The sequence below is a fragment of the Lycorma delicatula genome, chromosome 1 (genome assembly GCF_047948215.1).
Source record: "Lycorma delicatula isolate Av1 chromosome 1, ASM4794821v1, whole genome shotgun sequence".
NCBI lineage: Eukaryota > Metazoa > Arthropoda > Insecta > Hemiptera > Fulgoridae > Lycorma > Lycorma delicatula.
The window spans coordinates 107,103,711-107,247,889 of NC_134455.1; positions in this window are offsets into that span (position 1 = coordinate 107,103,711).

Consider the following 144,179-nt stretch of genomic DNA (forward strand, 5'->3'; position numbering starts at 1 on the left):
TAATATTATTAAAATAATACAACGATACTGTAATGATAAATTAGTAAAATAAAGTACAGTATTTTTTGAGTTCAATAATTTACGTACATCATTTATTATTTAACTTAACAAGAACCTAACCTGTATTTCTGCATTAAATGTGAGTCTCAATTTACGTGATTTCATTATACGCCGAAATTTTCCGGAACGTAACAACCGCGTAAATTGAAGATGCAATGTATAATAAATTTATATATATTTATTTATATAATAAATAAATCTAAAAGCATAAATATAATCGAACCAAAACTAACCAACGCTCGCTTCGCTCGCTAGTCAATGTTAGCGAGAGAAGCGAGCGTAGCTTAAGTTTGGTTAGACTATATTTATTCGTTATATAAAGTTAGATTATTATTTTAATTTATTTATTTTCCCCTTTCCGTGGCGCCATCTAACCACAACGACAACTGAATAACTACAGATCGACTGCGGAAATCTTGAGTACCAAAATTTAATCTCAGTATTGTTTTGCAAAGATAATTGTACTATTTATAACTAATCGCATTAAATATAGCACATTTTTCTTTAAATTGGGTTGATTTTTGTTTTTTTTTGGGTTGCGTTTTAATACAAATATTCTGTATATACTAAAATGTGTGGAAAAGTACAATTTTCACTTAATTTTTTTAGTTTAATTAAGGTGATTTTTCATTCTTCTGTTTTGACATTCTTCTGAAGATTTAAAGGGATAAAATAAAAACATTTTTCTTATTCTGTTTTTTTTCAATTAAAAACTGTATAATTACATACTGATCTAAGTGGTAGTAAATATGATAAAACAAATTCTGGATAGGTATTTAATACTATTGTTCTAGTTACAGACAACATTCAGCCCTATTATTAGTATTTTTCCAAAGAAAGAAAAATCTGGTGAAAAGGAAAAAATCAAGTCTTTATTACTATTGTTTTTCAAAGCAGCTCAATTTTATTTCAACTAATTAAAATACAATATTTTGATAAAAATCAGTATAAAAATTATGAGAACCTCATTTCATAAAAAATTCTGATAGTAAATTTGTGTTAACGTTTGTGGTAAATGATCAGGTTCCAAATACCAGGTGAACTAAGAAAATTATAATTTAATTTTAAACCAAAGATTTACCTAAGTAAAATTTTGAAAATATTCAAAAAATTTAATAAAACGCTTCAACGTTTCTAGGTGGTTTCTCATCAAATCTAGATTTGAATTTAGGTGGTACAACAAGAACCACCTAGATTTTTTATTAACCAGAAGGTTAGATCAGTGAAATTAATCTAAAAAATAAGAAAAACTTGTCGAACGTATTTTTTGTAATATATTTATTTAACGTATTTATTATTACAAAAGAAAAACGAATAACTTCAGAAAATAAAATACAAATAAAATGAAATTTATTTTATTAATGTATTTTTTTGTTATTTATTTTTCATTACGTAGTTTAATAAATTCAGTGGTTTGGTTAAAAATTCAATATATTACGTAAAAAATATAGGAATAAAGAGCTTTAAGGTGTATAAAATAGTCATCCAAAATCTATAATGAGATAAATAAAAAATATTTAAAAATATATAAATTAATATATAATAATAAAAATATAAGTTAATTTGCCGTTAGTTCGGTGTGCTAACTGCCAATTTCCTCGTCATCGTCGCGAATCAGTTGTTTAACAGCTGATTTTTGAATTCAAAGATTCTCAGATTCAAATCCTAGTTAAAGTTATTTTCTTTCAATGTGATTGGAATACTAAATATTTGAAAGCGGTGCATTTTGTTGGTTGTGGTTCAATTAGACACACGTCTCAAGAATTTTCGGCCTGAGTCTGTACAAGACTACACCTTATTTAAATAGTATTCTTATCTCAATAGGACGTGGGGGAGGGGGAGATTTCTTATTGTTCAGTAATTGAACAGATCGCAACGTAGATATAAGGAAAAAAAATTTTCCGTTAATTTTCTTTCTCTGAAGGCTGTATTCCTCATTCAGTGAAGTAGACATGTTGACTAATTGGTTATGGCTCATAAAACCAAACAGCTGTTCTGTTTTGACAGCTTCTTAATACTACTATTCTAATATACTATTTAGCATGTTATATCATAATGAAAACAAACGTAAATGTTGAAAATACAAGCTAGTTACGCGTTAGAAGTGCAACTTATGATAAAAGTGCGCTTTGTCTCCTTTCAAGCATGTGAATGTGTAAAAACATACAAAAGAATGTGCATATGTTATATGTACTGACATAATAGATAATATCTTATTGTTTTATATTTGCCCAAAGATTTTTTTATTGATTTTTTTATTTTGGTATTATTTACAACAAATAAAATGATTGAAGTAACATGATGATACTTATTATAGTATTAAATTTAAAATACAATTGACAGCTGTAACAAACACAGTGTTGCTATACAGAACGATCTATAGTAATCGTTTAAAACCTGGTAAATAATAATATTAATCTGCTTATAAGAATTATTAATTCATACATACGAGTATATTACTAACTTAATTAATCAAGCGAAGCGGGATCGTATATTACTGAGATTTTAGACATTTCGTCAGTTAAATTTTTCGGTACGTTGTTACGACGGAACTCATTTTCCGACTTTTTCATTATTTTGCAGTTGCATTGATGTTAATAAGAATGACGTATGTAAAGCTGTTTATCATAAATTTTTCGCTTTAGAGCAGCATCTGTTTTCGCTGTAGAAGCAGCTGACCTGTAGAAGAAAGGCAGCGCAATTCCACCGCTGAATGATTCAGTAAGTACTAACCTCAGAGCATATCTTCTATTAAATGTTTTGGAGTTAAATAATAAACATTTTGATCTCTGCGAGGGAAGTTGTATGAGAAGTCATAGAAATAAACTGCTAGGAAGAAGTCAGCAAGTAATAGAAAGAGGATACAAATAGGTAGATTAAATGGAAGAATTCTTCTGCAAACGAGAAAAATGTAAAAATATAAAAAGAGAAATGAAAATAACCAAAATGAATATACGAGTAACTGGGATGAGTGGTAAATGAGTTGGCAAATAAAATCTGTGGTTAATAACAATGAAGAAACTATATTTATTTAGGAAATTAAAAAAAAAAAGAAAAAGTGTCAAAGGAATAATTCTAAACAAAACCTAAAAAAATGTGTACTAAGGATGATTTTATTAATTGTATAGATTGGCACACAATAAATTGATACATTTGATTTTTGGATTATATATTTATTTTTTTTTACTATGATTACAACTTTACATACCAAATGCATCGTTCGTGGAAAATTCCTTTACCTTATGACATGTTCAGTAAAGCCGTCGTTAGGCCTAACAACTTCTTCAAGGCGAGAGTGTACGTTTTTGATGATTCTGCGACACAGGTCCCCTTGTACATCTCTTCACACAACTGAATTATCCGCCTACACTTTTCCATAAGTTTTGCGGGTCTCTTTTAAATACCCTCATTAAAAAAAGTCACAAGGATTTAAATCACGGCTCAAAGGTGGCCAAAAGAAACCTCCATTGTGATGGCCTGGATAGCGATTTGAAATTACGCGATTACCAAAGATAGAATTTAAAAAACCGATCAAAGGATTAGTAATGTGAAGAGTTGCAACATCTTGCGTAAACCGGTAGAAAGTCATTCCTTAACATAATCAAATAGCATTGAAAATTAATTTAATCGTCGAAAAACAAAGGCGCTACCAATCTGTGACTGAATAAAGCGGCCCAAAACGGTTACTTTAGGCTCACGTTGTTTGTCAAGCACGAATTATGGTGCTGCTCTCACTCAAAAACGGATATTTTGTTTGTTAGCAGACCCATCAATATGAAAGTAGGCCTCGTCAGAAAATTAAGTATTGAAGTGAACATCATCTTTCCCTTCCGACCGCTATGGAAACAACAATCATTTTTGCTTGTTAGATTGTGTTAAAATATGTAGGACAGTCAATTTGAATAGAAATAGCTTGAGATCACAGTTAAACGTTGTTTATACTGTATGACGAAATATTCTATTTTTTCGAGAATCTCGCCGTGTAGACTTTCCCGGACTATATTACATGGCAACTCGAAGTGCGTTGATATTTTTTTGACAACGAACGAGAGATGCTTTAGAACGTTTATCTTCTTTTATTCTACCTTCTTCCTGAAATTTACAACATAAACGGAGATACTTGTTGGATTCCATCGAGTGTTAAAATGTCTCAAAATTATCGCTGGAGTCACTGTAACATTTATTGATTCAGAATAAAGAAGCACTAATTTAGTGCACTGTAAATTAGATAAATGTCCATCATCGGCCGTAACTCAGCAATAACTAATCTGTTACGGAATCAGAAGCGAGTAAATAAAAAACGAGGCGACATCCACCAGTATTTTCAAGAAATAGGGATTTTGTATGCACAATATAAAACACCAGGTAAAATTTTATTTATATTTAGTAATTTATAATTTAATTTATTTAGGTATAAATTTATTTATAATCGACTTTATAAATGTGTCAACTTATCGTGCGCCACTCTGTAGAATAACTGTGCCAGGATAGGAATGAATCCAAACAATTTATTTTTATTGAAAGAATTCTTTTATCCAAAGAATTTATTTTATTAATAGACAATACGATCATGATGATGTTGAAGTACTGTATAAAATATAGAGAAAGTTACAGAATAGGAAGGTAAAGGTATAAAAGGATTCTTCTAGGATAGTAATGGAGGAATGGAATGGAAGGAAAGGGGAAGGTAAAGGATGAGATGACCAAGTATTAAGAAAATATAGTCTGTGCACACAAAATGAAAAGAAAACTTTATTGAGTTTTCTAAGAAAAATAAAATGTTCCTTACAAATATCGGGTTTAAAATCGTAAAAGATGATTAGAAATTGAAATCACCAAGAGGTGAAAATAGATATGAAACTGACTACATAATTGCAACAGAAAGATTTAGCAATGTGATAAAATAGGAACAGGGGCGGCCAGGAGTGAACATTGATAGTGATCACATGCTCCTAATAGTAGAAATAAAAGTTACTGTAAAGAAAATTGAGAGAATAAAGAAAGGAAACAACAGGAATGTGAAAAACAGTTGGAAAAGAGAGAGAGCGAAGAATAGTTAAATCAAAGTATTGAAGAACAGAATATTAATAAATTTTTAAGAAAATAATGCAAATAAATTTTGAATAGTATGAAAGATGACATAAAAAGCAAAAGCCATACAAACGATTGGAAGGATAATGATGTCATGGATTATCAAAGAGATGATTGAGGAAATGGTAGATATAAAGAACATAAAACAACTAGAATATAAGGATGAAGAAGGTTGTACAAAGAATTCAGTCAAGAATTAAAAACAATAATGCAAAAAGAAAAACAGAAATAGCTGGCTGGCGAATGCTAGACACAGAATATTTTTAAACAAAAACAGACAGTACGAACTAATACAAAAACAAATTAAAAAACAGTAACCTAAGTGGATAAGTGGTGGAACAGAACAGACACTACAGATTATTTTAGTAGAAACAGTTAAAGTGTTATACAAGGAGGGACACACTTTAAAGATAGAAGCAATACACGTACGAATTTTTCCAGTCTATACAGACATATGATACTACCACAAAAGATTAAATTGAAATGGCAAAGGATGAAGTAGAAGCAGCAATCATAAAATTAGAACTAATACAAGAAATAAAATATATGAAGAATGGAAAAGCAGCAGGAATGCTTGAGTTGCTAATAGAACCAATTAAGTGTCCTAATTAAGATTTCATCATTACAAGAAATGATGAAAATATATAACAGTTGTGGGACGTTGTCAGAATACTTTCTAAAAACAACCACGATTCTAAACCCTAAAATGAGTGGTACAGTAGTATCATAGGACAAATTATTTAATTTCACTTTCAGCCATAATTTATTTTTAAATTCTGAACAGAATATTTATTAAAGAAATTAAGAAAATGCTATGTGTAATTTTAAAGAACAACAAAGTAGATTGAGAAACGGTAAGGGGGATAAGGAATGTAATTGTTTTAAAGTAAGAACTGTTGTGAGAGGTATATAGAAAGTGCTAAAGAAATAAAAAGAAGTATGTTAAGTAGATATATAAAATAAATGACCAAGTCAAATGGAAATATAATGGTGTCATTAAAAGTTAAATAGCAGATCGGATAATTAGAAGATGAAAGATCATGTTTGGGCAGAATTATTTCTGCACATATGTGAAATATATAACTAAGAAAAACGAAGAAGAAAGAAGAAAGGCCTGGAAGCATTTGAAATGTGAACATGGTAAAGATTGGAGAAGATTAAATGAATTAAGTTAAAAATTAACTTGATTTAAGAAAAGTAAACAAGAATTTTTGTTCTTGTTAACCTATTATTATTATTTTTGTTCTTGTTATTTTTATTCTTGATTAACCTTTTGGTTAATCAGAACAGAAAAGCTAACTGATTGGGAGATTGACGAGGTCTGTTCAAAAAATACGTAGGCTAACGTCATAAAACAAAATTTACTTTATTTAGAAGTTACTTGTCTTGGTCCCCTTCAAAGTACTCTCCTCTCCGACGCACACACTTATCCCAACGCTGTTTCCACTTTTGGAAACAGTTCTAGAACGCTTCTTGTGATGTTTTTCAGTTCCTTCGTCGCATTTGCCTCAATCTCGGAAATTGTCTCAAATCTTCTTCTTTTCAAAGGTCTTTTGAGTTCGGGGAACAAGAAGAAGTCACAAGGAGCGAGATCAGATGAGTAGGGTGGGTGGGGAAGAACAGTGAGTATTTGGCCAAAAACTCACGAGTTCTGAGGGCTGAATGGGCTGGAGCGTTGTCATGATGAAAAAACCAGTGCTGCATTTTCAATTTTTCGATCAAAATCTCGTAACATGATCCAACTGATATCTGACACTCTTCAGCAAGCTCTTTGATGGTCAGACGTCAATTTGATCGAACCAGGGTGTTGATTTTTGTCATGTTTGAGTCGTCAGTTGACGTGGAAGGACGTCCAGGATGCTCATTGTCTTCAATCTACTGACGACCATCTTTAATAAGTTCATGCTACTTAAAGCATGTCGCACGCTTCATAGCAACGTCGCCATAAGCCAAGACGGCTTATGGCCGATCATTACGATCATTATCAAAAGTTTCACTCGCAGATTTTCCGAGGTTAACACGTAAAAGTTTCACAGTAACCTTTGCTCGTTCAAGTCACCCGTTCTAAAATCTGCAAAACTAAAAAACACACTTCACAAAAAACCGCGTAGCTAAGCAACAAATAATGATATTTGCAATCTAAAACTGCGTTGTAATCAGCTGATCTGTACGAACATGGCGATGCCAAGCGAATTTGACTGGAACCAACTGGACCTGAGCAATTCAAACAGTCTACGTATTTCTTGAACAGACCTCGTATCAGAGCAGAAGGATTAATTAAAACAGTAATAAGAGAATTATTAAAAGGTGCAATAAAAAGTGGCCGGAAAACAATAAATAGCCTAACTAATCAAAAAATTAACCAGGATCTTAAAAAGATATTAGTTTTTGATGAAATAGAAAATAATGAAGAAAGGACATGTTTCAAGAGACCTGCCTCAGTGAACATAAGTTCAAATATGATGTTTATGAACTAAATTATTAGTCTTGGAGAATTTATTTTTTAAGGTGTATAAGATGTTTGATAACACAAAGTACTGTTTGTTATATGTCTGCTGCAGCGCGGCTGTCACCGTTTCGTGCATGCTTGTGAATAGCTACATCTATTGGCTTGCTGCAGACACAAATACGTGATTTTGTGTTCAGCAATGGTTCTTAGGCGGTTATTCTTCTTAAGCGGCAACTTTCTATGAAGCTGAAATGTAGAAAGTGATCATACGATACTACAAATTTAGGCAGAAATTATGTCGAATTGTGGATTAGGATTAAGGCTTTCAGGAATGTAAAAAATAATGTCAATAAATAAATGTAAATTATTAAATATTAATAATTAATGTTTTAAAAAAAATTATCTTTTTATTTTTTATATCAAAACGGTACTTATTTTAAATAAAAACCATGCTTTTTAGGTAAGAGGATTATTTAATTACGAAAGAGTAATAACTATTAGGACATAATGTAAGTGTTTTAATTTTAATTTTGGGTGTGCGAAATTGAAATCCTGTTTATCTCGACCGGTTTGATTCATGTTTATTCTGCTTTTCTGTAATGAATTTTAGGTACGCATCTGGTTAAGAATCAAGAGATCGATGTGTAATCCGCTTAATTGGCTTTATATTATAAGGTAGAAGATGATCGAAGTAAGAAAGAAACGGCTACCGTTATGGAAAGTAGATTAAGAATGGGAAGGGTTGTTAGGTTGCCCAGGCGTGTTGGAAACGCCCAAATTAATTATTATAGTAGAAGCGCACAACGGGTTTTGTTATTAAAAATAAACTATTTTATTATCTTTGTAGTTGAAGAACGCAAATAATTTTTTATCGCACTTTATTTTGTTACTTTCCTGCTTTTTTCTTAATCTTTAATTACATTTTTATTAATTTATTAATGAACGAGTTCTTTAAATATTAAAAGCATTACTGGATAATGATTTGAGTTTTGGAATACTTAATAGCTTTTCTTGAGCAAAAAAACATAAGTTTAAAACAGTTTATCGATATTTCAGAATGGAAAAAAAAATTATTGAATGTAGGGAAAGATGATTTTTAATCTGAATACTTAAGATTCATTAGTTCTAATTATCTAGGGAAGAGGAGACCTACAAAAACTCCATTCTGCGCAAAATATAAATAAATAAAACAAGAGTAAAAGTATCGTTTTAAATTTCTTTTTTTTGCTCGATGGTATCACCAAACAAGCTTGAAGCTTGTGCGTGGGATATGTAAATGGAATGTTGTAGCTTATAAAAAAATGCCATGCCTGAACCGGATTCGAACCTGGGATCTCCGGATAAAAGGCTGAGACGCTTGCGAAATTCGCGCACTTTTTTGACTAAATGTTTTACTTAAAAGTAGGTGCATAATTTATGCAAGAAATAATTTTATATAGGTTTATAATAAAACTGAAAAATTATTTTTATTTAACCGAAATTTACAGCGGTCTGTTATACATCATTGCTCTTTCTCATATAGTCCTCCTCTGATACATTTTCCTCAGGCAAAGCATCATCCTCACTGCCGCCCAGCGCTTAGGAGACTCAAGTCTTCAAGAACTTGTAACAATTACGCGTTGATCCATCATGTCTCATGCCATCATTATCCAGGAGCACGTCTGATAAATCGATGAGCGTCTTACCTGTACAGTTGGTATCAAATTATGTTCCCTTTCAGTCATCCATTTTGTATATAAGTTTCTCACGTTTTCTTTAAGTGGCTTGCTGACGAAACATCTGAAGGTCGCGACGTTGATGCAAGGCCGCCGTTGATAGCAACCAGACCTGTCCTTCAAACATTTTGTACTAACATATTAGCGAGATTGAAAATTCGTTTTCGAGATCTTGAAAATAAATTCAGTTAAAATTTTATTTTTTTAAAAACTCTAGTGCATGAATTACGTGAATTAATATTGTTTATAATTTTGAGCAGTTTAATTATTTATTTATCAGAATGTAGTAATTTATATTGTATTAGTAAAATATAACATAGTAAAATGTAATAATCTAGGTTATTAATAAAATTGAATTTTACTCTGTTATTAAATAAGGGCAAAAATTATGCACTTCGGGTACAATTTATAAGTTGTACGAATCGGAACCATCATTATATTATTAATAGATTGTCCGTCAACTACGTAACAAAACTGGAGCTGTTCCTTATGGACTCTCATCTACTCAATTCTCAGATAAACAGAATATACAACAGTTATGCGCTGGTAATTTTCTTATTGTTATTCCTTTATGTAGTTAAATCTATCATTTCCACAGTAATATCATTTTCAAACTATAAAGGATTCAGATTTATTCACAAGATACAGCAAACTCTTGATCTTCCCAAGGTTTTTTTGATAGTTTTTAAATTAATTTAATTATGAAAATAACTCTGGCTTATTTTATAATATTCATTTTTAGAAGTTAAACCCGATTATGAGGGATGAATAATTTATATAATCTTTATATGAAATGCTTATCAAAATCTACGAAACAGACTTATTAAGGTAGTAGAGTTATTAACTACAGAAATCTTAATTATGAACTTAATTAAAATTTGAATATATGTACACTTTCATAAGGAGTAGCTAAGGAAAAAACCTGACAACAAAGTTGTTATACTTTCCTGACATTGGTTATTTATTTTTATATAGAAGAAAACTAATCATATATGATAAAAGCTTAAAAAATTAAAAAAAATCGATAATATTTTAGTTTTTTGTTTCCCAACCTTCAAAATTACCTTCAAAGAAATTTCGTTGATTTACCCTCATTTACTATGTTAAATGGAAAAAAAAATTGATGTGGACACCACATCATCCTTGTACGACCATTAAATTACATATACACATTTTTTTTTAAATGAAAAATACTAAACATTTTATTTCATTAATAAGTTCTGATATTTATTAATAATTTTTTTTTATTGTTGTTTATTGTTATTGAATTACTATTTATCGTAACTTTTTATTACAATCAGAGGTTAATAATTATTAATAAATCAATAAATTTAAATAAAAAAAAGCTAAAAAAAAGGAGATGAATTCTGATTCGAACCGAAGTGCCTTCCCACTGAAATATGTACACCCAGTAAAAATTTACCTAAGATTTCTTTTTTGTGAGTGAGGGTAAATTATGAAGAAATCTTATTGTAATATTATTATTAAAAGTTTAAATAAACCAAAAAACGTTCTAAAAATTCTATATTTTTAAACTTAGATCGGCTCCCCTTCCACAATATTACCCCGAAATTATTATTTTTTGAGCCTTTGGTTTATTATTATATTATTTATTTGGTTTATTATTATACCTAGGACGACATTAACAATATTCGGTTATAAAATATGTAATAAATAAAAAACAGCCCTTTTTTAGATTTTTAGGGAAGGGAAGAATTTGAATGTTTTTTTTTTTAAATGGTAACATAAGCATGTATGCATGTACTAAGCTTAATGTTTATTTATTTCTTTATAGTATGGTACATGGATGTGCTGTGTCCAAATTATTAAAACTAAACATTCAAAAAATTATAGAAGCTAAGCATATATAATATTTATATAGATATAATTACAAATTTCAGTATATTACAAACTGACATCTAGTTTTTCAGCCATTCAATTCCCGGTGGGATAGCACGATAAACATCCTTTATTTTCCTTGTATGCTCGTTGGGGATAGTACTTAATAGATGTTCCACAGTTTAGCGAATCATCACTCACAACCAGCCGTAGGTGATGTACTCCATTTGATCACAGAATAATTAAATCTACCATGTCCACTTCTTATACGATTAAGTCTGTACCAACTGTTTTGGTAAACTAAACCTGGACAATTGCGCATGGACTGCCTGTATCCACAGCCGTAGTTTTCACCACGAGATAACTGCCGTTGTTATTTGACATTAAAATTCTATAATATAATCTTAATGTGAAGAGGAGTTGTGCACAAAATTTTGAGGAAATTGACCCCAAAAACCTATCTACTTCATCGTGTGGAAATATTGACCACAAACGTTTATCAATAAATTGTCCTATATACCTTAGTCTCTGTGTCAAATTTCATAAAAAAACGGTTTACCCAGTCAAAAGTTATTAAGTTTCAAACACGCCAAGACATGTACATAATACGAACATTACCTCCCACTTTGTTTGTTTTTTGTAGTTCCTGGGTAATGAAACGTCGATAAATGAAAAAAAAAAAAAACTCCTACCCAATTTTTGACTGATTATTGTGATTATCATATTTTCCTTCTAGCAGCATATTTCTAGAGTTATGATGGCAGGAAAGTAAAATTCACGGTAAGCATAGTTTTTGCTTTTAATTTATTATTGTATGCAATAATAAATATTTAAGATCTATATATATAATAATTAATCAATACATTATTTTCTTTTTTATTATAATTATAAAAATAAATGATTTAACTGTTAACGCATATCTGTCATAAAAATTTATTTCAAAACTGAAGTTAGAGTGCAATAATTTTAGACCAAATATATATAAAAAAAAAACTATTTAAAAACTTTAAGCTTTGGTTTTTGAGTTAACAGGTTGCGATGGTTTTCCGCTTGAAATGTTACCTTAATAAAGCTACTTATAAAACATATTATCCTGACTGCATAGTTAAATTATATTTAAATACATATATCAAAAGATAAGGAACAAAATAATAATTTTATTTATACATACAAAGCGTTACCTTAATAAATTTTTACAGATAAGGCTATATCAATTCCCACACAAATGCTTAAAAATGGAGACGTATATTGTGTGGGTCTTAATGAATAGTCTACAATGAAACACCCTTCTAATTCTTTTCTTCTCAAAATGCATTCTTTTATGATAAGATATGTATAATGTATTGTTATGAAAATATACTGTTTAAAATTTGTATTTTTTATATATAACCTAATTGTTTATGGTAATACTTGTAACTGACACATAAATTTACAATATTTTTTTGCTAAATATATATTTTTTAAAAATTAGAAATTATCTTAACAGAACATTCATGAATGAAGTATAATATCTGAAAATGAGTAAAGTTAATAAAGATAATGTTATCTTTCTTGAGTTTTTTTTCACCAGAATGACTGTATATTAAAAACAAATAAGTAATAGTAATCAATTAGTTAAAAATCTAATGTGGACACCACATGTCTTCCTTGCACGCCTATTAAATTAAATATACAAATTTTTTGCTGCAATTTATTTAAATTTATTTCATTTGAAAGTGAGATTCAATCCTTTAGTTTTTTAATAAAGTGGACAATTACACAATTGCATTATGGTGGACACCACACGAATCACATTTTTTTGTGGTGCCCGTATGAACATTTTGTATTAGTTTGAATATTAATTTTGTTTCATGTCGCAGAAGTAGTTACATGGTGTAAGTGAGAACGTGTCGGATTCATAACCATGCCGAATCCAATGTAATATATTACATTCTTAATATATTACATCCTTATATTAAGAATGTAAATCGGTTTGAATCCGACTTACATATCTTTTTTTAAACTCTTTTTTTGTTTAAATATATTGATTTATTAATAATTAATTATTAACCTCAGTAAAAATTTTTAATTAAAATGAAAAGTACACAAAATTTTATTTCACTAATAACTTCTGATTTTTTTTTCATATTTGTTTTTAATCGCAGGTTAATAATTATTAATAAATCAATATATTTAAATTAAAAAATACATTTAAATTTAAATTAATGTAAAATCAATAAATTAAAATTAAAAACCATCTGCTCTTGGATTGCCTAATCTTTGGAACCATCCGACAAAACCTAGACCTCGGTTCAGATGTGAAATCCCTATTAAACCAGAAAGAACGTATAAAACGTCTGTTGCGGTTCCTCTCCTACAGTGGAATGAAGAATACGATTTAGTGATTTTTGTCTGTTTTATGTATTTTAGTTTGTATTTCTTGTTGTTTCTTGTCTATGTTTATTCTTTATTGTTATTAAAAAAAAAATAAATAAATAAAAAAAAGGAGATGAAGTCTGATTCGAACCGATGTGCCTTCGCCTTCTAAGATCCAAATATTTCATTAATTAAAATTTTATTTGACTATAACTCTGGAACCAATGAAAAGAACTACCATTTATGACATATCGTTGTAAAGCTCTCAATGAGGGCTTATTGTTTCAGTTAAGAAAAAGTCCAAAATCAATTTTTTTTTTTAATTTTGGGCTTTTTTGGACACTTTTATTTCAGTCGATTGCAATCAAAAGGGGAGGTGTACAACTAGATGTTACAACAATCCTAAATCCAAAATTTCAATATCCTACGATTAATCGTTTTTGAGTTATGGGAGATGAAAACGTACATACGTACGTACAGACGTCACGAAGGATAGATTTTTCAATCCGTAATTCAATCTAGGGTAAAAATTATGAATCATAAACGCGAGTATAAAAATGATGCTCATTTCACAAACTGATCTTTCAAAATTATATGACCAAACTAGGTCGCATTAACGTAATATACGAGTAGAAAACGTAAGTTTTCCATAAATACATATATGTTTCAACACCGAAGAGTATTTTTTAATACTAACTAATTTAAAAAAAGGAACCATTGTTTACTGAGTAGGCTAAATCATATGTTCAACTCACAAACACTTCGTTACAATGAACAATTATTCGAACGAACAATTCAATACGTATGTGTGTGTATTAACACTCTGTCTCAGATTTTGACTTTTTATTTCGGATTCAATTTAAACATCATTGGAAAATAAAAAAAAAGAATGGTCACAGTTGACCACTTGGTTCACTCAAAATGACCACCAAAATTAAAATTTGATAATAATCATTTCTCAATAACGGTGTAAGCTATCAAGTTAGTTCAAACACACTATTATAAGGTTTACTAAAATGAATAATATAAATAAATTCAATTTTTAAATTAAAAAAGACCCTCAATATAACGGAAAAATTAAATTTTTAATAATTGAAAAAAAATATATATCATACAACCGCCAAAAGTGTGATAAATAAATTATTTGAATTTATCGACCAGTTAATTTATTTACATATCTATATCCATTACTTTATTTCACAATTTAACAGAATAAAGCTGATGTTACACCAGGGTTCATTTGGATTTAACCTTATTCTTCAAGAGAGAGAGAGAGAGAATGAGAGAGATGTTTATTAAACATTTTCAGTGAAACTTAGCCATAGTTTAAACCAAGGCAATTATAGCTATATTGTGTAAATAACAGTTTCGGCTTAAAGTTCAGTTAATTGTACAAAATCTTAATCAGTTACTTAGTTGTTACAGCCGTTCACTAGCTAAAAGCTGAATTAAAAGTATATAACATGGTAGACAACTCCACAACCTTCATGATAATATTAAATATTCTGTACTGGTACTTTAAGATGGTTTAGTCAATTCCTCTTTCATAACAAGAACAAAAAAATAATGCTTTAGAAGAAAGTTGTAACAATTCTATTTAAATTAAACAAACCTAAAGGTCAAACTAGGTTAAACGTTTAACTAACCTAAAGGTTAAACTAACCTCATATCAGATTTTTTAGTTTAATGGCATTCAAAAGGCAAAAAAACATTTCCTACTAAGTTGTAGAGCATCTACTTATCATTGAAATTTTAAATAGCCTAAACTTGATCAAAGCCGAGTAAATTAGGTTGTGAAGTTCATTAAACAGCCTTCAATCGAGATGATTTAAAAGACTGACTCTTTCAGTTCACATTTCAAATTTTATGATTTCTTTGCTAATTGTCTATTTTCTCTCTTTGTAATTAATGGGACATTTATTAATAACATGCAGTCTAATTTTATAAATAACGCCTTCATTCGATGACACATTCCTGAGTAATATCATTAAGTTATATATGCTTATAGAAGAAATAAAAATGCAATATGACTTCCGGTAATGCAATGAATGAGCAGAAAGGCTAACGTAAGAGGTGTTGTTATAGGCCAGGATAGGTCGGCCGTCCCCCTTCATAAAAGCGATAGTAGGATAGTGGGTGGTAGAGCAAAATCGTCACAACGGAACGAACTAACCATAAAGTGTATAACGGTCGGTCACTCCACTCCATTGCGTTCCAGTATAGGTCGTGTGTGCGCGCGAGCGCGCGATCGTCTCTGATTCTGTAATAAGTGAACACATTGAACACCAAGCAGTCAGACATCAGCGTTGAGTAGGCCTCTGCCTAATGCCTTTTACGGTATAAGCGTGCTTGCCATTTATTGTAGGTTAGTTTGTGCACTTAGAACATTATATTTCTTTAATTCTACTTTCATTAAATGTTATAGACCGTAAACTCACCTGCAGTTGTACGAACAAAATTATTAATTATTATTATTATATGATAAAACCTTTTTTAATAATAAAATATAATTTTTTTGTAAAAAATGAGACTACATAAAAAAATAAACTCCATCGTAAGCACTTGTCAGAGGGTGATTAATTTAAAATTATATCCGGCCAATACATTTATATGCAGACCAATTTCTAAGGATATTTTTTTGTATTAAGCTGTTAGAAAGGTAAATAAAAGATTATATTAATGGTAAATCATATGTCTATTAATAAATTAAAAACGTGCTTTTCTACATAAAAAAGGGAATAAAAATAATAAATAAATTACAAAAACAAACATAACAAGAGAATTCTTACTAAAAAATAAAAAAAATAATTTTGTTTTGAACAGAAATACTTTCAAAAAAATTTCTATTTATGCATGACTAAAAAGAAAAGCGGGGTGCCCTTTCAAATAGAAGCACCTTACAATTAGAACACGCCCTTTTTTAGTCGTTTTTCTTTTGCCATGCATAAATAGAATTTTTTTTAAAAGTATTTTATTGAAAACGTAATTACATTGGCGTTTTCTTTTTCTTTTATTCTTTTATACAAGTAAAACTTGTATTAAAAACAAAATAATAAATAAACTGACAATTAAATTTTTATTTTTAGTAGTTTTAATGTATAAAAAAATACTAACACAGTTTTATTCTGTATTATAACTTGTATAATTAGTTTTCATTATTATAAATGACACCAGTCAGTTATATTTATAACTAAATCAGATGATTACCTTACATAAAATTAATAGTTATATTAAAATCCGCTTCAACAGCCACCTCATCTACTTATACTGAATCAACAGAGGAAATCAGTCGATTCACCTCCTATTTTCAACATGTTTTCATAGTATTATTTATAGGTGTGTGTATTCATTGTATAAGTATATATATATATATTTTATAAGTATATAAGTATAAGTATATAAGTATTTTATATATATATATATATATATATATATATATATATATATATATATATATATATATGTATGTATGTATGTATGAAATTAACAATGCAATTTTGTATTGTCACCCGATTTACGTCGCTGTGTAAAATTTCACCATTGTATGAGATCAGGAAATGAGTTTAATTAGGTAGCGAGTTTTGAGGACATTGTTGAATCATTGTAAGTTAAAGAAAAGCATGTAGTAATAATAATAATAATTGTTAATGATTAGTTTTAATTGAATGTACATGTATATTATTATTTTTACTATTTAATTTGTAAAGTTACAATAAAGTATAAAATAAAAATTTGTTATATGCATGGTTTCTAAACGTCTAATCTGTTCTGAGGTTTTGATGAAGCTCATAGGTTGATTTGTTCCTAGTCAAACGTAATTAAAATATTTGAAGTAATTTTAATCTCCATTGTCAAAAGTTTTCCCATTTTCTCGCTTGGTAACATTTTGCTTAAAAAATAGTTAATAATTTAAAAAAATTACATTTAGTTAATGTTTGAATAAGTTTTATCTGTAATTTCTTATAACGAAATATAGTTATTAACCATGAAGGTTGTTAAATATAATGTAAGTGTAAATTTAAATATAACGTATCACGTGTTTTGATCATTAGTTCAGAAAGTAACCAGCAGATCGCAGTATAACTTAAGAAATGATCATATTCTAAATATCCAAACTGATCAGCGAACCTGAATAATCAATGATAATTGAACTTTTTTTTACTGCCATGCCTTTGTGATTATAATTAAATTTGTTGATTTTATAGTTGAGTCAGAAATTAAACCTAAACGTTTTCTAGATTTAGGTTATCTAAACTCTCTTTATTATTGAAGCAAATAGGAAAGATATAAAAAAAAATTTTTCTTAAGTCACTTTGAAACATTATTAATCAAGGTTTCCTTCAGTTCTATAGTTACAATTTCAGTATTAGTCATTCCCTTTTTATTTTAATATATATAGGCCAAATTAAGTTAATTTTCTACATTAAATCAATTTAAAAAATATATTTATATTTCAATTGTACTTCATTCTATTACATTTAACTCGTTTATTAAACTTTGCTTAAATCATGTTAGAAAACTTTTTCAAGATACATTCTCTCTTTTGATAGAGCAGAATAACCAGAGGGAAGCAAATTTTTTGGCTAATACAGCTACAAATATTAAAACCTTTTTACTATTATAAAAAAAGCAACTCTCAACTGTTTCTCAACTTTTTTAATGAAAACCATGCTCCATCTTTGGTTTTTGTCACAATTCATCTTAAAATAATAGGGTATAAAAAATTACTGAGTAGTACGTTATGAAAAAATTAAACGTTGGAAAATGGTAAAAACATTTTTTTTTTTGATTTTCAAGTAAGTAATAAATAATGTATATCTTTTGATGTACATATAATGATGATAGGACAAGTTAATAAATATTACGTATTTGTCGGACGTTAAACAAAAAATTGTTATAAAATTAAGATATAATCACCTTGTTTTAAACAGGTTAGTCAATAATATAATAGGTACATTGAACAAAGAACCATGTTAAGACGTTATTGGAAAATTCTCTAAATAAAAATATTGAAAAAAAAGAATTTATAATTTAAAACTAGATAACTATTTTTAAAAAAGTAAATTTTTAATTTTTAAAAATCATCATGTGTAGATAATGAGAAATCCAAATAAAAGAGAAACAAAAGAAATTTAACTAAATTTTTAATTTTTTTTTTAATTCTAATTTATAAGTTTCAAAAAATCATGATTATTAACAAGTAAAATTTTTATCTAGTTTTAGATCTTAAATATGTTTTTTCTAAACGGTTTATCAGCGTTATATAATTAAGAATTTCATAAATGTCCGTTTACGAATAAGGGATGCAACTATTCTAATATCCAAATTAAATAATCGTACCTTGCAGGGGATATAGAATATTTAAACAAGTGAACTTCTTGACTATTTACTGAAGGTAAAAATACTTAAAAAATATACGACATAATTACCTTTAAATGTAATTAATTTTACATTAAACATCATTCAAAGAATACCAATTTAATAAGGAAAAGTTGAGAACTTAGTAGGTACAGTATTAAGAAAGAGAAAAATTATGCAAGAAAATCATTAGTAATTCTACGAACAGTAATATTTTATTCATAACATACGCTGTTATCCGTCACCGAGTTGTATTTATAAAGGTTCCCCGCTCAATTTACCATTTTACTTGAACAAAAGTTTTACTTTTACACAACGGAGTGGGGTCCTTAGCTCAGGGGGTCTTTGTTCTTCTACCAGCTGGTTGTACGTAGCCTGCTAACTGGCAATACTGGATAGCTGGCTCGTTCTCTTGTCTTGTCTCACAGTATGAGACTGTGTAGGCAGCCCATGGCTGTCCTTTGCAACCAACCGGTTCACCTTGTCAACCGAACACCGAGTTGTTAATTACGCTATGCAGCGACACAACGCCCCGCCTCAACGTTAGTATTCCCCTGCTAAACTATTTTAATCAGATTACAATACATACATAATATAATTTAATAACAAATGAATACATATCATAACAATGTAGACACATTCACACTTAACATACATCCAGAACGAGTTAAATATTAAATATTGTATTTTGCAATTAGTAATACATTTGCTAGACCGGAATATTTATTTTATATCGAGTAAAATATTGTAAAGAATATTAACAGAAAATAAATAGTAATTAATTAATAAACATTTACTATAAATTCTAACTACACGGTATTTAAATTATGCATATTAGACGTGGCATGTATTTTGCTACATATAAAACTTACAATGAAACTTTATTATACCTGTTAACGTGAAATCAATAACTGTGTTATAAAATAATACGGAAAAAATACTAGTTACTTATAATAAATGACTGAATTATAAGAATCGAAAAGCGACTCACTGCTGTAATGGTGAGTTTCTGCTTAAATTTAGAATGAAACTTAATAGTTTTTGAAAGTTTACTAAACATCTGTTTTAATTACACTATGCTACACAAAGATATATTATTTTAATTTCATTTCATTTTGTTTGAATTTCATGCATTTAATAGTGATACTATATCTCTGTTTGATTTGATCCATGCTCCACTAAAAATAAATACGAATTAAAAACAATAATCAATGTTTCTTTTTCAGATAAAGGTTTGTCATCGCTTCTTAGATTTCAATTTATTTACACAGTGCCACAGATTCAGTTAATTGAAATCTTATTCCATTTAAAATTCAGGTCCGCTTCTTATACGAAGCATATAATATTGGGAGTCTGAATAATTAAAATACGATATCGCATCTAATAAATTATTTCTAAAAGCCATTCTCTAAGCTGATTCTTTACAAAAGAATTTCATTTCATTAATATTTAAAAGAAACTTCATTTAAAAAGAATCATTCTTACTGTCTGGAGATTAGAATCTGCAGTAGTCTGTATAGTATAACATTATAACATTAAAAGTTCTATTAAATTTTTGGTTTGGTTAATGATCTTTTTTTAACTTAAATAGTAAGTAGTCTACCGAGCTATACAAGTGGTTAACTTTTCGTAAATCAGTTGTTTTAGCTGATTTTCGAAGTCGAAGGTTTTCAGCTAGTATAAGATAGTTGCTTGTATAAGGATTTGAATATTAGACAGTGGATACTGATATACTTCGATGGTTGGGGTTCAATTAACTTCACATCTTAGGAATGATCGACCTGAGACTATACAAGACTACACTTCATTTACATTCATACATAACATCCTATGAAGTAATACCTTGTGATGGTTCCGGAGGCTAAACAGAAAAAGAAATCAATTTAACAAATTTCAACATACGCATTTGGAAAAAAAGTAATTATTTAATTTACTAATTATTATTATTATTTTACTACAAATTTTAAGTTTTTATTCTATTATTTTATATATAAAATAAAAATATTTATCTTTAGCAGGCTAATATATCTTAATCTACAGATGTTCAACAACTGAAATCTACATGTGATTTTTAAATTTTTAATTTGTTTTTATAAATTATTTTTGTTCGTTTCTATTTAAGATTCTGTTTAAATACAAGGTTAAACATACATCTTCTTAATGCAACCTTCTAAGTTAATTTTGTAAATAAATACCTAAGTTTAGCCGATGTCTGTTTGCTATCTTTAATTTATTCTATTAAAAATATAATTATAAAATAAATAAAAGATTTGGATAAATCAGTTTCTTATTTTAATAGGATAATAGGATTTGTCCTTTTAATATACAAAGTTTAAAGGAAAATATATTTGAGTTTTATTTCATCATTCATTGCCTACTTTTTCCTATTCTGGAGCGGGATATTAACTTGAACATAAGAAAAGCAATATTACAGATACTAAGATACATTTATACCAACTGCCACATAAATGTCTAAGACATCAGTAGAGGAGAAAAGGCGGTTTAAACGCAATTTCAAGGTCATTCGACGCTGTGAACCCCTGGTGCGAGGCTAGATGAGGCGAGGTGAGCACCTCGTGCGAGGCTATAACAAGGCGAGGTGAGCACCTCGTGCGAGGCTATAACATTGAGCTACTGACAGCTCCGTGGCGTGAGTGGTAGGCGAGGTGAGCACCTCGTGCGAGGCTATAACATTGAGCTACTGACAGCTCCGTGGCGTGAGTGGTAGAGTTTCAGCCTTTCATCCGGAGATCCCGGGTTCGAATCCCGGTAAAATAATAAAACCTTTTAAAATAAAAATATACAAATTTAATAAAAACTATAACAATTACGTCAACGAACAAGTAGATATAAATCGTTATTATTTTCCTTATGAAAAACGCTAAATAACTGCACAATCATGTTTAGACCTGCTTATCTATTGCACACACATCTGCTCAAGTTTTAACAACTATTTTTTCCTTATAAACAGGAAACGCTTATCAACCGCTTGTTTCGACATCCTTATCACCAATCACATCCGCTCGACTCCGATTAAAACAAAAATTAATCTTTTCCTTATAAAACAGGAAAACAGTCAACCCACCGCATCCTACCAACTGGTATAAATAGCGAAGTTCGAACAGTGCACTACCATTTCAAAAGTGGATTTGACTGCAGACGAAGAGTTTATACTGTACGTTGTTGAATGTGATATATTTGAAAATTTTGATCCGAATATTGGTGAAGTATATGTTTATATTGAATCAATTCGGAATATATATATGAACGAAAGAAGAAGAAGCATCATAGTAAATAATCAGGTAAGTGTTTTGATTCTTAATAAGATAAGTTATGTAGAAAGCATTAATGGTGTTCTCACCTAACTTTTAGTTCAAACACTATTTAAAAAAACTACCTAAGATAAGTCAGTGTCTTAAGAAATTAGAAATAATAACAGTAAAATCTCTGAAAATATAAATTCAATAAAAAATTAGAATAATAAATTTTAAAAATTAAAAGAGAACTATTAACAATGTCCTCTTTTATGTTATGTCATATAGATATAATTTAAATTAAATTTTAAAATATATCTGAAAAGTTAAATATATTTATTTAAACAAATACGAAAATGTATGACTAGTTTACGAGCCCAAAATGCTACATCCATATCGTTAATATCGTATCGATTATAATTCGATATATCGTCCTAACCTAAAGTATTCGATATATCGGCATAACGTATTTTAGTCGATGTTAATTTACGCGCGCAATTTTCCACACCTAATACCGTTTATATCGTTTCATCCTAACTTAATTAGTCGGTGTTAATATTAAGCGTGCAAAGTGATACATCCAGTATAATTAAAATATAAATTATCCATATCTAACATTAATCAAAAAACTAGAAAAAGTATTTTTTTCTTATTTGTTTAAGATATGCTCAATAAGCCGCCATATAATATCGTATTACAACTTAACGTAACTCTTCAAGTTTTTTCGGCTGCAAATAAAAATTATTATAAAAATTACATCATGCTTCATGTGGGTAACAAAAAAAAAATATATGTAAGGTACATAAAAACGATGTAAACGAATATAAAATGAACATAAAAGATCATGAAAGAACCATAATCAAACGTGAAACATACATAAACGAACATGAACCATACCTGAACAGTATACGAAACGAACATGAAAGAAACTTACATGATAAAAACATGAATTCAACATAAACGAACAACTTAATCAATCATAAAATGAAAATGAAAGAGTTATAATTCGAATATTAAAGATCATAACAGAAACGTAAAAACGTCAAACAAAATGAAAATGAAAATTATTATAAACAAATATGAAATGAGCATAAAAACAATGTCAACTTTGGACGATTTCTTCATGCTTACATTGGAATTCGTAAGTGTAAATCGTACTAGTGCCTTTATCTTCTGATAACCAGCATTAGAGTTACTTAATCAGTCAAATTTAACAAGATACATAAAAACGATGTAAACGAATATAAAATGAACATAAAAGATCATGAAAGAACCATAATCAAACGTGAAACATACATAAATGAACATGAACCATACCTGAACAGTATACGAAACGAACATGAAAGAAACTTACACGATAAAAACATGAATTCAACATAAACGAACATGAAACAACTTAATCAATCATAAAATGAAAATGAAAGAGTTATAATTCAAATATTGACAACTTTGGACGATTTCTTCATGCTTACATTGGAATTCGTAAGTGTAAATCGTACTAGTGCCTTTATCTTCTGATAACCAGCATTAGAGTTACTTAATCAGTCAAATTTAACAAGATACATAAAAACGATGTAAACGAATATAAAATGAACATAAAATATCATGAAAGAACCATAATCAAACGTGAAACATACATAAACGAACATGAACCATACCTGAACAGTATACGAAACGAACATGAAAGAAACTTACATGATAAAAACATGAATTCAACATAAACGAACAACTTAATCAATCATAAAATGAAAATGAAAGAGTTATAATTCGAATATTAAAGATCATAACAGAAACGTAAAAACGTCAAACAAAATGAAAATGAAAATTATTATAAACAAATATGAAATGAGCATAAAAACAATGTCAACTTTGGACGATTTCTTCATGCTTACATTGGAATTCGTAAGTGTAAATCGTACTAGTGCCTTTATCTTCTGATAACCAGCATTAGAGTTACTTAATCAGTCAAATTTAACAAGATACATAAAAACGATGTAAACGAATATAAAATGAACATAAAAGATCATGAAAGAACCATAATCAAACGTGAAACATACATAAATGAACATGAACCATACCTGAACAGTATACGAAACGAACATGAAAGAAACTTACATGATAAAAACATGAATTCAACATAAACGAACATGAAACAACTTAATCAATCATAAAATGAAAATTAAAGAGTTATAATTCAAATATTGACAACTTTGGACGATTTCTTCATGCTTACATTGGAATTCGTAAGTGTAAATCGTACTAGTGCCTTTATCTTCTGATAACCAGCATTAGAGTTACTTAATCAGTCAAATTTAACAAGATACATAAAAACGATGTAAACGAATATAAAATGAACATAAAAGATCATGAAAGAACCATAATCAAACGTGAAACATACATAAACGAACATGAACCATACCTGAACAGTATACGAAACGAACATGAAAGAAACTTACATGATAAAAACATGAATTCAACATAAACGAACATGAAACAACTTAATCAATCATAAAATGAAAATGAAAGAGTTATAATTCGAATATTGACAACTTTGGACGATTTCTTCATGCTTACATTGGAATTCGTAAGTGTAAATCGTACTAGTACCTTTATCTTCTGATAACCAGCATTAGAGTTACTTAATCAGTCAAATTTAACAAGATACATATAAACGATGTAAACGAATATAAAATGAACATAAAAGATCATGAAAGAACCATAATCAAACGTGAAACATACATAAACGAACATGAACCATACCTGAACAGTATACGAAACGAACATGAAAGAAACTTACATGATAAAAACATGAATTCAACATAAACGAACATGAAACAACTTAATCAATCATAAAATGAAAATGAAAGAGTTATAATTCGAATATTAAAGATCATAACACAAACGTAAAAACGTCAAACAAAATGAAAATGAAAATTATTATAAACAAATATGAAATGAGCATAAAAACAATGCAACTTTGGACGATTTCTTCATGCTTACATTGGAATTCGTAAGTGTAAATCGTACTAGTGCCTTTATCTTCTGATAACCAGCATTAGAGTTACTTAATCAGTCAAATTTAACTATAACTCAGTTGAGTTTGGTTTGATTTACGACTACATTAAAACTTAAGTAAATGTACAAGACATCTAAATTTAATTATCAAATGGACTTTACTCGTTTAAATCTGATCCGATTTCAAATGTTATTTGAGTTCCATCATATTAATGGTCATATGTTGTATACCTGACTGGATACACATAGACGAGGTAACGCACAGGCTTTTAATAATCGTTTTTTCCTGTTCGAGGTCAAGACGTCGCTATCGATCACGCGATACCATTTCAATTTTTTTGTAATATCTGAAACAAATTAAAATAACATATATCGTAACATTGTTTTTTTTTTTTTTTTTTTTGGTGTGTTTCAGTGAATAACAGAAGAAGAAGAAGACATTTTTTCATTATATATATTATTTATTTTATTTGTTTAAAAGTATTTATTTTTTTTAATTTATAAAGTATTTTTAAAGTAAAACTTACCTTGCTAATTAAGATGAAAATGTAATGATCTCTCTCCGATCGATGTATTCACTTTCAATAACAGATTGCGAATGATGAAATCACACATATTTTTTCACTTATTTACAATCACAACCGGATTTAACCGACGCAAGTTATAGGTAAGAAATTAAAATAAATACGATTCGTGGAATTATTTATCGTGTCGATAAGAACAAAAAAAAAATAATTGGCTTGTGGTTTAATTATTAAAAAAAAAAAAAAAAAAAAAAAAAAAAAAAAAAAAAAAAACATTTTCCTTATCGCATCCGCTCTTATTAGAGACGACGTTCCAGTTCGCACGTGCGCACTAACGGCTAGTGCGCATGCGCCGATTCATATACAAAAACGGCCCGAAAGAGAGAAGAGAGAAAATGAAGAGGGAAGGGGCAGGATAGGCATTCGTGTATTGGAGACTGCAACGATGGTATAGAAACGGTGGCTATGTGTGTGTGTGTGTGTGTGTGTGTGTGTGTGTGTGTGTGTGTGTGTGTGTGTGTGTGTGTGTGTGTGTGTGTGTGTGTGTGTGTGTGTGTGTGTGTGTGTGTGTGTGTGTGTGTGTGTGTATTAATATTACTGTACCATAGCAAATACGATTCTTGGAATTATTTTTCGTGACGATAAGAATAATTTATGGCTTTGATAAATAAAATAATTGGCTCAATTCGCGGAATTAATTATAATGACGATAACAATAAAAAATTATTTATAGCGTTGATAAGAAATAATTGGCTCGACCGGATGTGATTAGTAGATAAGAACTTAAAATAAAAATAATTTATGGTTTTGATAAGAAAAATAATTGACTCAACCAGATGTTGTTAAGCAATTAAAATAAATATTGATAATAATAATTTATGGCTTTGATAAAAAAAAAAAAAAATAATTGGTTCAATTCATGGAATTAATTATCGTGATGATAACAATAAAAAATTATTTATAAGAAATAATTAGCTCAACCGGATGTGATTAGTAGATAAGAACTTAAAATTAAAATAATTTATGGCTTTATAAATTATATTAGGTATACATCATATTAGTGGTCATATGTTGTATACCTGACTGGATACACATAGACGAGGTAACGCGCAGGCTTTTAATAATCGTTTTTCCTGTTCGAGGTCAAGACGATGCTATCGATCACGTGGCTTGGGTGTGGTACTTTGTGCGCGTATGATAATTTCCATGTTTCTTTTGGTCGAGATGACGTAATGGTTTTTTGCTGTTCAAACATGTTCGAGCTCACGCGGCTTGGGTGTGGTACTTTGTGCGCGTGTAATAACTGTCATGTTTTCTATTGGTCGAGATGACGGCATTGTGTGAGTGGTGGGAAGAAGAGGTATATAATGCGTTATTATAAATACTGTTTAACTCATTCACTTCTTGTATCTCGTTGTGTTCGCTTGTATCTCATGTTTATATTGATTCAATACGGAATATATATTTGAACCAAAGAAGAAGAAGCATCATATTAAATAACAAGGTAAGTGTTTTGATTCTTAATAAGATATGTTTATGTAGAAAGCCTCTAAGCATTAATGGTGTTCTCACCTAACTTTTAGTACAAACACTAATTAAAACCTTCCTAAGATAAGTCAGTATCTTAGAAATTAGAAATATTAACAGTAAAATCTCTTAAAATATAAATTATAAAAATTAAAAGAGAACTATTAAAAATGTCCTCTTTTTTGTTATGTCACATAGATATAATTAAAATTAAATTTTGATATATATCTGAAAAATTAAACATATTTATTTAATTAAACAAAATCGAAAATGTTGTTTTCCATTATACAAACATCTAATTAAAAAAGTGAATATAATTACATTGTGTGTGCATATAATCTTCGCTCATATTATATAACGAATCATGTTTTTTTTTTTTTTTTTTTTTTTTTTTTTTTTTTTTTTTAAATTGCAAATTGTATTGTAATCTGTACAATGTACAACCTAAGTTATAGACTACTCATGCTTCATTCATGTGGCTAACCAAAAAAAAAAAAAAAAAAAAAAAAAAAAAAGATATATAAAAACAATATAAACGAATAAAAAATGAACATAAAAGATCATGAAAGGATCATAATCGAACGTGATACACACATAAACGAACATGAACCATACCTGAACAGTATCCGAAACGAACATAAAAGTTCATGAAACTAACATGATAAAAACATGAATTCAACATAAACGAACATGAAATAACTTAAACAATCATAAAATGAAAATGAAAGTCATAATTCAAATATTAAAGATCATAACACAAACGTAAAAGCAACCTAAATTATTATAAACATGAAATGAGCATAAAACAATGATAACTTTGGACGATTTCTGCATTCTTACATTGGAATTCGTGAGAGTAAATCGCACTAGTGCCTTTATCTTCTGATAACCAGCATTAGAGTTACGTAAACAATTAAATTTATCTGTAACTCACACGAGTTTGGTTTAATTTACGACTAAGTTAAAACCTAAGTATACAAAACAACTAAATTAAATTATCAAATGGACTGTACTCGTTTGATTAACTCTGATCCGATTTCAAATGTTATCGATTCATTCTTTCGAATCCATACTGTGTATACACATCCGGTTGAAAATTAAAACTCAAGTAGCTGCTCCCTTTAAAGTCCGCCAACTAGGTACTTAAGCTTTCTTCTCTAGGCGATTTCTTCAGTCCTGCATTGGATTTCGTGAGAGTAAGTTGTACTAGTGCTTATATTCGGATAACCAGCGTTTTACTTAAACAGTCAAATTGTAAGTTGCCCGAGTTTTGGTTTGATCTTCGCCTACAACATCATAATTGTTAGCTTAATACAGCAATTAGACCGACTACGATAAACCTAATGTAAGTATACAATACTACATAAATATTATTCGCATTATTAATTCTCACCGATATATATAGGCTCATATTCGACCACAATCTAATTCGTGATTGTTGCTGTTTTTGTTGCAGGAACATGTCTGGAGTAAACCGTTACAAGAAGATCAGACTCTCTGCGATCGATCAAGTCGGCCGGTTCATCCTTGTTGAAAACGCATTCAATTGCAACCTGGTCACATACTACTACAAGAATGACAATCAAACAAACAAGGACATCGGACCACTTTTAAATTCTATGAAACTTGAAATCGGAACGATGCTAACCGAAACGGTCGATCGCTATGGTTCTATAAAATACAACATCTTAATCGAGCTATCGTACGAAAAGCCAATGGTCGATGAGTATAGAGATATATGCTTCAAAACAAAAAACTTTGCGGTCATCAACGTGTACGATATCGAACACTCGATCGAAGCTGCGTTCGAATCATTGCTTCGCGAAGAGACAAATTTTGAAGGAAAGCAGAGCGGCTGGACGCTTCTGAGTATCGATGGGGTCTTGGTTCGTATAAACCGTTACCGACCACTCAAAGGATCATCTTTCATTCCTCTACCTAAATCCATCCTACACAAACATGCCGTCGTCAACGTGAAGAATAACGACGATCTTTGTTTCGTATGGTCGATCCTGTGCAAGTATGTGCAAGGTCGTGATCGTAATCGTATAGATAAGAGATACGACGTCCTGGTAAACAAATACAATTTTGGTTCCCTTAACTTTCCAACACCTTTGAGTGATGTCTACAAATTCGAAATAATGAACGACGGAGTTTCTGTAAACGTTTACTCGGTAGATGAGAACGAAAACATCGTTCCCATCAAGGTTTGTTCTGCTGAAAAACATGACCATTTCGATCTTTTGTTGCTAGTCGAAGGCAATCGCCATCATTTCTGTTTCATTTCCGATTTCGAAAGGTTGATACGATCCCAGCTGACGAAACACGAGCATGGAATTAAGATTTGTAAAAGGTGTTTCACCTACTACAAAACTGATAAAGATTGTGCGAGAAAAATGGCAGATCATCTCGAAAGATGCAGCAGTAATCCTCCTGCAAGAGTAGTTCTCCCCGAAGTGCAGGAAGACGGCTCTCAACCCGTATTGCAATTCAAGAATTACCATCATATGTTTCCAGTTCCTATAGTATGTTACGCCGATTTTGAATGTATATTAAAACCGATCGCAAAGTGCTATCCTAACCCCAAAAGTTCATACACCGTTTCTACGGAGCAGCACATCCCCATGAGCTATTGTGTGTATTTCGTAGTTCATCCTTCCACGCCGGAGGCCGTTCGAAACGTGATTCCAACAGACCCTATCCTCTACAGGGGAAAAGAGGCGTCCTGTTCGTTTATGCAACTCCTCCATGACGTAGCTGCCCGTGTTGGTGAAGTCCTAAAAGTGTACAAAGTAATGGAATTTTCCGAAGAAGACAGATATTCCTTCGAATCAGCCACAAAGTGTCAGATGTGTAATGTGAAATTCACCCCTGAGGTCCAACCGGTGAGAGACCACTGTCACATCACAGGAAACTACCGCGCAGCACTATGTTCCATATGCAACCTGAAAAGGGTTAGTCGGACCTTCATCCCCGTTTTCATACATAACAGTTCAAACTATGATTCCCATTTCATCGTCAGAGAACTAGGCTATGACGAAAAACAAATCACTGTGATCCCGAACTCTACCGAAAAATACATCTCCTTTTCTAAGAGAATCAACGACCGTATTTCCGTTCGCTTTATCGACACCTACCGATTCATGGCCTCCAGCCTAGATTACCTTGTAAAAACCATACCTACCGATAAATTCAACCATACCAAAAGGTTTTTCAACGAATCGGATATGCCCCTTGTTACCAGAAAAGGAGTCTACCCATACGAGTACACCACCTCTTGGGAAACCCTAGAAGAGACCTCTCTTCCTCCGATAGAGGAATTCTACAGCAGTCTCACGGGATCGGGTATATCCGAAGATGACTATGAACATGCGATAAAAGTGTGGGACCATTTCAAAATAAACACACTAGGTCAATATAGCGATCTTTACCTGAAATGCGACGTGCTGCTCCTGTCGGACGTTTTCGAAAATTTCAGATCCCTATGCCTTAGGGAATATAGTCTAGACTGTGCGCATTACTTCACCCTGCCTGGTTTCTCGTTCGATGCGATGTTGTTCAAAACGAATATCCAACTTGAACTGATCACAGACTACGACATCTACATGTTCTTTGAAAAAGGTATCCGCGGTGGTATTTCGGTTTGTGTTAAAAAACATGGGGAAGCAAATAACCCCTACATCCCAGATGGATATAATCCCCATCAACCGCCCAAATACCTCATCTACCTTGACGCCAACAACTTATACGGCTGGGCCTTGAGCCAATGTCTTCCGTACAAGGATATACGGTGGGTAACGACTGAAGAAAAAGATTCTGTGATGGCAAATTTCATGACCATACCAGACGATGGTCCAACCGGATATATACTCGAAGTAGATGTCGAATATCCCTCACACCTCCACAATGCGCACAGCGACTTTCCCTTTCTGCCTACGAACGAAACCCCTCCGATCTCTAATTACCCGAAACTCATCCCATCGTTACGGAACAAGTCGAAATATATCTGTCACTTCTCCACCCTAAAACAGGCGATTAGAAACGGACTTCGGGTTACCAAAGTTCACAAAATGTTGCAGTTCGCACAGTCAGCATGGTTGAAGGGCTACATCGAGTTCAACACGCTGAATCGCCAAGCAGCTCGAAACGAATTTGAAAAAGACCTCTTTAAACTGATGAACAATGCAGTTTTCGGAAAATGTATGGAGAACGTCAGAAAGAGGGTCAACATTGAATTGGTTTCCTCTGAAAAAAGGCTGATGAAGCTCATCAGTAAACCTACCTTTCAGGATAGGATCATATATAATGAAACTCTATGCGCCGTTCAGTGCGCTAAGGAAAAGATATATTTCGACAAACCTATATACGTGGGTCTGTCCGTGCTCGAGTTGAGCAAGACTCTTATGTATGACTTTCACTATGATGTTATGAAAAAAAAGTACGGATCGAAAATATCTCTACTGTACATGGATACGGACAGTTTTTTCTACGAAGTGAAAACTGACGACTTTTACCAAGACCTACAAGAAAGTACGTTCGCAGATTACTTCGACACGTCCGACTACCCGGTAGCTCATCCCTGTCACTCGCTGAAGAATAAGAAAGTGATAGGAAAATTCAAGGATGAGTGCAGCGGAATACCGATCCGAGAGTTCATCGGCTTGAGAGCAAAACTATATACGTTCAAAACTGGTCCTGGAAAAATTATCAAAAAAGCTAAAGGAATAAAAAAGAATGTAGTTAAAAACGAAATTGAATTTGAAGATTATAAAAAGTGTTTGCTCGACAGTAATACTGTTGTGTACAGGACCATGAAGATGTTTAGATCAAAAAAACACATAATCGAAACTATCCAACAGAACAAATTGGCTCTAAGTTATTTTGACGATAAACGTGTCGCTATAGACAGACTAAATACTCTGCCGTGGGGTCATGTCAGTATCCCGCTGGAATTGAATCAAGTATTTAACGATAGGACCGAGGCGACCATATCGGAGGATGTGATGGCGTAATTCGTGGCTAACATGGTATACATATTAAAACATGGTCTGGAAGTGGGGTTGGAAGGCCAGCTTCTGGAGGTTGGCGGCGGGGGTCCAACAGGATCGCCGTCGCTGGATGCCCCAGGAGACGCTGGAAACCCTCACGGAAGGGCAGCACATGAAGAGCCACTAGCACGCACGGAGACGATGCTATATCATACCGTTCCATACCGTTTTGTGAGAGGGAGAGGTTTTTAGTAGGTCCCTGTGTCCGCAGGAAACCCCACACTTCTACTGGACATCTGGCTGCAGATTAAAAAAATATATATAAAAAGGAAAACAGGTATTTTAACGTTACGTTATACATATTTAAAAAAAAAAAAAAAAAAAAAAAACATACAAAATAAGAAAAAAAAAATACAAAAGATTAAAAAATTCGAGTGTTTTATAGTAGGCCTCTCGGGGAGAGATTTCACTCATGTAAAAAAAAAAAATCTCAACGCGCCGCTGTTGCTACCTCCAGGGTGGTGTGGAAACGCAACAATCATTTTTACTTATTTATGTAAAAACAATAAGTGAGAAATGAACCCGGGACCTGCGGATGAAAGGCTGAGACAATAAAAAATATAACAGCGAGCGACTGAAAGCTATGATCTTCCGTTCCACAGTAATCAAGCGAGAAATAACGTTATTTATCAGTTTGGCAATTAACTCTACACTGTTATCACATCCTGTTTTTAAAATTATCGGTCACGCGCATTCCGTAAACACTCACACATATACCGTTTCTAAGAATTGATACATCGTTTTCCCTCGTACAGTTACATCCCGTTATATTATTCAAAGACTACTAGTCATATCATTTATACTCCAGCATTGTGTTTGTATCTTTAAATAATTGTTAAAAGGTGTAGTTAAATATTTTCTAAAAGTGACAGATTGGAACTGGATTTTATTAAACATCATCATCTTAATTAGATAAATGTTTTAAATATTTATCTCTTTGAAAAACATAAATGTAGAAGGTCTGTAAGCACTAATGATATTCTCACCTAAATTTTAGTTCAAACGTTATTTAAAACCTCCTTAGATAAGAAGGTATCTCACGTCTCGAAGAGGCAGTAGAGACGACATTCACTAATCTATATATGCACGGAAAGACTACAACGATGATAAATTAGTAGAATGTATCTCTCGTCTCCCCTGCAAGCAGCAATAGGTGTATGCAGTGGGTACGATCGAAGCGACCAATTCAACATTGGTCGCTTCGAGGTGTTGAACCTCACAATGAGCATCAATGTCTACGGCTATGAGGAAGATAACGATCGTATGTACCCGGTACGTGTTACCGAAAACCGCGATCGTACCCACTGCATACACCTATTGCTGCTTGCAGGGGAGACGAGAGATACATTCTACTAATTTATCATCGTTGTAGTCTTTCCGTGTTTATATAGATTAGTGAATGTCGTCTCTACTGCCTCTTCGAGACGTGAGATACCTTCTTATCTAAGGAGGTTTTAAATAACGTTTGAACTAAAATTTAGGTGAGAATATCATTAGTGCTTACAGACCTTCTACATTTATGTTTTTCAAAGAGATAAATATTTAAAACATTTATCTAATTAAGATGATGATGTTTAATAAAATCCAGTTCCAATCTGTCACTTTTAGAAAATATTTAACTACACCTTTTAACAATTATTTAAAGATACAAACACAATGCTGGAGTATAAATGATATGACTAGTAGTCTTTGAATAATATAACGGGATGTAACTGTACGAGGGAAAACGATGTATCAATTCTTAGAAACGGTATATGTGTGAGTGTTTACGGAATGCGCGTGACCGATAATTTTAAAAACAGGATGTGATAACAGTGTAGAGTTAATTGCCAAACTGATAAATAACGTTATTTCTCGCTTGATTACTGTGGAACGGAAGATCATAGCTTTCAGTCGCTCGCTGTTATAGTTTTTATTGTCTCAGCCTTTCATCCGCAGGTCCCGGGTTCATTTCTCACTTATTGTTTTTACATAAATAAGTAAAAATGATTGTTGCGTTTCCACACCACCCTGGAGGTAGCAACAGCGGCGCGTTGAGATTTTTGTTTTTACATGAGTGAAATCTCTCCCCGAGAGGCCTACTATAAAACACTCGAATTTTTTAATCTTTTGTATTTTTTTTTTCTTATTTTGTATGTTTTTTTTTTTTTTTTTTTTTTAAATATGTATAACGTAACGTTAAAATACCTGTTTTCCTTTTTATATATATTTTTTTAATCTGCAGCCAGATGTCCAGTAGAAGTGTGGGGTTTCCTGCGGACACAGGGACCTACTAAAAACCTCTCCCTCTCACAAAACGGTATGGAACGGTATGATATAGCATCGTCTCCGTGCGTGCTAGTGGCTCTTCATGTGCTGCCCTTCCGTGAGGGTTTCCAGCGTCTCCTGGGGCATCCAGCGACGGCGATCCTGTTGGACCCCCGCCGCCAACCTCCAGAAGCTGGCCTTCCAACCCCACTTCCAGACCATGTTTTAATATGTATACCATGTTAGCCACGAATTACGCCATCACATCCTCCGATATGGTCGCCTCGGTCCTATCGTTAAATACTTGATTCAATTCCAGCGGGATACTGACATGACCCCACGGCAGAGTATTTAGTCTGTCTATAGCGACACGTTTATCGTCAAAATAACTTAGAGCCAATTTGTTCTGTTGGATAGTTTCGATTATGTGTGTTTTTTTGATCTAAACATCTTCATGGTCCTGTACACAACAGTATTACTGTCGAGCAAACACTTTTTATAATCTTCAAATTCAATTTCGTTTTTAACTACATTCTTTTTTATTCCTTTAGCTTTTTTGATAATTTTTCCAGGACCAGTTTTGAACGTATATAGTTTTGCTCTCAAGCCGATGAACTCTCGGATCGGTATTCCGCTGCACTCATCCTTGAATTTTCCTATCACTTTCTTATTCTTCAGCGAGTGACAGGGATGAGCTACCGGGTAGTCGGACGTGTCGAAGTAATCTGCGAACGTACTTTCTTGTAGGTCTTGGTAAAAGTCGTCAGTTTTCACTTCGTAGAAAAAACTGTCCGTATCCATGTACAGTAGAGATATTTTCGATCCGTACTTTTTTTTCATAACATCATAGTGAAAGTCATACATAAGAGTCTTGCTCAACTCGAGCACGGACAGACCCACGTATATAGGTTTGTCGAAATATATCTTTTCCTTAGCGCACTGAACGGCGCATAGAGTTTCATTATATATGATCCTATCCTGAAAGGTAGGTTTACTGATGAGCTTCATCAGCCTTTTTTCAGAGGAAACCAATTCAATGTTGACCCTCTTTCTGACGTTCTCCATACATTTTCCGAAAACTGCATTGTTCATCAGTTTAAAGAGGTCTTTTTCAAATTCGTTTCGAGCTGCTTGGCGATTCAGCGTGTTGAACTCGATGTAGCCCTTCAACCATGCTGACTGTGCGAACTGCAACATTTTGTGAACTTTGGTAACCCGAAGTCCGTTTCTAATCGCCTGTTTTAGGGTGGAGAAGTGACAGATATATTTCGACTTGTTCCGTAACGATGGGATGAGTTTCGGGTAATTAGAGATCGGAGGGGTTTCGTTCGTAGGCAGAAAGGGAAAGTCGCTGTGCGCATTGTGGAGGTGTGAGGGATATTCGACATCTACTTCGAGTATATATCCGGTTGGACCATCGTCTGGTATGGTCATGAAATTTGCCATCACAGAATCTTTTTCTTCAGTCGTTACCCACCGTATATCCTTGTACGGAAGACATTGGCTCAAGGCCCAGCCGTATAAGTTGTTGGCGTCAAGGTAGATGAGGTATTTGGGCGGTTGATGGGGATTATATCCATCTGGGATGTAGGGGTTATTTGCTTCCCCATGTTTTTTAACACAAACCGAAATACCACCGCGGATACCTTTTTCAAAGAACATGTAGATGTCGTAGTCTGTGATCAGTTCAAGTTGGATATTCGTTTTGAACAACATCGCATCGAACGAGAAACCAGGCAGGGTGAAGTAATGCGCACAGTCTAGACTATATTCCCTAAGGCATAGGGATCTGAAATTTTCGAAAACGTCCGACAGGAGCAGCACGTCGCATTTCAGGTAAAGATCGCTATATTGACCTAGTGTGTTTATTTTGAAATGGTCCCACACTTTTATCGCATGTTCATAGTCATCTTCGGATATACCCGATCCCGTGAGACTGCTGTAGAATTCCTCTATCGGAGGAAGAGAGGTCTCTTCTAGGGTTTCCCAAGAGGTGGTGTACTCGTATGGGTAGACTCCTTTTCTGGTAACAAGGGGCATATCCGATTCGTTGAAAAACCTTTTGGTATGGTTGAATTTATCGGTAGGTATGGTTTTTACAAGGTAATCTAGGCTGGAGGCCATGAATCGGTAGGTGTCGATAAAGCGAACGGAAATACGGTCGTTGATTCTCTTAGAAAAGGAGATGTATTTTTCGGTAGAGTTCGGGATCACAGTGATTTGTTTTTCGTCATAGCCTAGTTCTCTGACGATGAAATGGGAATCATAGTTTGAACTGTTATGTATGAAAACGGGGATGAAGGTCCGACTAACCCTTTTCAGGTTGCATATGGAACATAGTGCTGCGCGGTAGTTTCCTGTGATGTGACAGTGGTCTCTCACCGGTTGGACCTCAGGGGTGAATTTCACATTACACATCTGACACTTTGTGGCTGATTCGAAGGAATATCTGTCTTCTTCGGAAAATTCCATTACTTTGTACACTTTTAGGACTTCACCAACACGGGCAGCTACGTCATGGAGGAGTTGCATAAACGAACAGGACGCCTCTTTTCCCCTGTAGAGGATAGGGTCTGTTGGAATCACGTTTCGAACGGCCTCCGGCGTGGAAGGATGAACTACGAAATACACACAATAGCTCATGGGGATGTGCTGCTCCGTAGAAACGGTGTATGAACTTTTGGGGTTAGGATAGCACTTTGCGATCGGTTTTAATATACATTCAAAATCGGCGTAACATACTATAGGAACTGGAAACATATGATGGTAATTCTTGAATTGCAATACGGGTTGAGAGCCGTCTTCCTGCACTTCGGGGAGAACTACTCTTGCAGGAGGATTACTGCTGCATCTTTCGAGATGATCTGCCATTTTTCTCGCACAATCTTTATCAGTTTTGTAGTAGGTGAAACACCTTTTACAAATCTTAATTCCATGCTCGTGTTTCGTCAGCTGGGATCGTATCAACCTTTCGAAATCGGAAATGAAACAGAAATGATGGCGATTGCCTTCGACTAGCAACAAAAGATCGAAATGGTCATGTTTTTCAGCAGAACAAACCTTGATGGGAACGATGTTTTCGTTCTCATCTACCGAGTAAACGTTTACAGAAACTCCGTCGTTCATTATTTCGAATTTGTAGACATCACTCAAAGGTGTTGGAAAGTTAAGGGAACCAAAATTGTATTTGTTTACCAGGACGTCGTATCTCTTATCTATACGATTACGATCACGACCTTGCACATACTTGCACAGGATCGACCATACGAAACAAAGATCGTCGTTATTCTTCACGTTGACGACGGCATGTTTGTGTAGGATGGATTTAGGTAGAGGAATGAAAGATGATCCTTTGAGTGGTCGGTAACGGTTTATACGAACCAAGACCCCATCGATACTCAGAAGCGTCCAGCCGCTCTGCTTTCCTTCAAAATTTGTCTCTTCGCGAAGCAATGATTCGAACGCAGCTTCGATCGAGTGTTCGATATCGTTCACGTTGATGACCGCAAAGTTTTTTGTTTTGAAGCATATATCTCTATACTCATCGACCATTGGCTTTTCGTACGATAGCTCGATTAAGATGTTGTATTTTATAGAACCATAGCGATCGACCGTTTCGGTTAGCATCGTTCCGATTTCAAGTTTCATAGAATTTAAAAGTGGTCCGATGTCCTTGTTTGTTTGATTGTCATTCTTGTAGTAGTATGTGACCAGGTTGCAATTGAATGCGTTTTCAACAAGGATGAACCGGCCGACTTGATCGATCGCAGAGAGTCTGATCTTCTTGTAACGGTTTACTCCAGACATGTTCCTGCAACAAAAACAGCAACAATCACGAATTAGATTGTGGTCGAATATGAGCCTATATATATCGGTGAGAATTAATAATGCGAATAATATTTATGTAGTATTGTATACTTACATTAGGTTTATCGTAGTCGGTCTAATTGCTGTATTAAGCTAACAATTATGATGTTGTAGGCGAAGATCAAACCAAAACTCGGGCAACTTACAATTTGACTGTTTAAGTAAAACGCTGGTTATCCGAATATAAGCACTAGTACAACTTACTCTCACGAAATCCAATGCAGGACTGAAGAAATCGCCTAGAGAAGAAAGCTTAAGTACCTAGTTGGCGGACTTTAAAGGGAGCAGCTACTTGAGTTTTAATTTTCAACCGGATGTGTATACACAGTATGGATTCGAAAGAATGAATCGATAACATTTGAAATCGGATCAGAGTTAATCAAACGAGTACAGTCCATTTGATAATTTAATTTAGTTGTTTTGTATACTTAGGTTTTAACTTAGTCGTAAATTAAACCAAACTCGTGTGAGTTACAGATAAATTTAATTGTTTACGTAACTCTAATGCTGGTTATCAGAAGATAAAGGCACTAGTGCGATTTACTCTCACGAATTCCAATGTAAGAATGCAGAAATCGTCCAAAGTTATCATTGTTTTATGCTCATTTCATGTTTATAATAATTTAGGTTGCTTTTACGTTTGTGTTATGATCTTTAATATTTGAATTATGACTTTCATTTTCATTTTATGATTGTTTAAGTTATTTCATGTTCGTTTATGTTGAATTCATGTTTTTATCATGTTAGTTTCATGAACTTTTATGTTCGTTTCGGATACTGTTCAGGTATGGTTCATGTTCGTTTATGTGTGTATCACGTTCGATTATGATCCTTTCATGATCTTTTATGTTCATTTTTTATTCGTTTATATTGTTTTTATATACCTTTCATTTTTTTTTTTTTTTTTTTTTTGGTTAGCCACATGAATGAAGCATGAGTAGTCTATAACTTAGGTTGTACATTGTACAGATTACAATACAATTTGCAATTTAAAAAAAAAAAAAAAAAAAAAAAAAAAAAAAAAAAAAAACATGATTCGTTATATAATATGAGCGAAGATTATATGCACACACAATGTAATTATATTCACTTTTTTAATTAGATGTTTGTATAATGGAAAACAACATTTTCGATTTTGTTTAATTAAATAAATATGTTTAATTTTTCAGATATATATCAAAATTTAATTTTAATTATATCTATGTGACATAACAAAAAAGAGGACATTTTTAATAGTTCTCTTTTAATTTTTATAATTTATATTTTAAGAGATTTTACTGTTAATATTTCTAATTTCTAAGATACTGACTTATCTTAGGAAGGTTTTAATTAGTGTTTGTACTAAAAGTTAGGTGAGAACACCATTAATGCTTAGAGGCTTTCTACATAAACATATCTTATTAAGAATCAAAACACTTACCTTGTTATTTAATATGATGCTTCTTCTTCTTTGGTTCAAATATATATTCCGTATTGAATCAATATAAACATGAGATACAAGCGAACACAACGAGATACAAGAAGTGAATGAGTTAAACAGTATTTATAATAACGCATTATATACCTCTTCTTCCCACCACTCCCACAATGCCGTCATCTCGACCAATAGAAAACATGACAGTTATTACACGCGCACAAAGTACCACACCCAAGCCGCGTGAGCTCGAACATGTTTGAACAGCAAAAAACCATTACGTCATCTCGACCAAAAGAAACATGGAAATTATCATACGCGCACAAAGTACCACACCCAAGCCACGTGATCGATAGCATCGTCTTGACCTCGAACAGGAAAAACGATTATTAAAAGCCTGCGCGTTACCTCGTCTATGTGTATCCAGTCAGGTATACAACATATGACCACTAATATGATGTATACCTAATATAATTTATAAAGCCATAAATTATTTTAATTTTAAGTTCTTATCTACTAATCACATCCGGTTGAGCTAATTATTTCTTATAAATAATTTTTTATTGTTATCATCACGATAATTAATTCCATGAATTGAACCAATTATTTTTTTTTTTTTTTTTATCAAAGCCATAAATTATTATTATCAATATTTATTTTAATTGCTTAACAACATCTGGTTGAGTCAATTATTTTTCTTATCAAAACCATAAATTATTTTTATTTTAAGTTCTTATCTACTAATCACATCCGGTCGAGCCAATTATTTCTTATCAACGCTATAAATAATTTTTTATTGTTATCGTCATTATAATTAATTCCGCGAATTGAGCCAATTATTTTATTTATCAAAGCCATAAATTATTCTTATCGTCACGAAAAATAATTCCAAGAATCGTATTTGCTATGGTACAGTAATATTAATACACACACACACACACACACACACACACACACACACACACACACACACACACACACATAGCCACCGTTTCTATACCATCGTTGCAGTCTCCAATACACGAATGCCTATCCTGCCCCTTCCCTCTTCATTTTCTCTCTTCTCTCTTTCGGGCCGTTTTTGTATATGAATCGGCGCATGCGCACTAGCCGTTAGTGCGCACGTGCGAACTGGAACGTCGTCTCTAATAAGAGCGGATGCGATAAGGAAAATGTTTTTTTTTTTTTTTTTTTTTTTTTTTTTTTTTTTTTTAATAATTAAACCACAAGCCAATTATTTTTTTTTTGTTCTTATCGACACGATAAATAATTCCACGAATCGTATTTATTTTAATTTCTTACCTATAACTTGCGTTGGTTAAATCCGGTTGTGATTGTAAATAAGTGAAAAAATTTGTGTGATTTCATCATTCGCAATCTGTTATTGAAAGTGAATACATCGATCGGAGAGAGATCATTACATTTTCATCTTAATTAGCAAGGTAAGTTTTACTTTAAAAATACTTTATAAATTAAAAAAAATAAATACTTTTAAACAAATAAAATAAATAATATATATAATGAAAAAATGTCTTCTTCTTCTTCTGTTATTCACTGAAACACACCAAAAAAAAAAAAAAAAAAAACAATGTTACGATATATGTTATTTTAATTTGTTTCAGATATTACAAAAAAATTGAAATGGTATCGCGTGATCGATAGCGACGTCTTGACCTCGAACAGGAAAAAACGATTATTAAAAGCCTGTGCGTTACCTCGTCTATGTGTATCCAGTCAGGTATACAACATATGACCATTAATATGATGGAACTCAAATAACATTTGAAATCGGATCAGATTTAAACGAGTAAAGTCCATTTGATAATTAAATTTAGATGTCTTGTACATTTACTTAAGTTTTAATGTAGTCGTAAATCAAACCAAACTCAACTGAGTTATAGTTAAATTTGACTGATTAAGTAACTCTAATGCTGGTTATCAGAAGATAAAGGCACTAGTACGATTTACACTTACGAATTCCAATGTAAGCATGAAGAAATCGTCCAAAGTTGCATTGTTTTTATGCTCATTTCATATTTGTTTATAATAATTTTCATTTTCATTTTGTTTGACGTTTTTACGTTTGTGTTATGATCTTTAATATTCGAATTATAACTCTTTCATTTTCATTTTATGATTGATTAAGTTGTTTCATGTTCGTTTATGTTGAATTCATGTTTTTATCATGTAAGTTTCTTTCATGTTCGTTTCGTATACTGTTCAGGTATGGTTCATGTTCGTTTATGTATGTTTCACGTTTGATTATGGTTCTTTCATGATCTTTTATGTTCATTTTATATTCGTTTACATCGTTTATATGTATCTTGTTAAATTTGACTGATTAAGTAACTCTAATGCTGGTTATCAGAAGATAAAGGTACTAGTACGATTTACACTTACGAATTCCAATGTAAGCATGAAGAAATCGTCCAAAGTTGTCAATATTCGAATTATAACTCTTTCATTTTCATTTTATGATTGATTAAGTTGTTTCATGTTCGTTTATGTTGAATTCATGTTTTTATCATGTAAGTTTCTTTCATGTTCGTTTCGTATACTGTTCAGGTATGGTTCATGTTCGTTTATGTATGTTTCACGTTTGATTATGGTTCTTTCATGATCTTTTATGTTCATTTTATATTCGTTTACATCGTTTTTATGTATCTTGTTAAATTTGACTGATTAAGTAACTCTAATGCTGGTTATCAGAAGATAAAGGCACTAGTACGATTTACACTTACGAATTCCAATGTAAGCATGAAGAAATCGTCCAAAGTTGTCAATATTTGAATTATAACTCTTTCATTTTCATTTTATGATTGATTAAGTTGTTTCATGTTCGTTTATGTTGAATTCATGTTTTTATCATGTAAGTTTCTTTCATGTTCGTTTCGTATACTGTTCAGGTATGGTTCATGTTCATTTATGTATGTTTCACGTTTGATTATGGTTCTTTCATGATCTTTTATGTTCATTTTATATTCGTTTACATCGTTTTTATGTATCTTGTTAAATTTGACTGATTAAGTAACTCTAATGCTGGTTATCAGAAGATAAAGGCACTAGTACGATTTACACTTACGAATTCCAATGTAAGCATGAAGAAATCGTCCAAAGTTGACATTGTTTTTATGCTCATTTCATATTTGTTTATAATAATTTTCATTTTCATTTTGTTTGACGTTTTTACGTTTCTGTTATGATCTTTAATATTCGAATTATAACTCTTTCATTTTCATTTTATGATTGATTAAGTTGTTCGTTTATGTTGAATTCATGTTTTTATCATGTAAGTTTCTTTCATGTTCGTTTCGTATACTGTTCAGGTATGGTTCATGTTCGTTTATGTATGTTTCACGTTTGATTATGGTTCTTTCATGATCTTTTATGTTCATTTTATATTCGTTTACATCGTTTTTATGTATCTTGTTAAATTTGACTGATTAAGTAACTCTAATGCTGGTTATCAGAAGATAAAGGCACTAGTACGATTTACACTTACGAATTCCAATGTAAGCATGAAGAAATCGTCCAAAGTTGTCAATATTTGAATTATAACTCTTTCATTTTCATTTTATGATTGATTAAGTTGTTTCATGTTCGTTTATGTTGAATTCATGTTTTTATCATGTAAGTTTCTTTCATGTTCGTTTCGTATACTGTTCAGGTATGGTTCATGTTCATTTATGTATGTTTCACGTTTGATTATGGTTCTTTCATGATCTTTTATGTTCATTTTATATTCGTTTACATCGTTTTTATGTATCTTGTTAAATTTGACTGATTAAGTAACTCTAATGCTGGTTATCAGAAGATAAAGGCACTAGTACGATTTACACTTACGAATTCCAATGTAAGCATGAAGAAATCGTCCAAAGTTGACATTGTTTTTATGCTCATTTCATATTTGTTTATAATAATTTTCATTTTCATTTTGTTTGACGTTTTTACGTTTCTGTTATGATCTTTAATATTCGAATTATAACTCTTTCATTTTCATTTTATGATTGATTAAGTTGTTCGTTTATGTTGAATTCATGTTTTTATCATGTAAGTTTCTTTCATGTTCGTTTCGTATACTGTTCAGGTATGGTTCATGTTCGTTTATGTATGTTTCACGTTTGATTATGGTTCTTTCATGATCTTTTATGTTCATTTTATATTCGTTTACATCGTTTTTATGTACCTTACATATATTTTTTTTTTGTTACCCACATGAAGCATGATGTAATTTTTATAATAATTTTTATTTGCAGCCGAAAAAACTTGAAGAGTTACGTTAAGTTGTAATACGATATTATATGGCGGCTTATTGAGCATATCTTAAACAAATAAGAAAAAAATACTTTTTCTAGTTTTTTGATTAATGTTAGATATGGATAATTTATATTTTAATTATACTGGATGTATCACTTTGCACGCTTAATATTAACACCGACTAATTAAGTTAGGATGAAACGATATAAACGGTATTAGGTGTGGAAAATTGCGCGCGTAAATTAACATCGACTAAAATACGTTATGCCGATATATCGAATACTTTAGGTTAGGACGATATATCGAATTATAATCGATACGATATTAACGATATGGATGTAGCATTTTGGGCTCGTAAACTAGTCATACATTTTCGTATTTGTTTAAATAAATATATTTAACTTTTCAGATATATTTTAAAATTTAATTTAAATTATATCTATATGACATAACATAAAAGAGGACATTGTTAATAGTTCTCTTTTAATTTTTAAAATTTATTATTCTAATTTTTTATTGAATTTATATTTTCAGAGATTTTACTGTTATTATTTCTAATTTCTTAAGACACTGACTTATCTTAGGTAGTTTTTTTAAATAGTGTTTGAACTAAAAGTTAGGTGAGAACACCATTAATGCTTTCTACATAACTTATCTTATTAAGAATCAAAACACTTACCTGATTATTTACTATGATGCTTCTTCTTCTTTCGTTCATATATATATTCCGAATTGATTCAATATAAACATATACTTCACCAATATTCGGATCAAAATTTTCAAATATATCACATTCAACAACGTACAGTATAAACTCTTCGTCTGCAGTCAAATCCACTTTTGAAATGGTAGTGCACTGTTCGAACTTCGCTATTTATACCAGTTGGTAGGATGCGGTGGGTTGACTGTTTTCCTGTTTTATAAGGAAAAGATTAATTTTTGTTTTAATCGGAGTCGAGCGGATGTGATTGGTGATAAGGATGTCGAAACAAGCGGTTGATAAGCGTTTCCTGTTTATAAGGAAAAAATAGTTGTTAAAACTTGAGCAGATGTGTGTGCAATAGATAAGCAGGTCTAAACATGATTGTGCAGTTATTTAGCGTTTTTCATAAGGAAAATAATAACGATTTATATCTACTTGTTCGTTGACGTAATTGTTATAGTTTTTATTAAATTTGTATATTTTTATTTTAAAAGGTTTTATTATTTTACCGGGATTCGAACCCGGGATCTCCGGATGAAAGGCTGAAACTCTACCACTCACGCCACGGAGCTGTCAGTAGCTCAATGTTATAGCCTCGCACGAGGTGCTCACCTCGCCTACCACTCACGCCACGGAGCTGTCAGTAGCTCAATGTTATAGCCTCGCACGAGGTGCTCACCTCGCCTTGTTATAGCCTCGCACGAGGTGCTCACCTCGCCTCATCTAGCCTCGCACCAGGGGTTCACAGCGTCGAATGACCTTGAAATTGCGTTTAAACCGCCTTTTCTCCTCTACTGACATCATTATCTGCAGACGAGTAAAACGCAGTTTTTCACAGAATTTAAAGTAAACTCAGAAATAATCTACAGAAGTTTTTACTTGCACTTATATTTTATTTACTGAAATTTACAGGTAAAATGAAAAATATCACTTATTTTTCGTTCCACCCAATTTCGTCCATCGTAGCATTGTATGCTTCATATCCCAGCATGTGAGAGAGTTATTTAATCTACACAAACGTTATATAATTCTGTTTGAGGTAAACACCATCTCATTCTTTACAGTTTCAATTATTTGCCCTGAGAATTAGGTTCAATTTAAATTTTATGCACTTGCGTTATAAAATACTTTTAAAAGTTTGAAAAAATCGTATCACTTTTCCGATTCGGTCTATGTGTTTTGATTCTTCTAATTAAAGTTGGTCTTCTCAAATTTGTATTTGTTTTTAATAAATACAAATAAATTTTCTCAAAATTAAATGGTCTACAAATTAGACATCTTTATTTATTTATTGATCAATTAACAAAGTTATTTTGTTCCAAACCTAAAAAAGTGTATTTTCCGACAAAACCCTTTTCGTGTTTTATTCCGATTTTCTTAAAACCTACGTAAGATAGAGGTTATGTTATTATGACCTAATAATTTTAATCTGTTAGATCAAAAAACATAACGAAGCACCAAATTTACCCCACGATTTGTACCTCAGAATTTTAGTACGGTTTAATTTTACAGAAGGAGCAGAAAGTGAGCTAAACGTTTCGCGAGCCGAAACTCGCCGACGAATCGTTTTTTGATTTAAGTTTACATGAACATTTTTTCTTATTTTTAGCTATAAAATGATCTCCCGAGAGATTTTCATGCAATTTGGAATCGCTGTGTATATTATAAAATTATTAGTTACTTTTTGAAGATTTTTTTTCTACAATAATTTTTTTAATCATTTTTCGTCTACAGGTATAATGGATATTCATGGACAAAAATATTTTTTTACCAGATGTTATCAACAAGTTTATATTAACAGAATAAAAATTAAATTTAAAATCCGCCTGTTCAGAAAGGTAAAACCGTAAAATTTATTTCGTGTCAGTCTGGTAAGGTGTTATTGTAGGCATTGCCTACACAAAAAAAACCAAACCCAGACAACTTTAAGTAACTTTAGACATATGGTTAAGGTATTAACTTTGATTATATTTCTCCATAAGATTATACTCTTATTTATTCTTGTTATTAATATGCATTTTTTTTTTGAATTAGTACCTTACACGACAAACAAAAATTAAATACTAACACAATAAAAAACAGATTATTGATTTTTGTCATTGTATTCAAGCCATTTATTATTTAGAACCAATAATAATGATACTTAGATTTCATTAACTGATAACAAAAAATGTTGTCATTATTAAATCTGTTTATAAATTCAGCAACACAATGTAATAAAAAGAGGAAAAAACACAAATAAGAATGCGGTGCATTAAACTCTTTTTATAATTTTAAATAAACTGAATATATATATACTAAATTCTACTGCATTAAAATTTAACAAATTTTTCAATTTTTTAAGTACAATTAGAAAAAAAAATATATATATGTCATATTAATTATTATCTTTCTAACTTTAATAATATAATCTTTACCTTCCCAGTAATATTGCTTATAAATAAAGATTATAATTACAATTTTCAAAATTATTATTTCTGATTTCATAAAAACACTTCCAAAAAGGAGAAAAATTCTGATCTACGTGTACATTTTGTTTTGAAAACCCACACCGGTTTGCAATCGCTCGGTGTAGCCTCCTCAAATTTTACGCTAAAATATAGGAAGAAAATAGAGTTAGTATGGAAATCAATGATTATTGAAAAAACGATTTTTCAATAGTAGGACAATTAGAAGTGAAAAAAAATAACATTTGGAAAATAATTATCTTGGAAAAAGGCGTTGGAAAATTAATAATTTTGGATTGGATTTTTTGCTCCGTACCGTTTTTTTTTTATAAAAGAAATTCCTTTGGCTACATTGTTATAAGTAAGCTTGCGAAGCCGCGGGTAGGAGCTAGTATATATACAAAAAATATAAGTTATGTGGTGTGGACACCACACAACATCCTTGTAAGCCTATTAAATTACATATACATATTTTTAAAAGTACATAAACTTTATTTCACCAATAACTTCTGATTTTGTCAAATTTTTTTGCTTTCTTGTTATTATTGAATTATTGTTTATTGTAATTTTTTTTACAATCACAGATTAATAAATCAATATACTTAAATTAAAAAAAGAAGTTAAACAGCAGAAGATAAAGTCGGATTCGAACCGATGTGCCCTCCCCTTGTAAGATCGAAATATCTCATTAATTTAATTTGGCTATATCTCTGGAACCAATGAAAATAAGTACTACTTGTGATGTATCGTTGAATAGTCAATGTGGGCTTATTATTGCATATTGCAGTTAAAAAAAAATTCAAATTCTAAATTTTTTTTGGACTTTGGGCTTTTTTTGGCACTTTTAGTCCAGTCATTGCAATGAAAAGGGGAGGTGCACAATTAGATTTTACAACAGTCCTAAATACAAAAATTCCTATGGCTAATCGTTTTTGAGTTATGTGAGATACATACGTACAGACGTCACGCCGAAACTAGTCAAAGTGGATTCAGAGTTGGTCAAATTGGATATTTCCGTTGAAATCTAAAAAACGAAATTTTTCGCGATCACAATACTTCCTTTACTTCGTACAAGAAAGTAAAGATTTTTTCCAAAATCGAAATTATTTAAAATCTAGATATATTGAATTATAGATCGATAACATTAAAAAAAAAAATATTTTTACCTTCTATTGAAAAAAGCAACATCTATACTATTATTATAATAAAAAAATTTAGGACTATTTAATATTAAAAGTTGATTAAAATGTAAACTTTTTAACCAAAACCCTCCAAAAAAGGTTTCTTGATGGTATTGCTTGAAAAGTGATGTAAAACTAGTTAATTAGACGTAAACTACTGTGATATCTTGGATACATTTTTCACTGCATGAAAGCAATGAGTTGGCGATGAGGAAAGTATCGATTCTACCAGCATTTAATCACAAATGAAGCAACTGTACAAAAATATTTTGTTTTGTGCTGATACCTTCCTTTTTCCTGTCCTCTTCTAATGAGAAATGACATCTATCTAAAGAAGTGGTTTAATTACCTGGAAGAAGCAGGATGTGGATGGACGTTCGCTGATTTTGTAATAAGTTTTCTCAGTAATAAAAATGTCTCTATCAAAGGAATTGGGATAGTAATTTTGAGATATTTTACGTTACAAAAAAGTATATCTTTTGGTAGTAATTTAGTTATTTAACAAATTATTCACTATTGTAATACATAAGATTTCATAATGAGCAGAATTCAGTCACGTATTCACTAAATGAGGACGATTTTGATATTAATTTATACATGCTCTTGAAAACTACACTCAACCGTTTGCTTTAAAATTAAAGTTCAGTAATAGAACAGTTGGTGAAAAGCACTGAGCTCAAGTTCAGTTAGAAAATCAGAATTACATATATATTTTATGTTTACAAATATTTTTACATTTTTATTATAATTAACTCCGGATATTGATTAAAAATTTAATGGTAAAGAATCAGCAATAGCATTTTATTTAAAATACTCTCAGAATTCCGTTTTAGGAAATTTTAATATCTTACGGGTTGTTTTTAAATAACAGCTAAAGAATAGATGAAACATTTACGTTTAAGTTCTATCGAGCACAGTTGAAATCTTAACTGGATTATTATCACTAAAATTTACTTTTTTGTTAGATAAACAACTCTTATGATAACAGATTTTATGAATCAAAAGTAAAAATTTCTTTAACTTGCTAAAGGTTGTTTTCGGTCTAGCTCCATCATAAGGGGTTTCTCTTATTACAGAATAGAGGTCATAGACTTGAGTCTATGAATACAACAGAATTGAGTTTTAGAGACACACAAAATTGAATTCAACAAAACTCGTAATATAAAACCATATATTAGTCATTCATAGTTGATCTCTTGTTCTCCAGGATACGGATCAATTTTTACGCGGATTTGAATACTAGATCGTGGATACCGGTGTTCTTTGGTGGTTGGGTTTCAATTAACCACACATCTCAGGAATGGTCGAACTGAGAATGTACAAGACTACACTTCATTTACACTCATACATATCATCCTCATTCATCCTCTGAAGAATTATCTAAACGGTAGTTACCGGAGGCTAAACAGGAAAAGAAAGAAAGGATACGGATCAACTATTAAAGGCTTACATATATCATATAAAGGTACAATTTAAGCTCGGTTATTCTTGTGTTTATAGAACTGAGCTTCACTAACGTTTATTCTATTTTCTCCTGTGGATATTCGAGCTGACCGTGCATTTTTAACGTCTTCTCTTCAACTGACGTATACTTATGGAAAATTCTGCCTTTTTATTTTCACTTTGAAATTATTATCAAGAGTTTATTATCAAGGTAAATGTTAACTCAAGGTTAAAATTTCCACTGTATATTCCAATCACAGCTTCGAAAACTTTATTGACATGTGAATTCAAATTTTTTAATGATTCACACAAAAAAAAAAAATTAAACGTGTAATATGGATGAGATGGTTGTGTTTTCGTAACCGCTGAGCGAATTAATTTGTTGTTTCACCAAACCTGCCTATTTATTGGTGAGCTGTATGACGTATTAATTTTACAACGTCGAATGTTTTGTGATTCAGTATTTGCACTTCAATTACTATCGGATATCTTATTAGTGCATCAATATTTTCGGACACTGAGATATTTATTTTTTCTTAGTAACCGCAATATGTCAGTTACTTTCTGTTGTCTTTGTAAATTATTCCACAGGCAATGAACGAGCCGAGGTAGCCGCAAATAAAGCCTTGTTCATCACTGATCTAGAAGAAGTATTGGGCAGATTTCTTTTTTAGAGCTGTGTAAAACATCGGTTTTAGTCAGTGAAGCAGACTGACTGTTAAATATCACACGCATCAATAAGTTAAAATTTCGTATTGCCATGAAAAACATTGGTGTTTAACAACTACCATAAGTCGTCCTTTGTATTACAAACGAGATTAACAGGTACATTTTTCATGCCTTCTGATAATCTTCAATTGCCGCAGTATAACTGCTGTGTAATGATTTGTTACAGCCTTGTTTACTGAGTGCATAAAAATTTAAAACCAGAATCCAGAATTTGGATATTCCAGAAGATGACTTTGTAAGTAAAATATATACTTTTTATTTCTAAAACCAGCTAGTCTGATATCCAAATTCTATTGATAGAATAAATTTTACGGATTGTTTTTTATTTTCCTTTTCAGATTCAAGTACTTTACAACACTATCCAAATTATATTAATTTTGTTTAATGTAAGTCCAGTTCTATTTGTAGTTAATGATTTCTCATACACTCACCCCAGACTTAAATAAAGATGTGTGCTGTATGTTTATTATTAACTATAAATATATATATATATATATATATATATAGAGAGAGAGAGAGAGAGAGAGAGAGAGAGAGAGAGTTCAAATAAAGTAATCCAAAATTCAAATTTATTTTGAATATAAGCCCAACACTTCTAAGCTCCACGAAAAGAAGTTAAAAATATTTAACTAAAGGTGAGGGTTGAGGCAATAATTTTAAAGGGTATTTAATACAATTTATTTTTTATTAAAAAACAAAACTTAACAGAAAAATGTGGTGAGGTTGTAAAAATTAAAAATAGCTGTTGTTATTACAATAAATTTAGCCCTTTAAAAAATTACGGTAAAAATTACGGCTTCATAAAATTATGATTACGTGGTAAAAATAAATTTTAAGCGGTTTAGTTGTTTTTGATTGTATTTAATTTTTTTTAGATTAAAGTTATGTAGTATTTTATGTTTTTTCTACTCTACACTGTATCTAAATTTTTCCAGTTGAAAAATCGTGCTTTATAAACTTTAAAAAGTGAGATCCCTTTCTGAATTCTTCATTTTTAAAAATGCCGCGTCTCTACACTCGTTAAAAATATGCTGAATTTTTGTACGGTTTCGGGATAGAAGTACTCCAGTATCCGTCGAAGAATACCAACGTAGATATCCTGGATGAGTTGTTGCAAAACGTAAAATATTTTCTTGAACTTTTAATAATCTTTGTGGAGAATAGTACACTTCCCAGCGCTCATGTTTCCACTGAATGTCAACCGGTACATCGAGATGAAAGGGAAAACAATCTTCAGATGGTACAGCTTAGTCCTACAACCAGCTGGTGAAGAATTTCTACACAACTCACCATTCCACAAGTACGGTATGGAGGACATTACATGCTTACGAACTACGTCCTCATCATACTCAGAAAATTAATTACCTTCAGTTTGGTGACTTTCATACCAAATGACTGCAGTTTTGCCAATGGATTAACAATACTTACCACTTAATTCTGTTCACATTATTCTCAAATGAAGCTTTGTTCACCCGCAATGATGTAAACAACACGGAATTCACATCGGTGGTCTTATGAAAGCCCACATGCTGTTGTTGAATCATATTTTCAGGAACGATTTTCGGTGAACGTTTGTTTTGGTATAATATGTCCTTTCATCCTAGAACAACATGTCACGGGCAGAAATTATTTGGAATTTTTAAACAATGAATTTCTTACAGTGGTTGAAAATTTCTCATTGGCGAAACGAAATCTACTATCAACTTTATGGAGCACCAACACGTTTCACGAATGAAGTAAAACGATTCTTTGATGAAACATTTTCTGGTAAATGGATTGAACGTAGAAGGATCCATGTAATGAACTGATCGCTTTCGTTCTCAATGCTGCTGGTCTCATCAAAGAACGCGAAGATATCATTAGGTTGGTGATAGAAAATGTTAGGAAACGAGTTGAAAAGTGTATCGATGTCAGTGGTGGAATGTTCGAACATTTATTATAAATTAATACAAGCATTATTAATATAATTAAATATTGTTAATTAATATAAACCACAGCGATTATTTTTTTTAAACAAATTAAAAGTATTTTTCAAAGGTTTAAATTTATTCTACTAAAAACAGCTGTTTTTAATTTTTTAAATTCATTCAAGTTTTTTTAAGTTCATAACATGTTAAGTTTTGTTCTGTTCAGTTTATTCTTTTTTAACAATAAAAGCTGATATTTTTTTTTTTCATAGACTTTATTACAAAAGTTTTCCAAAATTAAGTTTTCCACAAGTTTTGAAAATAAAACATAGCATTTATTAGTAATTTAACAAAGTTAATGTACTTCAAACCTAAAAAACGTGTTTTTCGTCATTGATTTTTTCAGTTTTCCGTTTTATATAATAAAAAAACAAGGGGAATACGGTTCTAGAACGTGATTTATTCGTTTTTTTTTCGAGTTCAAAAAACAATAACCAACTATCAAGTTTACCTTTTACATAACGCCTCAAAAATTTCGGTATGACCGTACTACCTTCTTTTTTTTTAACCTTCGGGTCCACCGTTAGGCATGCTACAGAGGATGAGATGAATGATTTGGATTCGAATCCAGGATCTCCGGATGAAAGGCCGAGACGTTACCACTCGCGCCACGAAGGTGGCAACCTTACTGCCTCATAGGCAGTCTTCTTTACGTATTTTACGAAAGGTTTAGTAAAAATACTAAATAATGGTTTTCATAAGTGAACAACATCAATATTTGCAGTTTGATGAAGGTAAAAGTTGGATGATAAATAAAATCTCAAAAAAAATCAAAACCTTTGAATAAATTGCAACCAAACAAAAATGGTTAAAAATATATTAAATATTTTAGTAACATAAAATAATTAAAGTTAGTTGGTTGAATGAACAAATATTTAAAAAACTGTAATTATTTTGTTCAAAAATATATTTCCTTATATGAATGTAGGAAGTAGTTAATATCTACTATAAACAAATCATGACATATAAACCAATTTTATTGTCTCTCTCTTTTTCCTCAGTTTCTTTCTAATGATTATTGTCACTTTTAAAATTACTAGCTAACCAAGCAATGCTTTGCCATTGCTAGATTTGAATACATATATATATATATATAAAATATAATATATATAATATAATATATAATATAATATAATATAATAATATAATATAATATAATATTATATATATATATATAGATTAAATTAACACAAATGAAAGTTTGATAAAACATTAAAAAACTGAACATTACGGAACTTCACAAAAATTTAACCTTCCCTTTTTCCCTTTTTCCCTTCTTCCCTTCTTCCCTTTTTCCCTTTTTCCCTTCTTTCCTTTTCCCCTTTTCCCCTTTCTCCTGTTTCTCTATTTCATTTTTTCGTAAAAATATCTCTTTACACGTAACTAATATATAATCTGAATATGAGCTAAATCGTACCATAAATACAATTTTTCGAAATATCTCGACCCTAACGCTACCTAGCGGGTTCAAACTGATTCAGAAACCTTTGCGGGCGTGAGCACAACAATTCAATAAAGTTTAATCGTAATCGGATGAATGGTATAGGAATGCATACGGAACAAACAAACATTCATATATATATATTCATTACATTCATTCATTTATATATATATATATATATATATATATATATATATAAGATTTGGGCTGAATGAATATGTTTAAATTTAGAAAAATTATTTGTATAAAAAGTTGCCATAAAAATTAACTTAATTATGAAGGATATTGAATTTTTATTTTTCTTATTTTTTTCGCCATTACATACCCTTTTTCCAATTATAACTTTATTTTAGAATATTTTTATTAATCTGGTTTTATTCGATCTAAATATATATATATATATATATATATATATATATATATATATATATATATATGTGTGTGTGTGTGTGTGTGTGTGTGTGTGTGTCTGTATTCAGAAATAAAATTTAATCTTTAGAAAACCGAGATGTAGGTAATTTAAAAATTGTTTTAATTTGTAATTCTATACCTGTTTGAATAGCAAAGGGTCTTAAAAATTTCAAATTTGTAGGGAAACAGTAGATGTATTTTTAGGGTTGGTAAAATTTAAGCTATTAAAAAATATATATATATATATATATATATGCTTCAGAAATTCAAAGTAAATTTATCAAAAATAAACCCAACTATAAAATAATAATAAAATGATTTAAATTTCATCTTAAAATGAAAGTAACTAAACAAATTTTAGAAAATAATTTCAAACTAGGTGGATAAGATATACATGACTTAAAACCAAAGATCACTTCACGTAAATTTTTCCGGTGTTATGTTGTATATAATAAATTTCACGTATTTGTAAAACTAAATTCTAGCATGAATTAGGTTATAGTTTTTTTTTTATTACGGTTAACTGGAAATAGAAATATTTCACTTTGTGTACGTTCACAGTGAAGTAGTTTAACTTTGTATTTTAAAAAACCAATTTAATGTTTTACAATTTAAATTTATTTCATCTGTAGTAACATAAAAATGCGTACACAAACTTTTCAATTCAAAAATTTTAATTTAGTACTAAGGTCATCTGTATATTAAAAAAAATTATAAACAAACAAAAAATTGTAGATTTTCTGCAATTAATCCTTAACTAATTTAATTACAGACTTTGTTAGATTTTAAAACATGTCCCACATCACGCCACACATAACCAGCATGCACCGAATACGCTCACTCAATTACGATTGCAGTTGTAAGAGAAATTAGTTTTTTTATACTCAGAGCCTTACCTCAAATCATTCAAATCGAGATATTTCAGCAACTAATTAAAATACAGAATAAGAATAGTCAATAAATAGTTCATATGTAGATATTTTGACCACCATGGGGCTTGACGTGGTGAGTCAAGCCCATACACTTGATCCTCAATTCTAATAAAAGTCACGAGGGAACATAGATATTTCCTCACAATTAAAAATACACTTTAGCCACCGTATCTCAGCAACCAATTAAAATACAGAATTCTTTTGGATCTTAATACACTCACCTCTTAAAGTCTCATCAAATGAGCTCACATCGACTTTAAAAACGTTTAAAGGAAGATACAGATTTCCTCACAATTAAAAATATAGTCAAACCGTTCTACCTCTAATGTTGTTTAGAAGTCTTATGAACCATACAGTAAGTTATATTTCTATATATTAAAATTATAACTTAAGTTCAATAAACTTAAATTAAAATTATAACTTAAGTTACTGATGCTGTGGAGCAGCACAGGTCTTCTATATTCCGTTAAAATAATTATTGGTACTTGTACAGGAGCATCCTCTGTGGTAGTGTCCCCCACCACAACTAAGATATTTTAAGCTAAGAGATTTTCTTAAACATTTTTTTATATAGATAATCTGTTGAAAAAAAATAAATAGTACTAACAGAATGATTGTTACGTGAAGCATTATAAATAGTTTAAAAAAAATTAATATATTTATTTGCTACAGTAAAAAAATGGATTAAAAGTATAAAATTATTATGAGAAATAAAAGGGTCGAAACTTTTTAAGATGGAAAATTTAAATTAAAGTACACCTCGTTTTTTTATCATACTCTTTGGATGTCTTAATCATTCGTAAAATATTAACGACTACCCTACTACTTGGAATATTGTCCTCATTTCTTCCCTCTTAAAAGAAGAAATCTTTATCATCTTCCTGGAATGTATTGCTTCATCTTTTCTCCTACAATTAAATTAATCACTGAATTTGCAGATTACGTTCAGTATTTAAACATTATGGAACTGTTCTATTTTCAGAACTTAACGGAACGGAGGAGAGTGAGTTATGCAAACTTGCAATAAAGAGAAAAAATGCTAACAAAAATTATATTTCTTGTTGGTGTTACAAATAACTAATTATTAAATTAATTATAAAGGAAATACCATTTCTACTTTAATTATCTTCTTTTTATCACCTCTAATTTTTATTATTTTTTGTCTCATATTTCCAACTTATATCTTCAGTTTGTAATTCTCATCCGACAAATAAATGATTCCCAACAAGTGTTAGCTGAGATACAAGACGGAGATGTCTAGGGTGAGACAGCTGTTCTCTCATAGCAGGATGACATTCATTAGTGACTCGTTACACCTCTCTCTATGCTCGTACCGCCCTCACTACTGTACTGAGCTATGATGTAGCTATCTGTAAATTGGCTGCGGGGAGCGACGTTGCCGCCTGAAGCTTTTCACCCCACATGTTGCACCATCAACACGTTTCCTTTTTGTAATCTCATATATATCATATTTATATCTGTGTGAAAAATTCCAGTTGTAACGTAAAATAAAATATATTTCACATAGGATACTGAAAAATATTAAATTAAAACTTGGTATAAAAAAAAATTACAAGAGATGAGATGTTCTGTGAGCTGTAGTTATTGCTAACTCTCTGTGCTAAAATAATAACGACATATAATTGCAAAATAAATACACTCGTACATAACATTTTTATATAGTTTAGTTTTAAATTCTTATAAAAAAGAATTTTACAAAAATTAAATGGATGATCGATTCGCAAAATGAATGATAATTAAATTAATTTAATCATTTCGTTTACATACGAACCATTTTTAGCACGAAATAAAACGAATATAATGGAAACAACTCCATTAAACGAGAAGAACAATCATTTTTGAACAATACAACAGGCAACTTTCCCCCTCATCTAAATAAATATATATTTAGTTTTCAAAAAACAAGTAACACAATGATTTTTTGAAATTAATCTAATCAAAGGTGTACCAGTTAAATATTTATTTCCAGTTAAATTTATTTCCACAAAATTCTTTCATAAAAAAAAAAATTCAGCTTTAAAACTGCACCTAAAAAACTTCCACAACTAAAAAAAATTGACCTTTGATTGCAAGAGATCTATTTAAATTTAACGAACAAGAACCTATTAAATGATGTAAGTGATCTTAAGTTATCAGTATACTAGTAATTGAAAGAAATTAGAGGAATAGCTTGCTCGAGTCTAATAATTCTAATTAGAGCTGTGTAATTATCTCACAGAAGTTTCAGTTTTAACATAACTCTTGTTAACCCAAGGAAGGTTAACAGGTTAGAATGACTTTATTTGTTTTTTGTCTAAGCTCCAAAAAATTAATCCCATTTTTAAGTATTCCAATAACATTCAAAAGTCTTTATTAATATTCCCTTTTTCATTTTATTTTTCGAAGTCAGGCAGTATAACTAATTAATATCTACCTACTTGCTGTAAATATATGCTTTAAGTTTCATAAATTTAATTTTATGAACGCCGTTTGTTAAAGAATAAGGCTGTAATCGAAGCGTATTTTTGTAAACATTTATGTCATTTATGTCTTATAAACACTTATTTATAATAAACCAAAACTTAGGCTTTGGTTTACTTATGATGAAATATTCACACTGTATAATACTATTTATTACTTTTAATTACTTTCTGAATGATGTGTTTATAATATCAGTATACGGTAAAAAACATGCTTTATATACAAAAAATAAAGTTAATAATAAATTTTCTTACAGCAAATATAAATTTTATTTAGAAAACTTATTCTAAATCTTTACTTACATCTTATAGATTTAGGAAATAATCATAAAAAATTTAATAAATTACAAAAATTATAACTTGTGGGAGAAAATAAAAAGGAAATAATACCAGGCTGTTTTAAAGAATTAATTAGTATTTATTAATTTTCGTGAGAAATTCAGAAGCTGGCTAAAGAATTTATTTTATATTCCCACAATATAAAAGATATATATATATATACGAGTACATATAATGTAACGCACTTGAAAGATGGGAATTAATGTTACGTTATAAAATGTTAGTTAAATGAGTTATATCTAATGCACTAAGTATCGTTGGATATATAATCTAGACCAAAAGGCTCAGTTTTTGTTATTTTGTAAACTAATTAAGAAAAAAAATATCGTTGAAAGATTTCTTACAAAAGTACACTTCATATCAGAAGAAAATTGTGTATTTTAATTAGCAATCCCGTACGTACTCCAGGATATCCTGGGATAGTTCCAAATTTTAAAATTTCTTTTCCCTTTGTGACTGTCTCCTGAAAATATTGTTCAGGCATCCTAAAACGTTACATTTAAAAAACACAAAATTCAGATCAGTTTAATAATAATAATCATTTCTGCATAAAAAATAGGATATATGTATTCAGAAATTCTACGCATAAATTTCAATTTGACCATATGGTACAAAGGATTTTAAACACTTTAGAGTCACAACTGGTGAAAAGGAAGATATGTCCAAACCAGATATAAAAAACTATTTAATATTTTACTTTGATAATAGCAAATTGGATTTGGGATTTACATGTGAGTCGTTAAAGTTTAATTTTTACCATTCTGGAAAAATATACTAATCGGATAAAATATACAAATTTTCCAAAGATTATTTTTTTGCTGGTCAAGGATTACTATAATGTATTGGATTTGTGATTCCTAACTGATATAAAGTTCATGAAGTCATAGCGGTTGCGGATAATCTAAACTCTAAATTTCTGACCAAGAAAGGAATAAAAATACTATAAACTGCTATTAAATCTTTGTGAAGTTAGCTTAGACAGCCTACCATTGCGGTCAGTCTTATCCAGAGAAGCCGTAAAAATAAGTAAAATTCGGTAAACGTAGCCTGTAACACAGATTTTCAGGTCCTCATCCAAGACTCTAAGATCTTTCTCGTTATCTAGAAAATGGACAAATTCTTTTGTCCATTTTGGACAAAAGAATTTGTTCCTTATTTTGGAAAAATAAGGAACGTTATTTGTTTTCAAGCTTAACGTCATATTTAAAGATTTATTTGAAAAACAGAAAATTTTGTAGATTATGCTGGATGTCTAACGAAAATGTATACTACTTGTGCTAAAATATGAGAGAATCAACACAAAATGAATTCCAAAGAGAATGCAAGTATATCGGGGAAGATTACATCCTCCTATTATTTTGCAGAGCCTGGACATTTTTCCTCGGTATTGGATCTTTTTGTAAGGTGATTTATTTCTGTGGACGGATACATCCTTAGGAGAATTTCAAAAATATTGCCTTTTCTTGCGGCACAATTCCCCTTCAGCCCATTTCCTGTAGGCCTTTCGGTACGGACTTGTACTTTTTTAGTCTGACAGGAATTTCCTGGGGGGATCCTTGTTTGATGAAGGAGGAGTACACGCTCTTACTTACATAAGGAGGCTGAGGCAGTCTCCTCTCAAATAATTTAGGTTAGGGAAAAGAACAGAAAACTGGACCTATTTTCTTCTTTATCTTCTCCCGTAACTGGAATTCATTAAACCCATTTTCGGGAGACGATGTTCTTAATTCTTAATTGTATTTTTCTTCTTCTTAACTTGACTCTCCGTATTCATTGGATATACCTTTCTCCAACGATTAACCTTAAACGTGCTTTGAGCCCTGAAAAAGTCACCATAGCGAAGAGTACATGTTTCTTCGTTTATCTTGATTGAGTAATAAACTCAATATTTGGAGAGTCTTTCTTTTTTCTTTCAGGTGTAGGAACTGAATCGACATTCAGACTTCGGTTCTGTTTAAAGGTATAACCTAATTTTGTTGGTATTACCAACAATGTTCATCTGAACTTAACTTATTTTGTGGGGGGGGGGAGGATAAGGTCGAAATGAATTTACGCACGAAGTGTCGGTCTCCTGCTGGTGGTCTCTTCCAACCGCTACCTGTAGACTACCGACTAAAACCTCCTCCCTTATATTAGAGTAAATCCTACGCACGCTGGAACCGCCTCATGGCATTACTTCGGGATGAACAGGCCTCCTAACGAGTTCGCCCGTTCCGACAAACCACGCGAACAACCGACACGGAATACCCGCAAAACACAACTATCAACATAAAAACGCAAAATTAATATAGCTAGTCCACAAAATTGCGTAATACGAAATTCAACGTTTACGCAGCCTAAATTACGTTGCCAAACGAAGACAGTAACCACACTAAGAGTACGCACAATTTTTTTTTTTTTTAACTTGTTGACTTCTTGCAATAGAAGATTCACTAAAATCGTCTTTTAATTAAGGTGCTTGAGCAGAGAGTCAGTGTTTTGGCTTATTTCAATCTGAATTTACTACATGTTATTATTATTATTATTAGTGTTCAAAACTATTAATAAAATTAAGTTAATTACTAATTCATATTTGAGAGATCATAATCTTAAATTAGTCGTACAAGTTGGTTTTTAAATCATAGTGCCAAATTATATTTTGTATCTTTCTTTTCACGCTATTCCTATTCCATGATAAAATTCTTTATAAATGGATTTATAAAATAATTCATCGCAATACATAAAATAAATTTTTTATTTAAAATTATATGACTAATGCGTCAATATATTGGATGGTGTAACGTACAAAGATAAATGAAACATTTTATGAAAAAATTATATCGCAAAAAAAAGATCAGAACATTCAGTGACAAAGGTAAAGATCTAAAAAAAAAATTGTTATACATGCCTGAACGAATCTAGATTAGTCCTTAGGCTAACCATCTTCTCAAAATAATCCGCTACATTTAACCGACTTTTAAAAAAAAGAAGCAGATTATTATCAACTAGCCCCGAACTCTTGTTTAAATGTATTTCTTCATGATCAAATTCATTCTGTTTCGGTAATTCATTCAATACTTCGTAAAAAAAATTTGTCTGATGGTGACTTAATAAATTTCTTCCAAATATGAGTAATATTAAGTATTTAAAACAAAACATTTCACTATTATATAGGTAATTTAGGTGTTTTATTTTATCTATGAAATAGTATAATAATAATAAATAATCTGAAGTCATTCTGAAAAAAGTACCTTCAAGGAAAACTTAGCAAAATTTCTTACGAAAACATGAGTTTATATACATAGTGTATTACTCCATCTCATACAGCTTCCCATTCACGCATTCTAGTTTTTCTAACTTTTAACAGTTTCTAACTTTAACTTTCTAACAGTTTTTCTAACTTTTTTTATGAAGTTTCTTTTTTTTATGTTTCATAGGAATGAATTTTTTTCATACTAGTACCAATATTTTTAATAAAAATAAAACTAAAAAGTTTAATAAAAAATTTAAAAAAGATTAATTAATTAACTACCTTAAGAAAAGATATTAAATTAATAGACTATTACTAAATTTCTTTTTTTTTTTAATTTTATACGTGTAGAGCTATCAGTCAAAAAATAGGATATTTTTTTGCATATCTCATCGTTTCATGACCCAGGGACCCAAACAAAAGTGGGAGGTAATGTTCGTACGCATGTACGTGTGTTGGAGTGTTTGAAGCTTGATAACGTTTAACTGAAAAAACGGATTTTGATGAAATTTTGTACAGACTCGTGTGTATGGGACAATTTGTTGGTAAGAGGTTGAAGTCAATATCTTCAAACCTCTATTCCACTGGTAGATAGTTTTTTGGGCTACTTTTCTCAAAGTTTTGTTAATTTAACAATAAACTCAATATATATTTAGTTATTTTGGTTATCAGTCCTAAAAATCACAAAAAGAGAGAAACCCAATAAAAAAAAAGCTAAATAAATACTATCATGCGTGAACAAACAGGGTATTAGAATGCTTCAGGTTATTTAATATTACTATTTCATAATAAGCTCAGTACATGGTGCATGCATATGTTATATTTTTAAAATAAATTGCCCCAAATTTTTGCCAAAAAAAGAAAAAAGCATTTTATTTACTGAATATTTTTTAGCCAAATTTTTTTTTATATCTTCCTAAGCACAGTAGTAGTGTAAGTGACCTGAAAGAAAAAAAATAAAAAAAAAAGATATTTTTGGGGGCAATACTGAAGAGGAGGAACCGATAAAAATTTTAAAATATCGATTTTTGGAAATTTTAAAAACTTGCTTAGCTTATTTAAACCTTTTAATAATAATATTACAATTAAATTCCATCATAATTCACCGCCAATCCCGAAATAGAAATCTTAGGTTACTTTTTACTTTTTGTTTATATTTTAGTGGAATTCTTTTAAATTTCTTCCATTTAACAGAGTAAAAGTAGAAAAAAAAAAAATCTTCTTTGGAAGTGATTTTGGGTATGGAGATTAAAAAAAAAGTTTTAAAATACCGATTTTCTATTTTTTTATGTATCATTATTTTTCTACTTTAGAAAGTACAATCTTTTTTACACTCATTTTTTTTTTTTACATATAATTTCCGTTTTTTTATATTATCTATTTTAAAATCATATATAAAGTTCACGCGAAAGAGCGCGACTAGGATTATAGCCAATGCAGCACTAGTCACTTTTTAATACGCCTGCGCGACCAGTTAGTATTAAAATATGAGGATTACCGGTACTTTACTATACTTTTATTCTAAGCAGTAGAACCTCTAGGTACAGTAATATAACTATCGTCTGTACTAGATTTGTTATAAAAACGTAATAATATGTAAAACTTTGAAATTTCGCTAAATTCGCAATTCTACACATTTTAGGCGACGATACGCGACCAACAGATAGATATCATATAAATACAATTTATATATATATAAGTTATTTTAACATACTTTGAGAAACGTTTACGCGGTATAGGATTGTAGTCACATCATCCTTACTTACTTACAAAAAATATTGGAAATTTATGGTTTTTACCGGGTTTTTTCGAACGTTAACGGCAATGTGCGACCGGAAGATATGTAGAAAATTTATTTTATTTTTTTTTGTTTTTTCCTTGTCTATATCAACGGCAATTTTTGTGCTCTCTACCATTCCGAAACAAAAAAAGATTTTTTTTACGACCACCCTAATACACAAATAATTACCACAGAAAAAACAAAAGTTAACAATAATTTTAATAATAAATTAATCAATAAACCTATTATTATTGTTTATAATAATAGGTTTATTTATACAATTTTATATATTCTATCTTTGTACATAAGTCGTATTAAATATAAAAATTTTGTCTTTTTTGTATTTAAAGTAAAAATAATATTAGATATGAATTTTATTTTTTAAATTTAATAAAATAAGATAGTAGAATTATTAACCCTATTGAAAGTAAATTTATTATTCCCTACACATGCTTATTAATTAATACATCATCATCATCATTTGTTTAATTAAATTACATTATTCTTGTTTTTAGTACATAAATCTTCCTATTATACTAAATATCGATATAAAAAAATGAGTTACAAATTCACCTAAAATGTTAACCCTTATTTATAGACCACATTAAAGAACTTATAAAATTGAATAAGTCAACCGTAAATTCTATAAAAAGAGAAAACGAAAAAAAAACATTAAAAATTCTGTATTATATATTTAGGAGAGTATAACATTTTTAATTGGTGGTTATTATATTTGTTCAAAAATAATATTAAATAAATAATTATTTAAAAATCTCTGGATAAGAAAATGGTATTTTCAATTTATAACAGTGAATTATTGTCGTTACGTTATTACACTATTATTATTATTATTATTACAGGGTTGAATTAGATATAGGCTTATATACAGAACTTTAAATAGGCTACATATGTATAGAACATAATTATATACATGTCATACTTATAGTAAACCGGTATACGTATGAAACAATGAAACAATATGATACAATTCAATGGCAATTTCTTGTCATTAATTACATACAGTTTATTAAAGCGAACTATAGAAGCGGGTAGGCTGTCTGACTAGAAGTCAGCTTTGCGGCTGCTTCTACCTCAGTTGCAATGCTCGACTCCAATTCAGCGTTTTAATTAGCTGATTTTCTTTTATTTTTTTCTGTATAATATGCTGCTGGGTTGGCGGCCGCCTTATTTTATTTTACGGCTCAGATCATGCAAAGAATGGAACGCACAAAGAATTTAATAATAATGTACTATTGTTGATTACCGGCAACTACAGGTGCTATAATTCAATGCTATTTATAACAACATCTACCTGCTTATTACATTCTATCCCTTAAAAGAAAAAAAAGTTACGGGAGGTTTAATTTTTTCTTCATATTTTTTAAAATCGTATATCTCATTCACTACATATTAACATTGTGTCACGTTTTTAAAATTTTCTTTAATATTCTATAAAAACATTCTTTGAAGATTATCATTTACATCTATAACTATTCTCAAATTTATTACTTCCTTTACGGAAATATAAATACGATTTTTGTTAGATTTATTGAATGATTTTTTAATTTTTTTAATTTTACATTTTTATTTTATCAAAGATGGCCCTCTGGATATTTTTTAAAATATATTTATTTTATGCTCTAAAAATATATTTTTTTACTACAAAGATGTTATATGAAAGATTAGTTTTATATTGGAATTAATTGGATCTACGAAATAATATCAAGATAGAGTAAAATTATTATTTTTGGTAGTATATAGATTCTTTCAAGTTTGAGTATTTTTTAAAACGATATATAGAAATTGAACTAGTTTGATACAAAAACTTTAGTATAGGAAAAGAGATTATGATGATACATAAACGATGACGAAAACTTGTTGGACTACTTATGTATATGTAAAAAACTTGTCAGGAGTGATTCATAACCAACGCCCAGCAAAAGACTACTGAAAATAAATTGATGACAAAATTTATACACGTTCTAAGTGCAAACTAAGAAACGATTTTTTTTTAAATTCCGAGTTTAAAGCATTAAATGGAGTAAAAATGAATTTCCTATTTGTTTAATTTCTTGGTAACAGATGGAGATAAAAACTTGGTTTGTGTAATCTTAATGCGAATATGTAAAAAATTACGAGTGTTTAAATTTTTCAAAATTCTATCTGAAAGAGGTGAAGAAAGGTAAAAAAATCTGTGAACCATGAATGCAAATTTTCCCCATTTCCGACTATACTAAAGGTGGTATTCACTAGATTTGCAAATACTCTTTCGATAAATATCTAAAGAACCATTTTCGGTTTCTTTTTTTAACAAGAATGAAATTAAAGTTAATGTACTTTTGTGCGTTTTTGTTTGCAGGGCTGACTTTCAAAAGAGTTCGTCTGTTTCTTAATGCCTCAACCCGGGGGAGGGCGTAAGGGAACACGTAAGGGAACATGTAAGGGAACACGTAAGGGAGGGCGTAAGGGAAGACTTTGCACTAAACTCCTGGACCCCAAGATCTCTAAACATTATATCTTGTAACCTTTTCTTATAGAGTTATGTAAAACAAACGGTTGTGTTCCAACAGTGCCAACTGATGATGATGAGCTGAAACCAGGATCACAGCTGCAGGAACTTCTGTGACAGGAGGCTGTCTGCAACGCGTTGCGGTAAAATCAAACTATCGTCTTAATATTTTCAATGCAGCTGATAAAGAGTATGTAGAACATTTATAACTTGTGAGTGAGATTTTAAACAGTTTTTAATAGTCGGTAATTTGTAGTTTAATTGCAACATATTTTATTATGAAATATATCTGTTTGAAATCCGGCGATTCTCTTTTATTCATACTGGACTTCTCATAATACTACTAACATTAGTACCGAAGTTCTTTTGTCTTTCCTGGTTACTATTATTTATATTGTGAGAGAAATTAAGCTTGTTAGTTAGTACTTTCTTTTTATAATTTGTAAATTCAGAATTTTATTTTAGATTTTTTTATTAGTTTTTAAGTACAAAAATCTCAAGTAGCTTAAGTGTGAAAGTTAAATAAAATTTATGCACATCTTTCGGGTCTTCTTTTATTCTAATCAAACTTGGTACCAGTTTTTTGCTTTGTTGTTTTAGAGGCCTACCATCGGTAAGGATTTCTTTAATTAATTGATAAAAATCGTTTTATATTTTTTAATCTGATCCATTAAATACCGACTACTCACTTATTATATTTAAAGCAAATTGAGATTTTTTTAGATGTTTTTCCTTTTATATGCAGGAGGAGGAAAAATTTGCACACAGATGCCCAGCAGCCCACACTACTGGTTGTATGAGATTTCCCTCAGAAGGCGGGGACTCACTAAACAACCTCCCCCTATGACAACATTCCTCGATACCCGCTGTACTCGGGGCATGCTGTGTTCCCACGGGTTACACAGGACGGTTTCAGGAGTCCCACACACATCAGTAGAAATGACCCAAGGTTCCCAAACTACCAGGATTATAATTGCGTAGGATGTCCCTTTTTCGCCCTCCCCATGCGTTCCGGCAAAACTACAACTGTCGAAAGCCCCATAGAATATCCTTGGCTCTATTTCTTCCCTATTGCCTTCATCCACGGGAGTCTGTGACACAACCTGGGGCGCCGATGGGCAGACGGACTCACCGCGGCAGACCACGCCAATCCTATTCCTTGGCAACAAAATCTTCTGAGATCCAATAGAGAGAACGGCTTCAGGAGTCCTCACATATAATCGGTAGTTGCGACCAGGGCTCCAACTACTTCCATGTGCAGGCTGTCCCTTTCGCTCCTCTTCTGTATTCCCACTCACCTTTCCATGGCCTTTAGCTTCAGGACCGTTCGAAACCATGTTCCACATCGTCTCCACTGGTTCCGGTCATGCAGTATAGCTTGTATGACTTCCTGCGGGGTCTCGAAAGTCAGTCCATCCAGTTTAAACGCCATCCACCGCGAACACTCTAACAAGGTTTGTTCAACTGAGATCTGTTTATATTTATTTTTTATTTTACTTTAAAGGAAAAATGTATTTTTTTCGAATTAGAATCTATCCTATTCTTAAATAAGATATTAACCTTTTGTGGTAAATTACCTGATTTGTGGTACCCTATATTATCAACGAAAAGTAAATTGAAGATAATATTAGTTATGATGTGAAATGCGGATGTGTATTATTACTTAATATTGGTAGTAAAATGAATGATACTCAAATGCATACATATTACTACTATTAATTTAGTTTTTTTGTGAAATATAATTTTTTTAACGTATGATAAATAGCAAGGCCTTACCTGGATTAAAATTTTGAGTCTTCTTGTAGAAAACATAATAAAAACTAACTTCAGTTTCGTAACTCGACAAGATATCCTTAAGTTTGCTGCAGTACTACTGTATCTCTTCTTACATCTTATGCGGAAATATTTCTGTATTATAGCTTGGTGAGCTGAGTAAACAAAAAATAAAAATATTTGTTTTAAAAAGGATCAATTCAGCTTAAAAAACGTTTTTTCCTAACTATTAAAATTATACTGCTGCAGGTTAATGATTTTTTTTTCATATAATTTGGTATACAACAACTATTATGTGTCTACGTACAATAAGTAAATCTATTATACCTAAATCTAAAAGCTTTAACCTCAATCACGTAACTCAAGATTAAAGCATTTTTGTTAATCTAATCCAATATAAAATCAGTGTTATTTTTTAAAAATCGCTTATTGTATTAAATAAATGTTAAGTTTTTTCATCATAAATTACTGGCTTCTCTTTAGATTGGATTCATTAATTTAGACTTTACCTATGGTGAAAATTCATTGCTTCTATCTGTTGAATTTTTTGTTACGTTATCCCACTAATAAGAAAAAAGTTTTTTCAGAAAAAGTTTTGATAATTTTTTTTCTTGACAAGTACCGAAGTGATGGGTATTAAAAATGTACGTTTGAAGAACTGTTGAAAGAGATTTTTTTGTTTAAATTTTAAGTCTTGGATAATAGTAGTATTTAATCAAAGATTTAATTACCATCAGTTCAATATTTATTCTTTGTATATATTTTTTTGATGCACATTAATATCCTTTAGTGCATCAATTTTTTTATTCACGTCTGGTTTGAGTATTATTTATAAAAAAGATTCATCGGTTGAAAAATAAAGGATAGTAGTAGTATAATACTCCTAACTGTTCTTAGCTTTTCATGTATTTCTATTGATATTTTTCTCTTTGTATTGCGTAATAAAGAGTCTTCTTCCTTTTTTCCAAGAGCGAATATCAATAAAAGGACGAGCCCAATATTGTTTAGAAGGATATAAGCTGTATTTTCTTTGATTGCTGTAAAGCAAAATATTTTTCAAATGATTCTACAAAACATCAGCAAAAATTTTCTTATTTTTATAAATTGATAAAGTTTAATACCAGTAAAAAATTAAGTTGTAAATTGGTTCTAACGTACGAGAAATGTTAAGTTGTTATCTTTCCTTCCTTTTGACCACCGATATGTTATTCATTTATTCCTTGATACAAACAAAATAAATACGCTAACTGTAATGAAAAAAAAAAAAATATGTTGATGAAAGAGTGAATCGATTAAAAAATCTAATGTGGACACCGCATGACTTCCTTATACGCCTATTAAATTACATATACACATTTTTCCTGCGATTCATTTAAACATATTTCATTTGAAAGTGAGTTACGATCCTCCGATTCTTTAATAAAGCGAACAGTTACACAATTGCTGAAATATTGGTTTTTATCACCATCAAATACGTATACAATTATTAATACAACATTCTTACATGAAATATTAGGCTAGAATAAAAGTCCCTTTAGTACTCGTATACTAGATCAGTATTATTCGTATCATCATGAGTTGCTGATTAACAAAATTTCAGTTTTCTGGTGGGTCGTATAAATAAACGTTAATAATAATTAAACTATAGTGAACTACTGTTTACTGGTTACAAATGTTAATTTTGACCTAACGGTGTAAAATATTTAGTGTTGTAATTGGATTATTTGGTTAATAGACAAAAATTAAAAAGAAACAACCATTCAGGAAAAAGAAATATAACATGAAGAAATATATCTTAAGAAAACTACAAAAAGATGAATATGAAGAGAAATAAAATGTAATGAAGAATAAAAAAATTAAGAGAAGATGATAAAATATAGAGAGGAAGAAACTCTAAGACCAACGAAATAATAATAAGATGAATATAAAGAGAAAGAAAATTTGAAAACTAGAAAACGTGTACACAAATTAAGATCGAAAGAATTATATCAAACCAAACAGAAACTAAATGATTGGCAACAAAAAACAAATAAACAAAATGATGATCGACTCCGACTTACAGAGAATATTGTCTGACAATATCAGAGGAGTAATGAACGAAAAGATAAGAATTTTTTTGCAATTTATTGATGATCGAGCATGTATGCCTCATGTATATGTTGCACTTGTGAGGGGCCATTTTTCTGTCCTTCTGTAGTTAAGTTTAAAGTTGATAAAATTAAACAGAAATTCCAGAATAATTAAATAAAATTAAACTAGAAAATCCAAAAATAATACGATTCTAAATTATAATTTTCAACTAATATTAAATAATCAGATGTTTCACCAAATCTATTACATATAAATATATGTAATAATGCCTATTAAATTGCATATACACATTTTTAAAAGTACATAAAATTTTATTTCGCTAATAACTTCTGATTTTTTTTCATTTTTTTGTATTGTTGTTATTGAATAATTATTTATTGTAAAACGTTTTTATAATCACGGATTAATAAATCAATATATAGAAATTTAAAAAAAGTTAAAGAAAAGAGACGCAGTTTGATTTAAACTGATGTGCTTTTCCTTGTAACATCAAAATATTTCATTAATTAAAATTTCATTTGGAAAATTTTTTGGATGTTGGTATTTTTTTTGGACACTTTTGGTCCAGTCGATTGCAATCAAAAGGGGAGGTGCATAACTAGATGCACCATTTCAATATTCTACGGCTAATCATTTTTGAGTTATGCGACCCACAAACATATGTACGTATAGACGTCAAGCAGATATTAGTCAAAATGAATTCAGTGATGTTCTAAATGGATATTTCCGTTAAAATCTGAAAATCGAAATTTTTCGCTATTAAAAATGGTAGACTTTGTTTTTGGGAATCGTAGCGGAAGTCAAACTACTTATAAGTAAAAATACTGATATCACCTCCACTGATTGGAAAATTATTCTTCAAATAAGACAAATATCTTTCATTATTTTTCGGAAAAAATATGCTAGGTTATTTTTTTCTCAATAGTCAATTCACCCATTAACTTGACATTTTCAGAAAAAGCTAGCTTCCTTTTTTTATATACCTTACCCATGATTTCAATTTATAGAAACAGTGAATATTTCTAGTTTTTATTTAATAAAATTTATTAAAAATCAATATGTTAAAACAGATAAATTCCCAACAAAAGCATTATTTTTACATTTAGTTCTAGTTTGTAATTTCGAATAGTCATTTAATATTATTTTGTATTTAAATGAATTTCACTGACGAAAATTCAACCTGGTGAGAAGTGATCAGTTTTGAAGGGACTGATTAGAACTGGATTGAAATGAACTGACTCAGGCTGAAAATTTTCTTTACATTAAAAGTAATGTAGAGCTTGTAGTGTATTATTGAATCTGAGAACTATCTAAAACTAAAATGATAAACATCCAATGAGTTCATATAATTTTATCCTGCAGTAGAAGTGAAAAAGTATTCATATAGGCTAATTGAATGACAAAAGTAAGATTATGGAACTAAGAATTTCCTTCAGTAAAATTGAAAATGTTCTTCTATTTGAAAATCTTCGCAATTAAAATGGTTTGTTTGTTTTTAGGTGATTGTGCATTCTTATCTTCTACAGTGAGTTCGCAAAGTTCGAAAAATACATCTGTCTTGCACTAGTACTACAATATGTAGAATCTGACTTACGATTCAGTAGTTGTTGGAAATGAATATCCAGAAATATGCGTATGCATTTCATCTTGTTTTCGAAGACTTTCACAAGTTGTTCATGTGGAATGTTCTTGGTGAAATCACGAATAGCAGTTTGATTTACACAGTTTGAAGCTGTGGGGGTTTCCTCGATAAACATTACTTTTTCTGTACACAGAAGTAAAAATTTAGTGGGCTTAAGTTCAAAAAACAAGGTCGATAAAACAGTTTAGAAATGATTCGATCTTCGAAAAAATCTTGCAGTAATTTCATAGATTGCCCAGGTGTATGCAAGTCGCTCTGTTCTGTTGAATCCAAGCAATATTGCTTTTGTCCTCGGTTAGCTCTCCCATGAAATGATGAATGATTTCATAATGACGAGCTGAATTTATTTCTTCTGAAAAGAAGATTGGGCGTAATATTCGACTCCTGGATACTGAAATCTATATTCCAATCTTCTGGCTGTGTAGAAGAATTTCATATATGGAATCTGTAGTTGGCAGACTACAACATGACTACATGAGCTCTGTGCATGCACAAACACTGAAAAGTGGATGCTTCATCGGTATAAAAAAAATATTCTAAAATATCGTCACAGTTGCCTACTTGAAACTGTTGAAACCATTTCACTACTGAATTCGCTTTCCATAGTCTGAGATCGATAATTTATGAACCGATTTTACTTTATATGGGATGAAACTGAGCTTCTTACCAATTTCTCAATCTGCAGTTGTAACGCCAGTGTTTTACTGATGGACTAACTTTTACATGGATATGTTGGGATTATACTGAGCAGTTGTCTTGCAGTTTTTCTTCATTAAGTACTTATGGTCTTCCACTTCGTCATAGTCCTTTACCGATCGCGACTTCTTAAATATCTCGATTACCTCTTTTACATTGTATAAATTAGGAACCAGTGTACCTGAAATTTTAATGAAAAACTGGTTTTTTCATTATGCTCACGAAAGACGTATTCAACGAGAAATATTTGGTGTTCTAAAGTTAACATCGTTCTAAACCCACATGGAAAGACACGATCTCAATTGTCTGTTCAAAGGCAACGAACAAACCACAATGAATAACAAAGGACCAGATTCACTTTCTCGTATCAAGGTCACTAGCCTGATTGGCTTGCGTAAGCAAACTGCACGTAACGCAGGATTACCAACCTTTGCAGAAAATATTACTCGCAGTGCACGAAATAAAATCCCTCGAAATCAAGTTCATAATAATGTTTATATAGATGTGTGGTTACTTTTCGAACGTACTTGGTTCTTGTAATAAATTTACTTATATTAAAAAATCTCCATATTCTGGTCATTACATCTTGCAGATCTCATTGAAAAATTTAGCCTACAGATATCAAATTAAAAGAATAAGTCTTTTACCCTTTATTATTCTCTTACTTTACTTTCACATTACATACTGCGTAGTTAAACAGAATATAAAGTTAAATTTACAATTTTCTTTAAAGTTCAAAAGTAAAATTAGTTACAGTAGGAGAATATGACTTTTTTTTAGAACGGCGGGTTATTCACTCGTAAGAAAATTGTTACTGACTTATTTCTATTCGAATAAAAAGTATATAAGAAAATGCAAAAAATAAAAGATAAAAAGAAAGTGATTTATTAATTAGTTTATTATTTATTAATTAGTATTTTAGACTGCTTAGCTTATAAACTGTATACCTGAAGATATATGATGTAAAAAATTATTTTGTGGACGTTAAATTATTAGGCGTAAAATAGAAAGAATCAAATATGACAAACCTTGACTCAAGCAACAAAAATACATTAGCATTGTTAAACAATAATACTTATTATATTGACTAGGATTTGATAACTTTTAAACTTAGACTTCTAAATTTCTAAACCAGTATCAATTCAATTCCAATTAAGGGGTCGCAATTTTTCAATCTTCTCTTCTCCTTAGAATGCGTGTTAAAACATGTTTCTGGTCATATTAGTAAAATAAATAAATTGTAGAAGACCGTTATAATAGGAGATGAACGTATTCGGGTTTGATAATGAATGGATAAACTTATCAAACTAGTTATTTAGTTTCCGAATTTCATCAGTGTCATTTAACAGGGTTCATGGTGTCTAAATAACGAATATCTTATCTTAGGATAACGACGTTTTGTCTGCACTCTAGTCAAAAATAAGAAAAATCCTATAATATTACGCTATTTTTATGCCCTTAATAAATATTTTTTAAGCAACTGAAATAAGGAAAATTTTCCATAATAAATGATAATTTTTCGTTACATATCATGCTAATAACCTTTGTTCTCCATCAACTATTGTAATTTTCCTTCTCTTTCTTCTGAATATTTTTTAATATTCAGAAAAGGAGATCAGGATGATTAGAAGACTCGAACAAAAATTTGCTTACGGATATTAAAATTATATTTTTATACCTAATTCTGAAATTATATATTCAGAATTGAAAATAATACTTAGTAATCTGTATTTATATTTTAATTTGAATACAAGTGAAGGAATGAAGTATATTTTCACAATACCTAACATTTTTTGATACTCAAAATGAAAATGTTTTTCTTAAAAATTTTCAATCTAAAAATATTTAAGTACGTATAATTAGGTAATTCAGCTTAATGTACAGTGGAGAATCTGAGAAGTCGTAGTGTTTAGACGTGTCTGCGACAACTTACATTCAATTTTTATTATTTTCTGTTTTTTCGTCTATGTTGCCGTTTTATTGCTTTATGTTCGTTTTCCTGTGTTTTTTTTAATATTATTCGTCTTACTTTTCGATGTCCGTGTTATTTACACCTTATTTTTGAAGCCTCCTTAGGTTAGCTAGGCTATGCTTGCCTTAGCAACGGTGAGCTAAGCATGTATTTTTTTTTAATATTGGGCTGTTTTTAGCGATATTGATGCCTGTGGACAATATTACGTACGTTCGGTCATGTTCCAACCCGCTTTGTGTCGTTTTAGAGGCTTGGGACTCACTTTTTTACGATTTTCTCAGCCCAAAATTCGTGCCTAGCAACCATAGGCTAACTACGGGTTTTAGCAATTTTACGTCAAAGTAGTGCGTTTGTGTGGCTGTGGACGGTATTTTCAGCTATTTTATTACTATCATAATTATTCTTGACGTATTTTAGTACTTTTTTCTTCATTTTCTTCGGAAATTATTGGGAGGCAGGATTTCTTTATATCAGCTGTTCGCTGTTTGTTTATGTTTGGCCTCAGAAACTTTTGCGATTTCGTGAATTTTCTGATTTTTCTGGTGCGCTTAGGACACATTTTATTCTATATTATTGGTTACCTTATTTTGGCATTTCTCTGTGGTTTTAGGGGTCTTTTTCCTAGTAATTGTATTTTTCTATTCTTAACGAGCTTCTGTTTACTTATTTTGAATTTTTTTTTGTCTTGAGATGTCTGGTTCTGGGCAAAGTTTTTCTGGCAGTGATCGTACTCGGCCCCAGACCGGAGGTGGGAAATTTACTCGGGATAGTAAGTCGAAGAATGGATCTTCACGCGGCAGTAAATCTGCATCGACTGGGGAAACGGTTGCTCAAGAGAGGATGACCTATAGGAGGGACTATGGAGTAGCAGATACGGAGTGGGGATCGCCGAGTCTGCGGTTGATAGTTAATAGGAGGTTAAAGACGGCAGTAGGGATGATTTGAGGAGGGAATTTCCTTCCTTGTCGTAGACGTCTCGGATGGATCCCAGATTGAGTAATGTTAGAAGACAACTGGTTGAAGAGTCTTCATCGAAACGGCGGTTGAATGACTCTCCCAAGGAGGAAGAGAACTCGAAGAAGTTGCGAGTTGGTACCAGAGACCACATGCCGCCTACAGAGAGTGTCGTGGAGAAAGTGGCTGATCAGGGAGCGGTGTGTCGGCTCAAATGCAGGTTGATAATGAAAGGAAGAGTTTGGAGGAGGAGGAAGAACAGACCCTACTCGTCGAGTACACTTTCGATGTATCATGGAAAGATTGCTTTGGTTCATTGATGAATTGCAATCTGAAGATCGTCGGAATCCTAATACGAATTCACAGATTAAGGGGTGCCGAATTGTGTGATTCTGCTTTGGATGTCGAGAAATTTAAGGACGTTTGGGATGATGTTGTGCCTGATACGGATGATGCGGACGTTTGTGGAAGTGATAACGCGGCTTTTTCCGCCGGATGTCCGGCGGAAAAATATGACCTGCGTCATGTTCTGGAGTGGTTCATGTCTGATAAGCAATTAGTTGAGGTAGTGTCTAGACCCTGGTGGAATGGAGTCATGAAAAACTTGTACGTGTGGGGGATCCTTCGAGCGTAAAGACCCCTACTTGCCGTTTTATAGATTTATCGGAAAATCATCCTCAGGACTGCGTGTTGAGGCGATCTGAGCTCCAGCCGAAGGATGTGTTGGAGGATACCTCTCGCATTTTAGGGAGGGTCGCCGGTCCTTCTGATGATCGGCGGTTTTGTTTGTTTTATGATTCCTCGAAGGATGCCCACGCCACGTTGTGGGTTGTTCTAGCGTCCCTGGTGGATATACGACAAGACCCCACATCAGCTGTTTTTCCTGACAGGAAAAACAGTGGATTGGTTCATGCCTGGAACGAATAGTGTTGTTTGTTTTTGGTTGAGTGGGATTCCCGATTCGGATGGTTTTGTCCCAGGTCTTTGGTGACGAGCATGGGAAAGTGGTCCATTCACGGTATTCCACTCCGGAGGTTATTGACAGCGGTACTGTTGTGGTTAAGGCGACTGGGCGCTTTTTAGCTGAGTTACTCAAGACAGTTAAAGACACAATTGTGACAGAGGAAGTAGGTAATGTGCTGTCGGTGAAACAGGGGCCTGCAGGACATTTGCGTATTCGGGTTGAAAGCGCTGATAAGGCGGTTGCACTGAATGCGATTCTTCAGGATAAAGCTAAGGATCTGCATATGGACATGAAGACGAGGGGCAGTCGGAGGTCGGTGGTTCACCTACAGGATACATATTTTACCATGACTGAGGTGTTGATAACCGTGGACATAAGCCGGTGGCGAGGAAACTGATTGAACACCGGGTTAAGGTCGGCTGGTTAAATTTTCGGGCTTCCATGAGAGATCCTAATGACAAATGTTATCGCTGTTGGGGCCGGGGCCACATGTTCTCAACCTGTCTCGGGACTGATCGTTCAGTGTTGTGTTATAATTGTGGGCAACCGGGTCATCAGCGGGCCACTTGTGGGAACACGCGAGTATGTGTTATTTGTGGGAAGGTGGATCACCGAAAGGATGAGTGTGCTGCTCGCGAGTGAGTTACTTTCCTGGCGTTTACAGACTTTGTGGAAGATGACTATTGCCCAGTGACTGGCTTTTCAGTTTTTGATGCATGCTGATTTATATTACTTTAAATTTATTGATATATTGTTGTTAATGTATTCATAGCAGAACAATGAAGATAAGCCTACTGAGAGTGTATTTATTAATATAGTTTAATGAGAGAAGTGTTCTTCTAATGTGCCCTAAGGAAGATGAAAAAAAGGAAACAGTTTCAACAGTTAAAACCGTAAGAAAGTATGCTCTATATTTAATTATTATTTACTAACGTAACCAACTTGGTTGAAAGGGAAATACTGTACTTTTGTACGATAAACAGACCTTTTTAAAATCAATTTGGTATTAGTTTTTTTTTATTTCAAAAAATTTGTTGCTATAAAGGAATTTTCCTTTGTTATCTTCATTTGGGACGCACTACAATAAGATATGGATATCACATGTTATCTGATATAGCTCCAAAATGACCTCTTGGATTACTGCCTCGTAACTATACATCAAGTTCTACTTGATTGTGCCATCAGTTTAAACTGGAATACAGAATTAACGTTGTGTTGGTTGGTGAATGGTCGAAATTGACAAATTTTTGAAATTCGTGAATAAAACTTTTAACTGATTTTTATTTTAATGATTTTTATTAATTGCTTTTTTTCAGGGTATCTCTTCAACCAGTATGTTAGCTATGCATATAAGTAATTTATTTATTTTTGTTAATTACTCGTAATTTTATTTTTACTATACACTGTACGAATGTATCCGGATTATTATTATTCATATTTTTAAAACTGTTTTCTATATTTAGAAATGTTTTTTAGGTTGTTTATGCCCATAAAAGTTTCTTTTATTAACGTAAAATTTTGTTAAAGGTATCACAGTACAAAATATCAAAAAACAATGTTTTACCTTGTGCAGTTTGAAACGGGTAACAATAAAACATCGTTCAAAACAGTTATTTTATGTATTATTTCCAATGTTGTATAAGCTGATAAAAACTTGATCAAATTTTTTTTTTCGATGCCGGTCATAGTAGGATCACTTAAAATAGGCAAATTCTAGATAGTTTTTAACTCTCCAGTACTCATTCATTCTTTCACTATGCCGTTTCCTTCTTTCTTCCAAGGGTTTCAGGTTTCAGGTTAGCGCATTATTTCTTCTCCTTCTGCATCCGTTTAAATTCTATGATTTTTTCCTATGAACCCTTCTGTCTTTTAAATCCGTCACGTTTGTTTGCCACCCTTCGGTTCTCTTTAACTTGATTAAACGATTTACATTCGTGTTTACGCCGTTTGCGTAAAGTCGTTTTATTCCAATGAATTCAAGGTTATGGTCGAGTCTTGTAGTTTACAGGCTTGGTAATTTTATTTTTGCATTTTTGTAAGGCTTATCTACGTGTATTTTTAAATAGGTTGTTTGGGTTTATTTTCGATATCATTTCTCTCAGGCTCCAGCTTGACTGACTGTTGCATCATCACATTGGTGTTAGCGTATTTCTATCACGCATTATATTACTGCTGTTTGGTCTTAATGTATATATTAGGCTTAGTGTTTTTTTTATTCTCAACCAATTTCAATATTGTCATAGTTCCTAGAAGTCTATTTCTCTTTGTCGGCCCTGATGTCATTTATTCAACTTGCGTATTCAGAATTTATTTTATCAACCTTACGTCATTCTTTAGTGGTCTGCTTGTTTGTAAATTATTTTTGTTATGTCTTCGTTCTCGAATTCCACACGTTTTCTCTAATCGTTCTCATACTAACACTAAGACACTACTCTTGTTGCTAACACACACTCTCTTAGGTCTGCCTAGCTGTGGTTTCCCCCTCCTTTCACTAACGCCATCTTTTCGGCAGAGTAGATCAGACCTTCACCATGTCGAGTCGCCTATGACTTTTCGCTCTCCAACTTAGTGCTAATATCTTCATTGCATTCATACTTGCATACACGTTGCGGTATTTCTCTGTCGAAATTATCTCTAGTTCTACCCGTCAGTGGTTCGTTATTTCACCGATCTCTATGTTTTGTTTTTGCCTCGTTTCTTTGTCAAGTTAAATCTTCAAATTCTGTATATTACGTCTATGCTGAAAGTGTTTCAATCACTACAAACTGCCAATTCTTTCGACGCCGAATCTTCTCGAGCTGCTGATTACATTTCTATCGATGCAGAATCTTTCCAAACTCGTTGCTACGTTTTGAGATGCTACGTATTATTCTACCTCTAAACCACGTCTCACCCCTGTATTCCTGTTACACCAGTGCGGACTACGCCCAGGATTACTGTATGTATTCATTTACCTTCATTCACGAGTTCGTCTCTTGCTAATATTTGGGTCCTACAGGCAAGTTCAATTTTCATTATTTATTACGTTAAACAGTAATTTTATCATTAAAATTTGTGGAACATTCAGTTCATCGTACCTTTGCGCATTTCAATTTCAAGTTTAGTTTAAAAACCATTTACTCACTTAAGTACAGTCACGACAGGTGACTTTTATAAGGTTGTGTCATTGTTCAGCTGCAACCTATTATACGTGCTTTATTATTGAAATTTGTTGTTATAATAATTAACTCTATAATTTAATCTTGTAACTTGTTAATCGCCGAGATTAATCCATTTCTACTCATGAACTGTATTCACAATACTTCTCTTAAATATAAACCTAAAGCACTCCTGATGTGCAGTTATTACTCCTGATGTGCAGTTATGTTTTAGGACTTCTTTGTAATTTTATATTTTCAAGAAAGGTTACTAGTAAAGGAACTCTATATGTTTATTTATTTCAATTTGATTAATGTAATTAACTCTTTTTGTACTATAATATTATTGTGGCCTTTTTTCCACATTAAACTAGAATTACATGTTTGAATTATTTATTGCTAACTTTGTTGTTCATAAATCAGGAAAGGCCAGTGCCAATTAAGATTTACTGTAATTTGTTTTTCTAAGTTAATGACATTTGTTCATTGCTAATTTTTCAATATTACAGCATTTGTCAGTATTCAATAGTTTTCCAGTCATACTATGTTTATTGATGTTTTGTTTTTCTAAGTATATAATTGTAAATCTCATTTTAATATTATTATTACTAATATGCTGATTTCAGTTGATATTTCTTATGTGAAATTAAGTTATGTTTATTTCATAATTTCATTTAATTTAAGGTTATGCTTTAACATAAGTTCAGTTGTTTTCCATAATTTAAGTCCAATTTCTTTTGGCAAATACGAGCTGTGTGTTTTTTGTTAACTTTACCCAACATTCGTCTTCTCACCGTTAGACTTGTCAAAAATTCTCTTCATAAGCCTGTTTGCATTGCTGCTTGTCAGATGTCCGTAGAATGCCAGTTTTTACTTACGTATTGCTTTTGTGATTATATTTAACTCCCGGAAAATGTTCCTTATTCTTCCTTAATTTCCAACCATCGATTTTTTTTGAACCCTAGAATATTCTCTGGTATCCGTCTTTCAGCAAGTTCCAGTTTATCTATTTCCCCTTGGCTCATATCTATGCATTCTGCTACGTATGAAACTCCTGGCCCGATTACCGTTATATAATCCCTTATCTTGCCTATCCTTTAAATCCATTTACTGTGCACGTCCTTTTTTGGGCCATAGGATTGTAGAATATTGACAATGTTTGCTTTCTGTAGAACATTTAGTAATTGTTCTGCAGTTTCTATATTTTCTGCCAAGAGGGCGAGATCATCTGCAAAGGCCAAACAATCAGTGTCAGATTTTCCCTCGCATACCGCAATTTGACTTGCTTCAGGCCTTTATCTTGACAACCATTTATCCATTCTTTTGTGATCATTTTTACGACTGCACTAAAGAGAAAAGGAGATAGTTAATCGTCCTGCCTGAATCCTGTCTTGATTCCAAAAGGATGAGATATTTCCCCTTTAAATTTAATTTTGTACTTTGCGTCTGTGAGAGTCTGCTTGATGAGGTTTATTAATTTTGGGTCTGTCCCAAATTCTTTAAGAACATTGTACAATGTTTTCTGGTCAGCTGAAACATAGGCTTTTTTAATATCTACAAAGGTGATTAGTATTCTCTTTTTCGCCAAGTTGTATTTCCTGATCACTGTTTTCAAGCTAAAAATCTGTTCTGTATCAGATTTCACTTTCTTGAATCTACCTTGATACTCTCCAATTTCTGGATAAATTTGTGCTACTTTATCAAGGATAAATTTAGAAAGAATTTTGAACGTAACCGGCAGAAGAGATATTCTTCGATAAATGTAGATCTCCGTTTTGTCCCTTTTTTGGGAAGTGGATAAATTAGGGTTGTTAGTTATTCCTCTGTGAGTTAATTTTCTAAAATCTCTGTAAGTACTCTATTCAGCGAACAGATTGTATTTTGATTGGCATTTATATTTACTTCCTTGTACAAAGTAAAGGAATTATCGTGATCGCGAAAAATGTCGGTTTTCAGATTTCAGCGGAAATATCCATTTTGACCATCCAGAATCCATTTTGACTAGTTTCGGCATGACGTCTTTACGTACGTACGTATGTGAGTATGTATCTTGCATAATTGAAAAACGATTATGCTTAGGATGTTATAATTTTGGATTTAGGACTGTTGTATCATACAGTTTTGCACCTCCTCTTTTGATTGTAATCAACTTGACCAAAAATTTCCAAAAAGCCCAAAATAAAAAAAGATTAGATTTCGGACTTTTTCTTAATTGTCGTAATAAGCCCTCATTGAGATCTTTTCAACAATATATCATAAGTGGTACTTATTTTCAGTGGGTCCAGAGTTATAGCCAAATAAAATTTTAATTAATGAAATATTTTGATCTTACAAGGGGAAGATCAAAATCAATCTTACAAGGGGAAGTCGAATTTGAACCGATGTGCCTTTTGTAAGGGACATCGGTTCAAATTCGACTTCATTTTCTTTTTTTCACTTTCTTTTAATTTAAATATATTGATTTATTAATAATTAATACCTGTAATTGTTAAAATAATTTTACAATAAATAATAATTCAATAATAACAATAAAAAAAAATTGAAAGATACATCAGAAGTTATAAGTGAAATAAAATTTTATGTACTTTTAAAAATGTGTATATGTAATTTAATAGGCGTACAAGGAAGTCGTGGTGTCCACATCAGATTCTTAACCATAAGGAGGTTTAAATGATACAACAATATTTCCTTATGTTCATATGCCTTTTTCCTTGTAACAAATATATATATTTTTTTTTTTTAACATAAAATATATTAAATTCCTTAATATGACGAGAAAAAAAGATAGTGCCTAAAAAAAGTTTTTGAAATATTCATTGAAAAGTGAAAATGTAGCTTTAAAGAGGATCATTAAATATAGGGTATAAAATGAGGATAAATAAATGAGGCTGTCTGCATATCTAGCGCGTTATTTATTTAAGCTACATTACTACGGGGGATGAAAACTTCAGGAAAAATAATTAATGGACTACAGTATATTGGATTTTGTTATAAAGTTTACGGTAATAAAATTGCTTTTCATATTAAAGAAGAGTGTTAATTACAAAATCATTGAAACTTCAATGAGCCAAGACAAAGTCTGAAAATATTAGATGATGATTAATGAATAAGTATATTTTTTCCTTGATTTATTTGGCTCACGTGACTCAATTACTATTAAATGAAACAAGTAAAAAGTTCCATTACCGATTTTAATAATGTATTAACGAAAAACCTCAATCACACACTAAAACCAACCAGTTAGAATAATGAACAAATATATTTTTTTTATTCTTAAAATAAAATCCAAATCAGTTGTATTGTACAATAAAATTTTGCACAGAAAATTTTCGTTTCCTACTTTAAATAAAAAAAAAAAATAATAATAATAATCAAGTGAATTAATTATTATAAATGTCAAATTATCTAAAAATGTTCCAATAGTGTGGTATATATTGTAATCTAAAAAGAAAATTGATTGATATTTGAAAAGGCAGTTAATTAAAACTATGTTTTCCAGATGAAATGTATATGTACATTTAATTAAGAATATTATGTAGAATTATGTAAAAAAATAAATAAGTGCATTATAATACTGTATTTGTAAAGCTAGTCTAGTAACTTCGTTTCCGCACTGAAATTTCAAATTCCCTACAAGACATAGGCAACTTTTAGTCATTTGGATGCAAATATTTAAACATAAAAAAATACATCAAATTGGAGAAGCAATATCTGTAGTTCTCGGGAACGAACGGGAGGATAAGGCGGCCAAGAGAGCGGCAATAACTAGCCTCCGAGTACAATTGACATGTAAGAGAGACTTCATGAGGTCTGTCCAAATAAAATTGCGAGCTTAATGGAATAAGTTCTGACTGCTGAGTCCTCCCAAGGCATTACATAAGATCCGGGAGAATGTGCTCGAGAAACCTCTTTCTTCGAGCAACAGAAGAGACCTAGTCATCTTAACTCGGCTGAGGATTGGACACATCAGGCTTACTCACGCTCATCTATTTGGCTCTCCTCAGCAGATCTGTGAGGTGTGCCAAGTCAAATGATCCGTGCACCACCTGCTCTTTGATGTCCCAATCATTGGAACCATCCGACAAAACTTAGACCTGGGTTCAGATATGAAATCTCTGCTACGGGAAAGAAGGTATAAGTTTATAAGAAGGAAATTATAAGTTACAAGTGTTATGTTACTATTATTAGTTAGTTATTATTATTAAACAATAAACTAATTGTGTTATTATTTTAAACCACCAAGACAGCGTACAATTAAACAATCCTTCAATAATCAACAAGGTGTTGTTTTCATTCGTCACCTATGAATGGATGGACATACAGTCCACCCTCGATCTAAAATCTCCGCAGGAGCATTCTCTCCAATAGCTTGGATAAGCAGTCCAACAGGCATAACGGTCTATAAGCCGACGGAGGCACCGAGATGTCCTACCTGCTTCCGCTTTATAACCATCCTCGCACCCACTCCTCACCCTTTCTCTACTGTGATCTTCACACCTCAGGAGGGATCCCGTCTAGTCTGGACTATTGCCACCCTAATAGTTTTGGTAGCAGCAGCAGCAGCAGTAAAATCATTGAGGGTGAATGGAACGACTTCCTCCGCCAGCACCTTCTTCCTTTAGGTGTCCCCGCCTCGTGGAAACAGCTCTATTGCATTCTTCACCAAATCATCTTTAGACTAGACCGGTAATCTCTTCCCGAATCTTTTCGTCACGATCCGATACGCATACCCAGAGATACCCAGGGATCGTCGTCAACCGAGTCACACAATTGTAACCACTTTCTTTTCTTGGCCACCGCTATACTGTTCTTGTACTCTCTTCTTAGCGTCCGAAGTCGATGCAGCTCATCGTACAGATCCACACCCTGTTGCTGCGCTCATTGCAGACGTCCCCGACTAGCCATACACCTTCTTTGTAGAACTGCCAGGTTCGGAGACCACCAGTACACTCTTCGTTGACCAGGGTCTGTGTCCTTAATGACCAGTTTCTCTGCCTGCTCTATAAACTACGTCTGTTAAGATGTTCGGGTCAACTATTTCATGCTCCTCGAATCCAGCTTCAACCACAGCCCGAAATTGCTCCACTCTACATGATCAAAGCGGGTTCTTCTCATACTCACTTGTCCTCCCAGAATACCTCCATCAAACACATATTTTATCAGGCGGTGGTCACTGAGCACTTTTCCTCCAGTACCGTCGAACCCGTCAGCAGCCGTACACATCTCATGCTTATAAAAGTCAAGTCCTCCGGGTAGAAAATCCCCGACTACCCCTTACGAACGTCCGTTCTCCACACCGGTTTATGCAATGTAGGTCTACTAAGGACATCGCATCTTCCAGAACACGGCCTCTTCCATCTTCAACCTGGCTCCCCCAAGTCCTGGATTTTGAATTGAAATCACCTCCATCTTTCAACCTCCACATCCCGATATCTCTGACCAAGTCATCCACTAATCTTTTGAAGGCAACCAGGTCAATATTAGGAGACAGATAAACACTATAGCCTCGCTAGTTCAATACACATAGCACGATTCCGAGCCTGTGCCATGCACCGCCTTAGTCGCAGAGACCACTAGTACTGCCGTATCTGTATTCGCCGCCACAGTCCATTTGGTGTCCGCGACTGTCGTTCAATCAGGCTCACCAACCACAATAATGTTTGTATCCAGCCGAACAGCTACCGCCCAGCATGGCCCTGCCACTTCTATTAGTGTTAAATTGTAGAACACGCATCAGCGAGCTGAGTTTTCACCATGGCAGTCATCACCATCACCTCCAACACATGACGTAACCCGGTCCGCTACATTGCCTTCACGTTGACGACATTGACTTCTCTTATGGCCTTCGCTGTTGCACCGGAAGCAAAGCTTAGAACGGTCCGAGCCCTCACACTTTGCTGCGACATGCCCACTCTCTCCATATATGTAGCACTTCATCTCATCTTCCCTCTGAATTACAAGGCAACTTTTGGGCCACACAACCAGGAACCAAGATCGTGGCATTACGGGAACCACTATTCGCCGCCACCGTCAGCGGTGGCATCGTGCTACAGATCCTTCACATGATAGTACATCGGGCGTGACCTCCAACCAATTTCCCTAACTACAACGCCCTCTACCTTCTGGCTGATGGTTTGCTTCAGTGATTCGGCTTGCTTCACCCGCACACGAATTTGAACATCATCATCTGTCCCCCTTCTAACTGAGAGTACTTCAGTCATCGCCTTGTCTACAACGCTTAAATCCCTGACGGATTTAAGCAGGTCGGCAAAACTACATCCTCCAGCCTTGACCGACATGGTACGTGACTCTTCATGCCTCATCACCTTATGTTCTCCAGGAGATTCTTCCAGGTAAAGGAGCCGTTCCTTTCCTGCTCGCCTACCATCACACTCCAGCAAACACTTCAGCAAGGCCCCCGGCCTACCAGTAGGCGACACATAAGGCGCTTCCAATCCTATGTCGGCGAGCATCCTTATGCACCTAAAGCACTTAGCTATCATGTCATCAACATCTCCGAAGTCCACAACTATCGTGCAGGTCGTGCCCCCTACATCGATCTGCTCATCACAAAATACACTGCTAGCTCCATGACTGTCAATCAAAAGTTGACCACTCCTAAGTTTGTTCTTGTCACTCAGGAGTCTAGGCTCCTGACACTCGGGGCCAGCCTGTAAGCCCCGACAAAACGTTACGACAAAAGTAACCAGGAAACTCCAAAAAAATAAACAAAACAATATAAAAATACAATGAAATAAACAACAAAACAAAACAATAAAAATAACATGAAATGCGTAGAACTGAACAGCAAGTACAGAGCATCACAAAACACGATCGCCCCGCATAATAGCTTAACAATCGACCTGAGACGTTATTACTCTTATACATTCTCACTCATCCTCTGAAGTAATACCTGACGGTGATTCCTGGAGGCTAAACAGGAAACAAAACTTTCAGTAAACTTGACTATTTTATAGCTTGACTAATGAAAAAGGACGTTCAAATTTGAAATATTATAATTTAATAATTGAAATTTACATAAAACCATTATATTTATAAAATTAAATCCCATTCTTTTTTATATTTATATTAACGAATTTAAACAGGAAGGAATGCTTAATTTAATAATAAGGCTCAAACTTGGGTGGCTTTTTTCCGCTAATAATCATCATCGTATGGTTTTCTGCCCTATTCGGTTTCCTCACACTATCATTATCTCCTTTATTCTCCTTTATTCCCAGCTAAACTTTTAAGATTCTGATAACTCCCATTTCCTGTTAGATAGTTCATTTTACCCTTTCCTGCTACTCTTTTTTTATATCTTCCTCTGATCCTATTTTGTCAAAAAAAGTAACTGATCATTTGTTATATTTACTGTGTCACTCATATAAACTGTTACTAAGTAGAGAATAGAATATTACAATTTTTATATGATTTTATATTACAATTATTATTATTGTCATTTAACTATTTTATATTTTAACTACGATACATTATGACTGTATATGATACTGTTACCATTACTTTAATTGTAGAGCTGATAAAAACCCTCAGTACTACAAAAGTTTATCTCAATTGATAGTAAATCGATGAAGATTAAATCAACTTTCAGGATAATAATTTATACATGAATACACTCCTGAGACAATAAATCATGTTCAATAATTTTCATACATTTATTACATCGAAAATCAAATTTAACTAATTCTTTAAATTTTTTATAGTATACAGTTTCTCAAACAAGATAACTCTGTGTTATACTATATTTTATGAATAATAATTACAGCAGATATTTTTGTATATAATGAAATAGGTTACATTTTATACCACGTCTCATAGTTAGGTATTACTTTGTTTTTATTAATATTTTTACAATTTTACAGTGATTTAATATTATTGAAAATTTTATATAAGTTACCCCCATAAATTTAAAATAACAAGTTTTTATGAGAATACGTTTCTAAAGTAAGGTTTGCTTTAAAAAAAACCAATAAAATTAAAACAGTAGTGGCTACATTCTGAATGGTTGGAATTAATATAAATATATAACGTCTGATTGGCAAGTGTCTTTGTCTTGAGACCTTGCCAAGAATTCTGTTTGAGCTATAATCTATCTCCTTTGTTCTAAGTTTTCATATAAATAAAATTATTAAAATACTTCGTCTGGTAAAATATTATAGTTAATTAAAAGTAGGATTATTGATATAAATTTATAAGCTTTTAAAAACAATATGTTCCTTGAGAATTAAATCATTTTATACTTATTTAATTGATCTATAAACCTAAATGATATTTTTGTATGCTATTCTATAAATGTCTACTGTTAGATTTTATATTTTTCCAAAGATAACCGGATTAATTGTAGTAAGTGCAAGTAAGATTAAATTTCGCCTGATACATATTTTTCAAGTACATAATTAGTTCTTCAATGGCTTATAATACTAGATTCTATTTGTCGGTGGTGTAAAATTAAACTACTTTCTAGAGAGTTATTTATTTATTTTTTTAAGTGATTATAAATATATTATGTACAATTCAGGATAACAGTAATTTATGTACTTGATCACTCACAGGATGAATCGTTCCTTTTTGAAAAGCAGATAAAAATTTTAAAAGTAAATATGTTTGAAGATAAATATCAGTGATCAGTTGACATCAAATTAACAGACGTAGTGACCAAGGAGAATAAGGTTACTTTTCTAATCTTACTGGGGTATATATGAAAAAAGGCTTATTTAGGTGCATGTATTGTACAAAGAAATAAGTCCTTATTTTGGAGAAAAGTAGATAAAAGTCTGTTTTTACCTAGAAAAAAAGTAATAAGTATTTTTATAAATCTGACTCCTTTCCTGGTATTTCATATAAAAAAGAGTAAAAATTACAGCGCAATCGGAAAGTTGCTGTGCACTGGAATTATGGAAGTGCAATGAGGAAACTTAGTTAATTGTTTGTATTTTTATTACATTATTTTATTGAAGTGGATATTACAATAACTGGAATAGTTTAAAAAAGGTGTTGAAAATGACCTCTAATATCAGTACAATACTGCACATTTTTCATTTTGCTTTCACACACTTTAACCAGTTGATGTACTAGTACGTCTTATACGTATGCTGTTATTGTGGTTTTTAGTTCGTAAATCGTGTGTAGTCTGTTGCGATACACTGTTTTATTTGCTGCCACCATAGAAAGTAATCTGGGGGAGTCAGATCGAGCGATCATACAGGCTAAAAACCCTCGAAATCATTCGTTTACAAAAGACATTTCGTAAAAACGTCATTAACCTGTTACCTTTGTGCGATGTGGGGCCATCCTGTTGGAACTAACGGTGATTGATTTCCACTTTCGTTAACTGATTAATGAGGTTTGATAAATAGCATAATAACGATCAGTATTAACTGTGTTTTCAAAAAAATATTGGACCCACAATGCGCGTTCTACTCACACCGACCCAGAAGCCAATTTTCGCTTCGTATAAAGGTTGTTCGTTTTATTTCAAGTGGTGAGTTGTGGACCACAGTCATATATTAATATACAGTTCCAGATGAAGTCGACCACAGTCACGTATTTTGTGAATTAATATACCTTATCATATGAAACCATGCTACATCTGTTAAAAACGTAATGCCAAGAATACTTACAGAAAATTTTGTAAATAAAAACGTTTAAATCAGTGAGAATAATTTAGTCTTTTGGCATGATCTGTAGGTATCAGTTCTTGAATACTTTACTTTGTAGGGGAAAAGTTTCAGTTCTTTTCTTACAGTTACATGTGCATCCCAACCCTGTAGGGTGAAGACACCCACCTTGTGATGTTACCAGTCACCACACTACTCCCTCCGTTCCGAGCCCTGAAAGGCTTTACCGGAGGTCGTCTTTAGACGACTAACTAATTACATCTCACAGTCATCCGCCAGGCCTCGAACGGGATACCACCAATTTAAATGCTTCGGAAGATATTTGCATCAGTAAAATACATATTAAATTTCGCTTTCACGTAGGCCGCAAACGGACATCATCACATCCAACCTAACATGATTCCCTCAAACTAACTTACCGAAACCGCGGAAGCGCGAACTCCGCGCCTATTACAGATTTGACAACACCGTTCGTGACTGTGAATGCCACCAGTGTGAATGACTGTGACTACCACCAGTGGTAGTCCCAAATCAAATCACAAACAATACCAATATAACTGTGGCACGATGCCAGTGCGCCTACCTCCAACCAATCCAATGCTTAAGACAGAACCCTAGCCACCCGGGATCCTACTACGATCGAGTACCTTGATTAAACTCCCTCTGCAGACCTACACACCGCAAGATCGCGAAGAAAACCAGCCACTATAGACCACTATTCACGAATCATCTAGTTAATACGGAGATCTAGAACGAATGTATTCTCTCAAGTTCCTTAACAGCTCGTGAACGTTCGACCTCGTATCGGGGACAGACGTAGAGAACGTGGTCCACTGTATCATCAGTCCACAATCCGGAAATTGACTGGAATCCACCAAACGAAACCTAGCCAAACTTGCCCGAAAGACACCATGTCCTGAGAGAAACTGTGTCATATACCGATTGGGGGATATCCATCCAATCGCACCTAAATCAGATGGTATAGGAAATATAACATGCGTGTAGCGACCTGTGGGGGATTTGTCCCACCTCACCTGCAAAGGTGCAAGGCCTTGGTCTTCAATCTCATGCTTTCGTTCTGACATCAATAGGTTGTTTACCTTTGAAATTTAGCGCTTCTTACGCTTATTAGCCAAGATATCTATTGATTTCACTCCGGCTACAACATGAACTGCCTCCCGCGAGAATGTTCTATAACCGTCTATAACAGCCAGGAAAAGGAGTCGCTGGGCCCGCAGCAAAATGTCCGCGCAATACCTAAATGCCATGCAGTGAGCCCAGACAGGCGCAGCATACAACATAATAGCTTCGCTGACACCTTTATAAAGAATACGCACGGTACGTGAATTCAGCCCCCAATCGGGTTGATTGACTACGAATACCATATAAAGCATCAGTGGCCTTTCTTGCTGTATACTGTAGGTGATCCTTGAACCTAAAATTCCCATCATGGATAACACCCAGGTACTTTTGAGGCGTAACGTACCGAATGGGGGACCAGCTGTCTGAATCGGGATTCGTCGGGAAGTAGCCAATCGGGCCTTAACCAACAGAGTTGTGGTTTTCTCTGGGCTGAAAATCATCTTATGTGTGGGACTCCACAGTCGGAGTGTCTCACAAGCATGAGAAGCTCGGAACTCTACCTCGTTACGTGAATCGCCTTTTATCAGCAGCAGCGCATCTTCAGCATAAGCGACGACACGACAACCACATGGTTAACATAAACGCAACATGGAATCGAATTGTACGATCCAAAGAAGGGGACTCAGAACACTGCCCTGAGGGCATCCTTTAGTTAAGGTCTTACGAACCTCCGAGCCGCCATCACGCAGGGAAATGGTCCGACGGCTGAAATAACTTGAGAGCACTTCTAATTCATTTCGTATACAGTTACGCTTCTGCATCTGAAACAGGGCAGACGGCCACCATAAGTTGTTAAATGCCCCGGATATTTTCAGAAAAATCCCTAATACATATTTACATAGACTAGAAGAATCTATATCCATCACCTTTAGTATGGCATCCTCAGTACTCTTGCCCGGTCGGAAACCACACTGGTTGTCCATTAGCAAATGATATGAATATAGGACCTTCTCAAAAACCTTGCCAATCACAGGTAAGAGCGTTAGCGGATGGTATAACTAACAGTAGAATCTTTGTCTCCACCTTTAATAAGCAACACCAAGTCTCTACGCTTCCAACACGCCGGAAAGTGACCGGCAAAGAGCAACCAATTATATATTCTAGTTAGGGAACCAAGAACTACTGGAAGCGGTTTGACGAGGAGTTCCACTGTGATACATTCATATCCGGGTGCCTCGTGCCATTCCATACTGCAGATCACCTGGCGCACCTCCGCCTCAGTGATATCAGAAGATTGTAAGTCGGTCTCAAAAATCGCGACTTCCCGCCTGACAGGCCGGTAATATGAAACCTCACTCACCGTAATATCATCTGGGAGCAAATCATTCAGAAAAATATTAAGGACATCAATTACCACACCCTCTCGGGTTGGCAAAGCTGACAGGTGGACATGTTTTCTGCGCTTATGTCCAATGGCTCTATACACAACGCTCCAAGGGTCTCTATTCCCTTGCTCCTGAACGAAAGAGCGCCAGGAATTACGCTTGGAAGACCTAATGGTATGAAAGTATCTAGCACTTCTTCTTCGGTAATCCACAGTTAGGGCCGCACGCTGACCGGAATCACCCTCTCGTTGCGCAGTCCTTCGGCGCCGATTCACAGACTGCTTCATTGCAGATTGTGAAACCTCCAACCAGATATAAGTTCCCGGCCAGTGGCTCCAGGAATGGCGGCTTCAACAGCCGCCACCACCGCAGAAGTGAAATTTTCTGTTAGGACATTTAATGGCAGGCCGTCAAGGTCTCGAGAAAAAGTCTTCAGTCTGAACTCCAACAAAAAGTAGAATTTCGGCTAGTCCGCTTTCCTAAGCAGGAAGTGCCCCGGTAAACAGGAAAGTGTCCCTCATGGCCATCGCGCAGCTCATCCGCTATTTCAAAAAGTATCAACCGATGATCGCTAGAACAGTCGTCGACTGCAGATCAGTTAAGGACCTTACCAGGGATGTCCCTACCAATGGTGATGTCAATATTTGCATCAGAGAAGGCCCTTCGTTCGTTAACCGTACCGACGTAAGTGGCCAACTGGTCTGCAACATTAAAGACCTCTAAATTTTTCTGCGCAATGAAACTGTCAGTTAAGCCACCCCCATGATCAGTGAAGCCCCACTGTGCCAGAAAAGCGATTTCGCATTAACATCGGCACCAATAAGGATTGTACTATTACCCACAATACGAAGGATAGTATCCCATCTCGCTAGATGCTCTTCAGTGGGATCCCTGTATTGGAAATATGAACTGTAATGTTCTGTCCACGAATAGAAAGTCTGACCACTCTTTTAATTCAACCTCTCTTAATTCAACCTGGACTGCATAAGCACCTTGTGCATTTAGTTGACCAAACCAGACGGTTTGGTCAACTACCCGTTTTAAAGACCAACCTGCAGTCCCGCCGGAAGGCGGCTTCATCCAAATCAGTGTTCTGCTCTTTAATGAGGGATAAGGCATCTTCATCGGTAAGGTTACGGACAATATCATAGACTATAATACGGGTCCTATGCGTTCTCTTCGGGTCTATTTTTACATTCAATAGCTTAACCGCCGTGGAGTCTAATTGCCTGAATGTTCTCTATATCATCCGCTATCACAACGAATCCCTTTCCGGTCTCTTTGATGTTCCTGATTTTAAGACCTCTCCAGTCACCCCGAAGGGCAGCCTGGAGGTCTTTCTTCAGCTGATTGCTGGACACAGTCGAGCGCTTCGCTCTTCTGACAAACGCAACCTCTGGCTTCTTGGACTGGTTGGTTTCACGTCCGCCGCTAAACGCTTCAGCATACCTACTTGCGGCTGCAATGGGGCCGGGGTTGGTCTATGAACTGCAGTTACTTTCTTAGGCTTCGAGGCAAGATTTTTAAAACTGTCAACGACAGCTGTGAAAGCCGCTTGGAAGAATTCGAGACGAGGCAATATTCTCCGTTTGGTTGCTGCACTGGTACACTTCGGGTTTGCTAGATAGGAGAACATGCCATCTAGTTCTGCTAAAACATCGTGAGCTAACGGGACAGAGCTGCCAGGCTTGCCCCCGGCTTGAGAAAACTCTTTAATGAGTGGGTTCATACTCTGCTGGGTGGTCACCCTTATATCCAATTCTGAACCATCACTGTCAGAAGCTGTCTCTCTAAAGTCACAGGCTTCTTACCTGTCTCTCTAAAGTCACAGGCTTCTTACCTGTCTCTCTAAAGTCGGTCATGGTCGGAGATTCCCTGACCTAACAGTACACGAACCAACTGCTCCCTCTATTCCTTCTATCCAGATAAATTGGGCACAAGCCCACAAGTGTGACTACTACCCGCAGCGAGCCACGGGTAGCTGGAGGCCTTCTGTATTCTCCTGTTACTCTTTGTACCTCTTCGCCGCTACTGGAATCAAATGTGTGAAATCAAAGATCAACACACAGTAACAGATTACGACCCCGCTCTTAAAGAGCGCGACCAGGACTAAGGTTAAAGGCCCCTGTGTTTGTAACAGGGACTTTGTACCAGGGCTCGTTGCCACTCTTTTCACGGTGTTGAGGTGGGTGCTCGAACAAATCGTGCGCCAAATTCTCTGAATCCCCATGAAAAGGGTATGAATCGTCTTAACAGTAAGGGCGCAAAACCGTTGTAACAGTTCTCAGACATCAAGATTGTAAAACTGGGGAAGGTACAGAGTCGACAATCAGCTCAAAAATGGCACTGAAAAAGACTTTATACAACGCAAATATCTGCTCGTGAAAAGAGACCAGAAATTAGCTATAAGTGCCGATATCTTACTTCTGTGCTAACTTACGTATTGACTTTGATGGACTTTCGGGTATAGCATCGGAAATATCAAGCAGCTTCTGTTCATTTAGTTTTGGTTGTCTTCTAATTCGGTTATCGTCTGCAGCAGAACCTCTTGCTGGAAACGTTTAATAAGAGTTCGAACTGCACTGCGGTAAGAAACAACAGTATTTGGAAAATTTTTCAGATAACTTATCCTTCACGAATATACAATATAAAATATCCTTCAATCAGTACACTTTTTACCTTCACGAAATACCTGTTTAACGAGAAAAATGCGTTCCTTTACCGAAAGAACCATTTTATTTCTCGAGCTATTGATTTCGAAAAACGAAATAACGCGAAAATAAACGAATTACGATCAATCACAACTCACCAACTGAGGTCTTGATTTATTACTGAGCAACGCCCAACAAACCTAGGGAATAACTAACCTAACACTAAAAGAACAGAATGCACTACATAATTCTAAAGAATATTGCACATCGACTTTCCGAACACACTGTGTTTGTTATGACTTGCATTCTTATGAGTTAAGCATATTAATAAATTTTCCAATCTACGTGCACCACCTCTTTTGCCTCTTTTAAAAGTCCTTGCTTCCTGAAATGATCTCTGAATGACACTAATTAGATCTGAAAAACAATAGTTATGTCTGATGGGTTTTGTATGCGCGTATATGTGTTCTCTTACATCGATTGAGTAATATTTTGTTTGTTTGTACCATAAGATAACTAAATTATTAAATTGCTGTTGAAGTAGCTACAGTTACTTTAATATTTATATAATGTATTAAATTTTAAATATTCATTCATAAAGATTTGTATTAAACCCTTGAATAAAATTATACCCTTTAAGAAATTAGTCTCCATAAGGGTAAAGTAATATTTGTTCTGATTGACTCAAAAATAATTTTTAATTGTTTCATTTTCCAAACGGAAAGAAAGACTTAAATAATGAATTTAAAAATATTAGAGTAATTATTATTTAACGAGAATTGTTTGTAATTATCACTAGCTGGTTAAAAGAAGTCAATCCCAAAAAATAAAATTACTATTATCTTTTTAAAATGCTAAATTCAATGTAGTTGCTTCTAGGAAATTTTGAAGGTGATTTCACCTTGATCCTACAGAACTGCTACGATAATTCTTCATAAAATTGAATTTCTAAAGGTTATGAAGAGATTTTTTTTTTTGTCTTCAGTCATTTGACTGGTTTGATGCAGCTCTCCAAGATTCCCTATCTAGTGCTAGTCGTTTCATTTCAGTATACCCTCTACATTCTACATCCCCAACAATTTATTTTACATATTCCAAACGTGGCCTGCCTACACAATTTTTCCCTTCTACCTGTCCTTCCAATATTAAAGCGACTATTCCAGGATGCCTTAGTATGTGGCCTATAAGTCTGTCTCTTCTTTTAACTATATTTTTCCAAATGCTTCTTTCTTCATCTATTTGCCGCAATACCTCTTCATTTGTCACTTTATCCACCCATCTGATTTTTAACATTCTCCTATAGCACCACATTTCAAAAGCTTCTAATCTTTTCTTCTCAGATACACCGATCGTCCAAGTTTCACCTCCATATAAAGCGACACTCCAAACATACACTTTCAAAAATCTTTTCCTGACATTTAAATTAATTTTTGATGTAAACAAATTATATTTCTCACTGAAGGCTTGTTTAGTTTGTGCTATTCGGCATTTTATACCGCTCCTGCTTCGTCCATCTTTAGTAATTCTACTTCCCAAATAACAAAATTCTTCTACCTCCATAATCTTTTCTCCTCCTATTTTCACATTCAGTGGTCCATCTTTATTATTTCTACTACATTTCATTACTTTTGTTTTGTTCTTGTTTATTTTCATGCGATATTTCTTGCGTAGGACTTCATCTATGCCGTTCATTGTTTCTTCTAAATCCTTTTTACTCTCGGATAGAATTACTATATCATCAGCAAATCGTAGCATCATTATCTTTTCACCTTGTACCGTTACTCCGAATCTAAATTGTTCTTTAACATCATTAACTACTAATTCCATGTAAATATTAAAAAGTAACGGAGACAGGGAACGTCCTTGTCGGACTCCCTTTCTTATTACGGCTTCTTTCTTATGTTTTTCAATTGTTACTGTTGCTGTTTGGTTCCTGTACATGTTAGCAATTGTTCTTCTATCTCTGTATTTGAACCCTAATTTTTTTAAAATGCTGAACATTTTATTCCAGTCTACGTTATCGAATGCCTTTTCTAGGTCTATAAACGCCAAGTATGTTGGTTTGTTTTTCTTTAATCTTCCTTCTACTATTAATCTGAGGCCTAAAATTGCTTCCCTTGTCCCTATACTTTTCCTGAAACCAAATTGGTCTTCTCCTAGCACTTCCTCCACTCTTCTCTCAATTCTTCTGTATAGAATTCTAGTTGAGATTTTTGATGCATGACTAGTTTATCTGCCCCTGCTTTCTTTGGTATCATTACTATAACACTTTTTTTGAAGTCTGACGGAAATTACCCTTTTTCATAAATATTACACACCAGTTTGTATAATCTATCAATCGCTTCCTCACCTGCACTGCGCAGTAATTCTACAGGTATACCGTCTATTCCAGGAGCCTTTCTGCCATTTAAATCTTTTAATGCATAGAGATTGTATTTGTTAATTCAATAATAAAATTTTCCACTTTCTCGGTTCAGAAAATAGAAACGGTAAAAACAAACATTATTTTATTTTACTATGTTATGAAAGTTAGGATTAAGTTGCTAAAATCTTATTTTTACATGGATTTGAATACTAGATCGTGGATACCGGTGTTCTTTGGTGGTTATGTTTCAATTAACCACACATCTCAGGTACGGTCGAACTGAGAATGTACAAGACTACACTTCATTTACACTCATACATATCATCCTCATTCATCCTCTGAAGAATTATCTAAACGGTAGTTACCGGAGGCTAAACAGGAAAAAGATAGATAGAAGTTGCTAAAATCTGAAAAATTAAGGATATTCTAAATTGTTATTGACTTTTTTTCTCTGAAATGTATTGAAGTGAGAAAAAAAATGTGTATATATATTTGTACTAATTTAGATGGCGTGAGTAACATAATGACGTGAATTAAAATACAACATGAAAAACATTTTTAATATAATCTATAGTCTTTCTTTTAATATAATGTCGTTTTATAAATGTTAAAGTAAAGGTTTATTTTAGGTCAATCTCTTAGGAAGAGAATTAATAAATTCATGTTTAGAGCTTAGATATTTCAAAGAAGAAAAAGCTGGCAAAGTATTGCACGACTTTCCTGGCATTAATAATAAAAATTAAGAGAGAAAAAACATATTTTTTAAAGGTTGTGAATAAATTAAAAAAAAAAAAACTTTTGTAAACATGTTAATACTTTGTTAAGCTTAATAATTTTACTTAAGTAAAGTTTTCTCTAAATCTGACACCCTCTTCAATAAAGATTAAAGTAAGTAAAAGGAAATTTCAAAAACATTTTCTACAATATTATGTCAGGGGTCTATAATTTAAAAAAAAAATTTAGAAATTTCTTGATTGCTATATAGATGAAACATAAACTTTCAGAAACGTTTTGAAACCCCAGGAAGATAGATTAAAAGAACAAGCAACATGTTTCAGTATAACAAGTGAGGGTTGAATTTTTTTTTTAATTTGGATTATTTATATATATATATTGTATATGTTGTACTGTACAGAGTGGCCCATATAAAACGCAACCCAACCTTATATTGGTAGGTATTGAAATAATAAAAAGGCATGTGTAAATGTAAATGTAATTTTTATTATTACCATCCATTACCTTACATTTAGAGTAAATGTTGGAAGTGGCCGCAATCTTCTTGAATACAAGCTTCAATTCTTTTTACAGCGTTTCTTGCAACTTTTTTCAATGTTTGTGGCTGGATATTTAATACAGCTTGTTCAATATTGACTTTCAATCGTTCAAGTGTCCGTGGTTTGTTGCTGTAGGCTTTTTTTTGAGAAAACCCCGTAGTAAAAAATCCGCCGCAGTCAAATCTGGAGATCTTGGTGGCCACAAGCCTCGACCGATAACACGATTACCAAAGAATTTCTCAACGAAATCAGAAAATGAACCTGCGTAGTGCGATGTCGCACCGTTATGTTGTAGCCGGCAGTGTCTGCCTTCCTCTTCCAAGAGTGCAATGAACTGAAATAAAATATCCTGATATCCTTCTGCATTAATGGTGTACTCGAAAAAAATAGGACCGATTATTTTCTTCCGCGATATCGCGCACCACACGCCCAACTTCTGCGGGTGTAATTGTTTTTCGTGATAAGCGTGGGGATTTTCAGCACTCCAAATTCTACTGTTTTGGCTTTTTACGTAGCCATCCAAATGAAACCGTGCTTCATCTGTGAAAAATAACGAATCCATAACATTAATTCCCTCACGCAGAAATCGACGGAACCGTTGACAATATTGTAGCCGTTTTTCTTTGTAGGGTTCAAGAAGTCGATGAACCGTTTGAATGCGATAAGGCCGTAATTGTAATTGTTTGGTCGCCCGATTAACAGTCGATTAGGCAAATTAATTTCAGCAGACAAACGTCTGATCGATTTATTTGGCGAGGCGAGTAGTCGGTCTTTGATTTCAGTGACTGTATCTGTATTCAACACTGACGCAGATCTTTTGTGTTCCTTGTTATTAACAGAACCGGTCTCTCTAACATTTGCAACTAACCTTAATACTGATGTTTTGTTAGGAGCCGGTTTATCTGGGTACTTATGGCGAAACAAATCTTGCACTGCAACCACTGATTTCGTACTGAAGTACGACTCAACAATGAAAACACGTTCATCTAGCGAAAACACCATCTTGTCTCTAGAATACACTGAACGTTATGATTGCATTGCTGTTACTATCGGTAGTGTTCTACTGCGTTGCCGCGATGTTCAGATGTTGGACGAGTCCATTTCAGTAACGAGTAGGGGAGTAAGCTTGACTTTTGAAATTTCATGGATGAGTGGTTAATGGGTTGCGTTTTATATGGGACACTCTGTATATGCTTTACAGGTAGTAAATTTGCTTAAATTAAATTTTCTCTAAATTATCTCGGAAGAAAATCAAAATTGATTTTTCATAGTAACTCCCTACGCCTAAAAAATTATGAAAAACTTAATATGATAAATGCCTTATATATAGAAGTATTTGAGTTAAATTTGAGGAAACTCAGTTCGTTCAATTCTGAGATATAAGGCCAAATGCAGTGTGACATATATACTTACTCATATATGTACCTACATAAGTTTATTTGGTCTACATGAACTAGTTGGACCCTAAAACATAAAGATTTACAATAAAACCGACACCCCTTTTCTACATGAATTCCCCTTTGATAGTTTTTTTTTCTATCTGTTTGCCGGAAAAGTAAAGATTAATGAGTTTAAAGTGACTTTTAACTCAGAAGAATATACCTCGAGATGCGCAAGACTGTTGGTGATTCGGTTACTATCGATGTCCTCTCAATGAGGACATAATATGGCGAAACAAACGTGACAACGGTGGCGGTCCCTTCTCTGCTGATGACAGAATTATTGAAGGTTGGCCGAATTACAGTCGGGTGGGTATCTTGTCGAGATCTGAAGAAGAACGTTGCTATCGATGTTGGGGTATAGGGCACCGGGCGGGGACCTGCGGCGGTGCTGACAGAAGGGGGCGGTGTTTTAATTGTCGGGCTGAGGGGCAGCTCTGTAAGGACTGTCCCAAGGAGGCTAAGTGTTCGCACTGCAATGAACGTGGGCACGCTCTTTGGGGCTAATCTGTCATCTTCACTCTTGGAATGATTTTAGGGTTAGGACAGTCCCGTCCAGGAGGTGTGAGCTGCCTACGTTTGGATTAATCCCCCACCGGTCGCTACACGCTTGGTATATTTCCTATAGTGTCTAATTTAGGTGCGATTAGATGGGTCATCCCATCACAGGTATATCACACAGTTTCTCTCCGGGCATGGTGCCTTTCGGGCGAGTTTGGCGAGGTTTCGTTTGGTGGTTTCGCGTCAATGCCTGGATTGCGGGACTGATGATTCAGTGGACCACGTCCTCTACGTCTGTCCCCGAAACGAAGTCACGTTCACGAGCTGTTAGGGAACTTGAGAGAATGCATATCTTTCTGGATCCTCGTATCAACTGGATAACTCGCGAGGAATGGTTTATAGTAGCTGGTTTTCTTCGCGCCCTTGCGGTGTATAGGTCTGCAGAGTGAGTTTAAGCGAGGTACTAGATCGTGGTAGGTTCCCGATTGGCTAAGGTTCCGTCTTAGGCATTGGATTGGTTGGAGTAAGGGGCACTGGCCTCGGGCCACGGTTATGTAGGTGTTGTTTGTTATTCGATATGGGCTCCCTCTGGGGAAGGTGGTGCGATCACGGGGTATGGTACCCATGTGACCGGTGGTATGGCTTCCCTCCTTCAGTGACGGTCCTGATCATGACTTGGTAATGCCACGTGAGACACCATGACGGGACCGGATGGGGATGTGGGATTTGTCTCCGGCTCCTGCGCGAACCGGAATGAGGTTGCGTTCCCCTTGTTAGGTGACTTAAAATGGTCGACTTATTTGGGTGTAGGTTTGAATTACTATGTTGCGTAAAACACAATTTTGGTTGATATGAGTGTAGCACTGACTGAACTTTAAACTCGTTCGTTTTCTGAGGTATTCAGAGTCACGAACGGTGTTTTCAAATCTGTACTAGGCGCGGGGTTCGCGCTTCTGGGGTTTCGGTTAGTTAATTTGAGTGAATCATCTTAGGTTGGATATGATGATGTCCGTTTGAGGCCTACGTAAAGGCCAAATTTGATACGTATTTACTGATGTAAATGTCTGCCGGGGCACTTACATCGATGGTATCCCGATCGAGGCCTGGCTGATGACTGTGAGATGTAATTAGTTAGAAGGTCTAAAGACGATCTCCGGAAAAGCCCCTCAGGGATTGGAACGGAGGGAGTAGTGTGGTGACCGGTAACGTCACAAGGTGGATGTCTTACCCTACGGGATTGGAATTGGATGGGCCGCTTACGTATCCCTCCCTCGATGTTTGGGTGACTCCCCACGAGCCTTCGGATTTTCGGGGGTAAAGTAAGACTGCAGTCCCGGTGGGGCACCCTCCAAGGGTTCCTCACTACAGGCAAGGCGTAAAGACCGGAGTCCCGCTGGAAGGATCCCTTGGGGTCCACTCATAAGAGGCATGGCATATCAACAAAAGACCGAGTCCCGGTTGCCTGGGGGAGACCATTAGTTCTCGACGAGGCAGTTTGAGGCGAGGGCACCCTCTAGAGCTGTTTTAAGGCTTAGTTGTTTTCTGGGTCGTGGGGGGGGGGTTGATAAGAAATGATGCACTCAAAAAAAGTGATTTTTCGAAGAATTTTGTAGTTTTTAGTGATTTTTTACTTCCTTTTATTGAATAAACGTAATTTTTTTGTGTGATTTCCCCTCTCTGGATGCTTCAACAAGAATTCAATGAGAAATGTATTTGATGAAATATCATTTGCTTTAAACATTTAGAAGGATTATGGTCTAAAATTTTAAACGTAGGTTTCCAAGATAATAAACTGAATGTTGCAAACGGTTAAATTCAGGGTGTTTTTACAACAATTAAAGAGTACTGTGATGCTAAATGTCAAAAAAATTATATTTTATTACGATTTACATGTGCTATAGCATAAATTTAAAGCCAAATAATTTAGTTTATAGTCAATTACATAATACATTGACAAAGCAGCATTATTCCAACTAATTGTTAGGAATAAACAAGGATTGTGTAACGCCAATTGTAATTCCACTAGGACTAAACGTAATAGTTCACAATCTACATAGTGTATGTAAATTTAACTTTGTACCCTTCGTAAACATAGCTGTTTGAACTGGTATTGGAATGCTTAGACACAATTATGCTAATAAATTATCTGTTTTAGATTAACATGGCTTTTTTCAATTCAAATGTAAAATCATTTACATTAAAGAAGGATTTTCGTCTGTTTAGTATCTTCTCTATATTATAAAACCTAACCTTTGAATATTCAGTAACTATTTAGGTTAGTATATTCCCACTCTAGAAAAGATCCTGCAAAATATTGAGTGAAAAAAATTTATATTAGAATAAACAACTTTAACCCTCCGGGTTGGTCTAGTGGTGAACGCGTCTTCCCAAATCAACTGATGTGGAAGTCGAGAGTTCCAGCGTTCAAATCCTAATAAGGGCAGTTACTTTTATATGGACTTGAATACCAGATCGTGGATACCGGTGATCTTTGATGGTTGGGTTTCAATTAACCACACATCTCAGGGTTGGTCGAACTGAGACTGTACAAGACTACCCTTCATTTGCACTCATATATATCATCCTCATTTATCCTCTCAAGTAATACCTGAACGGTAATTCCCGGAGGCTAAACAGGAAAAAGAAATAAGAGTAAAGAATTTCAAAATCGGTTAAAGAAAATTAGAAGATATATTTAAACAAAAAAATAAATCATTTTAAATTTTTAAAAAGGAAAAACATTTATTTAAAATCGTATTAAATATATTATTCTACGCACTTAATAAAGATGACTACTTTGAAAATAATAAAATTATTGAATCTTAATAAAAATGTTATATATCTTATATATTTATTAAAAATTACGACAAAAAAACACCTCTCACATAATTATTCAATAATTTAATGGAACGAACTTGATTAAAGATTTATAATATGGACGGAGATGAAAAATTTTATTAGATAAAATTATTGTTAAATTCAATATCACTGAAAATTAGAATTATTGACTCAATAAAATAAGAAACATAACTCTTACAAATTTTTCAGATGAATTATTTCATGCACAACATAAAATTAAATGTTTAGTAGATTATGTTAATTTATGGTTTTTACTACATAAAATAACATTTTGTGCACCATACAAAAATTTAATTATATGAAATTTAAAAGCAATTTCAAAACAGTCACATAATTTAGTTGTTTTTATATGTTAATTGTTTTATTAAAAAAAAATAACGCTTTTCCACCTTATGGGAAAAATATAAAGAAATAACACTTAATTATTATTCACAAAATCTTCAACAAATTTACTTTTAATAAACTCCAACATTTTTATTCAAATACCGGGTGATTCAAAAAGGACCTCACAAATTAAAAAGAATATACAAATTTATTGAGATAACTTACAGATTCGGTTGAGATTTCATTTCATAGAAAAACACATCAAGTTTGCCACCAAACATTCACTTTGATTCGATATGGCTTCTATTTGTAATGTGACATACATCCCACCTAAATTCGATTTATTCCCAGACTGTAGCCAGCAAATCGAACTTTGCTTCTGCAGCTGCGGCGTTAATTTAAAATCTTAGCTCAACAAGATCAGCAAGCAATGATGGTAAGTAAACCTGATCTTTAATGAAACCTTATAAAAAAATATCTAGTAGGATAAAATCTGGGGAGCAAGGTAGCCATGCAATTGGATCTTCACGATCAATCCATCAACCTGGGAATTGAGTATAAAGAAAATATCGGACTTCTATATGGTAGTGAGGTGGTGCCCTGACTTGCAGATATAGTAATAGCGTCTATCTTGCTCATCATTATCTAATGGAGGAATTAAAAAATTTGAAGCATGTGCAGATGGTAAAGGATACCATCTGGAAGAAGAACAGGCCGTACAGTCTTTGTTTGCTTAGGGCTTAAAAAAATAGAAATTAGCGCTATGAAAAATGTGTTGCAAAGTTTCATGGGGGTTTTCGCTACCCCTATTTGACAGTTACGAGTGTCCACTTTGCTACTGACGTGAAACGTTAGCTCATCACTAAATGTCTAAAAATGTATCATACAGATAACTTTATCGTTATCTGTAATATGTTGAAACACGGTTAGCTTGTATGAGTTCAGTTGAAATTGTTTATGTAATACGCGTCAAAGAATCGTTTATGGAATACAAGTCTCACGTGAGGCATGTCTAGTTCATTTCTTCGTACTACGTGCAAAGCTTTTTCTGAGTTGTTGCACATCAGCTTCAGGGACGCGTGAGCATTCTGTTGGTTTTGTATGATTAACAGAATAACCTGTCTTAACTAAGGTTTGGTGCCAAGAGTAAATTGTATACCTAAGAGTCACCTTACCGTACTCTCTACGAAAATTACGTTGAACTGCAGTTACTGACTGCAAATCGTGAAACAAAAACATACAGCGAGCACATTCATCATTAAATGTATCCATTGTTAACAACACTGTTGACAGCGCTGGTGGCCACATTCGGTACTAATGAACTCGTGAATCAAAACTTGATGTGCTTTCTTATGAAATGAGACCTTAACTGAATCTGTAAGTTATAAATAAATTTTTATTTGCTTCTAAAGTAGTGAAGTCCTTTTTGAATCATCTAGTATATAGATCTGACGGCATTGAAAACTGTACTCCAGGTTTGAAAAAAAGTTTTAAATCAAGTAAAACTTATTGAGTAGTTTTTGAAGAAGAGGTGTGAAATAAAATTTTTCTAGTTATATCTAGTTATTTTTCTAGTTCGAGTTATATATTTTTATATACTATTTCATTCTTTATTACAAGAGACCTTGTTACCTCTAATATTATATTTGAATTAAAATAAAAATATTATAAAATTCAAACTGGAGTTAAGAAGTGATTCTTATAGAGAGCAAGATTTAAATATAATGAAAAATAGATTCTTATATAGAAATAAATAAAGCCGAAACCTGAATGCAAAAGCTGGCAAATCTTTTTTTTTTTATTTTACTGCGGATTATGTCGTAGTAATAATGAAACAAGTTTTTGGTAAACAAAGAAGACGAAGAACTAAAAAAACGATAAGAAAAAAGATAATAATGATTAAAAAAATTACTGAAACAATATTGAAAATTAGTTAAATAGTTTTCTTTAGTGCAGTAGAATATTGAAAAAAATATTCCAAGCTTAAAAATGTGCGGAACAGAAAATTTCAACAGGGAAAATCAGTTCAACAATACCAGTCCTTTCAGTTCATTTTATAGATAGTATACACATATATATTTATCTCTAGCAATTTTTACAAAATTAAAACTAAATAAATAACTTTTTTTTTAGTTTAGAGTACACGCTCTTTCACATGCACCTAAACACACAGAATAGAAGCTAGAATCAAGAAAACTCTGAACCTAGAAGACTGCATTTTTTTTGTAAATTCCATTTTTGGGTATTACATGAATCTTACTTTTTTCAAAATTTTCTTTAAAAATAAGGAATAGTTTACAGGATAGTTTACAGGAATAGTTTAAGAGGATATGAAATAAGCAAAAGATAGTAAAAATTTTAAAAATATTTACATTATAAAAAAGAAAGAAAATTATTTGGCCTTAGAAGAATTATACAACTATCATTATGATTTTTGCAAACGTGTTTTTAATTATTAATATAATTTTATATTAATCTGTTAACTTTTTTCCTAATGTATACGTTTCAATATGTTCAACTAGTGAACAATAAACAGTAAAGTCGGTTATTTTTACACGGATTTGAATACTAGATCGTGGATACCGGTGTTCTTTGGTGGTTGGGTTTCAATTAACCACACATCTCAGGAATGGTCGAACTGAGACTGTACAAGACTACACTTTATTTACACCCATACATATCATCCTCATTCATCCTCTGAAGTATTATCTTAAAGGTAGTTACGGGAGGCTAAACAGTAAAAAGAAAGTGAACAATAAGCAACCCTCCCAATGTCTCAATGAGATGACAATAACCTCAATGTATGACATACAAATGAGGTTAGTCTTGTATAGACTCAAGCCGACCATTCCTGAGATATGTGGTTAATTGAACCCCAACTAGCATAGTATACCGGTATCCACTGTCTAATATTCAAATCTATATAAAAGCCACTATTCTTTTACTAGGATTTGAACCTCAAACCTTCAACTTCCGAAAATCAACTGCTAAAAAACTGATTTGCGACATCGAGTTAGATGCGTTAATTGTACAATAGGTCTAAAGATTTTTTAATAATGTATTTTGTTTATTAAAATTGAGATTTTATCATCTTTGAAATATTATTAAACTGGAAAATGTTCATTTGTAACCTGAGCACAGTAGTAATTTATGTATGTGAGTTTGCAAGTAGCACCTATATAACAGAAGAAAAGTATCTATAGACTTCTATAATATATATATATATATATATATATATATATATATATATATTTATATTCTCATGTAGGAATATTAAGGATAAACTTTCACAAGCAGCAGACTATGAGCTTACAGCCGGTGTGTCGGGAAGATAGTTTCAGTCCGACACAGATGTTCTTAATAATATGTTAGCAAAACTTTAATGAAGCAAGTATAAATTATAATATTATATGAAGTTTGTTAGTTATTTTCACAAGTTTAATTATGATGTATAACCCTTTGAATATTGTACGTACTACGTATTAGATTAGAAACCATGACTTCATTATGAATTTTCCTCAAAGAAATTAGACTTTACGCTATATAATTTTGTTGGCTGTCAGATATTAATTTTTTATCCATTTTGATAAAATCGAATGTAGTAGAAGTAGGAATATGAAATACAGACAACAGTAAAGAAGCATTATTAGTAAAATTACTACTATTTCGAATAAAGTAAATTATTGTATCTAATCTGTACTTTTCCAAATTGGAAAAAAAAATTTGATAAGGATGAGCTGGTGAAAAAATAATTGATGAGTAACTGAGTTTTCAGTACCTACTGAAATAATGTGTTAAAAAAGGTATAAATAATTTAAGAAAACTTAATAAATGATATAATGAATATGTAAAAAAAAAAAAATTATTATATAAAAAAAAAAGTATGTTATACTTTCTTGGTATTGATTAATATTATTCTTATTCAGTGAAAAAATATTGGTACTTGAGAAAAGTTTAAAAATCGATACTTTTAAACTCATATCAGATCTCCCACTTTCATTAACATTCGCAAAGTATTTTACTTTGGACCACTTACACTACCAATATTACTGTGAATACAAAAAAAATAGGCTAAAAGATATGCAATAAATAAAAAGATTGCTTTCAATTTTGGGGACGGGAGAGAATTTTTGGAAAAATTAAAAAAAAAATGGTAAGATAATCATTTATCCTTATACTGAGCTTAATATAAAGTGGGGTTATGTTAGGAGTATTTTGAGAAAATTGGACCCAAAAATACTATCTTTCTCACCCTGTGGGAACCATATGTCTGAGTCTCTGTAAAAAACTTTCTTGAAAATTTGTTTATCACGTCAAAAAATTAAGCTTCAAACACGATAAAATACGTATATAAGTACGTACGAACTTTAACCTCTACAATTTTAGTTTTTGGGGGTCCCTGAGTCATGAAACGTCAAGAAATGCAAAAAAATCCATACCACACTATTGCCTGATTATCACACTCCCTTCTTACAGCGTAGCTTTAGAGCTATGATGCCAAGAAAATAAAAAAAATATATATATAAGTTATTTACGTGCTAGAGAGCAGAAGAAGGAAGGTTCAAGAATATCATTGAATAAATGTGGTGTAATATTAAGCCTTTCCTAGGTTGTCAAAATGAATTGAGTTCATAATAACTTATATAAATTTTGCGCATATTCTTACAACAAAAAAAAATGTAATTACTTTTTTAAAAAAGTCGCTCAAATTTAAAAAAACAATCCAGTTAAAAAAATTTAAAAAGAAAATTCTATCTGGATTTTTAACATCACTAAATGTTCCTCCTAATCATTGTGTTAGCTGAGTCAGTTACGGTCAAATCAAGAGTGCTCAATTAGTAACAAAGAACCATAGAACGGAGTTTACCGGTGAACAAAGATTTTCATTATTAAATATACATTAACACACAACGGAATGGTAAAAAAAATTACGAGAAGAATATCAAAAGTTTTCACGTAAATCTTAGCAGTCTAAGTAAGTAATTAGTAGGTAGAGTAATCGATAAAATGATTCATGATAAATTGCCTAATCGTACGCGATAAATAAGGGAACGCGTGAGTGAGCGATGTATGATTGCTACGCCCACTACATCATCCAGACGAATCTTGCAGCAAGTACAAATGTCTCACTTCTTTGGGTGTAGATTTATGCGCAAAATAGATGACTCGTAAAAAAAATGTTGTCATTCTCGAATTAAAAACCGTTCGATATGATAAACTTACATATTTAATGTTGTTAACTCCTTTATTTTAGTTGCAATATTTCAATTACTACACTATTTTTTTTTATTACTTAAAATAAAAAATATTAAAAGTAGTACGGAAATGGTGGTACTGTCGCCTTTTTCCAAGATGGCGGCTGTCCGCCATCTTGGATTCCAAGATGGCGACCGTCCGCCATCTTGAAACGTCACTACTGACGTCATTAATTCAAGATGGCGGTGGTCGGCCATCTTGGATTGGCGACCGTACCACGTCAGTGTTGCCAACATGATTTATTTTGTGTCGACAGCGAGTCAGTGTTACCAACTTGATTTATGTAGATCGTGCACCGAGAGGCGGTGGCGACGATGTCTGCTGCGACACACAAACACAAACACACACGCACACACACACGCGCACACACATACATATATATACACACAAGTGAATATAGACGTACCTCGAGGATGATGCTGGTCGTCCAGGCGATGGCGTCGGGAGGCGTTAGAGGTTCTCGTCGTGAATCGTGCACCGGGAGGCGGTGGCGGCGATGTCTGCTGCAACACACAAACACACACGCACACACACGCGCGCACACACATACATATACACACAAGTGAATATAGACGTACCTCGAGGATGATCCTGGTCGTCCAGGCGATGGCGTCGGGAGGCGTTACCGCGACGGAGAGAGGTTCTCGTCGTGGATCGTGCACCGGGAGGCGGTGGCGGCTGTGTTTGCGTGCGTGCGTCAGCGGAGTGACGTAGAGGTGTTTACCGTGCGAGATGCGGCGCTCGACTGAAGAATTGTGGGACCGACGTGGTCTGAAGTTGTCCGATTGACCAATCGCAGCGTTGGAATTCGAATCGGCGCATGCGCACTAGCCGTTAGTGCGTACGTGCGAACTCGAACGTCGTCTCTAATAAGAGCGGATGCGATAAGGAAAATGTTTTTTTTAATAATTATCGGATCACTAATACAAAAGTGACTAAAGTTGTTGTAACTGGTTAAATCCGGTTGTGTCTGGATCTGTAAAAGGAAAAAAAAAGTTATGAAATGAATTTATGTGTTGGAACACTCTCCTCACCATTCGCAATTGTAATTCGACAACAGATGGTGAATCTGACATCGGATTACACCGCAGGCCTTGGAACCTTCATCCAGTAATGCCGATCGACTAAATTTTATTTCTAAAAAATAGTTTTACATTACTGTATGGGGGTTTAGAGTGTTGTTGCATTTCCACACCACCCCAGAGGTAGCAACCGCGGTGCGTTGAGATTTTTTTTTAGAGTGATATCTCTCCCCAGTAGGCCTACAAAACACTCGACTATATATATATCTTAAGAAACGTCTTCATGATACTTCTTTACAAGAAAGAACATCTATGTTAAACAAAAGAAAATCCCAAGATAACTCTAATTTATGTTGTAGTCCTTAAAAGAACTTATTTAAACATCGTAGAAATTAAAAAATTCGTTGACGGTTTTCTTTATACTCTTCTTTGCGTTTCGTATTCTTGTATAAAATAAAATAAAGAGAAGCGATGTGACGTCCTTTCATATATCGATTGGTTTTAACGTAATCGAATTCTGAATTTTCATTTGTGTCGTACGCCACCAACAGCGGTTGGGTATCATCGTCACAACCATCGGCAGAACAATCTACCTCATCACGACCTCTGAAGAAAAGTCCTCCGTCCGTCGCTACATTAGCTGTTACTCTTCTTCTTTCGTTTGCAGCAAACACGTTTACAGCGAGTACGTTATTTTTTCGATGCGACGTATTGAGATTTTTTAACACGGACGCATTCAACTTCATATTCGACGAACGATTTAATTTGAACGCCTTTACGTTACCGTCGTCACCGTAGAATCCAGAAAACAGTACTTCTTTGCTGTGAATAAGTGCGATAGCTTGTTCACCGCATTCAAATTCACAATAATATTTTCGTCCATATCCAAAATCATCATCATTGAAAACCACTCTTATGGTCAAGTTATCACCGTTTTTATCAAAATCATGATCAGATAAATCGACAATATATAGGTAACTGTGTTTTAATTTAAAACACATAGTCGTCAGTTGTTGGTCACCAACGCGCACGCGTACATCTTCTTCACTAAACTGAATCATGTTTACAACTCGAACGTTTCTCAACAAATAAACTGCTTCACTCAGTTACACTGTATTTATAAGCTCCTCCCCACCACCACAACTACCACACCCTACTATCAACGAATCAGAATGTCACATCCTCCCCTCCACAATTAAAAAAAAAATTCATCTGATAGGTATGGTGATATCCTGACAAGTGCATTTTGTATGATTTGAAGCTACAATTTTTCAATTTATTGTTAAACACTCTCCTCACCATTTGCAACAAAATCCGATAGTAGATAAATCTATTACCAGATCGTGTCGCGGGCCTTGGAACCACTACATTCAATAAACGTAACTAAATATCGTTTTCTATCTTGTTTACTTTAAAAGAAAACATTTTTTAAAAAACAATAATTAGTTACAAATTTATTGATGGGGGTTTAAAGTGTTTTTTGTTTTGTGTATGTATGTGTAATTTTGTGTTGTTTGTTTAATGTGTTGTTGTCCTGAAAAGGACAGTTTAAATAGCTACCTGGTATTACTCGAATGCTACATCGAAAGCTTTACCAATTAATCCTTTATATACGAGTTTTAATTTCATAGATACCATTTTTTCTAATTCATCCTCATTAAGCATTTCGGTAAAACGTCTTGGTAAATAAACGTTAAATGGTTGTTCTTCTTCACCATCTCGTAAACGACATACTATGCTCTTCCCATAACGTGTAGCGATTTTCCTTAACCATACAATTTCATAAGGTTTACCGATAGTGAGATCACCAACGCTTTTTGTTTCGAAGTTGGTAGCAACAAGTCGCTTATTCAAATGATGAATAAAATCTTTTCTGTTACCGTCAGTCATGATGATGTTGTTTGTCCAAGAGTTAGCTTTAGAATGCGACTACGGCGATTACAAATGGCTATTTATACCCACACATCTGCTTATCAACATCCGCAATCGGTATTCCAAGAATCGACAATTAATATTTATTTTAATTGCTTAACAACATCTGGTTGAGCCAATTATTTTTTCTTATCAAAGCCATAAATTATTTTTATTTTAAGTTCTTATCTACTAATCACATCCGGTCGAGCCAATTATTTCTTATCAACGCTATAAATAATTTTTTATTGTTATCGTCACGATAAATAATCCCACGTGTCAATTAAAATTATCGTCACGATAATTAATTCCACGAATTGAACCAATTATTTTTTTTATCAAAGTCATAAATTATTCTTATCAATATTTATTTTAATTGCTTAACAACATCTGGTTAAGCCAATTATTTTTATTTTAAGTTCTTATCTACTAATCACATCCGGTCGAGCCAATTATTTCTTATCAACGCTATAAATAATTTTTTATTGTTATCGTCATGATAATTAATCCCACGTGCCAATTAAAATTATCGTCACGATAATTAATTCCACGAATTGAACCAATTATTTTTTTTATCAAAGCCATAAATTATTCTTATCAATATTTATTTTAATTGCTTAACAACATCTGGTTGAGCCAATTATTTTTCTTATCAAAGCCATAAATTATTTTTATTTCTTATCATCGCTATAAATATTTTTTTTATTGTTATCGTCACGATAAATAATCCCACGTGCCAATTAAAAATTATATTTTCCTTATAAAACAGTAATCACAAATAAACAAACATTTACCACCACCAAAAAAAAAAAAAATACATTTGTTTGAGTTGCGTTTCCACACCACCCAAGAGGTAGCAACTGCAGCGCGTTGAGATTTTTTTTATGCGAGTGATATCTCTCCCCAATAGGCCTACAAACACTCGTGCAAAATTTTACAAACTGATTTTTATATCCTCGTTGAACTCGTCAACGTCACCGTTGGCGAGTTTTTTCTTTCCATAATAAGTTAATTTCATCGAATGATTTTTTACAACGTTCAATTCATCGTCGGTAAATCTGTTTGTATACGTCTTTGGTAATAAGGTTTGAAAGCTGTCCGGTTCATCCGATTCGCTGTCGAACAATATTACGCAAATACGGAGTTCGCCGTATTGAGTAAATATCTTTCTCATTTCCAACAGTACGTAGCTCACACCGATATCAAGATCGGTCAACCTCCTGAACGGTATCTTCTTTAGAAAACAATATTCATCGTTGAAAACGTTAATAAATGCTACGGTGTCCATCTTAACATTCGCAGTGCTCACAATCGAATGGCAATTGCAAGTGTGATTTACCTTCTTACCCCCTATTTCCACAACAATTTTGCAAAACAACCGATAGAGTTCGTTACGATCGATAACTGTACAGGCGAACGGACTTTCCCATAACACTTCGTATTTATTTGCACGTACCATAGCGTGCATTCTTTTCACGTTTTCAATAATCAATTCGCACGAACATAAGTATTCTGGAAGACCACGACCGCAGTAGTCGAATTTCTTACAATCGAAAGCATGTATTTCATCATTAACATCGTAGTGGGTGGTAAGCATCATAAAACAATATTTGCAAATATACGATGCAATAAACCTCAATTCGTTTACCGAATCGCTAAACGTTTTCATCGCTGCTATATTGGATCGTCACTATAGTGAATATAATGTCTACACAATCCGTCTACAGTATCTATTTTTAAACTGTCTAAATATTCTTGTAAACCGTCGTGAAGTTCAGCGTAAGTGGCGTCGTAATTGAAAACCACTCTAACCGTATTGAAACGGTGTATGTCTGCGGTAATACTTGTTGCGTGAGGAAACGCAGCAATTGTAAGTTTCATAAGATGACGCAACGTTCTTACGCGACGATTTGGAAAAAATCTAATCGTCCACACCGATGCGGCTATGTCAACGTCCATCGCTAAACTGCGGATGGAATTACACATCGGAAGGTTTTTTAAGGGGAAAAAATAGGTTTACTATAAAACACTCTCCTCACCGTTTGTAACACAATTGATAGTGGATAAATCCAATATCATATCGTGTCACGGGCCTTGGAACCACTACATTCAATAAATGTAAATAAATATCGTTTTTTTTTTAAATTAAAAAAACAATAATTAGTTACAATTTATTGTATGGGGGTTTAAAGTGTTTTTTGTTTTGTCTACGCGTGTAATTTTGTGTTGTTTGTGTAATGTGTTGTTGTCCTGAAAAGGACAGTTTGGGAAAGACGGTGAGGTGACTAGTTGAAATAGATTTTTATATAGCCAGTCACCGCTTGTCTACACATCCCACATGGAAGGTTGTGTTGTATTAAATACCGTACACAATCTATGCAGAATGTGTGACCACACGCTAGTATCGTTGCTCCTACACGTCCAATCAGACATATTTTACATCGCAGTGTACTGGTCAAATCTTCATCCCGTATAACACCTCGTTCTACTGCACATTTCACATTTCTTAATGCCTCACTAAGCGATTCTAAAAAGGGTACATCTGCACCCTTCACACTTGAGATACTACGCACCAAGTTTCTAATACTGGTAACAACTCTTGCTTTAGCAAGTTCGAATGATGTCGATGTTCTCTCACCCATGTTCGTCTGATGTGCAGCTGTGTTGTGAAATGAATGATGTAGTGAGCAGAGCGACAAATATATATACCTTATCAGTGCTATGGACCCTGTACTTCCTGTTATTTCCCGCTTGTTATTTTAAATTTAAAAAAAAACGGTTACGTTTCCACACCACCCACGAGGTAGCAACCGTGGCGCGTTGAGATTTTTTTTTTACATGAGTGAAATCTCTCCCCAATAGGCCTACTGTAAAACACTCGAATCTTTTTTTAAATTTTTTTTTATTTTTTTTTTTATTTTTTATTTTTTTCATCAACATCTTGCAGCAGACTGAGCTCTACAGCGGTATTCGACGTGGAACAACATGTTCAAACGAAAGCGGTACGTTTTCCTTGATGCAGTTTTGACAACGAGTTGAGTGGTGATGTACATCCATCCTTTCGTTACACCAACAACATTTTACACACAATTCGTTGAAGGAATAGTAATAACCGTTTTTTGCCAATTCCTCTTTGTTTTCCGCGTTTGTGTTCGCAAACGATCGCAATCGATCGGCTTCTCTCACCAGATCCAACGGCTTTTTACACATCTTCAACCACTCCATGTAGAAACAACCGGTTTGTAACGCACATTTTCCACTCTCCTTGTGCGTGTGGTACGGACAATTTACGATATAATTTGAATTAGGTTTCGGTGCGCCGTCCGGTATCTGACGAACATCGTTATGAAACTGTCGCAAAAATTCCACTTTCTCCAACCCTTTGGTGTGTATTGTGGCAAACTGCGAACATAACGCCTTCATGATATCGTCGTTGTATACGACTTCGCCGTAATTCCAATCAATTTTGTGAAAATTCCTCTCCAACCATCCGACCATCCGTTTGTATTTAGATGTCAACTCAGACTTTGGGTACGGTGATCGAAAGTGAAGAATCATATAGTTTCCATCACCGACAACAGCAAGTTCTTTAACTATAAACTCACCTCGTTTGCCGAGAAAGCCGTGATACTCGATAACTCCTTCCATGACGATCGCTCATCCGTGTATGAGGATGGCGATATGTAACCACCAACGATGTCTATGAAATCACAATGTTGGTGGGGGATATCCCTTCGTTCCCCTTATCCGCCTTCTTTTTGTCCTTCTTCTTCTGCTTCTTATTGGTCTTGGTCTTTGTGATCGTGTGTTCAACTGAAGAAGGTTTATCATAAGATTTTTTACGCGGATTTCTCCTTTTGCGGATCTTCGTTGGTTTCGATTTAACCTCCTTCTCAGTCGGTTTCGTAACTTCAGGATGGTGATTGATGTTATGCAAAGAATCGTTCATGAATAGAAACGATTGAACGTCGTCTGGCGAATATACACCACTTCCTTCCATGACGGATGCTCAACAACTACTGATTTGTATGCGTGCAGTCGGATTAGGCCTTTTTATACTTTCAAAGTAGAAGTGGTGGGGGTTACCCCCTCCACATCTTCTTCTTCCTCGTTTAGAGGACCATCATAGTCATCATCACCATGTGCATGTAACGTCATGTTACGTAATGAGATTTTGGTAGCGTTTACCTTTGGTAACACTGTTGTCCTCGCTGAAGGTAATGATGTCGTTACATTCACTATGTTTTTCCTCTTCAATGCGGTTTTGTCGATGTTTACCTTTGGTAATACTGTCGTCTTCGCTGAAGGTAACGATGTAGTGATGTTGCTAACTACGTCAGCAGATAGGTTTTTTGAAGATGATGGTGGTGATACGGTAGCGTTGTAAAAAATGGACAACACCTCCACAGACGATGAATTACACCATACTAACGGTATGTTAACCGGTGATTGTGTAGAAAAAGTCACTCTACACCGTATCAGTTTGATCGTTGTACAAGATTCATGCGAAAAGTCACCCAGTAACAGTGTTACGATTATTCCAACTGCAATACCCGTTTTAAATATGCTAAATGTTATCAACAATTTCGTAAACTGTCGCCACGTAGCTAATATTTGCTTTTTACCTTCCTGTCCCCGTCCACCACCTAATTGATCCATCTCAAATACCACCGGCATTACATACGTTTTTTCACTATTCCACTGAGCGGAGTGTACGTGACGATGCTATCATGTATAATGAGACAGTAGGCAGTCGTGTTGGCCGGTATATTGTTTTTAGTATCGAAATCGATACGTACATCTACTGTTCCTGTTTTAAGCGATTCGTTCTGACGGGAACAGTCGAAAACTATTAACGGTACACTGGTCTTGAAATCCGCCAAACTGTAAGCGGGACATTCGTCCTGCGGTTTGTTATAATACCCGGACCGAAAGCTGGCGAACATTTCATACATCATATTCACATCTCCCTGTAGATTGTCGTACGGATAGTACTGCGAATTCAAATACAGACGAACGTTTACCAACTCGCACATATCGAAGTTCGTCAATGATTTTGTAGCTTTATCTTTTCTGTCGGTCTGTAAACCGAATATCACGTATCTCGGTCTCTCCGTTTGCGCACATGTTTTTACCGTCCATGAATGTATGTTTGTTTGTGGTAGAGCCGGATATTCGTGGATCTGCCATGTACGAAAAGCAATAGCTAACGGTCTATCTCGTTCTACTACCTTCAACAAATGCAATCGCATCGTATCGGCAACGTGAACATACGGAATTTTCCACGCTATCTTAGTCACTTTCAACTTGGAATCAGGCGCCTCTTTTGAAGACACTAATGCGTTCACGTCGTTGGAAGATCTAAGCAAAACCAATTCTTGTTTGACGTTCAATATTATGTGTCTGTAGTCTTCGGCGAAACCCATAAGCATACGCAGCGGTACGTAGAAGCAAAATCTTCCCGTGTTTTCTTCCAAATCGAACTTATCCGACGCTTTGAACTTCCACCCGAAATTTTCCAAAATATTTTCTTCGCTTTTACGCAACGAAAGAATATTCTTTATCGTTGTCGTTATTCCTAGCTTTTGTACGCGACACATTTCCGTACCGTTTATCTCGTATCGTATCTCTTCGAAGAGAAACGGTATCGCGTTGTTTGTTAACCACGATTCCGTTGCCTTTTTATCGCCTGCTTTAGTAGTTAACGCACCTTCGACCATCAAATAGCTTTTATGCGGTAAAGTGTACACATCTTGTTGTGTATCGGAATCCGGATTTCATCGTTGTTGTTGTAAGTCGACGAAGCGTACGGTAGATGGGTATGATATTCGTACTGTGTGATCGTGTTATCGAACGAAACACTTTCACCGACGTCCAACATATTCGCTCCTGCCATTACTGTTCACCAAAACTGTAAAACCAAGTTTACGAAGAAACAACACGTTACGCGATGTTAACGCTTTGGTGTTTGCACGTCGACTGATCGGTTTGCGTGTCGTTTCGCTACTAGTACCAACGCTGTTGTATATTAACCCCATCTATTGGCTTTCTTTTTTTTACTTCGTTTTCCTTTGTAAATGCAATCTCACCGTAACGGTTTCACCGCGAAAATTAATCGGTTTTCCGTCTTGATCGGTAATCTTTATAGCGATATCGTCTAAGCTCTTCGTATTCACCGGTAGATAGATTATATTCTTCGGCGATTCGATTATTTTGAAACCTGGCGGTACGCTTAGCGTGAATTCGTGCAACACGTGTCCCTCTGATCCGTTTGTGTAGGAGCCTCGTATAAGGTTGCATTCGACCCGTACGGTGTTCACGTTGTTAATGGCAACTGGCTTCGATGACTCGTGCCATATATTCGCCGTCAGATTAGTTTTCTCGAACCCCAACAACGGTGCTAAACTATCCGTTGATGTCAAATCGATGGCAGCGCTGCATTTAAGTTCGCATTTTAATGTGTTGTTATTCGGACGCATAAGTAAATCTATTTTGCTTTTGTCTTTGAGTTCATCGCTCAAGCGTTTGGCGATATCATCCACTTCGTACGATCCGGTCGCTAGTGTCAGCTTAATCGGTTTTTGAGGTTTCTTTGGTACAACAGTAAATGTGTTGTTGATTCCCTCTTCGACATTTGGAATCGAGTTGTATGTGGTTAAGTTTATCAACGCCAATTCCCAATCGCCATCAGACAAATCCAATGGCGGAAAGAATGTAGCGTGTAAGAACGACGTAGTTCCACTTATGCAAAACATGTTTACCTGTAGGCTGACGAATCACGACTGAGAAATTCAAGACATAAATGACCGCAGATAACCGTGTTTATACTCTGTCTGGCGTTATAATTGAAATTTATAATCGAATCGAGTGGAAAATAACGTATCAATTCGTTAGGTGGACGCAGATTACCGAAACTGTCGAAATAGTCCACCATCCGTCCACGTTTTCTATAACATACCCAGTGTGTTCCATGACCAGTACTGCGGTCAAGATTAACTATCGCAGTTTCGTTAATCTTCGGTTGTGTAAGTAATGCGTCCAACATGAAGACCCCTCGAAAATCGGTTATATTTAGTCTTCTCGCGTACCACATTAGTTCTATGTTCGATAGCGGTCGCACTGATATTCCCTTTATTGGAGACGACGACGACGGCGACGACGTTTTTTTTTTACCGCCCATCCCCGATCCCGTCAAAGGGTAGGGCTTAAGGTATAATCCCTGCCCTGCAGCGTCCGCTTTTCGTTTCATCATTTCGACAAGGCGTTTTATATTATTCCTTTTTGTTCGTCTTCTTCGTCTTCGTACTCTTCCACCGCCGAACTTTGCTTTTAATTTCATCGCGTTTGTAACCGCCAATGCCGTAGCTTTTTCCGCGATACTCGAATCCTTAGCTTTAACTCTTTCCCAAGCGCTTTCGGCTAATTTACGATCTGCTGCCGCTCTTCTTTCGTTGTCGCTGTACGTTGCGTATGCGATATCGTGTTCTTTACAAGCGGCGTCCAACTTGTTTACACCGGGATCGCCTCTCTTTAATCGTTTTTTTAAATTCGTTCCAGGTCCGCAGTACTGATATCCCGGAATATGTAACTCTATCGGTAATAAATCGACCCCTTTGTTTACGACCGTACCCACCACCTTTTTGACACCTTTTAATGCTTTATCACCGATATAGGATCCTAACGCTCCTGCAGCTCCTGCTGTTAGAGTTGTTAACAGTCCACCGCCTCGTTTAAGACTGGCTATTCGTTTAGATCTTCTCACCTTACCCTTTTGAACGGGAGAACATTTTGACCTCCTCACTCTTGCCATGTCGGATAGACAATGAACTTGTTTACAACATTCTACCATCTTACATTGGATCCATGTTCGACAATCATACCATATTTTTATTCACATCATCCGAGACCGGGGGACGTATCATATTTTTATTCACATCCTCATTCTTCAATGTCTTATCAGTGATCGGAGGACGCACCATATTTTTTGTCACATCCTCGTCCTCCGAAACCGGGAGACGTATCGTATTTTTATTCACATCATCATTCTTCATTGTCTTATCAGCGATTGGAGGACGCACCATATTTTTTGTCGCATCCTCATTCTCCTTTGTATCTTTACTATTTAGATCTGTGTTTGCAGAATCGCTTTGGTGATGATTGTCAGCGGTTAATATACGCATAAGCGATATTTGATTTAAGTTTCTGTTAGCGCTGTCATTAATGTTTAATACAAATTTGTAAAAATTAAATAGTGCGCGTGTTAAAACCAAATTAGTTATTTGCTTTTCATCGAAAAGTTTTTTTTTTAAATAGTTGACAGTAACGACGTCCGTCTTTTCGACAGGATCACCGACTCTACATATTCGCTTATTTTGGATATCCACAACACCGTTTTTAATCGTTAAAATCCCAGTTGTCAATTTGTCTACGTATGACTTTGTAGTGAGATCTGTGGTATTAATTGGTGCACCAGCATTTGCGATAACGCACCCTCTCGCGTTAATTCTCTCATTTGTACCGAAAAGGTTTTTCCGTAAATAGTCGACAGTTACGGCGTCTGTTTTTACAATTGGATCGGAGATATCGCACAATCGCCTCTTTGAAAAGGAGAGTGCGTTGTTGTCCATCGGTGAAACCGTCGGTAAGAATTTATTATTCAACTCGCTTTGCTTTACGAACATTTTCTTAACGTGACCGATTGTTGCACCATCATCATCTTCAACAGGCGGTCCGACGTTGCACAAACGTCTTTTTTTGATATCGAAATCTCCATCGGCGGTTTTGTCAAACGTTTCAACAATCCGAGTTGGTGGTGGTTGGGCGGTTGCACTCCCAACGCGAGAACGTCCGAACTTGTCGATACTCATCTTCAGACTGTTTAAAATAAAAGGTTCCCTGTACTACCTTCCTTTATGTATCCGCCTTCTTGCAGTTCTTCTACGATTGAAACTATTTCGTTATTATGACCGGTATGACCCGCACGTTTCGAAGCCAATAAAAGTCGCAGTCTATCGCACAGTTCATTGGGATCGTCCCAGTAAACGTAATCCGGTCTAACCGTTTTCTTCGCTCTCATCAACAGACCCGATCCAGTTATTGGACTTTCGTCGTCATGACCGCTTTCCGACGAAAGATGCGTACGAGGAAACAGTCTTTTGATAATATTCTTGTACTTTAACGATCGACTGGAAATTATGCGACCGGTATTTTGACTTTTATGCGCCTCAGTAGTTTCTAATATTTTCTTATAGTTATTTAAATCTTTGGTTGTATAATCTACAGGCTCATTCAAAAAAATCAATTGATATAAACCTTTGGAACCGCTATACGTCTTGTTGTCGATAACTATTTTATTTCCTTTGAACTGGAGTGGTTTTGTTCCGATCATCCATTGATCGTCAATGTTTTTAACTCTGTAGACGTTGTCTATTTTTTTACCTTTATCCGTTACGGTAAGATCCAAGAAATGTTTTGCACGAAACCCCATCGTTTTCGGTGTCGACGGGTCTACAGGTTTCACGAACTGTTTTTCCGACGTCGGTGTTTTAAAGAGTCTTCTCATAACCGTTGGTGTCTCTTCCACCTCCTCCTTTGCATTCTCTTCTTGTTCTTTTTTAACATCGTACTTTTGTTTAAACGATTGATTAAGTTCTCGGAGCGGTTCGACAATAGGTTTAAATTGCTTTTCAATATCTTGTTCCGATTCTGTTATTCCTTGCGTAATAGCGCGATGTTTTCGTTTAATCGAATCTCGTATTCTATCGATTTCCATTACCAACTTCGCAGACGACGACGACGAGGATGGCATATCGACCTCGTTCTTGTTCGACATCGTGGTTACGAATGATCGGAAAACAGTCGATCACATCACCATCCTAGTTCCACCGATCTAAAGAACACTGCATGTTTTTTGGTTCTGCGTAGAAAACGTATAACATCGATTAACGAAACATTCATTCTTGTCAGACGACGATTGGTATTGCACAATTCGCGGTAATATTGTGTCACACCCTGATCGATAGACGGTATCATGAGTTTCGTGCTTGTGTCTTTAAAGACAGCAGCCCTTTTTACATTTCCAACCCACAGCGGAATATCCACAACCGTTGAGTGATCGCGTTGTGGTACCTTTGTCAAGTACCGTGTGGAAAGTCGTCTGATCGGATGACGGTCACCTTCCGAATGTAAATGCAACAGATAGCTATTCAACAACCAAAATTCGTCCGGTTTCGCTCCTGCATATTCGCACCATTTTCGCAGCAGATCTTCGTTTTGGATTTCAAACAGTTCGCGTCGTTCGTTGTACCTCAATCCGAACGAATCGGCGTATAATCGCAACGTAGGTAGCGCTTCGTTTAGAAATTCGCCAGAAAAGAGCGCCTGCGCCCTGTTGTTCACGATGTCGAACGGTAATCCTCCTCGTCTTATCGGTAATGTTTCCGGTACGTCGTCGGTAAATTGTACTCCGTAAGCCGTATCCACAAAACATTTTCTACCGTATGATAACGCTAAGCGGTACAACGTTTTTGGCGACCTGATCGGAATAGTTCGTTCCGTGATCACTATACAGCATCTCGCTCCTTCTAGACGACTACCGTATTCCAACATGTGCATGTAAACGTTTGTGTAGTCCATAGATGCATGTCGGTTTCGAAGTTCCAATAAAGGCTTTTTGTACACGAGCGGAGAGGGTCTAAATCTTGAAATAAAGTTCCATCCGTGTCGAATTGTGGTGTTGAACATGTTTTTATCGTATATCACCAGTTCAATTGGCATCTCGTATTTGTCACATTCTTCTAAAAATTTTAACCATATACGCTTATTGAAAATCGTACCTTCGCTAGTAATCATCAACAGAACGACCAACGGATAGTCACAATTCATTCTTTTTACATGTCGCCAACATCGTCGGTCTTTATTTTCACAGTAGTTCACTTTACGACAGACGTAGTTACCGCAAAACTTGTGCCGGTCGCTAAAATATTTGGAACACAAGTTGTTTTGCGGTTTTTTCCTAAAACGTATCGCGTTAGCGTACGGTGTTCCGTCCTCGTAGGTGTGTATGCTTGCCATTGTTACCGACTATCAACTGATCTCTTTTACAAAAACATCAAAGCCTACTCTATATCGTCCACCGTCGATATCGCTCTCCTTATCCACAACCAAAAATCCATGATGTTTTCTCCATGCAACACCACACAGACTTTTAAACCGATCGAATTTCATATCGGTATTTACATGATCTTGATATATGTGACGTAAGTTGAGATCGTCTTGTTTGAATATAAGAAGGAGATTTGCGTTGTCCCGTACAAGGTGCTTCCCGACACTGGAATAAGTCTGAGTCAAATAAAAGCTATCTATGTTGTTGTGTCGCCCCATCGCAAAGTACTTGCGAATATTGTGTTGCTTTTCGCAAGCTACATCGTCGAAAATCATTATCGAGTTCGGTTCCGCTTCGTCGGGTGCCATCACATGATCATTTTCTGAGTATGCAAAAAAGCCGATCTCCGGGACACCAGTCATGACTTGTTCTAGAAACTTATATTTCGGTTGGTACAGCGATTTAGAAAACACGTAAATATTTCTGAATCGTAAACCGTCCGGTGAGAACAGCAAGTTGAATAGGACATTTGTTTTTCCGCAATTAGACGGTCCACAGATAACACATCTGATTGTATTCGGTAGAAGAGGTCCATGATGAGTCCTTTTTCCTTCTCCACACCCGGCTCCTGTATATTCGTCGAAGTTTTCTAGCGTAATATTACCGACCTGTTGTCGTTCCAACTTCATGTTTATGACTGATCGATTCACTACACCAAATCCGCCTTATGTATCCAACTGTTGTGTTTTCCATCGAACCCTTGCCACTTTACAAATAGCCTATCGCCTTTTCTTCGTAAGACTTTCTCGACTAAATACACATTATTTGTAACGTTAGTTTTAGTGAGCTCTTCAGCGTAAAATTTACCGCTCACCACCTCACCGTGAACATCGATCAACGTGTAAGTACACGGACGCGTATTATCATGTACCTTATGTACGATAAATATTTCATTCGTCCAATTCGGTAGATATCCTTTGGCGAATGTCTTTTTAAATTTGCTTATACGCACTCGATCGCCGACATTGTATTTCGGTAAAGTAGGTTTTCGATAGAGTACCGTATTTAACCGCTGTAAAACAGCGGCTTGGTTTCGCTTATTTACATCTTTCGGTTTCATTCCGATAGTGCGGTGACTGGTGTTGTTGTATTTTGCGATCAATTTCGGTAGTAATTCTAACCACCTGTAGGTTCCTTGTTCGGTAAATTTTCTCCACATCATCGTTTTCAGTGTTCGATTAAACCGTTCGACTATCGACGCTTTTTTATCCGAATGTGTGGAATAGTGATTTATATTGTACGACTGTAATAGTCGTTTAACCGACGGATTGTAAAACTCTTTACCCAAATCGGTTTGAAAATGTCGCATCTTGTGTTTATCCAATATGGGTTTGAGGGCTTTAGCGATCTCCGTAGCGGTTTTGGTTTTAATCGGTACGGCAAATGCTAGTTTAGAAAAACAATTTATCATCGTCAGTATGTAACGATAACTTTTGTTCGATTTAGCATACGGTATCATCTCAACAAGGTCAGCTTGATATAGGTCTGAAATACCTTTAAGTTCAACGCGTCTTGTGGGGTAGTTTCGACGCGCCTGTCGATGGAGCTCTTTAGCTATTGACACCTTGACGTTCATTGTTGTACTGACCGTATTTCGTATGTGTTTGATTGGATAGGAATAGGAAGAGAAAAAAAGGATCTTTATTTCTTTATTTTTTTTACCCGCCTCACCACTCTTATATCCCGGCCTTGGCACCGGCCGTATCGATAACAATGATAAATCATTAATCGATCTGCACATGTGCAGATCGGTTAAAGATTTAATGTGTGATCGATTCGGGGGGTTTAGGGTGGTCCTGAAAAGGACCGTTTTACCGATGATGGTAACCCGACAACCGGCAGATGTCCGATCTGTTTAACAGAATCGGTTACTGTTGAGTTGTCGGGTTGCGGTCATCGATACTGTGAAGACTGTGTGAGGAAATTAGCAAGATATAGCAGGAATTGTCCCGTCTGTCGACGGAATATGTGTGGATACCATCGGATTAGAGAGGGAGACGACGGCAGTAATTGATGTAAGTAATTATAATTTTTTTTTAAAGAAAAGTCATTTATATTATTTCATATTTTTTTACATTAAATTTTTTTTGAAAAAAGTGATTTATGTAATAATTATTAAAAAGTCATTTATATTATTAGATATATACTTTATTTCATATTTTTTACATATAATTTTTTTTTCACTTACAATAATTTATTACATAATGGTTTTATTTTAAATAAAAGAAAGGCAATATATATCCGCATGATAAAAATTATTAACAATAGTCATGATCGTGGGCTATTAGGGTTTCGTTTACGGTTCTTGGTCTACAATAGTCATGACCGTGGGCTATGAGCACTTCGTTTACAGTTCTTGGCCTCTTTTGGGGAGTGTTGTCGTTATTGTTGAGTGGGAGTTTACGTTTCTTTTTGTTTATACTGTAATGTCCGTATGGAACTGTGTTGATTTTATTTTCTAATATGTAACGTTTATCGTCGTAAGGTGAAAGCGATTTCTTTGACTTGTTAATGGAAAATATATTGTGCAAAGTGCTTATGATTCCGTACGCGCTTGTATACGTAACGGAATCATTAAAAAGACTTTTTTTTGTACAGATCGTGTCTAAGATCCTTTGCAATGGATACTCGAGGAATACCCTTTGCTACATTCTTCTCTTTCTTGTCGAATTCGAGAATGCTATACATCTTAGCACGAAGTCCGACAAATTCACGAATAGCTTTTCCATTCATTTCGTCTTTGAATTTACCTGAACGTTGTAAAAAATCATTCGATGAAATTAACTTATTATGGAAAGAAAAAACTCGCCAACGGTGACGTTGACGAGTTCAACGAGGATATAAAAATCAGTTTGTAAAATTTTGCACGAGTGTTTGTAGGCCTATTGGGGAGAGATATCACTCGCATAAAAAAAATCTCAACGCGCTGCAGTTGCTACCTCTTGGGTGGTGTGGAAACGCAACTCAAACAAATGTATTTTTTTTTTTTGGTGGTGGTAAATGTTTGTTTATTTGTGATTACTGTTTTATAAGGAAAATATAATTTTTAATTGGCACGTGGGATTATTTATCGTGACGATAACAATAAAAAAAAATATTTATAGCGTTGATAAGAAATAAAAATAATTTATGGCTTTGATAAGAAAAATAATTGGCTCAACCAGATGTTGTTAAGCAATTAAAATAAATATTGATAAGAATAATTTATGGCGTTGATAAAAAAAAATAATTGGTTCAATTCGTGGAATTAATTATCGTGACGATAATTTTAATTGGCACGTGGGATTAATTATCATGACGATAACAATAAAAAATTATTTATAGCGTTGATAAGAAATAATTGGCTCGACCGGATGTGATTAGTAGATAAGAACTTAAAATAAAAATAATTGGCTTAACCAGATGTTGTTAAGCAATTAAAATAAATATTGATAAGAATAATTTATGACTTTGATAAAAAAAATAATTGGTTCAATTCGTGGAATTAATTATCGTGACGATAATTTTAATTGACACGTGGGATTATTTATCGTGACGATAACAATAAAAAATTATTTATAGCGTTGATAAGAAATAATTGGCTCGACCGGATGTGATTAGTAGATAAGAACTTAAAATAAAAATAATTTATGGCTTTGATAAGAAAAAATAATTGGCTCAACCAGATGTTGTTAAGCAATTAAAATAAATATTAATTGTCGATTCTTGGAATACCGATTGCGGATGTTGATAAGCAGATGTGTGGGTATAAATAGCCATTTGTAATCGCCGTAGTCGCATTCTAAAGCTAACTCTTGGACAAACAACATCATCATGACTGACGGTAACAGAAAAGATTTTATTCATCATTTGAATAAGCGACTTGTTGCTACCAACTTCGAAACAAAAAGCGTTGGTGATCTCACTATCGGTAAACCTTATGAAATTGTATGGTTAAGGAAAATCGCTACACGTTATGGGAAGAGCATAGTATGTCGTTTACGAGATGGTGAAGAAGAACAACCATTTAACGTTTATTTACCAAGACGTTTTACCGAAATGCTTAATGAGGATGAATTAGAAAAAATGGTATCTATGAAATTAAAACTCGTATATAAAGGATTAATTGGTAAAGCTTTCGATGTAGCATTCGAGTAATACCAGGTAGCTATTTAAACTGTCCTTTTCAGGACAACAACACATTAAACAAACAACACAAAATTACACATACATACACAAAACAAAAAACACTTTAAACCCCCATCAATAAATTTGTAACTAATTATTGTTTTTTAAAAAATGTTTTCTTTTAAAGTAAACAAGATAGAAAACGATATTTAGTTACGTTTATTGAATGTAGTGGTTCCAAGGCCCGCGACACGATCTGGTAATAGATTTATCTACTATCGGATTTTGTTGCAAATGGTGAGGAGAGTGTTTAACAATAAATTGAAAAATTGTAGCTTCAAATCATACAAAATGCACTTGTCAGGATATCACCATACCTATCAGATGAATTTTTTTTTGAATTGTGGAGGGGAGGATGTGACATTCTGATTCGTTGATAGTAGGGTGTGGTAGTTGTGGTGGTGGGGAGGAGCTTATAAATACAGTGTAACTGAGTGAAGCAGTTTATTTGTTGAGAAACGTTCGAGTTGTAAACATGATTCAGTTTAGTGAAGAAGATGTACGCGTGCGCGTTGGTGACCAACAACTGACGACTATGTGTTTTAAATTAAAACACAGTTACCTATATATTGTCGATTTATCTGATCATGATTTTGATAAAAACGGTGATAACTTGACCATAAGAGTGGTTTTCAATGATGATGATTTTGGATATGGACGAAAATATTATTGTGAATTTGAATGCGGTGAACAAGCTATCGCACTTATTCACAGCAAAGAAGTACTGTTTTCTGGATTCTACGGTGACGACGGTAACGTAAAGGCGTTCAAATTAAATCGTTCGTCGAATATGAAGTTGAATGCGTCCGTGTTAAAAAATCTCAATACGTCGCATCGAAAAAATAACGTACTCGCTGTAAACGTGTTTGCTGCAAACGAAAGAAGAAGAGTAACAGCTAATGTAGCGACGGACGGAGGACTTTTCTTCAGAGGTCGTGATGAGGTAGATTGTTCTGCCGATGGTTGTGACGATGATACCCAACCGCTGTTGGTGGCGTACGACACAAATGAAAATTCAGAATTCGATTACGTTAAAACCAATCGATATATGAAAGGACGTCACATCGCTTCTCTTTATTTTATTTTATACAAGAATACGAAACGCAAAGAAGAGTATAAAGAAAACCGTCAACGAATTTTTTAATTTCTACGATGTTTAAATAAGTTCTTTTAAGGACTACAACATAAATTAGAGTTATCTTGGGATTTTTTTTTGTTTAACATAGATGTTCTTTCTTGTAAAGAAGTATCATGAAGACGTTTCTTAAGATATATATATAGTCGAGTGTTTTGTAGGCCTACTGGGGAGAGATATCACTCTAAAAAAAAATCTCAACGCACCGCGGTTGCTACCTCTGGGGTGGTGTGGAAATGCAACAACACTCTAAACCCCCATACAGTAATGTAAAACTATTTTTTAGAAATAAAATTTAGTCGATCGGCATTACTGGATGAAGGTTCCAAGGCCTGCGGTGTAATCCGATGTCAGATTCACCATCTGTTGTCGAATTACACTTGCGAATGGTGAGGAGAGTGTTCCAACACATAAATTCATTTCATAACTTTTTTTTTCCTTTTACAGATCCAGACACAACCGGATTTAACCAGTTACAACAACTTTAGTCACTTTTGTATTAGTGATCCGATAATTATTAAAAAAAACATTTTCCTTATCGCATCCGCTCTTATTAGAGACGACGTTCGAGTTCGCACGTACGCACTAACGGCTAGTGCGCATGCGCCGATTCGAATTCCAACGCTGCGATTGGTCAATCGGACAACTTCAGACCACGTCGGTCCCACAATTCTTCAGTCGAGCGCCGCATCTCGCACGGTAAACACCTCTACGTCACTCCGCTGACGCACGCACGCAAACACAGCCGCCACCGCCTCCCGGTGCACGATCCACGACGAGAACCTCTCTCCGTCGCGGTAACGCCTCCCGACGCCATCGCCTGGACGACCAGGATCATCCTCGAGGTACGTCTATATTCACTTGTGTGTATATATATGTATGTGTGTGCGCGTGTGTGTGTGCGTGTGTGTTTGTGTTTGTGTGTCGCAGCAGACATCGTCGCCACCGCCTCTCGGTGCACGATCTACGACGAGAACCTCTCTCCTTCGAGGTTACGCCTCCCGACGTCATCGCCTGGACGACCAAGATCATCCTCGAGGTACGTCTATATTCACTTGTGTGTATATATGTATGTGTGTGCGCGTGTGTATGTGTGCATGTGTGTTTGTGTATGTGTGTGTGTGTACAGACTGATGTTACGTTAAAATTCACAGCTTACGTAGAACATTTTTCACTCATTACATCAGGGAGTCACCGCAGCCGATTGGTTTAAGGCGTCAGTCGGTCGCGTCCCGTCATGACCGGGTTCGAATCCTCTAGCCGACAGAATTTTTTTTCACTTTAAATATTATTTATTTAATTCAAATCGACCGCCACACAACAGTGATACCAACCTTTGAAATATTTCTTCAATATATAAACATGTCAACAAAAAATAAATCAAGTTGGTAACACTGACTCGCTGTCGACACAAAATAAATCATGTTGGCAACACTGACGTGGTACTGGCGCCAATCCAAGATGGCCGACCACCGCCATCTTGAATTAATGACGTCAGTAGTGACGTTTCAAGATGGCGGACGGTCGCCATCTTGGAAAAAGGCGACAGTACCACCATTTCCGTACTACTATTAAATATAAATATACAGAATCTCAAAATGTAATCGGGTAAAAATTTCCACGAGTTCCTAAAAGATCCAAGTCACTATTTTCAATTTGTTTCCCAGTTGGACAGCCTTAGCAGGTGTTTTTCAATAAGATTCTACTTTTCCACATATTACACCAAGATAAATTAATTAATCTTAAAATGTTTTGAATAAAAATGCTGACGAAAAAGTTGTTATACAACAACTACATTAGATTACATTGATTACATTGATTATTTATTTATTCATATTAAGTTGAAAAATAATAATAATAAATACATGAAAAGTTTTAAAAAGATTAAAAAAAAATCGATATTTATTTTACTTTTTTCTGATCCCTTAACCCCCAAGAAAACGTTTTGCTTTATCTTCGATCACTATGTTAAATGGAAAAACAAAATAAAAATTTAACTGAAATATGTATAACCAATAAAACAAACCTTACAACACAGTTGTTGGATTTTCCCATCACGCGGTTTTTTTTCTGATTCACCGCTTATACACACATACACATACAACTTAATTAAAAATGTTTATAATTTGATTTAAATATAATATTTTTTGTTTAATAAATGATTTTAACTAAATCGCGTACACACCTTATTTCATTTGTGTGAATTTGTACGTACATACGAACATCCGGAAAATTTCCATCCGGTTATTGGATTTTTGGATTCCTTAGATGTCAAAATGTAAAGATCCGGTGAAAACCGTATATGCCCAAATTGGACCGATTAAAATACTTTCCGTTATAAAGCTATAGCTCTGCTATAGTGCTAGACGGGAAAGTAATTAAAATTAAATTTAAGATTCCTTTTTCAGGAATAGAGAGAATTATGATGAAATATTACTGTAATATTATTATTAAAAGTGTAAATAAATATACTAATAAAAGTTTAAAAATTAAAAAAACTGATATTTTTTAAATTTGATGAACTTGTGGGTGGCTTCCCCACCCACAATATTTTCCCCAAAGTATTTTTTTAGTCCACTTGCATTACTACTGCGCTTAGGAAACATACAAAAATTCAGTTAAATATACACAAAAATCACTTTTATACCTGAAAGAATTCGGTTTGATTATCCTCTGTAACATCATGAAGATTATGCTGCCGAACGAACGGGCGTGGGACGTGACGTGAATGGATACCCCTGATTTTTCCTTGGGAATGTGTTTAATTAAATTTAGCCTCACTAAGCAGTAAGAGATAAAAATCCGCAATTGTAATTTTGCTTATTAGATAAATTAATCTCATACAATGTGTTGCAACAGGGTTTTTTTCTATTTTATTTTTCCTAGTGAGCGGGCACTAGTGGAACAAAACGTTTATGTTTTCTTTTCTTACACAATACGGGTAAGCATTCTAGCTTAGACTGAGTATGAAATATGTGTGAATAGGAAATATATCTGTTAAATATGAGTGGAATTAACTAGAATGAATTAAAAATGTAAATGTAAAATCCTAAAAATGTTTTTAAAGCCAAAATTGCTGAAAGGAAAGATGTAAGACTTGGAAAAATTGTTACTTAGAACAGGTCGTAATCTTCAAATAATTTAGTGATGATACTAGAAATAACATTTTATTTCGTTGAATATAACGTCAAAATCAGTGCTGAACATGTGTTTGTGTATATTTTTAGTCCAAATCATATCTAATGATGGAAAATGTACAAGAACTAATAAAATTATAAAATGTTATTAAAGATTTTAGAAAAAAAATCTATTTTATAAATTTATTGTTTTTATTAAATAAATTAAACAGTAGAATATGTAAAAATATTTTATTACTACTAACAATTATAACGATTTTCAGCTAGATTCACATACAGAGAGAGATATTTGCCATTTTTAGTCCTCTCACGTAGAACTTCTAGGGAAGTTAGTTGTACAATTCATACTACCACCCTTTCCTTCATTAGGAAGCACGACTAATGCACCAACTTATTTTGATGTCTACAAGGGTGGAAAAGAGAAAGAGAGGGAATGATAAAGTATAAGTGAGAGTGGAAATGAGAAAAGACGTAGTGTTATGCAGAGGATTACATGGGATGATAATATTATAAGCAATATTCATTCTCAGAGAGAGACGCCTTTTCCTAACCAAACCTATTTCGTTTCTGGATTTTTTCCTTTTTTCATTCCTTATCTTACATTTTTATCAGTGCTATCATCAAATCACAGTTTATTTAATGGAGGAAAAAAACAGGAAAAATCCTATCATAAATAAAGTCGTAATTTTATGTAGAAGTACATTATTACATAGTACAAAGCTGGGAATATAATCATCAATAACCAGTAAATAAATTACACACTTATATGCTAAATACTGTGAGTTATCTTACTGATATCTATTTGTAAAAGCTCAAATATGTAGAAAATAAATTATGGTAATAATATTTTGTGTCTCTCATGGTTCCCCATGGTAGATTTCACCGGTGCCAAATAGGGGATAAAAAAGATTTCCTTCTTAAAGAAAAACTTTCAAATTTACTCAATGCGACAGTGAATAGGAAATTTATCAATAGGAAAAAAGTTTCACATGTTTAGCATACCTCAAGCACCATCTTCTTACAATTTCAGTAACATTTTGTCATCCCTTGCCGTAAGGGTTGGTCAATCAAAAATTGATTCAGACAAAAGTTATAGGTAATATTAAAGGAATAACAACCACCTTATATCGATTTGATACTGTGTCTATTAAGGAGGTATGATCATTTTGTCTTCGAAACGCCATTCCCCCCCCCTGGGCCAATGGTTGGCGATATAAAAAAACTTTACTAAAGAAAGTTTTAGACCCTTACCCAAAGAATAGTAAGAATTTTAAGCGAATTCATTATTTTACTTAATAAGAAAGTTATAGCAATATTTTATTGTTTTTTTTTTGGGTGGGGGTATGTTTTTGTTTTGGTTTATATATATATATAAATGTATACATAAACGTTTGAACTGATGGTGGTTTTGGAGTCTGGAGAATGTGAAACGCGAAGATATGACGAAATTTTCCGGAAGTCGAATCTTGTACCCATTACAATAGGTTAGCTTTCTTATAAAATTTACCTAAAATCAGTACGTTATGATGAAAAATAGATTGATTGAAAATTTTCATGATCACAAAGCGAAATATGACTACAGTTATAAAAAAAGATACGATTTCTTTTGTTGTAGTACTATTCATTAATACAGTTTTTTAAATTTAGGAATAATAAATCTAAGATTTCTTTTTTGTCGGAGTTATTGAATCCCATTCCATTCTACATATCTCCATACATGTCTATAGAACATGTATAATATTCTCATTGTTGATATTTTCGTTAACTAAACAGCGATTTTTGATGCTATCTATCTATACATATAGATTTATTTACTAAGTAGCGAACAGAAAGGGATGTTGTAATTGTTGCTTTGCATTATCCTTCCTAGTCTTTCAGTTGGCTGTAAGCAATAGTAAATATTCTTGCTGTGAGCCTAATGGTGTTCATTATCCAATATAATCTCTTTATTAAACAGAGTGAAGTATTATTTGCAAGACTGAATATACCGTAATGAACTTGACATGTCTAATATGTAACATTATACTCAACTCCATGATGACGTCAATGGGAAATAATTTTACTCGTTTCCTTAGTGCATCCAATATGGAATATTTATTCTTTTGGATGTCTGACCTATTTCCAAGAGAGCAGATAACGTGAAAATGGCAGTTACATGTAGAGCAGGTAAGATTTTGCACTTATTGTGAATGTAGTCATATTAAGTAAGAGTAAATTGCATACCTGTAATAATTATGTTTCTGCTACTATATTTCATTTATAGTGTACATTATACATGTTTCATGCATTTTAATATTATATTATATAAAACAAATGGAGTCGCGTTTGAAAAAAAAAAATCAATAATAATTTGCATTATTTTACGTTTATTATAATTTTGCTTTAAAAATATTTTGTTTTAGAAATATCGAGTATTAGGGAAAACAAATTTGCACGGATAAGAATCCATTCGGAAAACACAATTTTTTTTATATTAAATATAAGGAAATAGAATTTAAATAAATAAACGAGTAATTTTTAATAAAATATTTCACTAATTATCTCCTGTAGGCCTAAGCTTAATGATGGGAATAAACGTCATGAATTGATCCCGTGGATGAATAATTACAGTAGTAACGTATATAAAACGTATATAAAAGATTGTTTATTTCAGGTGAAGGTCATATTAAGTTCTCATGAGTACCGTTGGAAATGTACTGTTGTGTCTTGCCAATGTTAATGCAATCGTGCAACTTATACTCGTAGTATAACAGTAGAAGTAACAGTAAAGTATTCGTGTATTTATAATGAAATCAGAAGATTATTCTTTCCGTTGTTTTCATGTAAAAAATAATACTAGTTAATATTAAAAACCATTCTTTTTTAGATGAGCGAATATTTTTCACCACAAAAAATATTCTGTTTGTGTTTTTTACTTTCATTGTAATTTTGCTTTCCTCTCATCATAGCTTTAAAGCTATGCAGCAAGAAGTAAAGTATGGTAATCAGTCAAAAAATTGGGTATGGTTTTTATGAACTTTGCCACTTTCATGACCCAGAAACCCGAAAAAACAAAACAGTGGTTGCTGGTGTTCTTACGTACGGACGTACGTATGATGTGTGTACGTACGTACGTTGACGCGTTTGAAGCTTAATAATGTTTGACAGAATGAACCGATTTTGATGAAATTTTGGACAGAGAGTCATATATACGGGAATATTTGTTTGTAATATCTCCCGGGGCATTAATTTTCTCCAGGAGGGTAAAATAAATATCTCCAAAAGGGTTTTAAGGGGTTAATTTTCTCAAAATTTTGCAATCATAACCTTTCTTTATAATAAGCATGCGTGCATGCTTTCTTACCGTTTTTTTATAGATTTGCCCAAAATTTCTCCCTTCCCCAAAAATTGAAAAAACTATTTTTTTTTAGTTGCGCAACTGAATTTTTTTAAATGTCTTTTTAATGTTAGTGCAGACGACTAAAAAAAAAAGAAAAATAATAATACTTTGGGAGCAATATTGGGGGGAGAGCCAATTAATTTTTTTTAAATATCGATTTTTAGAATTAAAAAAAAACAGTTTTGGTTATTTAAACTCTTAATACTATTAAAAAGTTTAATTAATAAACTTCTAGTAATAATATTGCAATAAAATTTCATCATTTCTAACCTCTCACCACCAGAAAAGAAATCTTAGGTAAATTTTTATTGCACATACATTTTATAGTGGAATTTTTTTAGGTTCTTTTTCTTAAGCTAGTGAACGTAGAAAAACCAAATAATTTTCCTGGAAAATGATTTTGGAGGTGGGCAAGCAGAAAAAATAAAAAATAACAATTTTTTTAATTATTAAGTTTTTGTGAGTTTATTTCATGTATAATTTATTTCCCCACTAAATAAGAATAAGTAATTTACTAGTGCCAAGAAATTGTCACAAATATGTTGTGAGATTTTTTTACTTCTAAAATAAAAATCTTGTAATATTATTGTATAAACTGAAGAAAAAAATGTTCAAATTGTAATAGAACAAGTATAACGGACCAGGGAACGGCTTTTTTCCAATTATGAAGATAGAAAGAGAAAATATTAATAAAAAGTAGAATCTAGAAGGAACTAAAATAAATTCTTTTCTTAGAATAACGGGTCTGTTTAACATTTTGTTCTTTTAATACAGACAATGGCATGTCCAAAAGCTCCTGTTCAACCAGAAGGATTACCGGACCGAAATAAGATTTATAAAAAAATGTAAGGGTGCGGACAATAAAAATTATTACAGTCAACAATTAAAGAGACGAGTCGGGTACAGATTCTGCAGGCCAGGAGGAATAATACTGTCGGCGATCAGCGGACGGTGAATAGTTCTGCGAAGCCGTATTCGGCACATTCGTGATAACAGCGATTTTAGTAATCGTGTGGTTACAACGAGTGAAGGGTACGTCCTGAGTACCCTTCACTCTTTTTGAGTACCCCCCGGTGGGTGAACACAAGAAGTTGTTCGGTGAGATATTGGTAAACAGTAATGAAAATTGCAGTATTCTACTCATTCATAAAGTGCAGGGTATTTCTATTATAAACAGTAAAAGTAATAATATTTCCACAGAATTGAATTATATGAACTCTAGACTTTTCTAGTGTTATCTTGTTGTTAATGCAATATTAGTTTCTAGCGATCATAACATTTTTAGTAAATTAAACTATATTTTTAATTTAAGTGTCATTAAGTGAATTGTTTTTTATTTGGATTACTATTATGTAAATTATATATACGGATTGTCGTAACTTTTATTATCATTATTTTTATTTCCATTCTCGATCTCATACCCAGAATGTATCCATCATGATAAGACTAGCCAAGTCATGATTGGTTCACTGATTATTTAGAAACTATCTGACTGTACAACATGTTTTCAAACTTTTGCTTTCTGGATCGTACTATGAATGTTTTGTAGCGTTTTCGGTTTATTTAGGTAACCTTTAAATTTTTTGCGGTGATTCCTGCTGCGAATATAGTTATACTGGTACTATAGTGATTTTATTTTGTTTTCCAGAGTTCCTTTATTTCTTCCTCTCAGCTTATATATTTTGAAATTTTCTCTTCTTCCTTTTGCTGCAGGTTGGAGTCGTTAGGTACGGATACTTCGATGAAATAGTTGTTTTTATTTTTCTCATCTATTAAAGTAATTTCCGGTTTATTACCAGTAACAGTTATGCCGATGATTAGTTTCCTGACCCAGTAAGTAGTAAGAAGTTTCTGTTGTAACTAAGTAGTAGTTTATAGGGATTTGCTTTTGAATAATTTTTGCAGCTTGAAGTAGTCCAGTATTATCTCTATTTTCGCCGTGTAAATTGAACAGATTAACTGGGGTGAAATCTTCATGTGCTTGGGATATTGCTTGATAAAATGTTTTATTTAGAACTTAATAAGTTCTGTTTAAAATATATTTTCTGAGTCAATGTATACAGAGTGAGTATGACGATCAGTAAACCCTCTTCCGCCATCTTTCCTGAGTGAAGTTATTCTTTCTATGCAAAACTGTGGGTGAAGGAATCTGTAAACTCAGTTCGATTCAACCTGTTAAGATCCTCAAGATCTGTTGCGCTCCACTTGATGATTCCAAAGAAATACGTTAGCAGCGATATAGCGTAGGTGTTAATTGCCTTGAATTGGTTTCTTGAGTGCAGCTTTGATTTCAATACACTGAGAAGACGGCGTTTATAGTTTTCTTTAGTTGATTTTTGATCCAGGTGTGATTGATTTTTGCGTTTTGGTGGAAACCTAGATATTTACATATCTAGTATGTCTGTAGGTTTTCCATGGATTCATCATCAAGTGTCTCCCTGTTGAGTTTTTCTTTCCATCGGCGTCTCTCGATGTGCAGGATTTTATATTTATTAATTGCGAATTCAATCTTCATATCTGCGGTTATTTCTTCGGTTATGGGCAATAAACCTCTCATTTGTGTTAGTGTAGTTGCATAACTTTTATGTCGCCCATGTGTAGTAAGAGATTTATTTATTTATCGTCCATGTTTAGTAAGCGTTACGCTCTCTAATCTTGAAAGCATAATCGTAGTGGGTGGGTACTGACGATATTGGGTTGCGACACAGGCAGAACAATAAAGCACTTAACCAATCACCCTGGAAAATCCCTCTTTTTATATCAATTTTTCTGGTCCATATTTCTGTTGTTGCAGTTAAAAGGCAGATAGTGGTTCGCCAGTACTTCTTGACTACCGAAAGAAAATATTGTAGGTATGAATGAAGCTTATAAATTTCCAGAACTCTTTGAAACCAGTTGTGAATAACGAATCTAAGGCCTTCTAGTAGTTTATATAGCATGTCTGTAAATTTCCCTGCTTCATTGTGACTTGTTTTATGATGGTGCTGTCTCCATCAGTTGTTCTTTACATTCTTGGTTATTCCTTTTTCATTCTTTTTGCTGGTCGGTTAGAATGTTAAAAACTATCTAGATGTTGCTATTTTTCTCAGTTATGGCGGAGGAAATTATTTTTTAGAGTGTTGGAAGACATGTTATTGGACGGTAATTAGATTGTTCTGAGTGTTTTCTTTCTTTGATTTTATATATGTTCCCCCAACCGTAATAAAAATTCGGTAGAGCTTTTGGATTATTATTATTGTTATTATTATTATTATTATTGCAATTATTATTTATTTTATTTATATGTCTCTAGAGTAATAAATTGTATTTATAAGAAATTTTTACATTTATTAGTCTCTCAATATACTTGTCGAACCGCAAACACACAACAATATTTTGGTTTTGTTGATCTAGACAGGTAGTTAAGAGCTAGATATAATCGTAATCCTAGGTGTTATGTTATCAGTAAATGCAGCAGGAACTATAATTGTTTAATTTTGGAACAGTAATTCGTATGAGAATCAGAATAATTATTTGGTTTAAATTCAAAAACATAAGTTCACATGTATCAGTATCTGTAATAGTAATAGTTACAAAAATGTTGCAACGAAAGTAGCGGTGGGAGACTATCTACTTGTGAAGGACCAACGATACTTTACAATAATTTTACCAATCACTGTAGGCAGAAACTATACTTGTATGTAAATTAAATCGTTTTATTTCTCACGTTATTTAGAAAGCGTAAATAATCATAAGGAAGTATACTTCCTCAAGTGCCAGATTGTATCAATACATGGAATAAAATTCTCGAAAAAATTTAAAAAATATTTCCTATGAGAGTTATTTCAATTTTATCTTTTAATTTTTAATCCTTATTCCTGGAACTATAACGATTATATTTGACGTACTATTATGGCATATTGAACGACAATGCATCCAAATGCCGTCAAACACACAGATAAATACTGTTTTATCAGATAAGATCACGTAACCGTTTGAAATTTCACTAATGGTTAAGTTTCCTAAAAAATTATGTTTCTTATTTCAGTCTGTACGTATTTTTTTCATTTTCACATTTTATATGTAATATTTTGTTTTTATAAAACAATGAGTAAAATTAAAAACAGCAATGTTTTTTTCTACAACACAATTTAATTAAGGTAGTTTGGATTGAAAATAATGAAGTAAATTCGCATTTTGAAACGTAAATCAACATTACATATAAATTTACATAAATCGTTTTTCAACGATGAATTTTCCTAAGGACAATACACTTTAAGGATAAACTGGGTTGAAACCCAAACCGAGTAATTAACTTGAACTCAACAGATCTATCAGGTAATCTGTATGAAGACTAGGAACGGTAGAGTAGAATTTAATATGGTACGTCTGGTTAAAATTAATTCCAGTTTTTACAAATAATCCACCTTTACATTCTGTTGGAGAATTACTGTTATTGAATAGCGTTTTAAAGTCGCTTTATATGTTTATTTTCAGATTCAGCTGGTCTTGTACTAGTAGGGCTGTGAATTAAAATTAAAAGAAAGAAGAAAATAGTTTTTTTTGTTGGTTTCAACCGACTGAAATAATTTAAACTTTTCTGTTCCCTGTGTTATAATATTTTATTTCTGGAAGAGATAGAGATTGTTTAATAATTGATTCTTTTAGAAGTTAAATGATAACACGAGATAATTTAAAAAATTAAAATACACAGCTGCCAAACAAAACCAAAGTACATTGCCGATAAACAGTGCTATTTAATATAGGATAATTACTAATAAAGGATAACTAACGAAAGTGCGGGTGACAATTTTGTATATAGTATTTGTATATAGTTTTATTTTATTAAATTTATTTAAATATATATATATATATATATAACCTATGACACTCACAATAACGTAAGGATTTCAACGCAGGATCATACATCTAAATCGGTTCAGCCCTTCAGTTGCTACGGTGAACAAACATACATACACCCTAAATACATTACAATTCTGTCTGTGCAGTCGTGTAAAAATAAAATTCAATATTAAATTCATTGAATTATCTTTAATTCTAAATGTCTTTTTAAAAACATATTTTCAGTTACACTCATATTTATTTTTATGTATTTTCACCCCTTTAGACCTTAATTTATGTCTTAATTTCGTTGCTACTTTTTATTCCGTTGATTAAGTTACTCTGTTGTTACTGTAATAATATCTTCCACATCAATTGACTGAATACTAACTTCATAAAAAATTGTATGTTGACATGGAAAATTTCAAAATATTTTGAAACTAGTCGTCATTATTATTGATTATTGCATTATGGTGTATACGCTTCCTCATTTTACTATTTTAAGTATTTTAATGTAAAACTTCAAGAAAATTACTGTAATTGTAGATGTTGAGGAAAAGATTAATGCACATTCCAGACTAATTAATGGTATTGAGCTTTAATTAGTTCCTGTTCGATAGTAATTACTTAATTTGAGTCATTTATTTTACTAAATAATTTAATTTTTAATAAATATTTGTTTGTTGTACCCGTTTGTATTTCGGTCTGAAGTATAATTTCTTGGGCTCCTTAAAAAATTCAGAAAATGTTTCAGGATACAAAAATAAGCAGTCAAATAAATTTTAGCACCTGTAAAAATGAATCATGAATACAATTGTTAAAAAATTAAAAATCTGATGTGACACAACATCCTCGTATGCCTATTAAATTACATACACACATATTTTTAAAATGAAAAGTACATAAAATTTTATTTCATTAATAACTACTGATATGTTTTGTTATTTTTTTTGTTATTATTGAATTATTATTCATCGTAAAACATTTTTTACAATCAGAGGTTAATAATTATTAATAAAATCAATACATTTAAATAAAAAAAATAAAAAAAATAAAATAAAAAAAAAGGAGATGAAGTCTGATTCGAACCAATGTGCCTTTCCCTTTTAAGATCCATATATTTCATTAATTAAGATTTGGCTATAATTCTGGAACCAATAACCTTATGATATATCGCTGGAAAGCTCTGAATGAGGACAGCTTATTATTGCAGTATCCGATTTTTTTGGGGATTTTGGGCTTTTTTGGACACTTTAGGTTCAGTTGATTGCAATCAAAAGAAGTGCTAAACCAGATTTTACAGCAGTCCTAAATCCAATATTTCAACATCCTACAGCTAATCATTTTTGAGTTATGTGAGATACATACGTACGTACCGTACCTACATGCGTACAGACATCACGCTGGAACTATTCAAAATGGATTCAGGGATGGTCAAAATGGATATTTCCGTTGAAATCTGAAAACCAACATTTTTTGTCATTACAATACTTCCTTTACTTCATACAGGGAAGTAAAAATGATAATTTATTCTTGTATTAATTATATTTGTGGATGAACAATTTTCGCTAAAAAGTAAAAAGTACGGACATATTGTTCATTAAAAACAATAGAACTTTTTCAGGCACTCAACATAATTAATCCAATTATGAGAAACAATGTTATTATCCTTTATTTACTTTTTTTTTTATTAATAATCAAATCACTTAAAAGATTTTCTCACCATATTAAAATAAAATATAAAGACTTTTTTTTTAATTTGTTTTTTCTGTTGATGAGTTTACTTTCCCGTCAAATATAACAAGAATAGAAACGTATAGAATAGAAACGTCAAATATAACAAGAATTAAATATTATATTAAAGGGAAGTATGGTGGTCATGTCAAAAACGGGTCGTCTGTTACTTTGGAAACCGATTTAGGGTACCAACTAATTAATCTAGACCTAAGAAATTAACTCACCGGGTAGGTCTAGTGGTGAACGCGTCTTCCCAAATCAGCTGATTTGGAAGTCGAGAGTTCCAGCGTTCAAGTCCTAGTAAAGCCAGTTATTTTTACACGGATTTGGATGCTAGATCGTGGATACCGGTGTTCTTTGGTGGTTGGGTTTTAATTAACCACACATCTCAGGAATGGTCGAACTGAGAATGTACAAGACTACACTTCATTTACACTCATACATATCATCCTCATTCATCCTCTGAAGTATTACCTAACGGTAGTTACCGGAGGCTAAACAGGAAAAAGAAAAGAAAAGACCTAAGAAATTAAAAATGTATATACGATATGAGTGCGTACGAATGTTTGTTGCGCTGCTTTTGATCTTATATCTGAAGTTGACCACCAAACTGATTTTATTCAAATTTTCCTCAAATATTTCTATATATGCTGGGCATTAATCATATTACTTGTTCAAAATTAGTTAAGGCGATGAGGGATATCATGAAAAATCTAATTTAGTTTTTCTTGAGGCATTTTAGAGAAAACGTTATTAAAGCAGATTTGTTACCTATAATTACCATATAATAATCCAAAAGAAACTCTTTAAAAATCAACCTCCACCTTTGAAATTGAAATATATGTTGTTTTTTTTCTTTTGCGTTATTTGCTTTGGTAAATATTTTTCAAAGAATTTATGAATTGTAATTACTTATATAGAGCTATCTACAGTTTTTTTTTTATCTTTTTGTTATTTTGGCCTTTATTGAAGGGGTGTTGGACTTTTAGAGAAAACTTTATTTAAGAAAATTTGTAAAGCTTAACTTACATATATAATATAATATATTATAAACATATATATATATATATATATATGTTTAGAACAATTTTTGTAAAATTTATTTCCTTATTTCTCACCACTAAAAAATAAATATTTAGCTTTTTTTGGCTCCAACTCTTTTAATTTTTTTTATTTGTGAAGGGTTGTTCGAGAAAGGATCTTATTAGGAATGAGGTCATTCGTGAAGAGAATAAAATACAAGTAATCAATGAAACGATCAGACAAAGTTGAGAAAGATGGAGAAGTTACCAATTACCTCAACATACTTGCCATTGTATGCGTGGTATAACCCGGATGTAAGAAGAGATGTAGACAGACCGAGATGTCGATGGGCGTCGAAACAGGCTAATCAGCATAATCAGTGAAGGAAAAAGAAGAAAAATATTCACCTATTCACAAGAAGAAGAAGAATTTTTTTTGTATTTTTCTTCGTCACCTAGACTATTAAAAGTAAAATATCATTAGTACCTATTAATATTCTGAACCCAAAATAAGAAGCAAATTTTTTCATTACTTTCATTAAAATTATACTTTACTTTTTTCAATGTTTTTAAACAAATCTTTCAAATTATTTAATTTGTTAGTATCATTTATTAGTAAATTTTTCCCAAATTTTCCTCACAGAGAAGGAAGGTTTTTTGATTTTCCTGAATCAAAAACTTTTATTTGAAATTTTGGAATTTTGATTCTTAAATCTTATTTTGGTAATCATGATTTGACCGACGTAGCCAGGAAATTCATTTAGTACTTTAACAGCTTTTTCAAAATATTATAATTAAAAACAAACTTGAAATTTCTGCATCACCGTTTAAAATGTATCAATATATATGCGCTCAAATAATTTTTATTTACGCCTTCGGATTTGTAATTATTTTAAATCTTTCCCTTTTTAATTTTTTTTTAATTTCATTTATGTTTATTTTAAATTATTTTTATGACTTTAACTACTGTATTTTTGTTTTTAATTGGTTATGTATCTTTTAATTTTTTTTCTAATTGGTTATGTACCTTTTGACATTGCTTTGATCAAAATTTCCTCAGGTTTCCTTTAGTTTATCCAGGTAAACGCAAATAAACTGAATTCCTGAATCTGTAAGATGAGGCAGTTGACTTTTTTCATTTTTGAGATATCATATCTATTCCTACAATGATCAATAAAATTTATTTTTAATATCTTAAGCAAAGATGTGTTTATTTAGAAGAAGAATGTTAAAATGTTGACTTGGTTTTTAGATCTATGTAAATATTTATGTAGATATTATCGCAGTCGATGATTTATAAAGAGAAAATATTTTATTTTTACCCATAAACTATTTGTTAAGATAAACTTCAGCCTTATATTAGTTCTACTTATAAATTGATAATTTGAAATTTAACGATATAAATTTTTAAATTTCATTGAAAAAAATGAAATAAAAGCAATGTAAAAATGAGAAGATAGTACTTATCCAATTTTTCTCAAATTTTCCATTTTCAAATCAGCACCAAATGAAAAAAAACAACTGTCTATAACTTAGTGGCACAAATTTTACGAGTTAAAACTTCAAGATGAAAATAAAAGGTAGGTATTTCAATTAACTCAAATGTTAAATATCAGCGACTTGATGAAATTAAAAAAGGTATGCGGAGACACGATTTAATTTTTCCTGGGACGTTATCAGTGCCTGGACACAATATTACTATAGGAAACAATTTAGCTTAACACCAAACTTAAAAATTAAATAACAGTAACGTAAAACAAATAAAATCAACAATTATAACTCGCTATATCATTACGAAAAATATTCTTCCTACAGAAAAGCATTGGTGTAAATTGCCTATGCCGTATGCTAAAAGCAAAATAAAAACACAATCAAGTACAATATTGAAAATCTAATTTAAAACAACAAAATATCTGGCATACGCCAAATGGCGTAAAAAGACGAAACATATAATAATAATAATAATAATAATAATAATAATAAAATATTGGCATACAGATGCATGGTCTTAAGAAATAGTAAGATATTTGGTAACACTGTCATATTGTTCCCTAAAATATTTTGAATGTTAGCGCCTAATTTAAATTTCCGACGCAATTCCGCATAACAGACACAGTCCAAAAGATTATGGTGTACTCGTTGCAAACACAAATGTGTACATCGGTCTGGGTTGTGAAATGTCCATGAGTGATTCTAGTGTGCCCTATTCACAAACGACAAATAATAACCACCTCTCGATACTTATTCTTACATGAAGATCTTCACGGTGAAACAGTGTTTTTAACTAGACGAAGGTTATTGTTGATGGTAGCAAGCCATTCACTTTGCCACTCATCACGAACCATCCTCTTAAGAAAACAGACAAGTTCGTCAGAAACAAAGAAATTAGAGAAAGGAGGTTGCATTAAAAACCACGTTAAATCATTTCAGAATTCATAAACTGTATCTGGCGTTCAACAGGGTGTCTGGAGTACGTTTCACTAATTACCTACAAGGTACTCATGGAATCGGAACAGATAAGTTAAGTGCGTACGGTGAAAATAAAAGCATGCTTGCACGAGGCAGATAGTCGCTGTGCAGGGTATTATATTACTCTTTTCTTATAACATCAGGCTCATTCAGAAACCGAGCATTCGGCAATATAGTGTTCATTATACGCGTACTTACAGTATAATGCAAGTTTAAACTATTCGTTTATACTTGTATTAATAAACATACATGTATTAATCCATCAAGTGAGTTATAAAATGAGTGACCACTTTATTAGAATAAAGGTTATCAAAATATTTCATTTCAGTTATATTTATATGTACTTGTATTGAGTATCAGCATTCTTGATGATGTTTATAATAATAAACATCATCATTAAATATTAGTCATATATGTACAGCCTACAAATTATAATAGTTCATTAATAGGTTAGTCATTTTATAATAATAATAATAATAATAATGCTATGTATGCAACACAATGAAACAATAGACCATATAATCACTGGCTGTCCGATTCTAGCTGCAACGGAGTTCACCAGGAGGCACAAAAACGTGACAAAAATTGTACACATAGAAC